General features: G+C 30.8%; 1 protein-coding gene across 1 annotated transcript; it reads right to left on the bottom strand.

The window, feature by feature from the left end:
- Positions 1 to 59,325: 59,325 nt before the first annotated feature.
- On the bottom strand, positions 59,326 to 114,122 carry INX3_3 (Innexin inx3). Its single transcript, XM_051215139.1, has 4 exons — positions 113,783 to 114,122; positions 71,585 to 71,946; positions 66,923 to 67,968; positions 59,326 to 60,597 (listed from the first exon to the last, which is right to left on the bottom strand). The coding sequence occupies exons 1-4, from the start codon at positions 113,937 to 113,939 to the stop codon at positions 59,565 to 59,567; spliced, it is 2,598 nt and encodes an 865-aa protein (XP_051073644.1). The 5' UTR covers positions 113,940 to 114,122; the 3' UTR covers positions 59,326 to 59,564.
- Between the last annotated feature and the right edge of the window lie 30,057 nt (positions 114,123 to 144,179).

Here is a 144,179-nt window from a genome sequence, read left to right as displayed (position 1 = left end):
GTTGTTTAAATCTTCCCCTTGCTGTTTAAAACTGCAATTGATCAGTCTTTGATTGATATATATGAATCCTATGCGGATTGCCTAAAGATTACCTCAAGTTACAAGCATTGTATACAAAAATGATGATATAAGATACTCCATTGCTTATTTAATCAACGGTCATTAGGGATGAAAACTGCCAGTAACAATACAATTTCAAATATATAATTTTAATGACAAGAAAATTAAGGATATTAATTGGATTAGTAAATTGAAATTAACTTTGAAACTAATGAAACAACTGAAATAAACAAATGTTCCACACTAGTTTGACATGATTCTTTCACAATAACTGTTACTTACGGTAAAGCTAATTATTATAAGAAGTAATTGTTATCATTGATCAGAATCTTTCAATGATTAGTTAGTATTTGAAATGGATTTAAATCAGCTGGGTTTTCTGCTTAAACAATGTCAAAATATCACAATCAACTGTAGACTGGCTGCAGAGGAATATATTTATAACTGTATTTCCAAAGACTCTACTTGTAATTTCGTTTCAGTTATGGATAGGCTGCTATTACATCGTAATAAAAATTGCTTTAAAATGATAAAAACATACAAATAACACCTTAATTATTGCTATATAATCACTTTCAAAATGCTTATTTTCCAATGTCGATATAAAACTGTGTAAACATTTTCCCCTTCTTTAAGTCATTGGTTTGTTTAAGATCTTTCAGAGTATTGTCGGCCCCAAATGTTTCAGGTTTTTCAGCATTTTTTAAAAAAGTCTTAAATCATAAACAACGTAACATGGTTGATAAACCTTAAACTTAACAATTAGGCTTCAATTTTGCTGAATGGTGAATAACCTAAAAGTTGTCTGGATCAAACCATTCAGTATTTCTACATATCAGTATTTCTTTTAGCAAGAAGCGATTGGTTTTTACTTATAGTCAATTGTTTCATAATCTGATATGTGTTAAATAGAGGCTTTAATATCAGCAATTCATTTTTATGGGTACACATCACTTGACAACAATTCCCATCATTTAGAACTATGGATTATACAATAATTGAGAGCTAATATAACACAGATCTAGAAAGAAAGGATTGTTCTGTTTCGAATGTAACCATAGAGACTAAACTAATTCATTTATAAAACTTAAAATTGGTGCTATTTTGATTAATGCTATCCTGTGTTTTTTATTTAAAGATTGCATGTGATTTTTAGAGGGAAAAAAAGAGTGTTGCTTATGTAAACTGTTAGTTGGATTAATCGTTTGATGAACAAATTGAAATAGACAGGCAGGTGGCTTTACTGTGATTTTTTTAAAAAGAATATTTACTTTTGTTTATTTCTGTATCCACTTTCATATTAAAACTAACAGAAAAAATATATTAAGAGTATTTATGATAGAATTGCTGAACATTCTTTTTTGTATAGATGACATGACTTACGTTCATGTTCTAAAGACGTGATTAAGTAGGAAAAGATTATATTGAATAGAAAAACTATACTACTCTTGACAAACAAAAAACTAGGGGTTGTGGAGATTATTAAGTTTCAGATTGGGATATTGAACTGATTTATGTTAGACCACCAGTGAAAACCTAGAAGCACTGAATGGTCGTTTCGTCCTAGTATGGGACTGCTCAGCAGTGTGCATCCACGATACCGCTCGCGGGAATCGGACCCAGGACCTATCAGTCTCGTACACGATCGCTTAACCACTAGGCCACTGAGCCGTCATTCAACAGTGTCTATATCTAACTTGAAATAATCCACGAAATTGTGAGACATCCACCACTGTCATCAGTGAGTTACCATCTCACAAATGACCCGGTTGAACTCCACTGGTCAGTGCTTCTCACTAGAACTCCAGAAAATACCTTTTGAAAACAATCACTAGTGAGCATATGTTGATTAGTATCAGAAGGGGTTTTGTGGAGATTGTAGTAATTTCAATAGTTGAGCTCATGAGTTAATTGAAGCTAGACCACCATGCAAAACCTGGAAGCACATTATTCTACATAAAATTCAAATAACATAAAAAACTTGATAATTATATTCTATCAATATTCAACTTCATTTTCCTCCAATTCCTCTTTTTCCTAATTGTAAAGAAACATTCTCTATTAATATATTACAAACAATAAAACTTTATGTATCAACTTAATTAGGAACGAATTTATATGCAATCAAAGTAGTGCATACATATAGATTAATACTGTTTCTGTAGTTTCATGGATATATATATATATATATAAAGGGAACAATTATAAATAATCGGTATCATTAGAGTACTCTAGTATTAACTGCGATTACGAAGTATAATAGATTTATATTATTGTTAATTAGGAATTAAGATCATTTAAAGAAATCAGTAAATAATTAATAATTTCTTAATATAGTTTATAAAAGGTTAACAAATTAAAAATTGATTGATCAAAGAAGAAAAGTCATTTTGATACTGCCTATATTAAAAGTAAAAACATTCATTTGATATTAAATGTATTACAATTATAATGTATTCTGTTTATTTTATTCTAAGAAATTTGTAGTTGAATATTTAATCGTACTGTGGTCTATGCTACTTATATTAACATAAGTAGTATATGATGTCGGTCGTGAACAGAAGGTCTGGTAGCAGAGAGACAAAAGGATCAAACAGTAAAGAATGGAAACAGGATGCAATTTGTATGAAAATGCAAGAACAATGAAGTCTGAGTCTTTTTGAGACAATTGATGGACATTTTGCAGATTAAGCATTTACTTTATGATTGTTTGATTTTATTAACAAGTCCTGTAATTTTGTGTTAAATACATCCGATTGTCCCCACCCGTGTTGTGTTCACTACAGTACTATTAAGTACCTTTCAATTATTTTTAAATGCGCCTATGTAGATAATCTTTTAACAAGGTAATATCCAGATAATTTCAACATCCTTAGTACCCATGATATAATTATGCAAACAGCTAATTCGTATCTTACTTAAAATATTGAAGGCTTTTAAAGTGAAAAATGTAATGGGAATCAAATCTTCAAATTTCTCAGCTACAAACAAATTTGATCATCATGATAGTTCATTAAACGATTATTGGAGAAATATTAATTGCCTGTTTTCAAGTTTGATCAACATTAGGTTTAGTACGTATGACTTATTTATGATGATAAACTGTACAGTAATCACTTACGTCATTACGTCTAGTATAAGTCGAAAATGCTCAGGTTAGGAAACGGGACATTGTTTTTTATATTTGATATATCATATGTTAGGTGTCTTGTTTTACCATATCTACACATATATCTCGTTAATAATATTGTTATCAAACAAGGATAAATGAAATATAAGTGTATAACTAATCACATTTTCTTCAGATTTTATCTTAGTGACTTCATTATGATGATCAACAAAAGAAATTATCAGGTTTCAGACAAATGGTTGCTTATAAAATAACAATTATAGTTTTTGTTTTTGTAAACGAATAAATGCGTAATCATTGGAAAATGTTTGGATGACTTGTGCGTAATGATAAATTAATGTTCAATAATGGACTTATTTATGTATATAAATATAGTTGAGTAAGAGATGACTTTATAAATGATAATCATTTCAAATGTTTAGCAAATAGTTTCGTGATTCAGAATGATGCGAAATAAGTAAAGAATGAACACAATGATATGGGTACATATGAAACTGTTCAAATAGTTATAGACAATATGTATGTACATAAAGCTTATATAATGGTTAAGAAGTATAGAGAATTATTAGATTGGCGTTTCTGAGACTGTTCATGATATGGAAAAACTTGACACCGACTTTCTTTTAACACAATGGTCCAGATTTTGTTACCAGTAGTTATTCAGCTGTCATCAAAATCAGACCACTTTAAATATTGACTTTTAACTTGGTAAGTTACTTGAAACTCAATTTACACACTTGATATTCATTACTGATTTGAAAATCATACAAATACCTACTTTATGTATATATTACTTACAAAATTCAATGGAATTACACACAAATAACTAAGATGATCATTAAGTACTAACAGACAATCAATATTGGATATGTTCATAATGTGTATAGATATGAGTTCAAACCATTTATCTACATGATGGCTATAACAATTATTCATAAATGGGCTACTTGTTTGATATTCATGATAATGAAATATACATTAGAGCTTTTATTAAACATTTTAAAAGTTTAAATCCAAGACGTTAATAAAATGTTAGGCATGCGTTCTGTATAATTACTTATTATTATACTTATATAAAAAATGTAGAATCCTTTTCTTGTAGCTAACCTTATTATTACTAACACTACTACCAATAGTAAAGAGATTACTGAGATTGATAATATTAGTACTTGAAATATCAACAATAATATTAAAACCATTACCATTTATTATGAAAGCTAGATGAATACAGTGTTTTTAAATATCAATAAACTAAAATTAAGGTTTCCTTAATAATACTTCTTTTTGATAAATCCACAGATACCTGTTATCAAAGTACTAAAGTACCTCAACAACTTCATTAGAGTTCATTTAAGGAAGAAGGTAAACAATTGTGATCATGAACACAATAATTTACTTGCTCCATATAATCCAACTTTTAAATTTCTGAGTATCTTTTACAAAATGCTTGAAACATATAAACAAATCAGAAAGAATAACATTCTTGTTGTTCCGTTTGTGTTATTTAGAGTTGAATTAATTTTGATTTGGTTAATTATTTGTTCTTTGAAGAAGTGATTTACACTAAGTCACGAAACGTCAGAAAGTCTAATTTTTCTACTCATTGGGATATTAAAAATACATTATTCATTTATATCAATCTACCCAATGCTTAATTTATTTGAAATTATCAAGTCAAACCTTGGTAATGATACCTAGAATCAGAAAAGGGTTTTGTGGATATTATATTAATTTATTAGTTAAATTCATAAGTCAATTAAAGCTAGACCACCATGGAAAATCTGGAAACACTGGACGGCTATTTTCTCCAAGTATGGGACTCTTCGTCAGTGCGCATCCACAGTCCCACACACGTGATTTGGACCCAGGAACTTCAGTCTCGCAAGTGAACGCTTACCTTTAAGACCAGAAAATGACCCTTCAGTGCATCTAGGTTTTCTTTGGTCATATAGCTTTAATTGACTTATGAATTTAATGAATAAATTACTATAATATCCAAAAAACCCATTTCTGATTATAATCATCATACACTCATTAGTGACGGTCGCCAACAGGTATTTCTTGGAGTTCTAGTGATAAATCGTGACCAGTAGAGTTCAACCGGGTCTGTTGTGAGACAGTAACTAACTGAAGATAATGGTAGACGGTGGTATAGTTTCGTGAATTGTTTGAAGTTAGACATTAACACCATTGGATGCCGGCTTAGTGGTCTAGTGGTTAAGCGTTCACACGTGAGACCGATAGATCTTGGGTTCCTATCTCACGTGTGGAATCGCGATTGAGCACTGCTGAGCAGTCCTATACTAAGACGAAATGGTTATCCAGTGTTTCCAGGTTTTCGAAGGTTCTCTAGGTTCCATTGACTCATGAATTCAAATATAACTAAATTTTTTTAACATATCTCAATCTAGTCAACAAATGATTTCATCAATAATAAATTATCTTATACTTCAATGAAAACATAATCATTAAATAGCTATAAAATATATTAAGAAAAATTTATAGTTTAGCTGTAAGCAATAAGGTAAATTGTAATTCTCTTAAGAAATAATAATATTATTATTATTAATAATTTTTAAAAAAGGTATCATTTAAAAACCGTTTTATTTTAAATTGCATAAAACTTCAGACAAAATAAATCTTCATTTATTTTAGGCTACCATATTATTTCCTTCTTCCTTTTTTTGAAAAAAAAAACTTTTCGTAAACACTCACTACAAGACAGACTATCAATTATTTGATCAAATGAAGAAGAGAGAAAAAAAGTGTACAATGATTTGTAGGAATATTAAACAACAAAAAACCACGTCTAACAGTAAAAATGAACGGATGGAAAAAAGGAGAAGAACAAAAAAGGAAAAGAATAAGAAAAAGAAGAAACAGGATATTCATCCTGCATTCATTTCAATAGACCCCCCCCCTTATTTTTTTATAAAACAACAATTTAATAGAAAAAATAAGTTCACCATTCAATTTGAAATTATATTGATCATTTCATCTTGAAGGATTTTCATATTAGAAATACTTTACAAGTTCGGCTTTCTTATTAATTCAATTTTATTTGAAGGTATTTGAATGTACATTATTATTATTGATGATGTTTGATGATAACAAGTTGTTAAGTGTAATAAAATTTATTTTGGTCTATGAATTACAGATATTTGAGAGAAGAATAATTTTTCTCTTGTACAATCTAAATTTACCGATTTAGGGGAAAATTTTATCGGTTTTAGGGAAGTGGCTATAGAAAAGTTTTGGGTAAATTGTGGTGAAATGATAATAAAAAACCTCAAAATTTCCCTAGATCTGGGGAAGTCCTCAAAAGTTTGGGGAAGATAATTCGATTTTGGGAAAAATCCCAAAATTTCCCTAATTTAGGGAGATTGGGATTCTATTTCCAGGTAATAATAAATCTATCATTAAATATATAAACATTGAGTCATTTAAAATGTCTTTACATGTATATAAAATTTATGTAACAGATAGAAATATTTCAAAATATCTCAAATGAAATATGATTACCAACCTAGAAAATATAAGGAAACCATGAATATGGAGAAATATTGTGTCATATATTGTTTAAAAGTATGAAACATATGAAAGATCTAGTAACTTTTGGATTACAAAAGTCAGTCAATAGTATAATTTTTCAACATCTCTTAAATTCTGATCACATTACTCCATCATAAATCCCATTCGTAATCATTCATACGAATAAAACAAAAGTTTGAAAGGAATACAAATTAAAAACTAATGTAACTCAAAGGCTTTAGCAATCAAGTGGTTCAAGCTTATTCTTTATATACAAAAGTAACATATTCAAATCTCTCATTCCACTGTGCTCGTGATCCCCAATCTCTCTTGCATACTCAGTAATTTATTGCTAATACCCATTTACTATTTTTTTTTCATAATTATTGGCTAGCTAATCAAATCTTCATATTCATCGTAAAAACAGTTGTCTCTACTCTATAAAATATTATCGTCGATCGCCTTCTGTCTGTTTCTATTTTTCACGTTTGGTCTATTATGTAATTTTTTGTTGCTTGTCTTTACTTATTCTCCAATGACTTATTGTGTTTCTTTCATTATTTCAAATCAGTTTAATTAGTGTTTTGTTTTGAAATTCTTATCTTCCCCTTGATATTTTGAATCATAACTGTCTTCTATTCATAACTCTCCAATTCATTAGCTAAGCATAAAATATATAGTTAGCATACTAAATCTCTTGAAGTCCAGGGGAATTTACAATTGATCGATCATCAAGTGGTGTTCAGTGTCATATATATATCAAGTTCTTCTTAGTGCTCACCAGATTCTGTCGATCATTTTGCAATATGTCTACTACTTTGAACTTTATATATAACCGTCTAATATATAAGGAGAAATCAATGTTTATATTAAATACATAGAATAATATGCTTAACTTTGCATACATTAATTGTTTAACCAGATTATCTATCCATAAAGCAAAAAAAGTTTTATAACTCATTATTTTACTGTCTATTATGTGTCTAATCATAATTGCTCCATTATAACACAATTCATTAACATACTGCCATTCATAAAATGATACTAATCTATATTTCATAAATAATTTTTAATTTAATGAATGAATAGAATTTATTTAAAACCAAATCAATGTTGATGTCTAACTAATTGATTAATTTCATTTTGTCTGGAGTAAATTTCCTTATGTACAGTCAATAAATGATCATAGAAAAGAAATTATTGAATATTAGGAGGGAAATAATTCATCAGATTGAATACCTCTGTCAAGAAATATAACACAAAGCTATGGATGGTCACTGCAGAAAAACACCACTTCACAGGGTATGTGTATTATTGGAATTAATATCATATAAAAACATGGCTACATTGATTTTTTTTTGTGGCTAGCAGTGGAATCCAGGATGCGCGTTTCGTCCTATTTGTCAGCTGGATGCATCTCAGAGTTGATGTTCTCTGCGGGACACGAACCCAGTACCATTCGCTTCAAACACCATCGCGTTATCCACTCAGCTACTGAGTCCTGATAGCCAATTGCTTGTGTAATGGAGTGAATTTAAATTCACTTGGTATTGTTTGGATTGCATCTTCCCATTGAGGTTTAAGACTGCAATTGATCAGTCTGTTATTGGCACTGCTAGCCACTATCCATCATTGCTTACAAAAGCTTGTGAATTAAGACAATATCGAGGCATACGCACAGTATGCGCATATGCCAATAACAGACTGATCAATTGCAGTCTTAAACCTTGATGGGAAGATACAAGCTAAACAATACCAAGTGAATTTACATTGTTTCTTGTAGATATACAAATATAAATAGATTAAAATTACCAAGGTACTTCAAAGTGAATATGGATAGTTTCATTGATGGTAACAGTTATTTACTTTTTATTTGGTGGAATTGGTACGTTATCAAGTTCAAATCATATTTTTTAGATATCTGTTTAATATTTACTAGTTATTTATTTGCTTCTTGAAATTACTCTTGAATGAAGTTTATTGAACATGTATAAACAATGATGGCTGGCATTACCCATGATATAATCAAGTAAAATAATATAAAATAATAACGTTTAAGGTAAGTAAATGTTGAAAAGCAAATGGAAATTATGATCCATACTAGCTGGACAACTTAAACTGAATGTTTAAAAAGTTATCACAATAAGGAAAATGTACCTAATTTTTGTACCATACTATTATATACATTGTTACTATTTCATCAGGCTAAAACAGTGTTATGTGCAAATGAAACGTTCTTCAGGTCAAGTTTCTGAAAACCCTGGAAAAAACAAAGCAAACTAACGGAATAATTTCATATTTTTCATGGAATTATTATCATTCAAAATATCGCTAACAGATTCATAGAACGTTTGTTTCTTAAATGTCTTTATTAATCAAAAGATAAGTATGCGACATTATTTACAATTAAATAATCCTATCAGTGATGTTTTCCTTGGATTTAAAATTACAACACTAATGACTTGCTGATATAAAAAATATCATAAAGTCCCTTAATTAATGATTATCATAGTCTGACTGAAATCAAAGATACTTCATCGCCATGTATAATTCATTGACTTGCAAAGGTGAATTTGAAGATACTCCTGATCATGGAAAACATCAGCTGATAAGTCTACGAAAACCAAATAGGTGTTTTTTATTAACTTGAGACTTTTCAGTCGTTTAAATCCCTAAATTTGCCCAAATTATTTCATGAGCCAACTAACTAAATGACGAATGATGGTTCAAAACCGATTAGCTCCTACACAGGTTTCCTTATTTCTAGTTAATAATCGTAACTGGTGAGATTCAACATTTTCTCAGTTAATTCAATCACCAAACATTCGTAGCGCTATATCACAGAACGTATGAAAGCAAAAACGGTGACTATTAGATACTAAATAATCGGTTTGAAAATAACCTGCTATTCCTGAAAGACGAAAAACGTTTGTCCAGCCTAATGTATAGTCGTGAGCGCTGAATATTTGCAGTATCCATCATTATTTTTAAACTAGCTATAATAATAATTTTTATTAATTTAAGCAGCACAAACGACAGGAAATTTCATTTCGTATAGATTGCTTACGTATGTCACTTATTTCCTGAAATATCAGAAGATCCAATCGCTGTAACCTGTCGCTAACGTTTCAAATTCATTGACTTCTGGTAAGATACTTCCAAAATTGAAATGCATCTGTGACGTTGAGTTTCATTTTACTATTTGAATCAATTATAATGTAAAATAGTACGTTACTCGAGCATTTTAAGTTATTCAGTGTATACAGATGATTATAAACAAGATCATGGTATTGCTAATTGTTTTTTTCAAATTTCATTCAGTTAACTAATTTAAATAAATGTGCATCTAATAATGGCACCTATAATATCTGTATAAAGAGCTATGAATCTACAATCAACCTAGTATACATAGTAAGAATAATGTAATTTACAAATTATGATTTCAGTATTGAATCGTATTTGAATAGTACTTACAAAAAATATATCTGTTAAACATCTGCGCTGACTTTCACTTTTTTAAGAAAATGCAAATAATGCTGTTGTAAATCTAAGATTGTGGAGCCAAATCTAGTTTTATACCAAATCATTCCAAAGATACTCTATAAAAAATTCTCTCATAGCTTAATACTTTGTCACCTGTTCAACTATAATCTGTTTTAATAAGCTTATTTCCTAATGCTTAATGAATAAAAATAGCTGGTTTGTTATCCCAGGAGGAATCTTCCGCGATGATCATATGTTGAATGCACTATATTTTTGATTTTCGAGCGGCAATTTATCATGTATAAGAATCCTGATGTGCTAGAATAAAAAGTTCTTTGAAACAAATTCAAGGATGTTTGTTTGATTGAGATATAAATAAATAACTGTTGTCTAATTTATAAGAAATTTCGTTTAGATTTGAACGAACAGTTTCACGGTTATTCGGAGCCGAGTTAATGTAACATATTAAGGAGAAAAAATATATTTGTTAAATCTTAGCGAATGATTTTCATGTAAATCCAACTTTTCCAAGCTTTTCAAGGAATTACAATGAAACATCAAAATTATCTAAAGTATATGGGTATATGGTTCCCCAGTTAACCGTATACTGAATAGGTGGTGTAGTGCCTAAGAAACATCTGGTGAATAAAGACAAGTGCTCCAGGATAACCTATTGTATGTATTTGTAAATGGATCTGAAGTGGAAGAATATCACTGACTATACATCCCTTCTGATCAGTCAATTTTTTGATAAAAAAAAAAGGCAATTTTATGGGCAGTATGAGTCACACACGTCACAGCAAGCATAAAATTAAGATAAATAAACGAAAGACAAATATGCATTTTAATAGGTGGATTCATGAGTCGAGGTAAGCTAGGCCACCATTGAGAACCTGAAACCACCGGACGGCCTTTTCGTCCTTGAATAGGACTCTACAACAGTGCGGATCCACCACTTCGTACGTAATAAACGAATCCAAGACCTTCTTTTCATATGTGAACCCTTATTCTATTGACTGCTGAACCAATATCCAACGGTGTTAATATCTAACCTCAATCGATTCACGACATTGAGCGACCATCTTCCATTGTCTTCGTCAGATGACTACTTCACACTTGACACGGATTAACTAAAACAAAATGATACTAAATAAAGTAGATTTCAAACCAGAGTTGTGCTTAGTGAAATGGACATATTTTTTTTATATTCCTAAGGCTTTTAAAAAATATCGAGTTTGGGTGTAGAGTTTTATCTTTCAGTTTTTACTGCACCGTTTTTCTCTTTTAGTGTATTAACTGTTTATGGTTACTTTTGGTTATCATTCATTATTTTGTCATATCCCACTCAAATATTTTAATAACATTTAATAAATAAAATTTCCTGCTCTTATTTCCTATAAATGAATAGGTAACAGAGAAAATAAGCTTTTTCTTACGTGTGGTAGGTGTATCGTCCTTTATTTAAACGTTTATGCGTGCGATCGATCATATTTCCATTTCTTTTTTCAAGTTTACCGGGAATAGTTAAGAATTCTTATCATTAGGAATTATGGTAAGTTATATTCAAATAATATAAGGTAGAAAAACCAGATAACTCTTCTACTTGTATTCTATTTTTCAAGTTTCGATGAAATGATATGTATATGTAAGTATTTCTTTTTTAAATAACCACATAAATATTCAGTCCGATGTGTATATGGCATCATAAATGTGTGGTGAATTACAGAAAAAGGATTTGATCAGGTGAAATAAATATGCATCTAGATAATGGAACTGTTTACAAAAGAATAACTATATATATATATATATATATATATATATATATATATATATATATATATATATATATATATGAAAGTACTTACATGTGAAATTTTATGTTGTTGACCATAGCAACTTTAGGTGATAGTACAACCTAAAAATAATTCATATCAGTAATATACAAATGAAACCTGCATTTTTTTTCTTTCTTGGACTGTGATTTCCAGTCCATAATACTATTTTAATCTTAATAGATTATTCATCATAAGCTCAATCTTTGTACTGGTTGAATTAAACATTTATACACTGTATAATCCATACAGAAGACATGAAAATTCATTTCCCATATGGGTAACTTACGTAACTAAATTTAAATATTCCTATAGTGCGGCCCACGCTTAATCGCATGTAAAACAAATATCATGTGCTTATTATCAATGTTTATTTGTTGCTATCAGTACTGTGATCGTTATATATGGATGATGACCTCAGCCAGTGTTTCAACAGCTTTAATTTTGTACTACGTTCTAACACTACTTCCAGTGTATGTTTTCTAATGAGATCTAAACGTGTCTCATAATCAATATAATTCTAACATTTAACGTATAAAGACATCGATACACATTATATCTAACAACTACATTACTCGTAAAACGTTCAGTCTGAGTAATAGTTACTATGTCTGACCCATCAATTGTTAATTATATTCTTAACGAATTTCTCTAGCTTTGCTCGTCTAGAAAGTCATCTCTTTATTCAAAGATATTACTGTGAACTATGACTTAATAATATGCAAATGTTGTTAAGTGATGAAAAGTGAAAATATAAAACAGTTACATCATTTTCTCATATTTTGCTTATATTTGTTTGTGGAGCTATCATTCTTCTTAATAACATTATTACAGATTACTTCACGTAGAAACGAACCACTTAACTAATCCATGAGCATTAAACCAGCCTCTTCTACAGATCATGTCTAGAAGTGACTGTTTTCAAACATTTAGTCAGCTTTATTATGTTTTGTATTTCTGTTGAGCGTTTTGTTCTACTGATATCCGTCCACATGATTGGCTAACTCTTTCAACATAGGTTGGCAAGTAAGGACGATATCGATATTCTAATTGTTTGTAAATTAGCTTTTTTGAACATCATCTACTCCCAACTCCTTTTGTGCCCTGTTGAATTGTTGTTATTGTAATTTAGTGTTTGATATGTTTGACGTGGTAGCCTATGTATTCGTTTTTCTAAAGTTCGTATATTTATTTCCCACATCCACCCCACCTTTTAGATTGCGTATTTCGTAAGTACACATATAAAACAAATTGAAAAAAAACTGTATGCTTGAAATTGAAGGAAACTTACGAATTGATGACAACGAAAATGTCGTATGACATCGAAATCGTTGATTATCCTTAAGCCAGAAGATTGAAGAAATTTTGTCTTTGTTAATTTCTCATATTATTACATATTTGTTAAATGATAATTAGTTGTTGTGAAGTGACCACCTAAAAAATATTTAATTTTTATTTCTAATCAATTTCTATCAACAAGCAGAAATTTTTAAAGAAAGGGTAATTGAATGTGGCGTCATATAATGATCACTAAATATTTAAAATAAGAAAAATCTTCAGATAAACAATGACATTAATGAAATCCATACTTCAAGTACTTAATTGTATAACTGAAAGAAAACTTAACCAATCAAACTTTTCAGTCCTATAATATCTGAATGTTACTTGGATTTCGCAATCATATACTGCACACAATTGACGTCATAGAGAATTGGGTCATAGACCATTCTTTTTTTAATCATAGGAAATGTTTTATTATCCTGTACACACACACCTACCAATTTTCCCCTCACTTCATGTACTTTCTCGACATTATTGCTACTTACATGATTCATTCTTCATAAAATAGTAATTTTTAATAAATATTTAATGCTTGTTTATTTCATATCATTCCGGAAATTCTTCTTCCAATTATCACTTAACCAATACACTACAACTATTTACACAATCTTAACTACCGAATTATAAAAGCCTTATTTCATGCCTAATTATATATTGATAAGTCTTGTGGCGATTTAGATCAGTTAGGGATTACGATAATTGCTTTGATAAATGATAGAGGCAATTTAAATACTAAAGCAATCTACTACAAACTCAAAAAAGCAACAATTGATACTCATAGCTCTTCATTAGTATATATATAGAGGGTTGATTAAAATAATTAGTTATCTCAATTTAAATAACAATTCTTAATTCATCAAAACATCATAACACTGAAGCTACTCCACAAACATATATACAAATTTAAGCACAAACATTTAAATTTATTGTTTTCTTTCCTAACGTATTAGTTAATTTGTTGTCGTTATTTTTCTTATTTTCTTTCTGAAATGTAGTTTGTACCTTATTTTATCTTTCCAACTAAGAACATGATATACACCATGTCATCATCAACGCGTAAGCATTACCCAAATAGGATACATATTGATGTAAAATAACAATGCTAAATAAATACAAGTAGAATATAAATAAATAAAAAGAATAATGTAATCCCACGAGATATAAGCTACATCGAAGCTCATAAATAAAGTCATTATTTAGTAATTCAGTGAAGATTCAATTTTACACAAATAGCGTTATTGCTTTTACATTTACAAATATTTAATGGACACACACAAGTTGGTCGACAACTAATATATATGTATCGTGAATAAGTTTATGTGGATGTGAATATTGTTTAAAAGTCACGAAGTACTGTACAATGGTTTAGATCAAGTTTGAGTATTTAGTTGTGGATTTCAGCTGTCCAAAACGGAGTTAGATCTTCAATTATTATACCTCACAACAACCAATGAATATGTTGAATATTTCTACTTCAGGCAACCTCATTGTTTCTCAAAAATACTTAACGTCTTAGTAGATAGAGTTGTCGAAGTGTACCAAACGAATTCACAATATGATCATAGCAATAAATAGTATTATAATTATCGTTAATGTATTTTTTCTATTTAGAATATAATCACTGTTCTGTAACTTTGATTCAAGAAGAAGAATGTACAAACTAACAACGTACCTCTAGAATAAACATAAAATTATGAACAAACAATTCCATTACATACTAGTAAACACAGGTCTTATGCTTTTTCATTACTAAACGAAACAGATCCATTAACTTTGTGCTTAATAATTAGTAAGAATATAGTAAACTCTATGATTGATTAAGCTGCCTTGATTGATGCTTCAAATGATGGTTCATAATTAGGAATAGATGAAATACAATGCTTACAAATTATTAAATATTTGGGTACGGTTTATACACATGACATAATTTTATATTCAGTATGAAGGTTTGAAACTAACTAAATCCTAAAATATATTAAGAAAGAAGAGAAATTATTTAAGTTCCATCCTTATAAAAAAGTTTTTCTTCAACTGATTGTTAGATGTCAATTAAATGAAAAGTTGTTTATATATTCTAGAGTCATCTAAATTTCAGCTTAACTCTTAGGCCCTATGTTTATGTTCGGTCAGCGAGTAGTGACCAGTGTTACGTTAATTTATTCGCTTAATTCTGGTCAGATTCTATCGACTAAGACGTAATGTGAACACTAATCTAAGTGGCGTCTCCACTCTATTTAGACGTCAGGTGGTTAGAGTTTGTCAACGGGAAACATTTGACTCCTCAATAAAGCATACCTGTAATCTTGTAGAAACTGATGATCCCAGGAGGATTCTATTAGACGTCGTCCGGCATTACAGTCACCACTGAGCCACTTACACTACATATTTATCAATACTCAATGTACGTTATAAAATTGAATATTCCAGCTAAAATATTCAGTGAATCTCTCATCATCCATAACATTTAGTTGATTTATATAGAAAACTAAATTTTCAATTTTAAAAATATCCATGAATACAATTCTGAGTTTTCAAGAACCCATTTAAAGTAGTATTAAAAAAGAAATAAGATAATTATACAATGTAAAAGCTTATCTTTTCAGTAAGTTGTAACAGATTATGTAATAACTGATATGTGAGTTCAAAATCATTACTTACTTACTTACTTACTTACTTACGCCTGTTACTCCTCGTGAAGGAGCATAGGCCGCTCACCAGCATTTTCCATCCAAAATCATATTAGGATGTTAAATGGATTAATTAATCACATAAATTAGATTAATGAAAGTTGAACTTGAATTATAATAAATTAAGTAATGAATAATAAAAGAAATCAGATAGGAATTTTGTGGATATTATAATAATTTAATAGTTGAATTTATGAGTCTGTTGAGGCTAGACTGTGATGGAAAACCTGGAAGCACTGGATGGAGTTCAACGGGGTCTATTGTGAGACAGTAATTCATTGATGACAATGGTGAACGTTGGTGCAATTTCGTAGATTGGTGGAAGTTAGGTATTAATACCGTTGGCTGCCGGCTCAGTGGTCTAGTATTTAAGCGTTCACGAGCGAGACTGGTAGGTTCTGAGTTCGAATCTCGAGTGGTGAGGTGGGATAGTAGATGCGCACTGCTGAGGAGTCCCACACTAGGAAGAAACGTTCATCCAGTGTTTCCAGGTTTTTCATGGTGGTCTAGCTTCAATTGATTCATGAATTCGACTATTAAATTAATAAAAGAAATGATGTTAATTATTGAAATTAATTTTGGAAGAGAAAATGGACAAAAAGAATAATTAATCATGAATCTAGGCTAAGTGCTTTATATGTTTATCAGTAAGAAAACAGATAAATAATAAAAATGTAAAAATAGTTTTGAATACATACTTTATGATTAACAATATAATTTATATTATGTTCACAACATTCAAGTCATGAAGAATATGATATTTTGAATAGTGTTCGATACATGATGTAAATGCTACAACTAAATTATCCTTTCATTCAATGTCCACCTTTGGTATAAGAACATAAGTTCCGTTCATCTATACACTATGTATTGTTTATCTCTGCTATTCCTGATAATGTGCACATATGCAATGTTCATTTTTCCGAAATGTACATTCAGTGTAAATTGGAATATTGCAATAAATCAGATCTATTACTTAATCCTTATCTTCTCAATCATCAAATAGTTTATATTTTTTACAAAATATACCGTTAAGCATAATTGTGCAACATATTTTTGTTTGTACAAACACAAGCATGATTTTAGTCTTTTGACAGTTTATTAATCATCGCACCACTTTTACGTAGTTAAACAAAATATTGTTGAATATCCCACCACTTTCTGTTACATTGATTTGTTTTACAGAGATTCATCGTCTTGCAGAAGCCTTTACTTCAAAATTTACTCCGTCTTTAACATAAAATGTTAATATTATAGCTGATAGACAAATATATTACTCACTTCCTAAAATATCCTGATAATCTTTGGTGAATTATATGCCTGTATATAGAAATACATTATCGATGCTTACCTAAACATGGAACAATACACTGAAATTGAAGAACAAGATAAGATTATAAAAGTTTACCAACTAGTATATTAAGACAAAACACCCAAAGCTACATTAAATTATTTTTGTTAGCCTGCACTATTTGGTATTATTTCGAAAAGACTTTACAACAAATTTTTACTAAGATTTTTCCTATAGTTGAATTCATGAGTCAATTGAAGCTAGACCACCACGGAAAACCTGGAAGCAGTGGATGGCCGTTTCGTTTTATTATGGTCCTCATCAGCAGTGCACATTCACGATATCTCCTCGCGAGACTAGAACCCAAGACCTATCAGTCTCGCGCGCTCTTAACCTCTAGACCACTGAGCCATCCAGTGCTTCCAGATTTTCCATGATGGGGTGGCTTCAACTGACTCATGTATTCAACTCAAAAACTACTAGCTTCTCCACGAAACCACCTTCTGGTAAAATTATTTTGTTAAAACTAGTAAAAATAAATAATAGTGCTGTTGATTTTTTGCTTTCTTTATTCAGTGTTATGTAATCCAACAGATCATATTTCCTGTTTCCTCTTTTTATGATTTATCATACTGACATAAGTTTTGGACAGAATTTTATTTTACGAAACACTGATGCAATCAACATTATTATTATGTATGAATTGAAGCATAACATATGTCATATTATGTTGTTTGTTTAGATCATCAGTAACAAACTGAATATTACTGATATGATAGTAAACAGAATCAAACTATAGACAATGAAGACATTAAGTTATATAAAACAACATTAATGTTCCAGAATCTGTTTAAATTTTATAAACAACTCTTAGAATAGAATAAAACTTCATAAACAACAAACCATTATCTATGTTTCGTAATTTGATTATAAAAAGAATACATTACTTTAGTATATCTTATTGTAAATGTTTGCTAATTAATTAAATTTCATTTTGCACAACTGTATATATTGCAGAGTTCGTTAAATGCATAAACTGAACTAGTGAAAATTTTAGTTAGTAGAGTTTACGGTATAGTAATTCGATCTTTTTTTCTAAATACTTCACCTTTACTTGTTTTTCTTTAGAACAGTGAATATATCATCATGGTAAAATATACATAAGAAAAAGGTTAATCAACGAATTGGTTAGTATTCAACTGAATAAGTACGTCTAGAAGAGTTAAAGAACAAATAAAGGTAACAAAAAATGCAAAGACTATCAACCACATGGTCACTAGAACAAACTGATTTAACGAATATAGATAGTGTTGATCATAATTACCCAATAATAACAAGATTATAATACCGATCATTATTTATTGAATAAACGGATTAATGAACAATGAACTCATAGATTTCCGTAAACAAAAAGTTGATAGAGCGAAATGTGAATTGTGTCAACCTGTCGTACTACTTTATTTTCCTACACTATTGTCATAATATTACAATCTTGTTTGAAATCGATTAAATAAAGTTATGATAAAAATAAAGAAGTTTGAGCGAAAAATCAGCCAAACCATGTATTCTTTTGATATTAAGTTTATGTTTCCTCAATGATGATGATAATTAATAACTTATTCTAACTTATTCGTGGAAGCGCACTGCTGAGGAGTCGCATACTGAGACGAAACGGTCATCTAGTCCTTTGAGGTTTTCCATGGTGGTCTAACTTTAATTGACTCATTAATTCAACTATTGAATTACTCTAAACTGTCATAAATTATGTTAGACTGAATGAATAAATATAAATATAAAGCATCAGAAAGAAAGTTGTATAGATCAAAGTATAGTGTTTGGATTACTTTAAATGGGAATTATTTTGTCTTTCTTATATTTTGTATAGTTTACATGAAAATAGAACCGAATTATGATGTCAAACATTTTATTTACTTTTTATCTTCTTCATATATTTAATTCATTACTGATATTGTTGATATGTAGACATATTCTGATAATGAAGTCTTTTTCTTTCTTGTCACGTCGTACTCTTCATTAAGTGGTTTTAAAGGTGAAATATACCTTTTATTGTTCTTATAAAGAACTAGTGTTTAGTGGTTTAATCAATATCGAGTCACCTAGACTAGTGACCACATTGCAACGTGGTCGATAGCATTTGATGTGCACTAAAAAGGATCTGATACATATGTCACTGATCACCACCAATTGTGGACACTAAACTCATTATATTTACTATAGTTTGGTAATATTTGTCTCTATATGAGAATGCTTAAGCTCAAAGTCAATCTCATGAATCTAAACTTGACTACTGATTTGCATTAGGAATTGAACAAAATTAACATTGAATTATCATTGTGTTTTATACTACTAAAAATTTAAGGAAAATATTTATTTGTAGAGAACAAATAACTTTTTATGGATACACGTTATAAAACAATAATGAATATATATCAAACACTCTATGATAAAGGAGTTGGAACGAACAAATTGATTGAAATAAAGGATTAAAACGACGATAAACTGTAATCGATGTAAAAATAACCGTATCTGCATTTCTGCTTTCATTAGGCATAGGAGTGGGAATCGTCTTGGAGATCTCGACTAAGTCACAGTTTACTATGCAATATACAAAACAATATTCTGTAAAATGGAATAATAAATGTTCAGAAAAATTACTTGTGCGGATGATCTGTAATCATTACATTTAAAGCTGTTACTATCAAACAGAGATGGTTGGTTCTTTAAGTCAACCTCATGGAAAGATTTTATGATTAAACTTTTGACAAAACGTTAATAATTGAGCGTTCTATTCTTGATGGAAGAACTATAATTTAGTATAATCAAATATAGATTCTAAGAGAAAAGTTAACTGTGGATTGTGTGACACATTGTAAAAGTATTAATTTAGTTTTCTCTTTCATGTTTTTGTAGGTATTTTAAGAATTATATGATATGTCATACAGTGGATAGGAAATTGTCTGTTATCATAAATACACTTTTTAATAACTGCATATTTTGGTTATAAGAAAAAATGATATATTGTCTTAAAAGTGTAATCAAGCTTCACTCACTTTCTAGCTAAGCTAACAGCAGAATCAAAGAAATGCATTTCGTTTCGTCCATAGCTCATTAAACAGGTGTTCCTGCTAATCAGCGTTTATGTCTACATCGAGACTCAAACCCACTACCTTTCAACGTAGACGTTCGATGTGTTATCTACTTGGCTACGGAATCAAGACATACCCTGAATTGTCGGACTAGAGTGAATTTAATTTGTGAATTTTTGTATCATACCTATGTTTATATTAAGAACCGCAATCGATGAGTCCGTTTTTGACACATGGATCCAAACAGGCCTCGAGTTTGAAGCGAAAAGTACTGGGTATAACTCTTGACGTGAACAGCAGCACTGTGTATCATACACATCAGACTGACAATTTACAAAACGGTTTCCTCGATTCCACTGATAACCGATTTTACTAAGCTCTTGGGACTGTATGTTAAATTCAATACAATCCACTTAGGATAAACATACGGCATCCGAAACTGATCAGTTGTGGTCCATAAAATTTACAACAGGAATATATAAACCCTTTCAGATAATTATAATTTTCCCTGATTTTATGAATGATGTATGCTAATCTCACTGAGTAGAAGTAAACGGTTATAATATGTTTTTCATTTCAGTTTATTAGAAGATTAAATAAATAAGTTGGTTGATGGATATGGATAGTACTGTCTTGATTTTGTTTATTAAGAACCCATCGAATACAGAGTCTTAACACAATAATTCTCTATTAGGACAGTTATTTATGTAGAAACTATGGTCAGTTAATCCATTGATAAACATGATTACATAAATACTGAGTGTCTATTAGATTATTTATATTATAATAAGTGTTTAAAACCAATTATTCTTTTTTTTACAACGATTGACAAATGAAACAATTGTTTATTTTGTTACAAAGTGCACAAAACCTTCTATACAAGAACTAAACGATTTTCAGTTTAAATATTGTACCACTAATGGAAATATACCTTTTTCTCTGTAACTTGTAATATTTCACTTATCTACAACACCTACTGTAAGTTACACCTAACTTTCACTTTTGCTACATACATTCATACACTTTAGTTCATCAAATGATGTAAATGTTTCTTTATGTTTCCATACATTACAGTTGGACTGCATATTTTTACGTATTTATATCCTCTCTGATATTTAGTTTTATTGACCTCATTGATTTAAAAAAAAATGTTTTTGGAGTCTGGGAAATTAAAAAAAGCCAATATTTATCAGACACGGGAAATTGACTGACTGTTTTTTAATTGTGATGATACAGTTAGTTAGATTGCCTTTATTTATAAAGTTTTTCTCAATATATAACAGGAAGGAGACAGATACATGTTTCTAATGATGAAATGACCATCATACATAAAAATAAGCAGAAAATGTTGCATCAGTGAGAAAGGCTTCAAATGAATTCGATGCCACTTTTTCCATGTTTTCACCGAATAAAAATGAAAAGAAAACTTAAAAATATGTGATAAGATTTAGTCTTTTAGTCGGTGCATATATGAAAGATCTAGTAAACCTCATTTTAAAAGTCTGGTGTTAAGAAAGCATACTTTGGAATCCTTTGCGCATAGGTAACCGTTGAGAACACTTTAAGGATGACATGGTTTCAAAATAAAACCAAACTCCAACTGGTAATATTATCAAGGCCACCAAAGAGCTTATATAAGGTTCTTTAAATTAAATAAACGTAAAGTATCAATGATACGATGAAACATAACTACTACCTTCTATCATACTCATCAATTGAATCATTTATTGAATTAGTATTGTGCCAATGTGAAACGCATCTAGGCTGAACAATATTAAGTTCCCATAGCTTGTATATTAATATAAACAAAGAAAGTTTGATTAATCATCCACCACATAAAGTGGTAGGAATAAATAAACCAAAAAAGACAACTACAAAGCCCACTACCTAGAGTAACTAATTTCACATTGGATACGCAAGTTACCTTCTATTCTCATAAAACTCATCAAGGATGAGACTCCAGTGTAGCTGTCAGAATAAAGTACGAATATTTGGTCGTGATATCTTCATCAGTATACTTCACATAAATTAACTGAAGAATGAAAACACAGAGTGATATTATCTGAATAACCATAGTAAATAATGAATCACTAAACATCCGTTTTGTTCTCGACTGAGATACCTTACTAGTGAGCCTTCACAAACATGGGATCTTTCCTTTTTTAACGAATACAATATCTATGAAAAATCGACTTATAATATATATAAATGTCTGTTCGATGTCCTATATGTGTCAGTGACTAACAAGTTTATGTTGTCAAACTGATCTATTATCCACAGAGCACCGAAACAAAAAAGGAGCTGTTGACCATTTCATTGTTGCTCACAAACGATGTGGTACAAAATGAAATAATAATGCAGATATTGGGAGGAATCTTTGAACATTTTGATGGTGATGGATAAACTTGCCTTGTAAGTGTTGCCAACGTTCCTTCAAGTCAACGAACAATCTCCATTTGATGTTCGATATAAACGGTTTCAAACTTGATCGAACAGTTAAGATTATCTAACTGAATAGAACAAGTGCTAAGTGTTAAGTAATCTGTTTATAAGTAATCAAACAATGTTGTGTCATTAAACAATTTGTTATAATATATATTGAGTGTATCACATTATCATGTTCCTCTTCGCTCGCTTGTTTGCTTCTTTGTATTTGACCTATGCCTTGGCTTTCAATGCTTCTGTATGTCTGTTTTTGATCGCTCTATACTTATTCTTCCTTTTCTGAATCTTACACGGAGTTTCACTATGAATCCACTCCTTATACTGATGCTTCTTGCAACCCAGTAACTTCTGGCATGTTGAAGATATTGCTTCCTATTCTTTAAGTAAATCTTTCAAGGCTTGGAATCTGTTGCTAAGAGTTAACTTGAATTCGTTGAGTTTGTCAGTAAATCGAAGAAAGGCTGTATTAAACATTTGTAATGCTGCTTATCCAGGTGTCCAGTGCTTCTTTAGCATCAGTTTAATCTTGGCAACCACCAGATGGTGATCTGAAGATACGTCAGTTCCTCTCCTGGTTCGCACGTCTTCCATTGATCTTCTCAATTTCTTGGTTATGTAAATATGATCAATCTCGTTATCTGTAGAGTGATCCAGTGAGAACTATGTGGATTTTTGTATGCATACGCGGAGGAATATGATGACATTTATAACCATTTTGTTGAAGGCACATAAATTTGCGAATCTCTCACCCTTTCTGCTCTTTCTCCCAGTCCATTTTCTGTCCGTTCCGATTCTGATGTTTAGGTCTCCTATCACGATGGTTAGGTCCTTTCATGGGCACTTCTCTGCGAATGAATACAGCCTCTCATAAAATTAATGTTTATAGTTTTTGCTGTTAATATTTGTGGATGCATAGCATTGGATAAAATTTGCTGTGACTCCCTGCCTCTTTGTAATAAAAGATGCCTTGATGATTATGGATCCATAAGATGCCCATCCTGTTAGCACTTTTTATGCTTCTTTGGACAGCACTAGTTCAGTTTCTTATGGGTGGAGGGAGCTTTTTTCTTCACGATCAGACTAAAACAGCACCTCTTTCGAAGCGAATCTTTTCTGTCTAGTTTGCGCCCACCAGATTGTATCTTCTCATTTTTTCCGCTGTTTGAATCGCTTTCCCAGCCTCCCATACTGTCCGGACATTCCATGTACCTGTATTTAATGTTGATCCGGTTGTTAGAAGGGAACTCAGCCTCATGATTTCCGAAATATCTCGGCTTCCACCATAAGGCATCATAGTCCATCTGAATGAAGAGCAACGGCAGAGCTTAAATGGTTTGAATTATTTCTTCTCACTATTGTTTTTTGGCTAGATCGTTTTTCAGGGAATAGGGTTGTCAACTTCATGCTCAAATAAAACGGTTATTTTAAAATACGTTTAAGGTTACTGTTTCCATGACCATTAACATACATTTTCTTCAATAAATCAGAACCCAGTTATTAGCATTTCATAACTTTGAATAATATGCATTATCATTTCACATTCACAATCCGAATCCAAAGATAAGCAAACGCTACATCCACGACATAAATGAATACATAGTTTGTAGCTAATCATCAGATCTTACACATATTAATCTCGGGGCAATAAATAAGGAATTGAGTACTATTACTGAATTCAACATTTGGAAAATTTCTCTGATATTTGATGATAATTTTAATGACAAATTGACATAACCAACAACAAAAAATGAAAAGACAAAAGGCATGATAGACATCTTAAATCCAGAATTCATTCTAGTTAAAACATAATATTACATTGTTATTCGTTAGAGCAACATAGTTTTATATCGAGTGACATCTGAATTTTATATCTCTAATTGAAATCATACACTAGTAAACAGCTGCCCGGTACTTCATCTAATCTTTACTAGTTTCTCAGCTCAAATTTATATATGTATATCAAGTCATTGATAATTTTGTGTCAATTATTACCTAGTTTGTTGATGAAAAGAAACAATGTTTACCAATATCAACAGTGTGAATAATACTTCATCAAGTCATTAATTCTAGAGTTTAATCTATGATCTCTTATGAAACCAAATAGAAATTAATAAATTAATGAATAAATTTTCACAAAATAATAAACAATGTAAACAACATTTGATAGAACGAATAACAAGAGTGATATGTATAAAAAGAAACAAGAAATAATAATAATAAAATAATAAACAATATGCCACATTAAACACAAAATGTTGTACAAATAAGATTGTCATTAAGTCCAATTTGTTGTTTAATTTAAAGGAAACAAGTTCGCTGTAAACAAATGAAGAATGAAAAAAAAATGAATGTCCGAATTGTTGACTTAATTATTTGCTGCTTTTTTTTTATAATGATTAACCTTATTATTTTATGAATATAAAAAAACAAGCAGGGTATATATTTATGGTCAAAAAGCCAAACGGTACTGTGAATCGATGGTTCTCTCCTTAATGACGGAAACAACTAAGACATACTCTTGCCGTATAAAGAAAGATGGATAGCAGTGGAATTCAGGACGCGCGTTTCGTCCTATTTTGGACTCGTCAGCTGGATGTACTTGCATCTCAGAGTTGATGTTCACTCAGGGATTCGAACCCAGTCCCTTTTGTGCATATGCCAGTAAAAGGCTGATCAATTGCAGTCTTAAACCTCAATGGAAAGATCCAAGTAAACAATACTAAGTGAATTCTCACTTCACCCTACTGCACAAGCAAGTGGTCATCACGACTCAGTAGCTAAGTAGATAACGCGTTGGAGTTTGAAGCGAAAGGTACTGGGTTCGAGTCCACGAGACAACATCAGCTCTGAGGTGCAGACACATCTAGCTAACGAGTCCCAACTAGGACGAAACGTGTGTTCTGGATCCCACTGCTAGCCACTATCCATATTTGCTTATAATGCTTGTGAATTAATGCAATATCAAGGCAATACGCACAGTATGCACATATTTCAATAAGAGACTGATCAATTTCAGTCCTAAACATCAATGGGAATATTCAAGTAAACAATATCAAGTATATTCATACTCTAGCCTGTTTGAAATGATTTTTGTGTTCATACGGATTACTCTGTTTGATCATTTGTTCATTGAAGTAAAAATAAAATCAATATACTTTCCATAGATTTTCTTTACATTTCTACAGATAAATGAAAAAGATTTATTACTTACCTTGACATCGTAAATCATTTTTAGAAATATTCTAATTATTGACTATAACATGTACAGAACATATTTTAATCTGTAATCAAACAACAAAATAAATCATTGTAAAATTCAACTATGGAACTTACAAGGTGATGAGGAATAGGACAGTTGTTATACGAGTAGGAAGATTTCTAATGTTTCATATATTCTGACAATATATACAATTCTATATACATTTATTATTATATTGACCCATCTAATTTTTTTTCCATTTTTCAAAAGAGAGCGAAAGATGAAGATTTAAATACATTTCTTAGTAAGGGATTAAAAACGTCAAAGTAAATGGAGAACATTTTTTCTTATTGAATGCATAATTTATTTAAAAACAAGCATTGGTACAAGGAGGTTATGCGCAACATAAATCATTCGATTTGTGTGAGGGATGGGATACTGTCCAGGTGCTCAAACCGAAGCAGATGGTTTTCTTAGGCGGCCACACCCGGAGCGTCCGACCTAAAGGTCTGATCCACAAGGCAGTGGAGCAACGTCAAGAGATGCAGTCTCATTGTAGCCCTTGACCAACAATAGGTTCACACGCCATTTGTTCTTTCATGATATTGGAGCCAATGTACACCATTGCTTCGGGATCAGAGTTTTCCAACTCCCCTAGGTGAACTCTTCATGTCCATCAACCCGGTTTAACAGCCGTACATTAGCCTTTCGTCCTCTCAATTTCGTAAGCAACAGTCCTGCCACGAGAAGGCAGTGAATAGGACTTCCCTGACAGTGGTTGTATGCCCGTGGCCGTTTCAGAGCGTTTCGAGAGGGAGGGCTGACTCTCCCCACGCTTGACCGTACCAGGGCATTTGGGGGGGCACTGAATACATAGAGAAATATATGAATAATATAACCATGGAAATATTGAACACCAAACCCCAAATAACAAACTCTTACCTACCTAAGATCTTAAATCCAATTTCAACGTAAATATCATTTTGTGTGCCAGAAAAGTTAAGCAAAAGAACTGTTCAGCGTCTTTTATTTAAAAAAAGAGTTTGCTTACAAATATCCTTTTATAAGAAATCTTGACATTAAAAGATGAATCATATAACAAGCTTTGCATTGTGAGAATAGGTATATAAGTCATTTTAAGGAATGTTTAAAGAAAAAAGTAAAATAAACGGTTAAACTTCACTTAAAAGAAACACACACACATTGTGTTATGAGTGATATTCATTTCTTTAACCTGGTAAAAATCTAAACTGTATGTTTATCGTTTGATAAAAATAACAATTCCATCACTTTTTACATGACGACAGTACTTTCTATAGAAATATAACGAGAATTAATACACAGTTAAGATAAAAAATCAAATTTGCACGTAAATGAACTAGCTGGGATTCTGTGTGTACATGTATAGATTCTATATCTCAAATATAATTTATCAAATCTTTCCTTTATATTTTCTAGTAATTAAGTTGGTACCTTAAAATCTCAATGGAATCTAAGAGACATTATGATGAATTTTTAGTGTATGGCTAGAACAATAAATACTATGCTCGTGTTGTCGTCAACTTTTTTTAATCTATCGAATTAAAACTATTATTTGGTTTTTTATATCGTCTTTTCATGTAATTGGTTACTGAAATGATATCGTGACTTAAACTGAAGGCAAGCATTAAAAGTAGAAAAAAAACGTTTTTTTAATAGACACCCTATACTTTCTTTGGGACAGAATATTTAGATCATTTTTAAAGTTAATTAAACAATCAACAAAATTCTAATAGAAATTCACGAGTGGTTGAGTAAGTCAGTAGTCACCAACAGAGTTGGATAATTCTCCCGCTACATCGTAAATTGGTTGAAGTTTGAAATGCATTTTATTGATTATGCATTGCTGAAAAATCACATACTATTACAAAATAGTTATCCAATACAATATGGCTTTGTTAAGGGATCCAATATTGAATACCACTGACATATTGAATTAATTTTATCTAAACAAACAAGCATATTTAAGAGTGCATCTTTTTTGGTTATGTTCGTTGAATGAATAGTCATTTTCCTTAAGCTTTAACAAACAAAAGTATTTGCTTTAGACGGCTCCGGTGCAAAATCGTATCTGTTGAGTCCAGGTCAATTCTATTAAGCCGTTTTACTTGTGTGTTTATTGCACGAATCAGTTAACTTGGCGCGAATAAGCAGAAACATATTTGATCAGTTTAGTCTTCTTATTGCTTTGTCTAAGTTTATTTACATTATTCTGTTGCTCAATGGTAACTGATTATATGCTATATCATACTTAAATAATACTCGGTTCTAAAATCAATCATCTGAAGCCTATTAATACTGCAACAAGAAAGAACGCTATATCCGTGATTTATATTTAAATAATCTAGCATTGCATTACTTCTAATCTAATTATCGCAATATTACAGTATACTGAATACGTAGATCAACAAAATGGATCATGGGAATTTTCCTTCATTCTAGTCGATCATTTTTCCAATCTTGTCCTATTTCAGAATAATAGTCATTTTTATGTAAACGATTTGTACATCGATATTCTAACATACAGAGAAACACAAAAAAATATGTGGCCTCAAAAGAAATCCTAATAATTTATACAAATTATTTGTGGATTGATTAAAGTTGGACAATAACACCTTTGGATCCCAGCTCAGTGGTTCAGAGGTTAAGCGTACTCACGAGATCGAAGATCCTGGACTTGAGACCCACATGCGGGATTGTAGATGAAGTGGTGGATGAACACCGCTGAAGAATCCCATACTAGTACGGGCCGTCGTTCCAGTAGTTTTAAGTTTTCAATGGTGGTCTAACACTGATCGGATCATGATCCCGATTAAAAATTTATTTATTTGATAGATTATATAAGTTTATCAATTGATGAGGCAAGAAGATAATAACAAAATACATTTTCGAGCTCAATAAATATCCATAATAATACCGAAAACGTATTTTTATAATTAATTTTAAATTAGTCATAAAATTACCGAACATTCATGAAACGCATTTATGATTTATTCATTTGAATGACCTTTAATGTAGTATTCTTTAAAATAAAGTGAAATAACAAAATGTATGCTCAATATGAATATGTACAATTAAAATGTTTTTCTGCATGATTTCATTTTAAACCATTTTAAACATTATAATTCTATGTGGATGCTCACTGCTGAGGAGTTCAATACTAAGAAAAAACGACCGTCCAGTGCTTCTACGTTTCTCATGTTGATCTAGCTTCAATTGATCCATGAATTCAACTATTAATTTGATACAGTTACTAACATACAAACAGTTACCAGTATCAATATTAACTTTGATAAAACTATTGAATGATCAAGAACACTTGTAAAAATAACATATTTTACTATATCAATTTGTTGAATATTTTGGCGCATATGCATATTCATTCTTATGTCGATTAAACATAAGAATATATTAAACGAGTGATGAGTTTCCCACGATTTGATGAACACATGCTTAATATTTAATAACATTATGAAATACGTAAAATAAAGTTTATTCTTTTAAAACAAATTAGGTTCTGTGTTGTTGCTTTTTTTTACATTAAACTGAATAGTAGTAAGTAATTTCAAATTAGTGAAATCCTAATAAACTAATATCCAGTCTCTACTATATCATTATTATTTTTGATTGTATACAAGGTTGGCCCATGATATCCTGTCAATAAAAGACAGTCTCACATCTCATATCTACATAAAATTGCTGTTATTATATAACTATACTTATCTTATGGTTTTCGTGTCCATCAAAATTGTCTAGATGTTTTTTTATTATTTACATTATATCATAAACATTTCAAATTACCTGTAAGATATACTGTCATAATATTACTCTAACATGAATAGATTTTCTGTTTTTGGTTATCCATCTATCCAAATCTCTGTCTATTCACTTGTGATATCTCAAAATGAATTCGAGTGTGGGAAATCGTGCTTAAAAGCAGATAGAAAACTAATAAAGAATAAAAGAGGAAACAATATGTTTGTAAAGAGCTTGATGAAGTAAAACATGTATGAAAGAATTATTTAAATAAAGAAATATAGCTTTCATAATATATAGCTATAAGATACATCACCATTATTACATAACAACCAAAAATAATTTTCTTTAATAGATCGAACTAAGAATAATATAAATTGAATATAAATGGGAAGTGTACGTTTATCATTGACATCTATGTTTGGTACTAAGATATCAATTCTTATAAGATACATAAGACATTTTTAAGTCGATAATAAATTCAATTCAATCAAAGCTTTCATCGTAGATTGAAGAGCTTTTTTTATGCTTTCATTGGTTTCCTCAGATGTTTACACACATTGAAATGGAATAGAAAACATTTAGACAACACCAGGCCCTGACACCTGGCATACTTATTGATCAGCTTTAAGAAATATTGCAGTACATTTTTTTGTTTTTGATTTAGTGTTAACTGACTAATTATTTTTACCGCCGAATTTATTCAATCCGAAGCATTGTAGTAATTAGTATAGTATATGCATCATGTTCTTTTCGGAGAAAATAAAGGTGATACCATGGCAACTCATGTATCAAATATACTGTTAGATAATAAAAAAGGTCAAATGGGTAAAAGTGGTCGAAAAGTGTTTGTAGATAGGGAGGAGTAGCAACAGTAACAGGCTTTATTCGACATATATTTTGAAGCGTAACATGTAAATGGATATTAAAAGGAAATCGGTTAGGATATTGCATATTTGTCCTGGTGACGGAGGGCTATATAAAATACTATATATATAATCTAAAAATATCTCTTATCCACCAAGAGGCATTTAGGCCAACAAACCAAAACAACAGAAGGATGCATGTAATATACCTTTTTCACTAAATATTCTAATGTGTCACATAAATTTAATGAATAATCAGTTTTAAGAAAAAAAATTATGGAACTGAACGAGTTTATTTGATCGAACGTTTACTGCTATAACTTTACTAGACCCTGTCATGGATTTTATTTGTAATCACAGTTGATTGATCACTGAGTGGTGATTATTGTCATCTATCTCACGTTCTTCTTAGTGCAGATCGAATCCCATCGACCAGGTTGAGATGTGGCCACTAGTTTAGGTGACTCAACATTGCTTGCACTACGTTAAGGTAAGATGGTGGTCGGAGGTAGTCAACCGGAAACCCTGGACACAGGTTTCGTGTTACCCGGCACTCGTCAGCAAGGTGTATCTGTAATCTTGAGGCAACAGATGCTCCCTGACGTATTGGATCCCTTGTCATCTAGCTTCACAGTCAGAGACGTTACCAATGAGATTTCCGGACCGCGACCGACCGACCTCCTGTAGGACTGAGATGTAATCACAATTGATCGATTACAGAGTGGTAATCAATGTCATGTGTATGTTTTACCTCTACATTGCATATATATATGCAGGTAATGTTACTTTTAGATCTATTTTCCTTAACACTTTATATGGTAGAAAGTACTCAAAAAGTAGTCTTAGACCTAAATTTATATACTCCATGTTATACAAATAGATTCTTAAGAAGGTAAATGTCTCTTTGACAAAGTATTAGAAAGTGATACTAATTATAGTAAGGTAACTACACTGTACATTCATATTATTTAACTTGTCTTAATGTTTTTTCTTTATCATACAAAATGATATTTGCTAGTTTCTCCTATTTTCAACAATAAAAAAAATCATTAAATGATAGGCTGAAATCAAGCTCCAACTTAGTTAACTGAACTATGAATATTTATTCAATTCAAACTTCTTTGAATTATTCATGAATTCTCCTTTAGAATTTACCAATAAATTAATTGATTATTTTAATCGCTGAAAAATTCCCATTATATTAAAACACAATTATTTGAATGAAGAATATGCTTTTCAATGAATTTCTCATCAGGTTCTACAATTATAAATCCAAATTAATAATCCATAAAATTTAAGGCAGAGTACATCATTTATGCCCCAAACTTATTATTATTATTGCTGTTATTATTATTATTAGTATTATTATTATCCTTACACTTGATAACCCTTTTTGAGGAATTTATTAAATATCCACCCCCTAATCTACTCTATTTGACCTAATTCATATTATTCTACATATTACGTAATTTTCGATTTTTATTCCATTATTTTCACTCTCACCCCATGTTGACCATATTTATTCTGATCATTTATCTCACAATTTCATTTCACTTATAAACTGATTCATGTTAACACTTTATATTAAACAACCCCAACATTAACGATCTGAATTGATTTTATATAACAAACAACAATTCTCAATTCACATATTGCAATTTCAAAATGATATATTCTGCCTTAAATTTGGACAATTTTATGGATGATTAATTTGGATTTATGAATTGTAGAACCTGATGAGAAATTCATTGAAAAGAATATTCTTCGTTCATATAATTGTGTTTTAATCTATTATTATTGTTATTATGATTAATAATGAATGTCTTATTATTTCTTTTATATTAAATAAGATTAAGAATGAGTAGATTATTAAACAACTTAAAATATTGTTTATCAATCTTAAATTAAATCCATATTATTATAATTCAGTAGTTTAATTGTTCATAATTATTTTATTAAAAAACGTAAACAATATTCATTTGTCTACCTTTTATTTATGTTGAAATATACACTCATATTATTTAATACATCAATTGTTTCCATGCCAACAAAGTCCAATGAATAATAATCATAAAAATATTTCAAGTTTTCAATATTGCGTGTTTAAGCATATTTTGTTTTTGTATTTTTTTTTTGAATATTTTCTCGTCTAAATTATCCATTTCATTTTTATTTTGTTGAAAATCAAAATATTAAACTAATTTCTTCCCTTAATAGAATATGTTCCATATCATAGAAACTAACCATGACAGAATCTGACAAAATAATTCCTCGTTTGATTGTTTTCAACATATAAAAAATAAAAACGATTTAATTAGGAGTTATCAAAGAAATCAACGTCGCTAATTTCATCGAAGCTTTTTTTCTTTTAGATAAAGTATTCGGTTAAGAGAAGAATAAATAGTCGCTGTTCATCATAAGTAAGAATCGTATAAAAATGAAATCTATCATTTTCAAAACACAATTGTATGAATGAAGAATATTCTTTTCAATGAATTTCTCATCAGGTTCTACAATTCATAAATCCAAATTAATCATCCATAAAATTGGCCAAATTTAAGGCAAAATATATCATTTGGAAATTGCAATATGTGAATTGAGAATTGTTGTTTGTTATATAAAATCAATTCAGATCGTTAATGTTGGGGTTGTTTAATATAAAGTGTTAACATGAATCAGTTTATAAGTGAAATGAAATTGTGAGATAAATGATCAGAATAAATATGGTCAACATGGGGTGAGAGTGAAAATAATGGAATAAAAATCGAAAATTACGTAATATGTAGAATAATATGAATTAGGTCAAATAGAGTAGATTAGGGGGTGGATATTTAATAAATTCCTCAAAAAGGGTTATCAAGTGTAAGGATAATAATAATAAGAAGAAGAATGGTAATTATAACAGTAATAATAATTTCATACACATAGTTCCCTTTATTATTTTAAAGAGAGTAAGAACAAAGGTTGGTGCAGAATAATATGAATTCATTTTATTTCGTTAGGTTCTCATCAGCTGCTTACAACCTAAAATATTTGAAATTCAAAATTATTACAGATATTGACATACTTATACAACAGAGGGCGATGAAGGATGAATATATGTAACATAATGTGGTAAAGATTTCGTTAGAGTTAATGAGGTCATAAAATTTTGTTTCGAATATATAGAGTTTGGGAGGAAGGTTCCAGAAAATTGAAATAGTGATTAGAAATCATGGAATTAAAACACAATAGACGATTATGTAATGAAGTAACTGAAAATAGATTAATGTTAATAAAGAGAGATATGAATTGAAATTGGTCAGTTATGAGTGATGTAATTATAAAATTTAGAAAGAATTGAAATGACGCAATAAAATAAATAAAATAAAAGGGGGGTGGGGTGAATGTTACCAGGGCAAAGAAAGATTTATTACTGTTTCTTTTCGTATACAAAGATCTGGTTTTAAACGTTTGATTGCTATTGCTTCCGCGAATTTCAAAGGTTTGAATTTGATTGTTTGTTGATCACCTTGAAGGACTTCAGTATATCGACTTCGTGTCCTGTGTCAAGGAGATGTCTTGCGACAGCGCTGCTAAATGCTTTTAGTCCGTTTGATCTCAAACTGTTCGGAATATGTTCTTTGAATCGGACGTAGGCTCTCCTTTCTGTTCTACCAATGTAACTGCTTTGACAGATACATGTAAATTTGTATACACAGTTGGTGGTAACATGAAAGGGATACCTGTCGACCTTTGATTGTGTCAAAGAACATGTCGTTTTGGACAGGACAATCAATTTAGCTGCAGGATATGTTTTTGTCAGTGCAGTTTTAGTCTCATATTGATTGACCCTGTGACATTATCGCCTTTGAACTTGAGTTGAATAAAAACAGGTTTTTTATTTACTGTAGTTTCTTTGGGTATTTTATCTTCACGTTTTCCATATTTCTCAATGAATTTCAATGGGTATCCGTTATTTCTTAAACACTTTTTAACATTCATAATTTCCTCTTCTATTGTATCGGCAGTGCATATTCTTTCTGTTCTATGAAACAGTGTTTTGACAAGCGCCTTTTATAATTGTCCAATCAATTATAAAAAGGCGCTTGTCAAAACACTGTTTCATAGAACAGAAAGAATATGCACTGCCGATACAATAGAAGAGGAAATTATGAATGTTAAAAAGTGTTTAAGAAATAACGGATACCCATTGAAATTCATTGAGAAATATGGAAAACGTGAAGATAAAATACCCAAAGAAACTACAGTAAATAAAAACCTGTTTTTATTCAACTCAAGTTCAAAGGCGATAATGTCACAGGGTCAATCAATATGAGACTAAAAACTGCACTGACAAAAACATATCCTGCAGCTAAATTGATTGTCCTGTCCAAAACGACATGTTCTTTGACACAATCAAAGGTCGACAGGTATCCCTTTCATGTTACCACCAACTGTGTATACAAATTTACATGTATCTGTCAAAGCAGTTACATTGGTAGAACAGAAAGGAGAGCCTACGTCCGATTCAAAGAACATATTCCGAACAGTTTGAGATCAAACGGACTAAAAGCATTTAGCAGCGCTGTCGCAAGACATCTCCTTGACACAGGACACGAAGTCGATATACTGAAGTCCTTCAAGGTGATCAACAAACAATCAAATTCAAACCTTTTGAAATTCGCGGAAGCAATAGCAATCAAACGTTTAAAACCAGATCTTTGTATACGAAAAGAAACAGTAATAAATCTTTCTTTGCCCTGGTAACATTCACCCCACCCCCTTTTATTTTATTTATTTTATTGCGTCATTTCAATTCTTTCTAAATTTTATAATTACATCACTCATAACTGACCAATTTCAATTCATATCTCTTTATTAACATTAATCTATTTTCAGTTACTTCATTACATAATCGTCTATTGTGTTTTAATTCCATGATTTCTAATCACTATTTCAATTTTCTGGAACCTTCCCTCCCAAACTCTATATATTCGAAACAAAATTTTATGACCTCATTAACTCTAACGAAATCTTTACCACATTATGTTACATATATTCATCCTTCATCGCCCTCTGTTGTATAAGTATGTCAATATCTGTAATAATTTTGAATTTCAAATATTTTAGGTTGTAAGCAGCTGATGAGAACCTAACGAAATAAAATGAATTCATATTATTCTGCACCAACCTTTGTTCTTACTCTCTTTAAAGTAATAATAATAATAATAAGTTTGGGACATAAAATGAACATTAATCAGATTACGTCACCACATTATAAGATTGATTATTAGCTAGTTGGCCAGGGTAAAAGGAGTGGCTGAACATACTTCTTTTGGATACAAAGTTCTGGCTTTTTGATCCCAATAGGAATTGCTTCAGCCGTTTGTAGGATTCGCAGTCTGACGGAATTAGGTAGACTGCTGTTGACACGATAGATTATTGCAAAAGATTGCTCCATGTTTGCTGTATGTCCTGTTTGGACTAAATGGTCTAAAATGGAGTTGTTAATAGTTTTGACAACACCTTTGCTTAAACACACGGGTAGGTGCTCACGAGCCCGAATGTACAAATTCCTAGAACATCTGCCAATATAACTTGCTCCACAGAAGCAGTTGAAATGATAGATACAGAAGGAGGTGGCTAGTCTAGGTAATTTACCTTTCAACCTCGGAGTGATTATTGGTCGTGTGGAGAATACTAGTTGTAGTTTAGCTGCATTAAAAGTCCTTTGAATTGATCTACTTAACTTAAGTCTTAACATTTCACTCTTTGCGTCGCCTCTGAATTGTAAGCGCATGTATAGAGGCTTTTTATTTACCGTTGGGCATTCTCTACGCTGTCTTTCATTGGCTAAGTTTTTATTTAGAAATTTCTCCGGATATCTATTTTCCTTCAGGGTTTTAAATAATGTCTTTGTTTCATCTTCAGTCGTAGCCACAGTGCATATAGTCTTGATTCCATGATGTGGTGTCTTAATAAGGTTCCTTTTTTGCTGTAGAGGAACGAAACTGAGAAAGTTAGTATATTGATCCGTCCAGGTAATTTTCTTGTTTATGTTTCTTTTTAGCGATCCATCTTTTCTCCTTGTAAGCAGAACATCTAGGAAGGCTATTTTACCCCCATTTTCTTTCTCACATGTGAATTTTATGGACGGGTGAGCTGTATTGAATTGCTCGAGTGTTCTTATCAAGTCCATATGCTCGTTACAAAGGATAAATGTATCATTCATATATCGATAGTAGAACAGAAACTTATCGATCTCTTGTGCTAGTAGGCCGTTTTCTAGGTTAGAAAGGAAAATGTCTGCAAATCACTAAAAAGATTATTAAGAAAATTGATAGCTTGGCGTACCAATGGAAAGCCCACTAGGCCCAATTATGGCAGATATTTTTATAGGGTATCTTGGAAACACGGTACTTGAACAGGCAATTAGTGAAACAACGGAATACTCCAGATATGTGGACGACACATTTATTATCTGTAACAATAAACAGTATGCAATCCACCTGCTAAAACTTTCCAATAACGCTCACACTAACATACATTTTACTATGGAGCACGAACAGAACGACATGTTCCACTTTCTTGATGTTGCCATAAAACGCAATGGATACGGGACAGTCCGACGTTCAGTTTATAGAAAAAGTAATTGGAATGGCCTCTACCTAAATTTTAATAGTTTTTGTCCAATTAGTTACAAGGCATAGGTTAAAACACTATTTTACAGGGTAGAAAAGATATGTACCACCGACAAACTGCACGAAGAATTAATGAACGTAGAAAAGTGTCTAAAAGACAACTTTTATCCACAAAAGTTTATTGACAAATCTGCTCACTAATGACTGACTCCAAGAGATAGTCCTGGAGTTCTAGTGAGAAGCCGTTACCAGTGGAGTTCAACCAGGTCAGTTGTGAGATATCAGCTCACTGAAGACAATGGTATACGGCAGCGTAACTTAGTGGATTGGTTGAAGTTAGACATTAACACCATTGGGTGCCGGCTCAGTGGTATAGTTGGTTGAGCGCTTGGCGCGAGAGTGATAGGTCTTGGGTTCGAATCTCGCGGGGTGCTGGATCGTGGATGAGCACTTCTGAGGAGTCCCATACTAGGAAGAAACGGCCGTCCAGTGCTTCCAGGTTCCCCATGGTGGTCTAGCTTTAATCGACTCATAATTTCAATCTGTGAAATTTCTAAAATCCCCACAAACCCCTTCTGAAAATATAAAAAGCCCAACGAAAACAAGACGGAAATAACTACGGTCAATAAAAAGCCGGTATATATAAATCTTAACTTTAAAAGTGATAACGTTGCACAAATAATCAACAGGAGGCTGAACACTGCGCTAGCCAGAACTTATCCGGCCGCTAAACTTTTAATTCTCTATGAAATAACATGTTCAATAACCCAATCAAAGGTCGACAAGCACCCCTTTCATGTTACCGCCAACTGTATTTGTAAATTTATGTGTACCTGCCAAAGCAGCTACATCGGCCGAACTGAAAGGAGAGCATATCTTAGATTTTTTGAACATGTTCCAAAAAGTCTTAGAACAAGGGAAAGAAAGACTCTGAATAGTGCAATCACCAAACATCTCCTTGATACAGGACATCAGGTAGATACCTTACAATCCTTTAGGGTGATTAGTAAGCAGCCAAACTCCAATCTTCTGAAGTTTGCTGAAGCCGTTGCCATCAGGCATCAAAAACCTGACCTATTTGTTCAGAAGGAGACGGTTGTTAATCTTTCCTTGCCTTGGTGACAAATATTCTTTCGCTGCACCTTAATAATTTTTTTTTCCTTTTTCTTTTGTATTTATTACATCATTGATTTTATTTTATTTTTTCAACAATCTTTCAAATTAATAATCTTTCAACTGAACTCTACTCACTACATTCCTTCAGTGTTATTCATTATGTAATCAATTGTTTCTAACCCCCTTTTGAACTGTTGTCACAATTAATGCTGTAGAATATTCTTTCACATTAGGTATATATTTACAATATTCAGTCTATTAATTTCATCTACACCCATGATATACTTTACGAATATGTCTTCAATATGACTTCCAACCAAACCCTCTCATGTAAGCAATTTAAACCCATTGTGTAATTATGATTTTTAAATATCACAGGTTGTAAGCAGCTGATGAGAACCTACGAAATAAAATGAATTCATGCTATTCTGCTAGAATCTTTGTTCTTACTCTTTTCAATATCTGATTAGTTACCTGAATAAACTTTTTTTTGAGAAACAATACTCAAAAGAAATTATGTATAAAACGAAATGAATAAATAAACAGTGAAACACCGTTTCTTTTCAGGAAATGTTTTATAATGACTAATACAAAGTTTAATTTTACATGACCTGTGATTTTTTAAAAAATTTTTTTCTTTAACCTGTAAAATCTTTTCATTATAGTAACTAAATGAACGACTGGAAATGGTTGTTATTGTTTTGTTTGTTTTTTTTTCACTTTTTTTCATTTCTCATAAGGTCACTTCATTAACAATTAACTGATTTTAGTTACAATTTTCTATCATAATACAAACACTTGAATATACATATTTATCAATCAATGGTAATTAGCGTTAAACTTATTTTTTAATTTTTATAATTTTTGTCAATATAGAAGTAATTTTTTTATTGGAAAATAAATATATTTTCTCATTTATGAATCTTACTAGAATGTAACATTTAAAAATGGTTAAATCTTATCATGTTTGTTATATTTTACTCAACATAGTAAACATTGGGAATGGAATTATCAAACGGTATATGTTAACTGTCTGGGTTCTGTAAGAATCGATCGTGTATCGATCAAATCGCAACACTATAGATCATTACGAGATTCATCACTCTACATTAACTTCATTTAATACGAGAAAGCATTTGATAGCGTAGATAGGATGATATTATAGAGGCTTCTTTGACATTACAGTGTGCCTGAGAAGATAGTCAATATCATGCATATTTCTTATGATAAATTAAACTGCAAAATCGTGAAGTAAGACGAAGAGCAGTGTCAGACAAGGTTGCTTACTCCCAACCTCTCTCTTTCTCCTGGTGATCAATTTGATTATGAAGACGTTGACATCTGGGGGGAAACATGGAATACAGTGGACAGGTAGGATGCAGCTGGATGATCTAGACTTTGCAGATGATCTGGCTCTTCTGTCGCACACACAACAACAAATGCAAACGATGACCAATGTAGCAGCAGTAGGTCTCAATATACACAAAGGGAAAAGCAAAATCCTCCGGTACAACACAACATACATCAATTGAATCACACTTGACGGAGAAGCTTTAGACATTGTAAACTCCTTTACATATCTGGGCAGCATCATTGATAAGTATGACAGATCTGATGCAGATGTGAAAGCGCAGAACGGCGAAACAAGAGCGGCATATCTACAATAGAAGAACATCTGCAACTAAAAATAACTCTCGACCAACACCAAAGTCAGAATTTTCAATACAAATGTCAAGATAGTTTTACTATATGGGGCGGAAACTTGAAAAAAATACGAAAGCCATTATCCGTAAGATAAAAACGTTTATTAACAGTTGTCTACGTAAAATACTTCGAATCCGTTGCCCAGACACTATCAGCAACTACCTACTGTTGGAGAGAACAAACCAGATTCCAGCGGAGGAAAATGCGCTGGAATTGGATAGGACAAACGTTGAGGAAAGCAATCAACTGCGTCACAAGTCAAGCCCTCAGTTGAAATCCTCAAAGCCGAAGGAGAAGAGGAAGACCAAAGAACACATTAGGCCGAGAAATAGAGATAGACAAGAGAAGAATGAGCAAGAATTGGATGGAACAAGAAAAGAAGGCCTAGGACAGAGTGGGTTGGGGAATGCCGGTCGGCGGCCTGTGCTTTACCGGGAGTAACAGGAGTAAGTAAGTAAATAAGTAATATTTCAACTGTGTTATAATGGCTAAGTAATTACTGAATTTTGTTTGAAGCAACCACTCAGTCGAGTCCATCTTAGGCTTATCCACTATTTTCGAACGAATGAATGTCTACAGGGTTTGTTTATTTGAGTTTCTAGTTCTTTCTGTTTAAGAAAATCTAGAATTTCACAGTATTTGATGCTACACTTTTGTTCTATTACTTTTATTAATAAGTAATAATCAAAAATTATCTTAAAAGTAACCAAAGTTTGAGAAGTATGATATTTTCACTCATACCCACCACTGAACACCTAATGTTAAACGATGAGTCAATCTTTATCTTAACTATTGAATGACTTAATTTGACTATGACATTTGATAGTCAATTGTAATTGTCTCTTAGATGGTGGTTGGAGGTAGTCGATAGGAAACCCTGGAGCCGGGTTTTGTGCTACTTGGTACTCGTCAGGAGGGTGTACCTGTAATCTTGAGGGAACTGATGCTCCCTGGCGGATTCGATCTCATGTCACTCAGCTAGACACGCATAACTTTGATCGCCACCCAGTGATCAATCAATTGTGAATGGGAGATAAGTTTTTCGAGCACATAGATAAAATCAATATTGAAAAAATATACTTCTTCAGAGAAATGTTTTCTAACAACAATCGATATATAGTCTCTCTCTCTGTATATATATATATATATATATATATATATATATATATATATATATATTACTGATTAATCAGTGATAACATACTGAACAACAACAAAATATATTTGAACCTGACACCATCTTGTGGGTGTAAAACAAATGAATAACTTAGAAGAATAAACTTATTTAAACATAAAAGAACATTAAACATCATTATGAAAGAAAATAGACAAAATTTAATAAGAATAAAAACATTTCCCACCTCAATTATTTTTCTTTTTTTATTTCAATGTAATTCCGAAAAAATTCAATTTTTTTCGAATTTATTTTTCTTTTTTAAAAAGTTTTTCTCCAAACAAAATTGATCATCATTGATCAGAATATATTTTTTGTTGTCTATATCGAATACAACGACAATTAAACAAATAATGATAAGACTAAATTCATTTGAATTATAGTTTCATAAAGTAAAAACAAACTCTGAAACCCTATAAATCATAAGAGATTGTTACGGAAAAAGAAACAAATTAATTTCGTTTTTGTCCCACTAAACTATCTACTATAGTAATACCACTACTACTTGTGAGGATTATAATAATAACAGTAATAATTATTATTATTACTATTATTATTATAGTAATGATAATTGTAATAATATTGAATGGGGACTATTTTGTTTGATAAATTCTATTTCATTTACAAAGGAAGTGTTCGTCTACTTTGGAACAGACTGAAGTAAGGATTAATTTCAAAAACTGTTTATTTCCTTTTCTTCTTCTCTTTTTTGGATTAAATATATGATTTATTAGATCATGATTCCTCTTCCCTTTTTTTCAAATTCAGTTATTAATCTCATAGAAAAAAATAGATGATTGTCATAAAAACCAAGCCATCAATCACAATTCTTTAAGTAATTTCGTAATCTCGTTCCTTCTTTTTCAAAGTCAAACATAATGAATTCCGTCACTTATTTTTTCTTGCCTAAGTTCTGAACTTAGTTCAATTAGACTTGAGAAAACGAAGTTTTAGAAGTATCCAGTTCTGAGGGGAATAAACTACATAGCTTTAATAAAAAAATTTAAAATAGCTAATCCATATTAAGCAGAGATAGGTATCTACCTCAGTACAATGGGAGATGGTCGCGTAATTTCACGGATTGGTTGATGTTAGACAGTAACACCGTTGGATACCGGCTCAGGGATCTGGAGGTTTCGTGCTCGCGCGGTAGGCTGAAGGTCCTGGGTTCGAATCCTGCAAGCGGAATCGTGGATGCGCAGTCCTGAGGAGTCCCACAATAGGACGAAACGGCCGTCCAGTGCTTCCAGGTTTTCAATGGTGGTCTAACATCAATAGTTTCATGATCTCAATCAAAAACATTCATTTCTTTTTCCACTCACATAAACTTCATATTCAACCTAAATGCAAAATGTTTGGTAAATTACGTTTATACTTCATTTATATATATTTACATCGAATTTTCCTTAATCTCTATTTGTTTATGTAGACATTTTGTGACACTTGATATTTCTGAACATTTTACAATGTAATTCACTCTATTTTTTTATTGGACCGCAATGCGACATCATGATTATAATTTCACTAATAAGTGTGTAGCCAATTTTTCAAAGGTATCACTGAAGTCATGCGAGGTTTTAGACAAATTACACTTTTATTTGTTATTCACTTGATATTAATGAATGGTGTAATTTTTGTACTTTGTCTGATAAAGTGGGGATATCAAAACTGTGCAAGTTAAAAAACACTATCACAACGATGAGTGAAATTGACAAGTATTAGACCTATTTCTTAGTGCTCATATCCATTAGACCAGTCCATTCCCAAATGTATTGTTTTGCCCATTAAGCCGTTTGCTATAACTGCTTCACGGTTTTTTTTTTGCTTCTTCTGGAAATACCATATTAGATTTTTATTTATAGATCATATTTCGAGATCGTATTTCGTTTTATCCCAAGTCTTCCAGTCAGGCTGTAAGCATACGTAAAATACATCACACTACAAGGCCAATGTTTGGAGAGTTCAGTTCGCTAATTGGTCTAAACTATTTTAAGCATTACTCTCATTTGCTTAAACCTTGGTACCTTCTAAATTATTTACCATTAAACCGTTTGCTTTTGAATCATACTGTTCTGAATTCTGATATGACGTATTTCGACACAATCTTATCGAAAGTATTTTAACAAGAATCCTAACATAGCTTCATGATTGACTGAGGAGTCCCAGAGTAGGACGAAACGGTCGTCCAGTGCTTCCAGGTTTTCCATGGTAGTCTAGTTTCAATTGACTCATGATTTCAATTAGTGATATCTAAGTACATGTTTAGAATTGTTACTTCAAACTAGCTATTCTTGAAAGATATATGGGTACTGTGATAACTATTAAGAAAAGTTGTCACTCTCTCCGTATAACAGTAAAGTATAAATTATAAAACCGTGAACAGTGCAAAATTTTTAAGGCTATGAGAAAACCAGATGCAGAATGACATCTTCATTAGCAACTAACATGATTCTCAATGTAGATTAACAATAAAAAAAACTTCCTTGTCCACCAAACTTCGTTCAACAAGAAGGTGTAATATATGTAAGTGGCTGACTTTTATGGTCAAATCACGTTTCGTGTATATAATCAATATATATAATCAATTAAAGTTAGCTTGCATTTACGAGCTTCATATATTACCACTAGAGTCGTGTTTAAGGAGATGCGAAAATCTAGATGTGCTATAGAATATTTATGAATATGACATTTAAAATACCTAAATGATTTACGATTTTCTCGAAAACAACTTGATTATATATATATATATAGTACACTGAATGTAATAGTTTGGCACCTGTGTGTCCCTTGATTTATGTCTGGTTCGTAGATGAACATACTTCCGTTCATTTTATTAGACAATAGATAAACAGTGACATTTAAACAGCGACTGTAAAGAATTATTTTGAAATTATTTCATTTTCTTAATGAACTATTTTCAGTAGTCAAAATATAAACGCTGAAAAACTTTGCGAACAGGAAAAACTAATCATTATGATCATTTCGTTTTATTAAAAAATTCATTGAATATTCAAACAAATTTTTAATACAACAGATATTTGATGCAGCTTATAATCCAGGGTACATCATGCTATAAATACTAGGAATTATTAACTTATATATAACATATAGTGTTAGCTAATATCTATAATCCAATTAATATGAGAAACAATTGATTTTATGGAGACACACAAAAGTTTATTTTACTGTAATTTATTCCATCCAAATGTTTACTAAACCATTGTGATGACAATGCTTTAACCTTGAACATACCACAGATAAAACACGTCTCTATTTTTCATATTTGTTTGTTGTAAATTAATAAAAACTATTTGGACTTGATATATAATGCCTAAAACAGGCATCGTCACCTAAAGCTGGTAGTCGAAATAGCAATGTTCACACACTACAGATTTCGATCACTAATGAGAAGTAAACTGGATAATGTAGTATTTCAAAGCATTCTTCCATTTGATAAATCAATATGAATATTTCTCTAACGTTTTTAAATTCGAATTTCCAGTTTGTCACAATCTCTATATTTATTCAATGCTATCCTATTATTATTATTATTATTATTATTATTATTATTATTATTATACATATTACCGTACTAAATCACTCAATATTATCAAGGCTCATACTGGTTGAATATTTACTGTGATCACTATCATAAACCATGTGTAAGCAGTTTATCATTACTCAACATACTTTGATGTATGTGTCTACAATTTTTGGAGAAATTTTTAGCTGAGAATATACACTAATAATTAATAAAATTAGTGTCTGAAACAGTGTGATGTTTAGAAGTCTTAAAGATTGCTATGAATAAGATGAACCAAGTTTGCAGATTTTATAATGACATTAATTATCTGGAATACTTATATCTCAAGATTGACTGCATTTCACGAAGATAGTATAACGTCGAACTCTGGACAGGAATTATATTTTCAAGTTTATTTGTACTACTTTTAAAATGTAAGTGAACATAATTATAATTTTAATTCAATCTATCAGTTTTGATCACTAAAATTAGGAATGAACAGAAAATATTGAACTGTTGAATTTCCTGAACTCATGTCAATCTAAAACAATGAAGATCTTAATAGCCATATAAATGTTCCACCTTATTGTTTCCTCTAACTGACTATCTTGTATATGTAACATCGAAAGCCATTTGCAATGACTTTTTAAGTTCATATGTTGTGTCATACATATTTCATTTTCCTTGGAAATTCTCGGAAATCTTATCTACCTAGTCCTTCTTCATATGTTTATCTTTATTTTTGTGTTAAAATAAATTACATTCTGTTGTGTTGAATGGATTCCGATTTTTAATGCTTATTCTTTTCCAATCTGATAAGCTTTTGAGTATTATTTATACTACTTATTAATAGTCAGTAGCCAGTTTCAATTTTGTTAGCTTTATGCACATAGCGTGTAACGCATGTCAGTTGTATGTAACATTTCTAAACACGTGCGCTAACCTGTAAATTTCGATTTACTTATTTTTATGACTGTATCTTTTAACACTTGTAACAACTGCTTCTAACTCTGATGTATTCAATGAACTTTTTTTATTCCGACAGTATCAATTTTGGAGTTGTTCGTTTCCTTTTTTTTATAATGATCTGCCCTTGTAGCTTCACCACAGCTGTTAGTTGTTATGACGTTTATAGTATGTTTTTGTAAATCAAATGTATATATCCTTTTCAGAAAACATTTTTAACTGGTCATAGATTAGCTTGGTAGTTACTGTGAATACCATGAACTGAGGTTCATAATCTATTTCATAAAATCTCATAATATCAGTATCATCTTTGTGGATAATCTTATGTTTTGGTTTGGTAGATTTATGTAACAATCAAACGTGTACTGTGAAGCTTCGGCAGTATTTTATACCTTGGTTCCAAATGTGGATAGAATATAGTTTACATGTAACTTAATCTGTTTCGTATTTTGTCAACATTTGACACAATAGGTTAGTTCTTAGAAGACATAAGTGTGTTTCATGCTTTAATATCTGGTGCTGCTGTTAGCATACTGACTGTCTATAGAAAATTGTTCACATTTGACTTTGATAAACGAGCCTAAATAAATGTACTCCACTTTGAGAATACTTCTTTAATTGCTCATTTTCAATATGTTTCCAAATGATATAGTAAGAGATAAAATGTTTAAGGTGAATATTTATTTCAACTTTAACTGATATGATGATTGTATGTGTAATTTGAGTAAATTAGTCAACTGAATAACTTCATACTTTTATAAACTTCAGAATATCTGTGATTAAAACTTCTAAAATTATATTATGTAACTTATATCATGAATTCAACACACATCATATATTTATGTAAATATTTATCTAATTATGAGGTATATTTCACAAAACTATATAAATGATGATATTATCTATGGCTGTACATTACTATGTATGTAGAATGTTTGTAGACTAATTGCCATTTTAACTTCTATCAAATGGTAGGTAAACGTTTTCTTGTATAAAATTATTGCCTCCATGCTATGCTTAGATCTTTCATAAATTTATTTATCAAGTGATAAATAAGCAGATAAGTAATAGTATTTAATGGTTCCTTTTTATTTCAGTACTTTACTATGTACCAAAATAAATTAGCATCTGTTGGCTACAGTCATGGTGATTGAAATTTAGCCTATGAATTTTACTTATTTATTAAGCCGTAATCCTCTAAACTTTACACAAAGATTCTTCACTTTGACGATAATCTTTCTTGAAATTATGTTAAGATATTTCGACATTAATTAGGCTATGATTACGGACACATCCTTATTCACCTCATTAGTTCTATAATATAATCAAAATATCTTTCAATCTTAAGAAATTGTGGCGTGTGCTACTTATATCGACATAAGTAGCATATAACAATAGTCAGGAATAGGATGTCTGGCATCAGAAGATTGAAAAGATCAAGAAGAGAAGAACGGGAACAGAAAACAATTGGTATAGAAATGCAGAAACAATGAAATCTGAAAAGATTAACTGATGTTTGCAAAGGAACAGTCAAGTTTCAAACAGTTGATTAGTATTTTACAAATGAAGTATTTACTGTATGGTTCTTAGATTTTACTAAGATGTGCTGTACTTTTATGTTCGATTGCCCGCACTTAGATTCCAATTCACTAGAAAACCACTGAACTATTATAGATTCTGTCAATTATCAGATTTTTACGCAAAATTGATTTACCTTTATTTTTCTTATAACTGTAATAGATGATCTTTTAGAGTTTTAACGTGATGATAAATGGTTCTAGGTACAATTTACTTTTGACATCAGACTGCGAAATTTTCAGATAATAAATATATCATGAAATCTTTCTCGTCCCATCCATATCTGTGGAACTAATTAAGTAGTCAATTAAACATTAATTCATCGATGATTTTATTTCTGATTAACTGTGCATTGCAAACTGTCTGACACCAAACCTGCGAATCATCGAATCCTCGTTTAGTTATCGTAAAATCTAGTATTTTAAGCAAGAAATGATAATCCTTGGTATGAAACCGTTTTGATGACTGTCAGACAAGAACGAAACCGTCTTAGCTCGTTCTAGACTTCGCTTTCATAAATTAAGCTAGTATGTTTAATAAAATTTTTCTTTCGTCAATAAAGTCGATTTTTTTTTCTTACAAACTATATTTACACCATGAAACAGATTGTTACTTTTAAATGGACTTGCTGTTGTTTTACTTGTGTCGTTGCTTAGATTGTTACTTTTGTTCAGTAACTAAGACATAAATATTCCAATATAGGTAATTTACGGTTATATTTAGAGTAAAAATAACTTTCTTGTATTTTCCATTTAAATGTATTCATGAATATTTTATTACCTGTTTAGTATCTCAATTTCACTGTCTTGTTAATGACTGATAGTTTTATTCTACGTTTATGTGTATAATTCATAAAAACATTTTAAAGTTGACCGTATTTCCATCTAATTAAAATATCTTTTCAACTAAGTAAAGGAATAAACAATGTAAAACACCATATCGATAAGGAAGAAATGTATCGATTGTTTTTCTTGCCTTATCCTATTTAAGAAAGAATGACATGTTCTAACTGATTAGCTTCGTTGTAAACGAAAATGTGTCATATAAGATCTAAACAATAAAGCAAATGTAAGACCTAGCCTAAGAAAATGATCAATAGTCTTATAACTTAGATATTGTCACTTTGAATCATATTGCGTTTCAGGTTTTCATGAGAATCTAGATAACAATATGTCATGCATGTGTACACATTGACAAAGGATTGTACAATTTACAATTGGTTGATCACTGAGGAGCCCCATAATAGGGCGAAACGACCGTCCAGTGCTTCCGTGTTTTCCATGGTCGTTTAGCTTTGACTACAAGTAGACCAACCGTCGATCTATCATTATTTATAATAGTAGTAGCCTCCTTGTTTAGTAATCAGAAAGCACTACACATTTTTGGAAATTCACACGAGTGACTCAATGACATATATTTTTGTGTTAAACATTGAGATATTAATATTACAACTAACGAAACCGGAAAACAACAGTGAGTCAGTCTGAAATATAAATATCACTGCGAAACGTTAAACGGAAACTGGATTCTGTATGCTGCTTTCTTAGTAACCCCATGTTCAAATTTTCCAGCATTTATAAGACTTCAAATTACTGTATACTTGTGAGTAGGAATTATCACAAAAAATACCAATTGCATTGAAATCAAAGTATTTGGTACTCAATTTATCTATTAGTAGAACATTTTGCACTACTCATATTCCAAAGTAAATATATTCAGAAATACTCAGTAGTATTAAACATTGAATAATTTTACAAATCACTAGTGAATAACATAAGTATTTATATTGCATACACACACACACGCTTATTTGCATATTTCACCAATCCGAATGTTAGTTATTAAGTATATAAATTAAACTATAATTTTTCTAAACACAAATTACTTTTATTATTATAAGCGAAGATGGATAGTGGCTAGCAGTGAAATCAGGGACGCACGTTTCGTCCTATTCGGGACTCATCAGCTGAATGTACTTGCATCTTAAAGTTGATGTTTACTCTGGGATTCAAACCCAGTACCTTTCGCTTTAAACACCAATTCGTTATCTATTTAGCTACTGAGTTCTGATAGGGTTCGAATCGCAGAGTAAAAATCAACTCTGAGATGCAGGTACATCCAGCTGACGAGTCACAAGTAGGACGAAACGCACATCCTGTATTCCACTGCTACCACTATCCATCTCTGCCTAGAATGCTGGTAAATTAAGGCAATATCGAGGCAATACGCACAGTATGCACATATGTTAATAAGAGACTGATCAATTGCAGACGTAAACATCAATGGGAAAATTCAAGTAAACAATACGAAGCGAATTTGTAAATTATTGTTGTTCTCATTATATACAGCGAATACTTTAAAATTGTTGAACAAAAAGTATTAATTCTAATTCATTTCCAATCCAATAATTATTCTTTCATTGGATATGCATATATATATGATTAAAAGCGGACTAATGTTTTAGTTTGGTTAATCTATTAATGCTTGAATTCTTGACTATTTGAAAAATATGACCCTGTTAAGCGAGTTATTTGATGATGAATAATTACTGTATACTATTTACATTAGATATCATGACCTTACTATTATTATATATCATATGTTATTGAGAATGACAATTAACGATATTATTGATTATTAAGTGGAATATGTCAGTTAACTTCACTTTTAAAAATGTCCATGATTAGTTTACGATCTACAGACTGTATTCAATTTAACCATGGAAAAGGTTACAACCGAATGAATTGATTTAAATTTTCCACACAACCACGATTCTTATCCTATGAGCATGTCAGTCTATTCATGATACGAATTACAAATGGATGTATAATTAATCTTTTGACTTTTCTTATAAGAGGGGATTGATTATTCAGTCGATTTCCGTAAGCAACGTTCAAATTTTTTATGAATTAAAAGATCAACGGCTACATCGGAAGTGTGTGTTTACTATCAATGCAGTTAATAAAATATATAGTGCAAATCTCAAGGTAATTAGGATAACAAATTCAACACTAAAAATGATTGAAATGCTCAGTGAATATGCTCAATAAACAGGTTGACACATCCTTGGAAATTACTTGAAACTATAACAAATTCTGTAAACATAAATCTTCTGTAAAAATATCATTCTACATGATCTTTCTCAGCTTTGAACATTTGTTGGCTTGTGAATAACAGATAAACAAACTATAACGAATGCTGCTATTTAATCAGAATATCTTTTAGTTTACTGTAATACAATTTTCAATCGAACAGACCAAAACAATTTATAAACATCAACCAACTGGTTGAACATAATTATTAATTGAACTTGTCATTTCTATAAAATACTTTCATCTAAATTTGTACAAGTTTTATAAATCAGTAATAAATTGATTAACTTACGACAAAATTAGATCCCATAACCGTTTTCTAGTTGTGTCAACTCATAATTATCACTTTAAAATTTGCACTAAAATGACAATAATTTTCATTTAAAGTATGCTAAAAATATTAATAGACCCATATAGAAATTCGTAAAGGGGATTTTCAATCATACACTAAATCAAAATAGAAACTTACAGACAATTCCGCAGATTATCTATCAGTAGTGCGTTAAGATGTAAAATAAATTTCTAACATAATTTTATTTTTAATAGTTGAAGCTAGACAATCATGAGAAACGTTCGTTTCGCCCTATCGTGTGGCTTCACAGTAGTGCGCATCCATGATCCAGCCACTCGGGATTCAAATCCAAAACCCATCAGTTTCGCATGCGAGCGCTTAACCACTAGACCACCGAGTCAGCATCCAATTGTTTTAATGTCTAACTTCAACTAATCTATGAAATTGAGCGAAACACTCACCATTGTCTTCAGTGAGTTACAATCTCACAACAGACCTGGTTGAACTCCACTGGTCACTGCTTCACATTAGAACTCCAGCATATACCTCTTGAAGTCAGTCACTAGTGAACATATATTGATTAATATCAGAAGGGTTTGTGGAGATTGTAGTAATTTCAACCCCTACTGATATTAATTATCGTACAAGTTGTTTATCAATGAACAGTTTGTCTAGTTATATCTACAAGTTTCAGACAAGAATGAGTTGTTAGCATGACGTATTTAACTACTGATTATTATTATTCTCTTTTACATTTCGTCACCTGATACAGAAACGTCTTAACATAAAACGATGTAAAAGATGTACAGGTAACTAAATAGTTGTCAGGAAAATGTAACAAGTTTTTGTTCTCATTTTTCAAAAAACAAAGAAATATCTCATCTATCAATGAATTAAAGTATCTTTATTCTTATGTACATTTTAAATAATCGCTCATGGTTTAGTTTTTCAAATTTAAATTACAAGTTTAGAACTTTTGAGATACAATATGATATTTATTATTATTCCAATTTTATAAGTGTTTTATTGGATAAAGAGATCAAAGTGTGCGTTTTTTCGCTTGGCGGTATAATGAAAATAAAAATTACGCAACTACATTTCTGTATAAATATAATCATCATTGAATGATTTCTTTTATATGGTCATATGTATGAAACATTGAAACTTTAAAGCTTCTGGTAATATGTTGACATATTCTTATGATAGAAACCTTTTATTTTTGATGTTGAAATTAAACAACAGATAATAATGATATAAAGTAATCCGTTAATGTTTGGAGTTTCTTTTCCTCTTCTTCTTCTTCTTCTTCAGTCTGGAGATATTTGTTTGACACAATTATACATTTTACATGTCTATGGATATGTAAGTACAATATTAAAAGAAATAAAGTGCATTAGAAAATGAATAAGATATTGGTTTCCGTTATGGAAGAGTTTAGATATTTAAATCATGATGTTATTCATTCACTCATTCTACTTTTTGTTTATTAGAGTATTTTAGTCTTGGTAACAAAATGTGGTTGTACTGGTTAGTGGAAATTAATATTTATAAATTAAAGAGACAAAAGTGGAACTGTTATCTGAGGCATTTAACTGAAATTAGATACTGAACTGTTACTAGTTGGAAAGGATTAGTTGATTACACTTTAACGATAAATTCTCTTCAAGTTCTACAGTAATATAATATCCGAATTATTAATCCGGAAAATGTCCAGATTAAGGTCAAAGTACATCGTTTCAAGTTGAAGCATATGAATTTAGGATTGTCAAACAAAATAGAATAAAATTGGTAATGTTGAAATGACTCATATAGAATGTTAATTGGAATCAGCGAAAATTTTAAGATCCATTTTCGGAATAAATATGGGTCGGATAGGATGACAGAAATGATAGTGGAATTACAATTCGACGAAAGGTTTAATGGAAGACTATATTTTGTAAAAAATTATTAGTAAGACATAATAAGGTGGGATGAATGAGAAGTAAATGAATCATGTATTGGGGAGATGAATATTATTGTTTGACAAATAACAATAAGCATACAAAGATTTGTGAATAAAGATAACAGAGACAATTACATTTGACTACGAAAGGTCGTAAGTACAGTAGTCAAATTAGATCATTCCATAGCTAACATTACTATTGATTAATTGGCCTTGAATCTAGCTAGGAGAGAAGAAGCGATCGAAGATATTTCTTTGTACTCATAGCTCAGGTTTCTTAATCCGGATGACTACTGCTTCAGCCATTTGTAGAACTTTAAGTCTGACAAGGTTTGGCAAAAGTTTACTGACCCGATAAATAATTGAAAAGGATTAAATTATACTGAAAATTTTTTCTATTTTGTTTGACAATCCTAAATTCACATACTTTAACGTTAAACGATGCACTTTACCCTTGATTTGTCCATTTTTCGGATCATTAATTTGGATATATAATTATAGAATCTGAAGAGAATTTATCGAATAGAATATTGTTCGTTCAAATATTAATCTATTAATATGATGATATGGATCTTTAAAGTTACACCTTAGTAATATAGACGATTTGATATGACTTCATAAAAAGGTGAAGTCAAAAGTTGTCTCTTTGCGATTTTGTTTAATATCAATTCCGTTTTTAATTCAATTTGATGACTATTCTGTGTAACGGTTGTATTGCTTGTCAGTATGATATTTTATTCAATAAAACATTTGATTGACTTGATCCTGTTGTTTATTCAAGTTATGATATCCTTTGTATTGAATTGACGTGGACTATGTTCAACATGACATTATTATTATTATTATTAATGGCTTTATTCAATCTTATATTTTTGGGCACAGTATAGAATTCTTAGCACGAATTGTTTCAATAAGTTTTCTTTTCTTATTTATTGATCAATCCTGACGATAAATAGTGAGTGGTCACCAGTTAGATGTAAGAAGTTTTGTGAATCGACATCTGAATAATGTTCATTCTTTTCAATGGATATTACTAGCTACCATGATGTCTGTGATTGTACTTTGTGTAAGTTTTACAATGAAGTTTCACAACAACCTTTTATGAACAAGCCTGAATAGAGTGTGCGATTAATAAACATAATCAGGTGTTTAAACAAAATAAAAAACAGATAACTCTTTGAAATATCTATATCAGAGGAACAGGTAGCACAGATATTCATGCAGCTCGCCAATTTGTGATTTGTTATTATTCTGTGTTCCATGCAGATGATTTCATTTTAGTTAATCATCAAAATGGAAGTATAATTAATAATATAAATCAGTAAATCTTCAGACTATGGTTATCATTGTGTTTTGGAGCTAATAAATCTTCATTTGCATTAGTCTTGATGTTCTTAATTCGCGTCGTGGGGATCGCAGTGGTTCTTCGCTTTTTTTTCCATGTATTGTTATTAAGCGAATTGATTATAAATTAATTATATGTATAATAACAGCTAGACTCATCAGGTTCGCTAACGCACATAATGTGGCTGAGATGAGAGAATCGGATTTCGCTCGGTGGTACGAACCAATGTTTAGTGAAAATAATCTGTAATTATTTGTTTGATTATTGACCGGTTTGATACCTCTGGAAATCGCTTTTAGCTAGAATTTCTTCCTCAAGTATGTGGTTTTATGGAAATTTGTGATTTTTCATCACTTACTGATGCTAGTAATAAGTGATTGATCGATAAATAGTGATAATACCTAATTATTTTATAATGATCTACTTCCCTGATATTCAGTTTTTCAATAATATACTGTTGGTAATCTACCTCTTTTAAAGTATAATACGTATTTTGCATATGACGTGAATTTACGTAAACTAGAAATTCATTTCTGAGTTGAAAGTGACATAAATAATCAAGCATTAAGTTTAAATTAATTCATAATACAATGTGATAAGATTCACATTATGACATTGAATACAATTCATTTGATTATCTATGGATATGCAAAGTTTTGTTTAACTGATGAATAGCTTCACAATAATTTTTTTCAATAGTTGAGATCATGAGTCATTTTAAGCTAGACTTGGAAACACTGGACGAAATTTAGCTACACATCCATCATTGTCATCAGTGAGTTACTATCTTACAACAGACCCGGTTGAAATCCACTGGTCACTGCTTCTCACTAGGAATCTATAGTGGTCTAGCTTCAAATGACTCATGATCTCAACTATCAAAATTACTGTGATATAGACAAAATCCGCTTTTGATAATTTTCTTTCAAAACAAATTATAAATACATTTATCCAACTATAGATTTATTAGTTTTTCCGGAAAAGAAAGGTAATGACTAAACAAAAATTCAATAATTTATTCGGATATCCACTGTATTTTTAAAAAAGAAAAGTTGTCTGTTATAAACAGAACATTTGTTACCATTATAATTTTATCTTTGAATAAACTAAATCTGGTAACTGTGTTAATGTATCATGACTTCTTAAACGTAGTGAGAAGCCGACATGGAAACAAATTGAAACAGTTTAGGAAACATAATGGCTTATTTTATCTATAGTATACGGAAGGTAAACCATACAACGTTTATAATATTTTTGTTAATAAATCCTAATGGTATAAGATTATGCTTTATATTCAATAGATCTTAAATTCAACTCCTACTTATTGGTCATTGAATCCAATTTCAAAAACCAATATCATGCTTGTATATTTACCATTACTAATCAAATTCGGTCGGTTAAATTGAGATGTGAAAACCAATCTACTTGATTTAAAAACGCATTCACTATGTTCAGATTTTAAATGGTTGGCGAAAATCACGAGAATCTCATGGACATTGATTTCATGACAACTAGTACTCACCAGAACACTGTGTCTGTATTGGTTGTTAATACTTGAGGACCAAATATGACACAGCTACTAAACCAGTAATCATTCAGTGTCAACAATTCTGTCACACAGGTCAGACACCAGCTGGGTGACTTGAGAGTAGAGTCTCTTACTGACATACCAAAGAATGTGAGTATTAGAGCAGCTTGGAGAAACAAGTTCTTTCAAAATTGCAAATGTACCATTCCAAAGATTGTAAATTAGAATTAAATCTATGTACAAAACTTCCTGAAAAACTGTCTCCAGCATTATAAAGTACACTACATACGTAATTCTTTTCATGGTTATATATTAATTTTGATTAAATAGTTAATTAGATGAGATGGAAGCATTTAAATCGTTAGTTAAATAAAAAAATGAAATGAATAGATTTGAGGATATGTTGCATATAAAAGAAACAGAGTACGGAGTTTGAAGTTGACCAACCAAACTTCGAAATCATACCAAAATATTAGCGTTAGAGAACAAAAAAGAATAAAACACTAATTTTTTAGTTGATTGTGTCTAGTTTTCTATTTACTTCATTGAGGAAGATACTATTCATGAAAATAATGTTTCAGTAGTTGAGATCACGAGTCAATTGAAGCTAGACCACCATGGAAAAGCTGAAAGCACTAGACGTCCTATTGTGGGACTACTCAGCAGTGCGCATCCACGATCCCGCTCGCGGTATTCGAACCCAGGACTTCTCAGTTTGTATGACTCATGATCTCAGCTATTGAAATTACTACAATCTCCATAAAATCCCCTCTGAAAATAATGTTATCAGAAGGAAAAATGATAATGTAAACCAGGGAAATAACTTATGCAATGTGTAGCATGATATTTACATGTATCTATATTTGTAATTAGTATGGCTGCCAAAATTTCAGAAAGTCTTAAGTCAAAATTTACTCTTAATTCTATTCCGTATATTCTTTACAAAGATAGAGGATTTCAGGATTTAAGATTGGATAATTCATATTTCACTCCTCTACATGTTTTGGCACTAACATCATCAAAATGGGATCTGATAGTACTGAACAGTGTTTAATTACACATTATCATCTTTTTTTAAAATAACTAGTTGCACTTTCCTTAATGTTGCCAAAACAAACGAAAAGGCACACCTTCAATTAGACTAAGAATATTCTCAGCCTATTGCCTTAGTAACCCAACTTTTTTTACAACTAGTGTTTACTTATCACTCCCCTCTGTAAATCAATATTAAATGTATCTTCCTTTATATTCATGAGTTGTTGACAATGTTGTTGGGTATTTTTTTTAACTATTTTCGCGCTTTTTATGATTAGTTAGAACCTTAAACATAATATAAAGACATTGTAGAGGATTTTTAGTTTTTTTTTATCGATTGTAATTCAACTATGAACACATTGAAATACATGTAAATTTAATTGTGTTAGAATTTTGATTTAATTGTTAAGAAAACGTTTCTAATTCTTATGAACAGTCCTAGATTTCTATTACAAAGTTTCTAGCAGATGACATCATAGTTGAATATTTTTAGTGTGTTATTATATGCTTACTTGATTTATGATTAGACTAAACCATTCAGCTCCGTGAACAAAACTCCATCAAAATCATCTATCTGAGCTACAAATCTTCTCCATCATTTCAAGTTTTTGTCCACATACCGAAACTACTTTTTATCATAAAAGATTTAATGAAATCATTGAAATCATTGAGTTTGCCCAATTCTTATCATCAAATAGCTAAATATTCACTGTCATGCTTTTCAATGGTTCTTCTATGAAAAAGATACTGGTAATAGTCTTAGAAAATATTAATATCATATTACAAATGTTTATACTTAATATAAATAAGATTCAACACCTTGTTTTACTAAAGTGTGTAGAGAGTAAACAGATCATTTGAATGTATATTTTTAAATAATAAATATCGGAATATGAAAACAAAAATCCGCAATCTTATTATTATGATAGATATTTGAAATGATGGATTTTAATGAAATTTTGTTCTGTGAGCTGGATGGTCTGATAGATATTTATATGATTAATTACTTTCGTAATGAAATCTGAAAGCATATACTGCTAATATTCTTCTTTTATTTAACTTTCAAGTTTTAAGGATCCAGACATTTTATCAATTCATGAAATATTTTTCATAGTTATCATGATTACGGTGACAATGTTCTACAGAAATATACATATTATTATAGTACATAGATTAAATGAATAGATAGAGGAAAAATTACATTTTATAGTCTTAGACATTGATTAGGTACTTTTAATTCTTCATTATATGTAGAAGCATTTTTGTCCAATGAAAGCAAAATGTGCAAAAAGAAAAGACTTAACTGGCATGAACATAATGTTATAAATAACCAGACTAAACTGAGATAATATGCGGTTGAAAGTTCACAGTTTGATGTAATGTTCATTTCAGTTTATATTGGGTTTATTATTATATATGGATCACTAAAAATCAGATAAGAATTTTACTCTCGTATTGAAAATTTATATCATGACATATCATAACAAAATTTCTGTATTGAATGATGGGTACATTAATCATGAGACAACGAAGTTAGAAATATGAAAATATTAGATTTTTCCTAACTGGAGCATTTTTTTATTTTCTCATGTGTGCCTGTGTAAATGTTGCGAAATTGCCATAACCGTACAAAAGTACCAATAATTCGGAAGACGGTCATTACCACAGTCTGGGATAAAAGCTATGTTTTCATATCATCACAAAACTTACATGAAATATATATATATATATATATATATATATATATATAATGTAGAAACCCGGTCTGACAACGACTCGTAGTGTAATAAATACTGAACATAAACTATGACACTAAACTATAGTCAACCAGGGTTCTTGGTATCTGTGTTGTTGTGCCACGGGATTAAACTGAAGTGCTTTGTTTGTAAAGAACTTGGATATTTGCTGGTTTTTCAGAAAACTAACTCAAAATTACCCCCTGTAGGGCTTATTTAACATTGTAAATGACAAAATAATGTAAAAACACACTCTAGTAGAAATATCCCACCAATGTATATTATTTTCAATAAGCTATTTATGATGACTGTGTTTTTCTTACTGTGAATCCATAATTTAAGAAAATAAATGTCTCTTAATGATTAATTGTGTAATTCAAACGGTTACCCATATCATCCGAATAAAGTATGTGCAAACTCGTTCTAAAGCAGACGAAAAGAATAAACTGACTATTAAAAATATTACCAAATGAAACGGCCGATAATTTGCAAGTTAGATAAAATAGATCAGTCTGCTCGATCACAGAGATAAATTTCAATGGTAGAGGACATGAATACATAGTTAAAACCTCTTGTTTAGTATCCTTAATGGTTTATTCAAAATAACTTTCTATTGATAGATGTAGGCGATTATTATGAAGATAATAAAGCAACCGGATGATCAAGTAAATAGAACAAACAGAATCCAGATGTATGTTGATATTTGCTTTCTGATATCATAGGACACTGACTGTTTCCTTTTGAGTAGTAGTATGTCAAGTAACTATAACAAAAGACAGATTTGTTCAATTCACCACACTTTACCTTCAAATGTAAAACTGAACTGGACTTTCTTATATACTATAATGAGGAAAGCATATTTCAAGCTATATATAAGCTACTTGAAAAGCCAACAGCTAATGCAAAACATCATTATTAAAAATTTTTTGCCTCAATACAATGTTCAGCAGACACTATGTATTAAGCTAGTATTATATAAAACAAATAATGGAATCAGTTTAAATTTTACATTCATAGGATACACATCTGTGAAAAACAAATTACTGTACAGTTATTTTAAGATTATTTTAACGTGAAAGACTCAGGTGACGGAGGTCAAGTAGAAAAAACGTATATTGTTGCATAATATTCAAAATTTACAACTTATACAATATTATCATCATTCTGAACATCTTCAGCGTATTGATTGTCATTATTTTCAGCGTAAATATTTCCTTGTGGATCTTCATATTCGAAGGATCCTTGAATATCAACTATATGATCATTTTCTACAATAGCTTCAGCTTGATGGTCAACAAATTCTCCTTCATCGGGTCCAGTAGGAGATACTGGGTAAATTACAGATGAGTGTTCACTTTGATGTTCAAAGTCTTTTATCGATTGTCTATCACTAAAACTGTAATTTTCGCAACCAGGAGACCTTTGGGGTATTGGTGGAGGTGATTCGGATCGTTCTCTTGATCGACTTCTTTGACTATACCTTGATGATGACCTAGAAGGCAAAGATGGTGGCTTGCGAGTAGCTGCTATTAAAGGTACACCGAAACGGTCTACTGGATGTACCATCTCTGTGGCAAGTAAGGCTGCTGGAAAACCTGATGCAGTGGCCATACGTCGTGATTTATCTTTCTTACCTTGCTTAGAGGTTTTATTTTCAATCTGTCCCTTTGTTAAAGCCATTTGCATTTGATATGTTTCATTATGTTGGTTTTTCAATGACGGGTTTTTAGTGTATATATCTGACGGTAGAGGCTGATCAAACCTATTAAATGTAGGAGCTGGTGATGGTGGTTTTCTTGAGATACTTCCAGTAAGTCTACGCTCTGAAGAACTGGTTAATCGTCTTTGCCAATAAGCCATCCATAATTCACCAATTGTATCACCTGCTACTAAATCTCCGTAATTTTGTGCAATCAACCGAAGCAAAAATACCCCATCTGGACCCATATGATTATCAACAAACTGTTCAAAACCTTTTTCAAATTTGTCATATTGACGTATAGTTATTAACTGCTGTTGAATCCAAGTAAGTCTCACAGTTCTTGTACCTATTCTTCTAATCCATATAATAATACTACTGAATGTGACAATGCCGACTAAGAAAAACCACAGCCATAAAAATATGTATATCTTCTCCAAGAACATATTGATTGGGAGTACACATTGCAAAGTGTAGCTGAAAGTAAGAAAGAAAGTAATGAAAATTTTACTATGAATAGTTCATAATACTCGCTTATTTTTTTTAAGAATAGGAAGTAGAGTTATTTGAAAATAGTAACCTTGAGCGTACTAGTGAGAAGCTCACAATTTCATACTCAAATTTTTTACTTAGCTCCATAAAATCATGGGAGTTATTTGTCATATCTCAAGTTGTTTAGTGTTTTAAATATTTAATCTAGGTAAAAAAAAGTCCTTTAGGGTGTTTTAAATGCAATCTCTTACGCCTACACTTATTTATATGCGGAGATGATTTTCATCCCAAAATGAGACCAGCTAGGGAATTATATTATTTAGAAAGCACTGAGGACAGAACGAACTCAAAGGCCAGAAGATAATTTCAGCTTGTTACGAAAACCCTCTTAAGACCATAATTTTCTCTTCATGGAACACTTTAACAAAAATTTGTCGTAACCTGAATTCTTAATCGATAACCGTGACCTTTTGAAGGCAACATAAACACTGATGAGATAGAAACTGACCCATGACTGTGCTTTTTCTACGCTTCGTTTTGTAAATTGATTACAGCTGGAAATATAAACTACTGAATATCGAATTACTTGTTCATAGACGTAGCACTCTCAATAAAACCTTATTCCCATGTACTTAATTTCATATTAGGGTTGCACTCATACTCTACTGAATAGTAGGAGACCAAAAATAAACAGTTTCTCAGTGAAATCTGATTCTTATAGTTCTCCGAATTAAGTCAGTTCTTGAGAAAAGTTATGTTCAAACAACAACTTATCCAGATTGGCAAATCATTTGACCATAGATAGAAAGATGAATGAGAGAAACTAATATTTACCATATACCATGAAACTGAATAGCTCTAGAATTATCATATGTGGAATCCAACTTTGTAAAGTGTAATGATGAAAAACCAATAACAGCTTTATTTAGCACAGTATTCAACAATTCCTTTTCCTAATTATTATGTTTGCCAATATAAATTGAAGTGAAGAAATCAAAAGTTATTTATATAGTTTGTTAATCTGTAACATATCTCAAATGTAACCATTTCACGGTTTTTATAATTTATGGATGTTTTTGCTCAAGAATCGAGATTTTTATCTCGAAAAGAGAATTTTGAAGGATTGAACATATTTATCTATTCATTTTACTCCGGCCGAAAGTAAGTTGACTTCAAAAGTTTATTAGTGAATTGAAGATGACATTTCAAGTAAATACGTAATGTTCCCAAATCATTATATGCTGAGTTATATGACTAGACTTGTCAATAAGGAATAAGTCAATTCTTCGATTTAAGGTAATCATTCTTTAGTTATATAAATCTCACAGTAATGTGTTTTAATAAACTCAGTTTTTTACTTGGTTATAGAGCAATCGAAGCATCACCACTCAAAAATAAAGGTTTTTCCTGTTACTGTTTTCTTCTTTGTTGCAAAATGACTGACAAATTGGCCTAAACACGATGTGAGTACTAATTAATATGATTCCACGCTGGCTCTAACGAAGACTCACCGCATACACAACTAAGTAACGCCAGATTATAGTCGAAGGTTTTGACTGACCTCAATTAGTGATGAAAAGTTATTATGGTCCTGATTAATTTGCTCAATTAAACTTTTGATGAATAATGTCAAAGACCATGAATAAAATTGTCAAAAACATAGAAAAACATTGTGAGCAAAACATCTCTCCCCTTGAATCAATAAGGCAATATATGTACTACTCACAGCTGGAAAGCAGAAAAATACAGATGAAAAATAAGCTTCACTAATAAGAGAAGCTGACCTGGATAGATAATAATGATAAATCCATATAAATTAAACAGATAGACTGTTTACATTATTTTGTTGTTAAATTGTTCACTATTTTATGAAACTTGAGAATGGAATGCTCTCAATCGCCTCATCTTGGTATTCAGTATATTTAATGAAACCAACTATAAAAAATTGAATTATGTTGATGAATTGTAACATATTCTAACTAAATTTATTATATTAATGCTTCTCAGGAAAATAAAGAATAAGCACAGGAAGTAAACGACTATATTATCTTGGACGATAATGAAAGATTTGTAATTGAATCATTTACCTCATAGAACAAAACACCAGCGAAAATATTTACACAAGCTGAATATCTGCTTTTTCATTTCTATACGATTATTTATAGCTGTTACTATTCATAAAACGCTCACTTTTCAGACTGTAACTACAAAATCTACCTAATGAATTCACAAATTAATTCTACATCTTCCACTGTACCAATTCATTATTCTTTTTAGTAAGTGGTTCCAAATGAGAACAAAAGAGTATTATTTAGATTAGATGGATCGTGGCCAGCAGTGGATCCAAGGATACACGTTTTATGCTTACTAGAAATTTTCAGCTGGATTTATCTTTATCCCCATGTTAATGTTTACTAGTTGAAAGTATTAGCGGCTATTTTAACTTAGTAGCTCAGTGTACAACGCATTGGCACTTGAAGTGAAAGGTACTGGGTTCGGGTCTATGTGTGAACACCAATACTAGTATCCTGGTACATCCAGCTGATGAGTACTGAGGTTCACTCGTACCCACTATCAATCTATTCTAGAAAATCTCTATATAAAGGCAATCAATATGGGATGTACACATGCCAACTAAAAGTGGTTAAAATTAGTAAGTATTAATAATGGGATTATTCAAACTCTTACTAATAACGATATAAAAAAGCATTACTCTTCACTTAATTTCTATTTCTATTACACTCTTCCATGAATCGTTTCTGAAGATTTAACTAGTCATCGATAAGAAAAGTGAACTATATTATTCTCTTAGTTAGCACTTAGTTAAAGTTTACAATATGTATTTCGATGAAAAGTACATTAAATTTTTCATCACAAAACAGTCATATGTCAAAATCTGATTGAAGATGAAAGTACAACATTGTTTAGCACGAACATACTACAAATCTAATAATAAGCAATTTTCAGCTCTGACAGAACCTGAACAAATCCCTCTCAAGATAACACAGTAACTACTGAATTCTTATTTAATCGTTAAACTTGAACATAGTTGACGTATGATCTGAAGGTTATAAATATAATTTCACTTAAAGTCAAATTTATTTATCTCTAAGACATACATTGTGTATTCCCAACTTTTGAATAATCATTTAACTATTTTTAGATGTTTAAGAACATTACAATAAAATCAAATTACTATGACATTAGTCAATCATAATTTTGTATATAATCACCACTCGAATAGATACACAGAATCTATGTTATTTTGTTTACCATTCAAACTAAAAAAACTACAAAACAATCTTGGTTTACTATTTGCCTAATGATAGTTGAAATAAATGACAATCAAATGTATAATTCAGTACACACATGATTCGTCCTGTACTGATTTCTTCTAACAAAATAAAAAGTCATGTGTGTGCACGTGTCAAGATTGTTTATTCAACTCAGTTTAAAACAACTACCTCTTTAAATGTCCTTACATTTCTAACACTTCATGTCATAGTAAAATTGAAATCATTAAACCAGACATGTTGTCATTCTACTGTTTTTTAACCGAAAAAATTCTATTTTTAGAACTATCAATTCAATGAAAACGTCACTGGAGAATGAGGCTTGGTAACCATATTCCTTGACTGTCACTCATTTGTCAACACGTTGTTGTGGAGATTGTTGAATTTCATTGTTTTCATGAACCGATTAGTTTTAGGACACCATTGAAGAACTGTAAGCACTTGAAGGCTCCCTTGTTTAAGTATGAGACTCCCTAGCAGTGAGCATCCACGATCCTTCACATCGAATCCAAATCCAGAACCCTTGGTGAGTAACTGCCTAGCACTCGACCTAGTTGAATTCCACTGGTCACAGCTTCCCACAAGAGTGGAAGACAGTGTGAAGCGACTACCCACTGAAGACAATGGAAGATGATCCTTCAATTTGATGGATTTATTATGGTTATACATTAATACCGTTGTAGGTGGGGTGTTCGCGCTAGACCGAAGGTCCTGAGTTCGAGTTCCACGTGAGGTATTGTGGATGCGCACTGCTGAGGATTTCTATACTAGGGAGAAACGGCTGACCAGCGCTTTCTAATTTTCAATGACGGTTCAACATTAATCGGTCCATGATTTAAATGAAATTTGTTGTTATTGATTATCTCTTTATTATCATTTATGTCTTCGTCCCTTTCGTTTTTGTGAATTTATATTCAACATATAAATACTGATCATTCTTAAATATTATATTAGATAAGCTATTCCGTTTTATTCCTTCATTGATTACGGTATCTAAACATCTTTTGTAATGCTATTATTTGTGTAAATTAAAGTGAAATTTAACGAATTCATGTTATTCTTCAAATCTTGTTCTTGCTTTATTTATATATCATCCTGTTAACTCAGTGTTAGGTGTCCTAAACCTCATTAAAAAAAACAAAGAAAACTACTTTTTAGAAAATAATATGACCTGAATAAAGTGATTGTATTTATCGTCTAATACTGGGAACATAAAAATAATATGATTATCAACACTATAACTACGATGGTTTTCAGTGAACTAGTAATGATACTTCGTTAGAACCTCTATCTACCTAATGTTTTTAAATGTGATTCATATGTCTGAATAGAAAATGTAGGAAAGAAGAAAAATACAATACAGATTATAAACCATAAATGTGCTAATTTTACAATAACAATGACATTTACCAAAATTGTGTCAAATGAAAGAAATATCTAGGTGAGTAAACAATAAAACGTTATCTTTCAATAACTGCACGCGATTGGCTTTCTTTTATACATTCGAACAAAGCAAAAATAAGCAGATACAAATCTTGTCTTATTGCTTTGTTTTAAAGTGTAATCATTTCTAATTTGTTTGTATGAAATGTTAAATAACGAAATCTATAGAATGGTATCATGTTATTATACACAATACTCAAATGACAGTGACGAAAATTGAACAAAGCTTTCCATGGTTCATATCGAATTATTCAAGCTAATCAGGCTAAACATTTGAAAGTAGGATTATTTGCGTATGAGTTTTTGTTGACAATATATTCTGCAAGTGTGATAAAATCTATAGCGAATTATTTATTCAAATTTATATCACTAATCTCCTTAGTATACACACTTCTTTTCAAACCAAACTAAATAGGAACAGACTTTATCGTGAGTAGTTTATTATGCATTCAGTGATAGAATCAAGTCAAAATCTGTTAGTTACAAAGTACAATATATATTCATTAAGTTAAGCACCATCTTGATATCATCTCTAATTTTATCGAGGAACAATGTAACCACAAATATCTGAAATGAATAATGTCCCTTTCTTAGAGTTCGAATACATTTTAAGAGTTAACGAGAACAAAACGTTTGTTTTGACTGACACCAAAATAACATATAATTTAATCTACCATACACAGATTGATGAATAATTTCCCGTTAATAATCAATAACTGTCAAGTGAAACCTGAAATTTGAGAATAACATTAATTTCATATCAGTCAAACACATATGTGTCAACGTGTCTGAGAATTAACCGAACTGTCATGGCAATCCAAATGGTTTACAAATAGATATATTCCTGTATATTAAAACATAACTTGCTCTAAAGAAATTCAATAAAATGATAAACTACTGTTGACAAACTTATTCCTTCAATATCTTCTATAAATTACTTTGATAGAAATGAATGAAATGAAAAGATACAACATTGAGATTAAATCATTTTAAATAATGAGAATAAGTCCTGTTTTCACTAAAGAAAAGACATAGTTGTTGAAAATCAGGTCATTATTTCTAATTTATTAATCTAATTAACGGGAAGGATAAAAGTTACTAAGTGTTTAGACCTATGTCTGCTATAGTTTACTTAATAATAAAAAACAACAATCAAATTAAATGGCTGACATTTAAATATGAAGTTTTTCCTTCTACTGAAGGAATGTTTAAAAGAAAATAGCCAAGTTACTCTTTACCAACAATACTGTTTACATCTGAATCTAGAACAGCTCCATTTTTACAATGTTCTACTTTAGTAAATAATGAAGTAGCATATCTAGTTGAGTTATCTATGGGTCAAAAACCAAGTACTTGTTCTACAAAGGTTTATATTCAACCAATATTTAACGAACGACGTTTCACGAACCTAGTGAATTCATTGTTTGACTGTGACTAGTTCCAGCGTATTTTATCATATCAACGTTATATGAATGATTAGTACTCATGATATATGTATATGCTGCTAACAAGAATAATAAAAAAAGATATAGTGTTTTATCATAAATATATGGTATTATTTCCTATTAACTTACTAATGGCTTTGTGCAAGCTTCTTTGCTTCAAAATCACAGAATGTCACTCTAGGGAAATGACCAGATTCTTCCCATTGTCTTCCTCTGGCAAGATCATACAATACTCTAATTCCATAAAAATTATATTCCACACCAGTATAATACTCGAGCAGAAAAATTTGTCCAATTACATTGGATAAATAAATTAGCTTCACTAGCATATACAAGCGAACAAGAAAATTCCCTTGATATCTACACGGTGGTATGTGAGTTGTACGAGTTCTTTGTGGATGTTTCGGTGTACGTGTTTCCCAACATGGACAGCAAGTACTTGAATTTTGTGAAGGTTCTTCGATTGACAACTCATTAATAGTCTGTGGACAATCACCATAGGTTTTATGACCAGAATAGTAACTGTTTGGCATCGCAACTGTTTCCAAATTATCTGGTAAACCTGTTTGAGGCGTTAACTTAGACGATTTATTGCTGTACTGCTGATAACTGGATGTTGACTTACGCTTTCTGCAGGGTTTGCGAAAACAAGGAGAAAATGAAAAGCAACTTTCCCTTTGATGCATTGCCAGTCTCTGAAGTTTTAAATTTTGTTCATATTCCGTTAGTTCTGAAGCTAACCCCGATCTACTTCTACTTGAAGCACTGCTGTGAATGCGATTCGCACTTCTTTGACCATGTCTAAATACACCACTTTCTGTTTCTGGAAGGTAAAATCCACTCTGATGTTTAGAAGACTGTGTTTGAAAGTTATAGCTATTTCTCTTGAGCTTTTGATCTGAACCAAGGGTAACAGCTCGACGTAGTTCCCGTTGTCTCATGAAACACATATCTAAATAACGAGCCAAGGTTTTAACTGATTTAGTTGCAGAAAAGTTAGAATTTGGAGCAGAATTTGAAAACCCCATAGCGTTTAAAGCAATGACAGAGGTTCGTTTTTTGCTTAGGTTGACTTGATCAACTTGGCTTGACTGAGTTTGTGGCTGACATGAAGTATCACCTTCAGTTGGAGCTGCCTGGGCTGCCTCTGAAGCAAACTGCATTATCCTCTTTACCTGTAAATAAGATGAATTATCATACTTAGCAAAACAGTTTTGAGTATAGGTTGTATCATATACCGTTATGGATTAGGTACTGATCATTTAAGTATTTCTATTATCTAATGAATGATTCCTTGAACCCTCTTACATTTATGCACGCATTAATTAAGATTAAATCACTTTAAATTTTTCGGTAATGTTACAATAAAAATAAACTTTGTATTATAGCAATCAAACATGACACATGTATTACTCTATTAAACAGTTTAAATAAAATAATACCATGAAATTAGGTAAAAGTTACAGTGTTATCATTTCAGAATTCAAACCACGGGTTATTCTTAGAAAGACATGCTTTAAAATGCAAGAAGCACTAAACAGCTGCTTTATGCTAGTTCAGGACTCTTCTGTTTGATCGTACTAGTAAATCAACCAAACTAAATGTTTTACAAAGTGGGACACTACAAAGTTATTGACAGTGAAAGAGAAATAAACTATGTATACATGAATATCTAATTTGTTTCAATTCGACAATAATGTTTAGTTTTGGTGAATTATAACATAAATAGGAAGTTTGATTCTGTCTGATTCTAAAAAAAGGTGGGTTAATTTAAACGCGATACACTTGTTTAACGTTCCTATTACTTTTACCCTACTAGCTCAATTTAAAGTTTGTTTCTGTCCAGTTAGCTGTTAGAGTATGTGACAAGTTCAAATATTCTCAATAGTCAAGGAAATTCTTGAGTTGAAATGGATCTTTCTAGAGTTTGGGATTTTTGATATAAAAGGATTCTCGAGCTACTTATTTTATTTTTGAAAGGAAAGCTCAGTTGTATTTCCTCAACCTCACGTAATCTGTTAAGAAAATGAAGATCCTGAATCTCTTTTTAGGATTTAATTCTCATTTATAATTACATTCATAAGTTCTCAAGAAATCATATTTCTACCAGAATTTATTGCTTGTCTTAAAATTAACAAAAAAACTAGTACAAGGAATCCTTCACAAATGAACAAAAGATCCTTACCTTCAATAAGATTTATGCTATTCTTCTAACTTACATCATAAAACATATCAATATATCTGATTCACTTATCTGATAACACTATTTATTCTTAATTGTTTACTCAGTAATATAATGGTCAGTTTTTAATGTAGTTAAACATTACGTTGGGAAGACATAAACGATGGCAAGAAAATAAAAATTCGAGAAAATTATTCCCCATCTACGATTAAAAATTATTCATCTTACTAACTTTAATACATAGTCAACATAATGTAACCATCTGAACTAATTCATTTATGTGTTCCTAGTATGAACCTTCAATACATCGTATACAGTTGGATTAATGGATACATATGACTACTCTGCGAAAAATTTAATGTCCGAGTTTATTCCAGTTAATTTGAAAACTTATCATCTTCTTAGTTGAGTACATGATCTCAAACCTTAAATTTAATACAAATGTAATTTATTTTTGTGTAAATTTCTCATCAAAACAACTTTATTCACTGCTTTTTATTTTTCAACAGAATGTGAATAGAACCTTATTCAAAGTAATTCTAATTCCGAAATGGACTGCATCAACCAAGAATATGACTGTCATTCATCATGAAATAAAGATTTCAATTTAGTTTAAAGTGTCATACGTTTGTACTGAAAACAGCGTATTAAGAGTTTAGTAATTACATCTTAAAGACTATTTCGTAATAGATACAAGTACTTATGGATAAATATATTAATCAGACTACGTATTTAGACTGTTGTAAGATCCTCAATGAAGATTCGCTGAATTCAGGTTCAAATTAAGTAAAAGTATTCGAAAACCTGAAAATACTAGTTTTTTCTCAAAGATTCAAAATGAAGTCACATTACTTTATCAGTTCATTGTTAACATTTTCATCATTGAACTTAAGCTATTTAGATTAAAATTCTTAACTCAAAAGTTTCCTAGACGTTGCATATGTAACTTTTCGATAGTACTGAAATTTTAGCTCAAGGCTTATTTCTGTCATTCTTCAAAATCAGGCAACTTATGAGAAGCAGTGTAATTTCACGTACCTCAACCTGATATTTACACTAACAACTTAATTTACCAAATGTTGCTGATCTGATAAGACGATTCTAGTCATTATCCAGTTAAAGCTTTCTGTTTTCCAAATTATTCAATGGATTATTCATGTACCGTACACTAATAATATTGATCAAATAATAAAAAACATTGGAATAAGTCATAGAATCAACACATTTCTAAAAACTGCAATAATGATTCTGAGAGTTAATCTGAACTTAAATAAAAGGATCAAATTATTTGACAGTTTAAATATAAAGGAATTTCCACTCTCTATATGAGAAGTTTTCCCTAAGCAGCCAACAAAACTAAACGTAATTTTGATCATGAGTGATAACTTCAATATCAAGTTACCTTACTGGTCAGGTTTTTCTCTGTTATAGGATTGACAGTTTGCTGATTCCTAAATTAGAACGAATCTAAAAAAAATAGTTGAAATAGGGATAATTTGACAATTTATCTATCCTGATATAACAATCACGAAAGTATTCTGTACATTTATAGTTTTCAATGATTACCTAAATGAAAATCTTTTAAAGATGATTAAGTTAAATTAATTATGTGTTGAGGAGGTAAAATTCATAAAGGTGTCCTACTATACAGATAATAATTTCAGAAGTAACATAATCCAGTGAACCACGGAACTAAAAGTTACATTCACAGTTCAAATGACGTGATTAAAACAAAACGGAAGAAACTTTCCGAAAGACTCTATTTAAAATATATAGTACTCATAAAATCATAATGAGACAATAGAATAATGATCTAAGTCAACTTTTGATAAATAAATAATCATAATTCTTATGAACAGTTTGTGGTTAACAAATTCCTCCAACTTAATATAAATTCATTCAATTTCTTTTCAAAAATCAGCAATTGAGACTGGTTATTCTAAAATGAAGTGAGAGATTTCAAATATGCATTAGCTTGCGTTCTCTCTGTTTTTATATAAAAACAAATTGGAGGCATCTATGATATATGTTTGTGACATTTGCTACAGAGTTTCGCCGATATCATTGACATCATGGAGACAAACACTTTAAGAAGGAGTTGTTTACTGTACTTGATACTGAGGTTATTTTTTCTAGAAAATTGTATTTGTCAGGCTAGCTATAACAACGTCTCCCTCAATTATCTTGGACAAACAATTCTAAAGTTTTCTAAATTTGTGTTACACTTGAACTTTCAGTTCACTTTAAGTCATTTCTGGATTGTATGATTCCTTGCTTATCTTATATTTGGATAATCACCCGATGTAACTATATTGACACAAAACAGAAAATCAATTTACTTATCAAGCTCAATATTTTTAAATCCATAACTATTAGGAAGCTATAATCATCGTTTACTGAATAAACGGCATATTACACATAAATATTGAAATAAAGATTTGTAAAAACATACAACCTTCTTAGTTATTTCAATGTATAATGAATAATGGCTAGTATTAGTCACGAGGATGACCTTATCGTACAACTTTGAACTCGTCTACTGAATGTACTTGCTATTGTATACATGCTTTTTCTAAATTTGTGTGTATAAAAGAATAATGTAAACTTACTTGAAATCCAGATTGACCAGCAAAAAGTCTCCAAATAAGGCATGGTAAATAAAATAAAAATGACTGAACAGCTAATAGAATAGGAGCCCATTGATAATAACTAATTAATCGACCATCACTTGGTAATTCACCAGCTTTTGGTTTTGAAAATTTTGGAAATATTGAATAAGGCTGTAATACACGTTGTCCATTTGTATCTATGTAACCGTTTGGCATGAAATTAGACTGTGACACCAATATATTTGATGTTGGATATCTGGTTAAATGTATAAAATATGTACTGGCTACCCAACAATAGTTTTCTGCATACTCCTCCCATGCTCTAGTAAACTCTTGTGGTGTCCAGCATTGTATTGGTTTACCTGAATGATTTTGTGTTAGAAGAGTAAAAAGCAAAATATATATAAAAGTATTACGTAAAACATTGACGTGTAATTGTTAAAACGCATATTTAAACGTCATGTAGAGTTTTAGTTCCCACATGATTCTATATATGTTTCTACAAAAAGTGTCACATATACGAAGCCAAGTTTCACAGCGTTTTACCTATCGTCTTGAGATAAGAAGGGTCACGTAGGGTATTGTTACCAATCACTACATATTATAACTTTTTTATCCTATGTGAAATGTTAATGGTTTGCAATTTTTATTAATATATGAACAGCTAAAGAACTAGGATAAAACATCAGTCTTTATATATATAGCTCTTTTTCTAAAAAGAAACACACCAACACATTAAACTTAGAATAGTAGTCAGCTATAAACAAACAAATGTTCAAAGGTTTTATTGTCTATAATAAAAACAGCTTTTATTGGTCATATTGAAAAAAGTTGAGTTTATGAGTCAGTTGAAGCTAGAACAACATGGAAAGCCTGAAAGCACTGGATGGTCGCTTCTTCCTAGCATGGGATTCCTCAGCAGTGCGCATCAACGATCCCGCCAAGCGGGATTCGAGTTCACGACCTATCGATCTCGAGCGCGAGTGTTCAACCTCTAGACCAATGAGCCAGAATCCAACGGTGTTAATGTCTAACTTCAATCAATCCACGAAATTGAGCGACACATCCACCATTGTCATCAGTGAGTTACTATCTCACAACAGATCCGGTTGAACTCTACTGGTCACTGCTTCTCACTAGAACCCCAATAAATGCCTTTTGGAGACAGTCATTAGTGAGTATATGATGATTATTATTGAGTTCATGAACTCAACTATTAAATTACTATAATATCCACAAAAACCCCTTTCTGATAATATTGAAAGTGTTCACTGATGAATTAATTCTTTTGCAGTACAGTTTTGATTTTTCTTTATAGCTTTGGTAAAAAAGTGTGCATATAATTTGATGTATGATTATCAGTGAAATTTTGTTTATTCAGTGGTTTCTAAATATCTGAACTGTAAAATAATAATTTTGTTTTCAAACTCACTATCATTGATCTACTTAGATAAAGTAAACGTAAGTTCACAAAGATAACTTATAAGTAAATGACTGTACAGATATTCTTAATTGCATATCAACTAATTATTTATGTAATCAAAACCGAAAGCTGTCAAACTGTAACTGAGTAAAAGAAGATATAATACGATTTTCTTAAAAAATATTCTAGTCAATTATCAGAAACTGAATGGATAGTAGCCATTCATTTCTTGTAATTAAAATTAATCAAAATCACTAGATATAATATCATTCAAACCATTGTAATGACAATTTGAATAGAATTATTTGGTATGTGTATGAGAAATAAGAAAGGGATTATGACTCTGATATCATGGTTCATCTTAGGATTGAAAATATATGAAGTACGTCGCATCTAGTATTACTGTTTCTTATTTATTCTATCTTTAGATAAACTCACTTATAAATTGTTAATCCTCTTCATCAGTTTTATTTATCTTTTTTACTTTCCATTTTAAGACTACATAAGCATGTAAGAATACAGAATTTTCAAACTATTCTTTTTATAGAACTCTGTTGCCTTAGTCGCTTTTACTATATGTGAACCTACAAGATGAATGCAAATAGACAGTAGTTTTGACTACCTACTAATAAACAGAATTTTGTAATTGTTTATATAGTGCCACAACAATAACGCTGTTGTACAAATGGATGCATTCTGATGAGATTATGTATACACATTAGGGTTTTCAAATGTTTCAACATGGTAACATGCATATTCAAGCCTCTGTATATTTTTACTAGTAATAATTATTGGTATCCCTTGTTATTGTTTTCGTAGTCATCTTTTCTAATAAGGCTGAAATCGAAATATGATGAATAGGGAAACAGGCTATTATTCGATTTTGATGACAAATTGAATAAAGAATCTGACTTATTCATTTCTTTCGGTAATTCATATAATCCTTGATCTTCTTTCTACAAACCCTGAAGATTACTTACTGTCCATAATAATTAATAACCATTTTAATTTAAATAATTTTAAAAAATATTTCCACTTTTAAAATAAATAAGAAATAGATACATTTCAAAATTCTTTAGTCAGAATACATCCTTTTAAACTATTTTAATGATAAAACATTCGCAAAGATGGATAATGGCTAGCAGTGGAATTCAGGACACCCTAGCCACTATTCATCTTTGCTTATAATGCTTGTGAGTTAAGGAAATATCGATGTAATACGCACAGTATACACATATGCCAATATGAGACTGATCGATTGCAGTCCTAAACATCAATTGAAAGATTCAAGTAAACAATATCAAGTGATAAAACATTACGTTGTAAATTGACCAACAACATGTCACTGATTGTAGGGAAAACTAGAACAGTTATCAAATTCATAAATTGACTGTCCAGTCAGAAAACATTTTGAAGCTTTCGTTTAATGATTATATAATTTAATATCGGTAAAATTAAGAAGACAGAGTTATAAAAAATGCATATACGTTTACCTTCATTGTTAAATCTCATTTATGTGAAGCAGATATATATATATATATATATATATATATATAATAAAAGAACAACAAAAATATAAACCAGGAAATAACATCAAAAACTGTTCCCTCTGATCTATCGAACTCTGACTCATCATTGAGTAACACAATGAGGTTTTTCGAGACCTTAGTGCAGACCAAATTCAATCAATCAAACTGGAGTTTCAACCTCAAATCCACTGTCTCAACGCATTTTATAAAGTGTTATAAAGCTAGGTTTGCATACAACTTCATTTCATATAACTATAACCGCCCATTACTTAGTGATCTAAGTATTTTATGTTTCCCACTATATGGTAAGATTATGAACTCCATATTACATGAATTTATTAGTACTCAATATTGATTAGTATCAGGCTAAAATAATATAGTTTACTGGTGTTATTTAAATTTCAATAATTTGATAGTTGGTTTCAGTTCAAACCATACACATTTTCGCATAAAAACACCTTTAAAATATATCACATAAGCTACTTATTTTTTGTATTATAAAGACAAAAATACCAATTTTGTTTCATTAAGCCAATTATATCCTTGTGTTTATCGGAAATTTCCGAATTCCTTAAATAATCCTCAATAATATAAAATAATCATTTAGCTTTCTCTCTACTAGAATTCAATATAGTAAACTTTATGGACAGTTGATCTACTTTAAATATAAGACTTAATATCAGCTGTGACAAAAGTAATTAACACCGCACTATATAAGTAAGTAATAATATTAGCTAACACTCATATAAAAATCTACATTATATATACATTTTCCTCCAAAATATGCCTAACATAAAGGCATAACCTTAATGAAAACGTATTTATGCTAGTGAATGACAGTGTTTAATTAGTCAATATGTTGATTTTCAAAGTAATGAATTATTGAATCGTACTATTCAAATAGTCCATAATTTGTGGCAATATTATTGATTAGTTACCGGCTGTTCTCTTTTTTTTCATACATCAATTAATTACATTAGAAATGAAATCAGTAAAACTTTGAAATAAATAAAGTGAAAAATGAACTACATCCCTATTTGTTTAACTAGACTAATCACATATTTTATTTATGGATAAATTATATACATTTGATTCTGTGTAAAACAATTAAATCTACTGTATGTTTTATAAAATAATCCTGAGGTTTAATTGAAAAATCTTATAAATGTTTAAAATGGAATTAAAATATCAATTTTCAGGATTTGAGAAGATTGTAGTATTTTCAAAGTTGAATTCTCGAGTTAATTTAAGTTAGATCACCATTGAAAACCTAAAAGCACTGAGCAATTGTTTCGTCATAATGTGGGACTCCTCAGTAGTACATATTCACGATCTCACATGTTATACTTGAACCCAAGGACATTTCTTCCCTCGTAACAATACAAGTAAATAGTTTAGTATCATTTTGTTTATTAAAAATATCGCAGTTTTGTTTCAATTTGGTGTTCAATTCACTACATGAGAAAACAATGTACAATTTCTTGAAAAACTGTAAATTAAAAACTTTCTTTGAAGATTGTATAAGTTAATATTAATGTAAATTGACTTGGTATTGTTTACATGAATCTTCTAATTGATGCTTAGGACTGAAATTGATCAGTCTCTTATTGGCATATGTGTATATTGTGAGTAATGCCTCGATATTGCCTTAATTCACAAGCATTATAAACAAAGATGGACTCATTAGCTAAGTGGATAACGCGATGGCGTTTGAAGCGAACGGTACGGGATTCGAGTCCCAAAGTGAACATCAACTTCGAGATGCAGGTACATGCAGCTAAAGAATCCTAAATAGGAAAAAACACACGTCCTGGATTCCACTGCTAACCACTATCCATCTTTATTTTTAATGTTGATATATTGTGATGTTTTAAAAATTTTATTTACAGATTCGTTTTATTGATCGCCATTACAAAATCATTTATTATTTCTAACAGCTATTGTTTAAAAAACAAAACGAAGTTTATGTTAAGAAAATGTATTGTCCATAAAGTGTCAATCACAGACAACAAAATATCTTAATTCTGCTTTACAAATTAATAACCATAGTATTTTGTCTATGAATTATCTAGAAAATTGTTTGACAACTGTAAAGTATTTTTAGTTGAAGTTTTACTCTTAAATGATATTTGAAACAATTGTTAAGATTAAATCAGGTTATCGACTATATAACTAATTATTTGGTTATTAAGCAAATAATAATCCGTAAAAGATAATACTTTCATTGATGACAGCTAATTCTTGATTGTTACGTCACGAAACATTTGTACTATTTAAAAAAATGAAAATGAAATACTGTTGATGCATTTGAATAAAGTCGAGAGTTCGCTTTCAAATTAGAAATCCACTTAATTATTCTATTTAATAATTGAATTCATGAGTCAATTGAAGTTAGACGACTATGGAAAACCTGGAAGCACTAGACGACCGTTTCGTTCTAGTATGGGTCTCCTCAGCAGTGCGCACCTACGAACCCAGGACCTATCGATCGCGCACGCGAATGGATAACCTCTAGATCGCTAAGTCGGCATCCAATGCCGTTAATGTCTAACTTCAACCAATTTAATTTAAAGTTAAATGTTTTAAATAATTGTTTTTTTTTGCAGTCACACTCATACTCACCAAGAAAACATGCCTGTACTCTTAACTAAACTTAATTATGTTTATACACTATATATTCAATATTTTCATGAAATTTGCTATTATCTGTTCTTTTAAAATTGTTATGTAAATAATTTCTCATGGAGACATCAGTCACTGTAAAGTTGAACAATAAATCAATATACATAATATTGAGTAGAGTATCTTAATAACAAGACGATTTTCTATAGACCATAATAATGTAAAACAAATTATTGGTGTACTGTTAATAAATAAATGTGATTGACATAAATGTTGCTGTTATTAAGCATTTTAATCTGAAATCATGTTCTATAACTGTTTAAATAATGTCTATTCAAAAGACGATTCAAAGTACATATACTATGCATTCCGAATTTCAGGTTTTTCTGTCGTGCACAGACTAATTACAAAGAAAAAGCGTTCATTACTGTAAATCATAAACTGTTAATGATTATCTAATTTGCACAGTTGTTGCAGTATTGAATAGTGGTTCATATCTCATAAGAATATGCGCAACCCTTATCATTTGTATTTCAATAACGACCTATGTTATACACACCTCCAAAGCCCAAAACTAATAACTGCTTAGACACATAGTAATTTAAACTATGGTTTACTTTTTACAACCTGTAATTTGATATTTAATTCTGTAATGAATAAACATTATGTTATTAGACTCGACTGTTCAAACCAATTCATAAAACGATAGATAAATACTTAGTAAATTAGTTCCATGTGTAAATCAAAATCTGTTATCTATCATCAGAAGGTATCGATGTAGAATAATGTATGCACTATGAGAGTTGTATGGACTAAATTTATCAGAGAAACTACCTTTGATTAATAGGTTCAAAAAAAAATGTCCCCAACTAAGTGTACAATGTTTTGGACCAATTTTATACTTATTCTTATTCCAGATTTCATTATTAAAGTATATCTTGCAGTGACTAGACATTGTATCTTTTGTCTATTATTAACTGGTTTTAAGATGAATTTTCAAAATATAGTAAAAAGTCGTAATAATCGTAACTCAACCTTATAGTTAATAAATCAGTTGCCAGTCACTACTGTAGAATGATTGTCAAGCTATGTAACGGATTGAGTAAAGTTGGAAATATTAACGATTGTATTCTAACTCAATGATTTAAAGGTCATGTGATCGTCACAAAGCTTGAAGGTCCTTAGATTGCACTGATGCTCCTTGATTTTTAGTAGTTCCATAACTGGAGTTAATCCGTAACTGTAACCGCAAAAACGAAGGCATTTCAGAAATATGGTTTTAAAATGGCACCAATAGGTAAAACCATTTAGTATTCTTAAGTAACTAATCAACTAACTTATTATAGAGGTGAAAGCACATGAATACTTTATCACTAAGCATCATTTCATGATACTGTACGTGACCTAGAATCTACTTGTTTCTTTCTATAAATTGTGTCATTGGTTTTGTTAGCTACAAAAAAGAGATTGCTTAACCTAAGTTTACAATAAATTTTGTGCCTATATTATTAAAGAAAATATATTGCATCACCGAATGTGAATCACTTCTTATATTAACGTAAACTATGATTCATATTAACTGATGAATAATAATTCATAAAAATAATCAATCCATACTCTGGTTATTATGCTTTATTGAGGAAAAGGATATCAACTTATCTCTAGTTTGTTGTTTAATTATTCATTGACGTTCTGTTGAGATGAATTTATTAGGACGTATGTTTAAAAAAAAAGACTATTTTATTGACATTTATCCAAAATATGATTGAAAAGACTCTTTTTCTTTAAGCTCAAACATGTTTATCAGATTTGTTTTTGCTTAAATGATTCAGTCACTTCATCGAACAAAAGCTTCAAGAAATTTACATTTCTTACATGGAAATAAACATGAATAATTGAATATAACAGTTATTGACTTGTTTCACTTCAACTTATGTGTAGTTGTTTTATGGAAAGTTGAATTCACTTTCACTTCATACTTAGTAATCTTTTTAGGAGGAAATGAAGTAGATACTAACAAGGATATCATAAATACATTTATAGATATTCTGATTTATTATTTAGCAGAAAATCATTTATAAGTATAGGGTTATGGAGATTTTTGAGGTTTATTGAAATCACGAACCTATCAACGCTAGACAATCATTGAAAAACTGGAATGACTGGAAGGCCAGCTCGTTCTAGTATGGAACTTCTTTGCAGTGCTCAACCACGAACCTTTACCCGGAAATTGAACCCAGAACTTTAGGTCACACGCGTGAATGTTAAACCCCCGGATCACTGAGACGTCGTTCAGTGGTGTTAATACCTAACCACAATAAATCCACGACATTGCATAAGCATCTCTAATTGTATTCGGTGAGTAATTGTGGCATTCCAACACGGATTAGCTTTTACGGTCACAACTTCCTACTAGAACTCCAAGAATCTCCTCTCAAAGCTAGTCACTCGTGGGCACATGATAGACAGTCATTAAAAACTAGAAAGTACAGACCAGCCGTTCTGTTCTAGTACTGGACGACTCAACACTGAATATACACGACCCAACCGAGAATCAAACTTAGGACCTCTGGTCTGATAAAACCCAGGTCAGCAGGCGGATATCTAATGATTTGTTTGCGCAACTTTAAGAAATTCGTGATAATGTGAGATAATTTTCCATTTGCAGTAGTAGATAACTATATCAAATCTGGGTTTGATCCCTAGTGGGGTCATCCTTGAGCACTATGGAGTCATCCTATAGTAGAACGAGACATATAAGACTTAGAAAGTTTATTTGTCTCTTCAATTATTTGAGAATGGATTGGACAGTTACATACTTCTGTTGAGGTTTTCTGTGTAAGAACATTCAGTTTCTGAATTGCACAGAATAGTTAGTGAGTACAGATTCTTAGTAAAAATATACAGGAGAACTAAAACTTTATGAGTTTCTCTCCTTATCTAATCTGTGTTGGTTACAAAATAACGACACTCAAGTTAACTGCGTAAAATTTGAACTTTTAATCATCTCATAAAACCAGTGACTCTGAATAATATACCTAGTAAGTCAGTATTTTGCTACTTCACAAATGAAAAACGTAGGTTTCATTTAGAGACAACCTTTAAACTTGTTTGAGTAAGCAGGATTGAAAAACTAAATTGTTGGAGAATAAAGTCTTCTCTAACAAATTCTATTTTAAATAATATAAAGAAAATAGATGAAAATTGTGGTCAATTTGATCAATTATATAGTATCACATTCTGAATTCATAAGAGTTCTCGCTTTCAGGATGTTGACAGAATGTTGTGTATTATATGTGTCATCATATATCTTGGTCATATTCTTGGTTTGTACACTTCTCTATTTACAGTATCTAAATGTATAATCAAATGCAACAAGCTAATTCACTCACCAGAAAACAAGCAATACATAATGTCAAATAGATGATCATAAATTCAAATTGCATCAAACAAAATATGTGTAATTTATTTCACTACCTTACAATGAATTTATCACTTTGATGACTATTATTTTCGACAATTTAACTTAAACTGATTCCTTATAATATGAATGCCAAAACTACTGTACCGTAATTCAGGAAAATACTGATAAACACGGACTATTCAACGTTTGCAGAATTAAGCGGTAAAATGTATTCTCAATTTTATTTTTATCAGAATCGCTTCGATATTTCTTTACGTATCAAATGAATTGACCATTCTAACTGACAAACAGTCATATAAAAAAGATTTTTCAAAAAATAATGATGTTGTAGTAAACGATAACATAAGTGAGGGACAATCGAATGTATTTGAACACAAAATTACAGCACAGTTTAGTAAAATCTGAGAACAATACAGTAAATACTTAATTTGTAGTATATCAATCAATTGTCTCAAACTTGATTGTTCTTTTTGTAAATATCAGTCAATTGTCTCAGACTTCGTAGTTCCTTCGTTTACATACCAACTGTTTTCTGTTCCCGTTCTTTCCTTCCCAACCTTCTGCTGCCAGACATTCTAATTCTGACTATCGTTACATACTACACATGTCGATATAAGTAGCACACACCACAATTATGATATAAGAAAAATTCAATCTAATTGTATGACATTTAATTACACTAATTACCAGTTATTTTTATTTGTTATACATACCACATGAAAAAGAAAGAAATGTAATCTGTCGTTTTTATATGCCTATGGCAATTTTTTTCTTCATTCAAAACATACAAATAAAAGTGTTCTTTTTTTCATCACTTGATAAGGTGAAGTTGTTATGTTAATACAACAGAAGAATTTCACTATATACATTTATTTATAATGAAGATATATCTTTGTATATTGTCGCCATATATTGTTTGATAACAGTTGTTCTTCTATTAAAATGTAACACTAGAATATAACAATCATTTCAAAGTATTTTTAAAGTATGAAAAACATATGTTTATCTAATGATACTATCACTCATGTACACTTTATTATTATGGTATAAGAATAGAATAATATGATGAAATACTTCATTAGGCAAGTAGTATACAAATAGAAACAATAAAATGCGAAATATCCCGAAATCAGACTACTTGGTTGGGGTCCGCGTGACTATCGTAACCAATAGTTGGAGACTGAATGACATGGCTCAAAATTGGTCACACTGTCGTAGGTGTATACACTTTCTATCTTTCCTTTAAGCTATGAGATCAAAATTGCTTTATATCTTTATTTGTACGAACTAATTCTTTCTCCCCGTACTATATTCTTATATCCAATCTTTATTTTATATATTATCACCATTGAATTAACTACTTCTATGAATTCGGTGTTCATCTTGTTGTGCTAATGAGGTGTTGCAACTTGAACCGATACACATATGTGCCTGGTCCTACGTTGTGACTGACTGACTGGCTGATTCAAAGTTCGTTTGTATAGTTTCAATAGTTATCGTGTTATCTGAGCTAGAAAGTTTGTTTACAGAACATTCGTTTTGATTTTGGACAATATCTTTGGGACTTACATCACGTGAGTTCACACTGATGTCCTTGTTTGTAAAGGGTCGTCTTCTTAGATTTTGTTGTCTTTATCACCCGGTGTTTTTTTATATTGGGTTTGTCACTTAATCGATTTATCTCATCCGCGGTTTGAAATAATAATGAGTGGTCTGTGTATTTAAATCAATCAGTACAAAGAATGTGACATCACGATGTGTAAACATCGATAATTCTATAATATTAACAGCCCTGTTTATCACAGTCAGTAAACGTTTTCCATTATCTATAAAGTATTATACAAGAAATCGGACTTGAAACAGAAAAAGTGATCATTTTTCGAAATCCTTCCAATCATTCTTGCTCATACATTTTAAGAATTTCAGTGATTTTAGTGCCGAATAGCATGGCACCTGTGTTCAGGTTTACTTATCAACAACTTTCAACCACCTAACGTCAAAACATAAAACATGTAATGTTGACGTATCTGCATTACAACTTGATCGATACAACTACAACTACAATTTCTAGACAAACATAACACTGGTTACTACTCAGTGACCAATCATTTTTCTTACAAAGCATAGTCATGTCTTTTACATGAACAAAAAGATTTTAATTTATTTAAAAATAACCAGTTTTGTACAAGATAGTTATTTGACAGTAAAAAGTGGTCAGCAACAAGGCTAGTTATCTAAAGTGTTTATTGATGAAGTACTTCATGTATTTTATTATTCAGTGAGGGAAAAAATAATAAACCAGTCGCTAGTGTCTTGAATAAGAAACTCTTACTTATGTTTTTCATAAAAGAACTAGCCAGCTTATCAATTTTAAAGGCTTTATTGCTAAATGATTAAAGTATCTGTTGCCAGACAAAAGCCCATAACACTGAATTATGCCAACATATACATATTTATTTGTGTGATAGATATATATAATCTTAATACATTCTGGGCAATCATCAAATATTATCTTGAATCGATTAAAGTTAGACATAAACCATTGAGTGTCGACTTAGTGGTTTAAAGATTAAGATCATGCCGCCAAGTCTAAAGGTCCTGGGTTCTATCCTCAGTGAGTCCTATGCTAGGGCAAAACAACTGTCTGGTTCTTCCTGGTTTTCAACGGTTGTCTAACTTAGGACGCTTCATGATCTGATAAATATCCAACAATCTCCATACATCATATCACAGTTTAACTTCATAAATGTTATATAGTATGTGAATCGGAATTTTACAAAAACGTGAATTAATAAATACATTTACATGCTACACAATCGTTTATATATTATTTGCGTTTGTGGTAAAGCATAAACGTTGTCAGTATAAAAATTTCCATTCATCATAAACCTAATTCCATGTAACAACATAGATTTATTCTACTCATTTAAAGGTTATATGATGTAAATTATTTTAGGTATTCTAAGCAAAACATGTAGCTAAAAGATTTGCTTTTAAGTCTTAAATCAATCTGCTTAATCCAAGCAACATTTCTGAAGGCATAATAATTGAATTCTATGGAAAAATACCAGCAAATAAATAGAGATGATAACGTAATAACAGGAATTGTCTTATCAAGTTTAATTATGTAAACGATGACAATCAAATTTGCGTGACATCTTTAGTATGTACGCAATTAAAGGAAAGATATAAACTAACAATGCTTTATGGTATAAATGAAATAAATCAATTGAATGTCACTTGTGGAGTCGAAACCTTCTTTAACAAGCTACAGATTTTGATTGATAAATCCCCATGAAATATTCAATTGTTCCAGCGGGGAATCAACAAAATCTCTATTATAAAACATTCAATCTATAATTTGTACTGGTTATTAATAATCAGCAAAACATATCTAAAATCTCCAAATAAAGAATGCGGTCCCGTGTCCTCCACTGCCGAAACCACAAACGTTACAATCAATTCGATTTAGATGTATGCAATTGTCTGTTTATGTATTTATTCTAGCAACGTTATTAAAATCTTGAAGGATATAATTTTATCAGTATCGGTAAACAAATACGTGACATCATCTAATTTTTGACAGTGAAAATTATCTTTCAAGTAAATCAATCTTTCCAATACATTCCATTGCATGAAAAACACTCAGTATATCCTATACATTTCATAAAAGTTAACTATAGTTATGTTTAGTAAATCTTGTAATTAAAAATTATTCATACTACGTTTAAAGAATATTTTGTAGAAATTATTATTTAGTTAACCATAGTCTAATGTAAAGTGTATCTATACAAGATGAAATTTTCTCATTTCTACATAATATCAAACTATGTTCTAAGATAGTATCCTACTGTTTCATTTTCATTTAATACAGTATTAATAGTCATTTTCGAACAAGATTTAATGAACAATACTAATTACATATTTAATGAAATTGTAAGAGAAAAGAATACGTATGGTTACACATTGAAAAGTCTAATATTATCATTAATGAATTCCTAATACATTAAAAAATAGACTAATCTTTCTAAACACAATTTTTTTATTTAATAAAACATGTAATAGTAGAATTACATACAAAAGTTTCAAACTGAAGCAGTTCCACAAATTTATCAATCCTAGTTGAATTTTTTTTTAATGAGTTGTTACAATTTCCTGGATTGCTTGAAGTTAGACATTAACATTGTTAGATGCCAGCTCAATCATCTAGGGGTTAAGCGCTCACTTATGAGATTGATAAGTCCTGAGTTTGCACCGCTGAGGGATCCCATGCTAAGATGAAACAGCCGTCCAGTGCTTCTCAGATTTTCCATGGTGGTCTAGCTTTAATTGACTCATGAACTCAACCATTAAATGACTACAATCTCCACAAAACCCCCTGTATGATAATAAAATTGTATTAGTCTTAAGTAAAAATTAATTTTATTGTCATCAACAGACCTGAACGTTTCAAATAAATGAATTTTCTAAACTCAACAACTAAAATTCACAGAACGGTATAAATGCTAAGTTGACTGGCAATGCACTTTTTTTTAAAAAGAATTATATTATTTGAATATGATATTCAGTCGTTGTGTTATGTGAAGATACTGTTGAACATTAAAAGGTTTTTATTTAGCGAAATATTTTCCGTAGAAGTTCGCATAATCTATGGTACATGTTTTACATTTATACACACAACAGTAGACTATTGTTCTCTATGACGACTGATAGACTATGTTCATTATATGTGTACATAGATTATAACTTAAACTATATGCAGCTTGTTTATTAACGTAAATTGTTACCTCATGAGACCTTTGTAAAGTAAAAAAAGAACTACAAACATTGTGAGACGAGCTAATATCGTAATTGATGTGATGTAAGAAATTCTAGAAAACTCTATGAGAATCTATCATGGTTTATTAAAATTAAAAATAAAAGGTTCTCATATTTACGTAAATTAATTGTCCATTCATATTAAAAACGATTAGTTAATAATACACAATATGAAAGGAAAAATGACAATAAGATTAGGAAAATCTACATTATAAATGCCAATTTACAAGTTATTACTTAAATACTTCTATTTCATATTAAAATGGCTTCAATTTAACTCTTAAAATTTATAACTTGAGGAATAACAAAGTTAAACGTCATTTTATTTTAAATAGTCAAGTATAAATGATACTAATGAACTAGTGTAATTCTTTCTATAATTTTTGTCATTAAAATATATTTACGTCTACGAAAAAAAATGTTTAATTTTCAGAGAATTCATGTATCAACTATGAAAAGTAGATGGAAACGTATGAAGGAAAGAAAACATTAAATAAAAATGGTTGCTAATTAATTTCGGTTTATATTACACTATTGACGTCAATCATTTCTATAGAATAATATTATTTATATTTTATTATCAATTAGGCTAAACAAGGTATCTTAAACAATAGAGTTGGAGTTATTTACTCTAAACAAGTGGCTAATATTAAGTCATGAAACGTTAGAAATACAATTTCTCTAATCATTATGATATGAGACATAATATATTTATTATAAACTTTCTAACCAATGCTCAATATAAGTGGTGTTGGACGTTCAGTAAAGCTTTATCGATATTCATGAACCCATTAATTAATTTCATAATTGTGTGAAAATAAAACATAAGAGAAAACAAATTGTTGGTTAACGTAACAATAAGATATTAACTATAAAGCCTACATCTGTACTAACCTGTTCATAGTCAGTTTTACGTAAAAAGAATTTAAAAGAAGGCATATAAAATTAAATAGAACTTGTGAATGATAGTTATAGTGTTTGATACTTCATTGATTGATTGTTAGTTGAAAAAATACCTTTTTATCATTCATTCTTGTAAAATTGAACAATTCATTGACAGCTAATTTGTGTTCAAATCATATACATGAAAATTGTACCTTAAATACACTATTTGCACATCTTTCTTCAATTGTCCTGCATATATTTCTTCATTCTTCATACTCGGATGTTATCCCACTTCCTCTTGTTTCTCTTCTTCTGTTCTTCTGCTGGTAGGTATTCCACTTCCGATTGGTGCTACATGCTACTTATATCTATCATCATAAGTAGCCCACACTATATATATATATATATATATATATATATATATATATATATATAGGAAAATCTTTATTCTGCCAATGACTTTTGATTGCTAACAAATGATTTAAACATGCTTAGGAAAACCAAACAAAAAAAAATTTATCACATATACATTCTACAGGATTTTATTGATTCTCATGTGTCTATCTATAACAAATGAGAATAATTTTTTGTAAGAGGAAAATGGTAAAACAACCTCAAAATGGTATTTTCCGTGTATGGTTTTAAAACAGAACTTTGTTGATCCATATTTTTATCATAAACTGATATCTTATCACTTTGCCTAATTTATGCTTCTCTACAGTTTACTTAACATTGGCAAGAATCGAATTCGAACAAAAAACGACAGATCATTGTTCCGATCAACTAATTAACGCTACTTCATAAAATCATCTGATGTATTTGATTCTACATTATTTGAGAATTTTATGTATAATTATCAATTGCCTATTTTTAATTTATACTCATCATATGATTTAATCATCCGTGAAGTATAGCATGAAGACTATTACAATGAAAGATCTTGTAATCTACTAATAAACTATAATAACTTAAATTTGCTAATGCAAATTCATTGTTATTTTATTAGAAGGGAAAAATGTAGTGCATTAGATTATATATTTTTATTCAGTTATTTGAAACATTTTACGTTACTATGAATAAACTACTGAAAAACACTTGAAATGGGTTTGTTTATTTGTTTGTTTTCTTTAGTAACTAATGAATATTTAGAATATTAAACCGGAAAATCTAATGTAATAAAAATGTGTAATTAGTGTGAAATAGGTGTGAGTGTATCATATAGAGTTATGTAAGAAATAGAATAATTATTAAGTATTTAGAACAATCTCAATAAATATGATACCCACATGGTTGAATATCCCCAAACTGAATCATATTCAAAAAAAAATTTTCAAATATCAAGTTTAAGTCAATTCAAAATTAAATAGGAAAAATTGTTTTGTTTTTTTGTTGAAACTTATAATCTTTCATTGTACAGTAGAGGCAAGCGAACAATATTGTTTTCAGTTAGATTGTCATCAGACATTACTCTATTATACATCAATAGTTATATGGTTATTAAGGCAATTTATGAGTAAATGATTACAGTGAAATAGATTGCATAAGTACGCATATTAGGTAAAAGGTACAAATTGATATTATGAAAACAGGCATACTAGTAGTGACAAGAATAATGAACTAATTAAAGGTCTAGTCAATAGTAGTGTGGTGTGCGCTTCTTATGTGGCAGTATGTAGCAGGAACAGGAAGTGGAGTGCTTACCGGCAAAAGATTGATACGAAGAAAATAGGAAAGAAAAAGTAGGGCAATCGAAATAACAACGGAACTAGAAGAATGATAGAGACATGTTTAGGACAATGAAAGGCAGATGTGCAAAAAATGTATGATTTTCATATTTTACAAAGATACAATGTGATTTTGCGTAAAACAACAAGTTAGTTTACCGTACCTGAGTTTTCGTTAAATGCAGTAAAACATACTTGGATAAATAAACTTTAAATAGACTCCAATTGAAAATAATATTGTTCGCTTATGTGTATTATTTTGATTTTTACAATAGTGCTCATTAATATCATAATTTATTGTTGTATCATTATATTTCTAGTTCGGGGAATTTGGATTTTGTTGATTTTCATCATTTCATATTTCGGACTGACTATAAGTAGACAGTTAGAAAACACTGTACAATTGTTTCTTCGTTGAATGGAACCCCTCAAAAACCATCTATCTGTTTATATATATCAATGAAATTACAGTTTATTTAAGAAAAAGCAAAATTTGTCTAAATGAACAGTCTATTGATAGGTATATATACTAAGGAAATTTTACGAAACTAAATAAAAAGCATGATTTATATATTGAAAGGTCTAAGTCGTTAAATCTACACCCAAATTTCTGTTCCTAATTTGATTTCTTTTACTAAGAAAATATCTTTTAAGGATTAAAGATTATGAATTCAAGTTCAAGAGAATTCTAATAGGATTCAATTATGTATATCAATAAATCAGTTAATATTACTCAAAAGAAAAGTTTCTAAAAACTAAATCTACTTTAAATTTATTTTATGGTTGGATACTACTAATAGCTAAATTGAAAATCAAAGCTTTTTTAAGCAATGATGGATAGTGGCACATATGCACATATTCCAATAACAAACTGATCAATTAAAGTCTTAAACCTCAATGGGAAGATACAAGCGAAACAATATCAAGTGAATTTAAATTCACCCCATTGCACAGGCAAGTGGCTATCAGGACTCAGTAGCTGAGCGGATAATGCGATGGTGTTTGAAGCGAATGGTACTGGGTTCGTGTCCCACAGAGAGCATCAACTCTGAGACGCATCCAGCTAACGAGTCCCAAATAGGATGAAACGCGCGTCCTGGATTCCACTGCTAGCCACTATCCATCATTGCTTACAAAAAAGCTCGTGAATTAAGCCAATATCGAGGCATACGCACAGTATGCACACATGCCAATAACAGACTTATCGATTGCGGTCTTAAACCTTAATGGGAAGATACAAGCCAAACAATACCAAGTGAATTTAAAGCTTTTTTATGTCAAAATGTATTCAGATATTCAAGAGTAATCGTTTTAATAAGTAACTAATAAATTATGATCAGTAGTGAATATTCATTTATGTAATCTTCAATATCACTAAAGGATATTAGTTTTTAAATAAATCATTTTGTATTTTAAATAAATAAATTGTCATGTTACCATTCGAAGAATATTTGCCATGGATGAAGATCGAATGGAAAATATTTGGAATAATTAATAACTGTAGATAGTAATTTTAGGTTACTTTGATATTTACTAGCATTAATAAGGATTAAAGGAAGCTAGAAATGTAAACTAAAACGAATACTACTACTAATAATAATAGTAATAATATGCTAATTGTGAGACTTAAATAGTCACGTATAAGTTATGATTTCATAATTACTGAAAACCGTTTATTGGTATTGGTTTATATTGGATCTTGACAATAAAATGTCTTTAGATCTTGATTTGATTCAGAACTTTGAAATTATTTGATGTTGGACCAATGTTTTAAGTGTATAATGTTGTAAAGGACGGTTGTTGCAAGTGTTTACTCATTGGTTTTCAATCAGTCATTCAATGATCGAAAAAAAACTGAAATTGCACTGACAAATGAATTAACTAGTTAATTTAGCAATCAGACTATAACAGAACCTCTTTTCTATAATTAATACTACTGAACACATTATATTCTAGTTGTAATGTCTTTTCACTCTTGGTCTGTTACGTGATTTCTCAATAGATAGAAGATTTAGGTCGTCTACAAAGTCCAAATCGCTTAGTTACATCCGAGCTGTTCATTGTATTCCGTGTTTATCCTGAGATGTGAAGGAGGAGTGAAAGCAACATTGCCTGACTCTGGCCCTCACTTGAAATGCGTCTGTCGGCTGCCCTCTATGCATCTCTTTGCACTGTAGTCCGTCGTATGAATTCTGGATGATGTTGGTGATTCTCTCAAGTATATCATAATGTGAAAGGTTTCGTAATGTTCCCCTATCCACACTGTCAAATACTTTCCCATAATCAATGAAGTTGGTATATAGTGACGAGTTCCTATCAACTGACTACTCAACAATGATCAGTAATGTCGCAATTTGGTTTGTGCATAATTGATCCTTACGGAATCCGGTTTGTTGATCTGGAATTTGGGCGTCAACTGAGTCTTTCATCCGGTTCACTAACACTCTGTTGTAAACTTTCCCTGGTGCCGATAGTAGTGTAATACCTCTGCAGTTCTCACACTTTCTCAGATCTACTTTCTTTGGTATCTTGATAGGGTATCCTTCTTTTCAATCTGTCGGCACTTGCTCCTTTTCTTAAATCTTCCTGAATAGAGTGTGAAGCATGTTTTCCGTTGCTTCTATGTCTGACTTCAGGGCTTCGACTGGTAAACTTTCAGGTCCTGCTGCTTTCCCACTACATATTTGTTTGATGATCATCCTGATTTCTTCGATCGTTGGTGGAGTGACGTCTATAGGAAGGTCTGAAGGTGGATTCAATGGAGCTGATCTATTCAAAGGTTCCTCAAACTATTCCACCTATCTGTTCCTCTGTCCTTGAATTTCAGTGATAAACTTGCCTTCTTTGTACTTGACTGGTCTCTCTGGTTTACCATATTTTCCTGCCAGTTTCTTCGTCGCGTCATATTGTTGTTTTATATTTCCTACTTTTGTAGCTTTATCCGCTGTCGTTTCTAGCTCTTCCACGTATTTCTGCTCGTCGTCTCTAATGCTCCTCTTCACTCTCTTGTTTGCTTCTGTGTAATCAGCTTGTGCCTTGACTTTCTCTGTTCTTGTTCGACTGTTGTTGATTGCTGTCTTCTTCCTTTCTTGAATCTGGTCTAGGGTTCCGATTGAGATCCATTCCTTATGATGATGATTTTTGAGGCCCAAAACCTTCTGGCACGTTGAAGTTAGTGCTTTTTTGATCCCTTTCCAGTTGTTTTCCATGTTAGTTTCTTCTTCTTTGATTTGATCCTGTAAGGCTTGTAACCTGTTGTTGAGAGTTACCTTGAACTGGTTGAGATTGTCAGTATGTCGGAGGCAGGTTGTATTAAATCTTTTTAATGCTGTTTGTCCAGTTTTCTAATGCCGCTTTAGATTCAGTTTCATCTTAGTAGCCACCAGGTAGATGGTGATCTGAATCTATGTCAACTCTTCTCCTTGTTCTCACGTCTCCTATTGACCATCTGAATTTTTTACTGTTGTAAGAAGGATCTATCTGGTTCTCTGTGGTGTGGTCCGGTGAGATCCATGTAACTTTGTGCATGCGTTTGTGAGGAAATATTGTATCACCTATAACCAATTTGTTGAATGCACATAGATCTACAAACCTCTACCCATTTTCAGTTCTTTCGCTCAATCCATAACGTCCCATGATATTTTCATATAGGTGTTGTCCATTCCGACTTTGACGTTTAGGTCTCCCTATTAAATATTTGTCCAATTTAAAAATTGCTGAATCTTTACTTTCGCTTTGAAAAAATACACTATGTTTACGCATTTGTTTTACTAAGATGACAGTATACAAATTCTTCATCTTATATGAATAAAACTGATCAAAATATGCAAAATATGAAAATTGTCGTATTTGAAAAATATTAAATCATGGGTAACTTCCGTGAACTGTCAATGAGCTGTTATATATATATATATATGTTCTCTCTGTATAACTATTAAGTAGCTATATTATATACATATTCATATTTATTTTATTATAAGCTTACACTCAACCTATTGGCTATTATTATATGATTTACCATTCTTAACTTATTCCGAATCAACTAGTTACAGTCTCTCACACTCACAGCCACTTTTGACTTGATCTTGTATATTTGTTATTTTTCATTTTATAGTCTGATGCAGTTTGGTTTGCTTGTATATAAACTAGGTATGTCTGAAATATACATTTCATACAGTGGAGGCTGATACTGTGTTCTGGACCCAATGGGCAGGTCTGGGAGAAACGTTACTATATTAAGGACCGATGGGGATTCAAAGCTGACACAAATCTGCTAGCGCTGTTTGACGTGTCACTGGTTTAACACAGTAACAATGTCATAAAAGCCGGTATTCTGACTGGAGATTTTGACGGGGACAAAAGTCAACAAAAATATATATTAGCCCTTTTTATTTTGCAGTACAAACTTACTTTTTTTAAAGCAGAGTATTTTTACAAATTCTGATGCACTCAAACTAATTTTAACAAAAATCGGACAACCAGTAACCAACCTGAGAATAAAAGAATATTTTACTCAAAAAAAATTGGATGAAACGTCAGACATTTTCTTACTTATGAAGAGATTGTTAGCTTTATAAGCTTCTTACATTCATCCGTACAATTTCTACAGTAGTTCTTCACATGCGTATGTCGAATGCCAGTGATTGTAGATTTAGTTGTAAAACACTCTTGACAAAGATGTATAAATCGGATTGTCTTAACGTAATATAATTGTTTGTTATATGGTCATCAGTTCATTTGCTCAGAATAAAATATAGGTTGAAACATTCGTTTTAATTAATTCTTTCATTACTTTCCCTTGGCAACCCAACTAAAATGGCGAAATACTTTGATTGCTTAGAGGGTGAAAGAAATTTAATCGCAAGGGGATGAAATAAAAAGAGAGATACTTCGGAATTTAGCAAGCCCACTCCCGTCAAAGTACAACTATTTATTTAATTTTGAATTACCTGTAAAAAGCAGTTGCTTTGTTTAATAATGTAGTGTAATTGTTATAACTGTGAAATCTATTTCATTGTATGATCTGAATTGTAAGTTCATATTTGAATCACTGACTATTACTTCACTCAGAGATTTCCGTCAAATACTCTGACCGTATAAATAATTTTCATTAGAATTTTTACTTCATATATCTACTTCATAAAAAATATAAACTGCCAGTAAACCCTGAATAAAAAGAGACAAGTTATTTTTCTAATTAGCACTTGAAATTTTATTTACCTCATAATCATCCATATTCGTTTAAAATGTCGAAGTTAAGATAGACCCTTTATAGTCCGAATTAGATACAAAGGTTTGTTAGTTTAAATAAAGTAAATAATCCTTTCATTCTTGTGTGTGATGATGATAAACATATTAAGCTCTTCACTGAGATCTTACACAACTGAACAAGTTTAAAAGTTATGTTCAATTTCGAACTTGTTTAATTTAACTAGGTAATTCGATCATAAAAAGGATTAAACATACCTTAAAAACACTAAAAATGAACTTTTTATATTTCACCTAAATAATACTTCAACAGCACATATCTGTATTAAAGTTGATTGGTTAAAAATGACCCATTAAAATAACGAAACATCACATAGTGTAGAGTTACAAAACAGAATGTAAATGTATAAACAAACAAAAAAAGTCTCAGCCTTTGCCTGTGTATAAATCAAACCACATACAAACTTTTTACATACTATATAACTAATCATTAGTCAAAATATAATTTCCATAATACACTTCAAATAATACAACAGATGATACTGTTAGATAACTATCTTTCAAAAGGTTAATTTATCTTTCCAACATCTTATCAGTACTTAATAACATGTTTTATAATACATATATTGATAACATGGGTGTACATAAGAAACAATAACTGTTTCTATGAATTACATTTATTCAATTGATAATCTATTTTGTTGATATTCCAGATTTTTTTTAAGTATTTCGATAGCCAAGCTATTACTTAACATTACTTACATATATTTCTGAGGTGGTTTAGTGGATATTTTATATATTTTAATGTTATCTTTAATTATATATCACATCTGACTAGATTAATTCATAACTGTTAATTGTAAGTCATGTGTTTAGTCACTTGATGTTTTCGTTTATAATGACATTTAATAAATATTATTTGATAAGCAGTTTGTAACAATGTGCTTTACTCACATGAGGATAATTATTATTCCTTGGAAAGAAGCTGTTGTGCGTTTATTATTTATGATCACATTTTTAAGATAAATTTCTAAGCATCGATTTTCAAGATGGTCTGTGTTTATAGACATGGAGGAGTCAATAGAAACTGTAAGTTATGATGATTAACTAGTTATGTCCATAGATCCCATCAACATTCAGGGGAATCGATTAATGCTATTTAGTTTGAATATCTGAAGGATAATGAGAAAACTAATGAGTTTTAAACCTTTGCAAAACCAAAAACAAAGATGGTAAGATCACCTTAACTCCAACTGTTCTACCAGTTTTGCGATTTCGACTGTAGAACCAACGTGTCAGTTTATTACTATACAACACCTCGGGTTTTACAAAATATGAACATCTATGACATCATTACAAATAGAAAAGCCTGAAGACCTCTGTAATCTAGGGAATCCGATTGGTTAATCTAACTACAAATTATGTGAAGTTACAAATCGGTTAAGACTACTAAAAATTTTACAATAATTATATAAACGCTACTCAGTTACTTTCCATATTATATCGGAATAGAATGAGGTCCATTATCTTCAAGTTTTCAGTAAAATAATTAACAGTTTATATCTAAGTTATTTAAGCTAATAATGTAGGAGTGAATTTCACTTCATGGAAATTTACACCACACATATGAAACCAAAGTTACCTGATCATTTATCTCCCAATCCTCTACAATATTCTAGTCCCATTAAGCATTACGAGCTGATGAAAAAAATTATTATCAGGAGGTGTTTTGTAGAGATTGTAGTAATTTCAACAGTTGGGATCATGAGTCAAGTGAAGCTAAACAAATTAAAGCTGATTCATGATCTCAACTATTGAAATTACTACAATCTCCGCAAAACCCCTTCAGATACTAATCAAATATGCTCACTAGTGACTGGCTTCAAGAGGTACATCTTGGAGTTCTAATGAGAAGTGGTGACCAGTGGAGTTCAACCGGATCTGTTATGAGATAGTAACTCACTGAAGACAATGCTGGGCAGTGGCTAAATTTCGTGGATTGATCGAAGTTAGACATTAACACCGTTGGATCCCTGCTCAGTGATATAGAGGTTGAACGCTCGCGTGCGAGACTGCTAGGTCCTTGGTTCTAATCCAGCGTGGCGGGATCGTGGATGCGCACTGCCAAGATGTCCGATACTAGTACGAAACGGCCGTCCAGGGCTTTCAAGTTTTCCACGGTTATCTAGCTTAAAATGATTCATGATCTCAACTATTGAAAAAAATTATTGTGAAGCTATTCATCAGTTAAACAAAACTTTGCATATCCATAGATAATCAAATGAAATGTATTCAATGTCATAATGTGAATCTTATCACATTGTATTATGAATTAATTTAAACTTAATGCTTGATTATTTATGTCACTTTCAACTCAGAAATGAATTTCTAGTTTACGTAAATTCACGTCATATGCAAAATACGTATTATACTTTAAAAGAGGTAGATTACCAACAGTATATTATTGAAAAACTGAATATCAGGGAAGTAGATCATTATAAAATAATTAGGTATTATCACTATTTATCGATCAATCACTTATTACTAGCATCAGTAAGTGATGAAAAATCACAAATTTCCATAAAACCACATACTTGAGGAAGAAATTCTAGCTAAAAGCGATTTCCAGAGGTATCAAACCGGTCAATAATCAAACAAATAATTACAGATTATTTTCACTAAACATTGGTTCGTACCACCGAGCGAAATCCGATTCTCTCATCTCAGCCACATTATGTGCGTTAGCGAACCTGATGAGTCTAGTTGTCATTATAACCAAGTCGCTTAATATTAATAATTAAAAAAAACGAAGAACCACTGCAATTCCCACGACGCGAATTAAAAACATCAAGACTGATACAAATGAAGATTTATTAGCTCCAAAACACAACAATGACCTTAGTCTGAAGATTTACTCATTTATATTATTAATTATACTTCCATTTTGATGATTAACTAAAATAAAATCATCTGCATGGAACACAGAATAATAACAAATCACAAATTGGCGAGCTGCATGAATATCTGTGCTACCTGTTCCTCTGATATAGATATTTCAAAGAGTTATCTGTATTTCATTTTGTTTAAACACCTGATTATGTTTATTAATCGCACACTCTATTCAGGCTTGTTTATAAAAGGTTTACGACTTTCGTTGGTCAACTTACGTAAAGTACAATCACAGACATCATGGTAGCTAGTAATATCCATTGAAAAGAATGAACATTATTCAGATGTCGATTCACAAAACTTCTTACATCTAACTGGTGACCACTCACTATTTATCGTCAGGATTGATCAATAAATAAGAAAAGAAAACTTACTGAAACAATTCGTGCTAAGAATTCTATACTGTGCCCAAAAATATAAGATTGAATAAAGCCATTAATAATAATAATAATAATAATAATAATGTCATGTTGAACATAGTCCACGTCAATTCAATACAAAGGATATCATAACTTGAATAAACAACAGGATCAAGTCAATCAAATGTTTTATTGAATAAAATATCATACTGACAAGCAATACAACCGTTACACAGAATAGTCATCAAATTGAATTAAAAACGGAATTGATATTAAACAAAATCGCAAAGAGACAACTTTTGACTTCACCTTTTTATGAAGTCATATCAAATCGTCTATATTACTAAGGTGTAACTTTAAAGATCCATATCATCATATTAATAGATTAATATTTGAACGAACAATATTCTATTCGATAAATTCTCTTCAGATTCTATAATTATATATCCAAATTAATGATCCGAAAAATGGACAAATCAAGGGTAAAGTGCATCGTTTAACGTTAAAGTATGTGAATTTAGGATTGTCAAACAAAATAGAAAAAATTTTCAGTATAATTTAATCCTTTTCAATTATTTATCGGGTCAGTAAACTTTTGCCAAACCTTGTCAGACTTAAAGTTCTACAAATGGCTGAAGCAGTAGTCATCCGGATTAAGAAACCTGAGCTATGAGTACAAAGAAATATCTTCGATCGCTTCTTCTCTCCTGGCTAGATTCAAGGCCAATTAATCAATAGTAATGTTAGCTATGGAATGATCTAATTTGACTACTGTACTTACGACCTTTCGTAGTCAAATGTAATTGTCTCTGTTATCTTTATTCACGAATCTTTGTATGCTTATTGTTATTTGTCAAACAATAATATTCATCTCCCCAATACATGATTCATTTACTTCTCATTCATCCCACCTTATTATGTCTTACTAATAATTTTTTACAAAATATAGTCTTCCATTAAACCTTTCGTCGAATTGTAATTCCACTATCATTTCTGTCATCCTATCCGACCCATATTTATTCCGGAAACGGATCTTAAAATTTTCGCTGATTCCAATTAACATTCTATATGAGTCATTTCAACATTACCAATTTTATTCTATTTTGTTTGACAATCCTAAATTCATATGCTTCAACTTGAAACGATGTACTTTGACCTTAATCTGGACATTTTCCGGATTAATAATTCGGATATTATATTACTGTAGAACTTGAAGAGAATTTATCGTTAAAGTGTAATCAACTAATCCTTTCCAACTAGTAACAGTTCAGTATCTAATTTCAGTTAAATGCCTCAGATAACAGTTCCACTTTTGTCTCTTTAATTTATAAATATTAATTTCCACTAACCAGTACAACCACATTTTGTTACCAAGACTAAAATACTCTAATAAACAAAAAGTAGAATGAGTGAATGAATAACATCATGATTTAAATATCTAAACTCTTCCATAACGGAAACCAATATCTTATTCATTTTCTAATGCACTTTATTTCTTTTAATATTGTACTTACATATCCATAGACATGTAAAATGTATAATTGTGTCAAACAAATATCTCCAGACTGAAGAAGAAGAAGAAGAAGAGGAAAAGAAACTCCAAACATTAACGGATTACTTTATATCATTATTATCTGTTGTTTAATTTCAACATCAAAAATAAAAGGTTTCTATCATAAGAATATGTCAACATATTACCAGAAGCTTTAAAGTTTCAATGTTTCATACATATGACCATATAAAAGAAATCATTCAATGATGATTATATTTATACAGAAATGTAGTTGCGTAATTTTTATTTTCATTATACCGCCAAGCGAAAAACGCACACTTTGATCTCTTTATCCAATAAAACACTTATAAAATTGGAATAATAATAAATATCATATTGTATCTCAAAAGTTCTAAACTTGTAATTTAAATTTGAAAAACTAAACCATGAGCGATTATTTAAAATGTACATAAGAATAAAGATACTTTAATTCATTGATAGATGAGATATTTCTTTGTTTTTTGAAAAATGAGAACAAAAACTTGTTACATTTTCCTGACAACTATTTGGTTACCTGTACATCTTTTACATCGTTTTATGTTAAGACGTTTCTGTATCAGGTGACGAAATGTAAAAGAGAATAATAATAATCAGTAGTTAAATACGTCATGCTAACAACTCATTCTTGTCTGAAACTTGTAGATATAACTAGACAAACTGTTCATTGATAAACAACTTGTACGATAATTAATATCAGTAGGGGTTGAAATTACTACAATCTCCACAAACCCTTCTGATATTAATCAATATATGTTCACTAGTGACTGACTTCAAGAGGTATATGCTGGAGTTCTAATGTGAAGCAGTGACCAGTGGAGTTCAACCAGGTCTGTTGTGAGATTGTAACTCACTGAAGACAATGGTGAGTGTTTCGCTCAATTTCATAGATTAGTTGAAGTTAGACATTAAAACAATTGGATGCTGACTCGGTGGTCTAGTGGTTAGGCGCTCGTGCGAGACTGATAGTTCCTGGGTTCAAATCCCGCGAGTCACGATCGTGGATTCGCGCTGATGAGGGTTATCACAATAGAACAAAACGGCTGTCCAGTGCTCCCAGGTTTTTCATGGTTGTCTAGCTTCAATTGACTCATGATGTCAACCATTGATAATTGATAGTTAAGCTAAATATCAAGTTTATTATATAAACAGCTTTAATTCTCAAAACGAATAATGATAAGGTTAAGTTTTGAGAAGAGCTAAATCAGAGTAATGCATTTTAATAAGTATAAATAATCAATAATAAGTTGTTTTGTAGTGAATGAGAACATAAATGGGAACTACCAATTTATTGTCTAATACAAAGTTTCAGATCATTCTCATAAAATGTGAAAACTATACATTAAATACTTCATTGGCAAATCTTCCATCAATTTTCTTTTACATCCTTTATGTTTCTTCCACTTGGGAATTTCTCTCTATTTCCCTTTCTGCTTTCTTTGACTCGATCTTGTTAGTCTTCTGCTGCCAGGCATTCCACTTCTAATTGATATTACAAATTACTTATGTCTGTCGATATAAGTAGCATACACCACAGTTTTACATAAAAACAAACATTATTCATAGAGAATCCTGTTCAATATTTTATCCTTCGTAATAGATAAAGCGTTAAAAAACGTTGCATATAGAGTGAAGACTATATAGAGTAATCAATGATTAATTCTAGCTGATTTTCTTTAATTTCGTTAGAAATATAAAATCCGACGAGAACTGTTTTTTTTTAGTTTAGTAAAATTTACTCATGTTTTTATGAGATGAATAATTACACTTGATCACGATATCTACACTACCCTGGTATTATATATACAATTTGCGTTCACTGTGTTACTGGAATTCGGTAGTGTAAACGCTCAGTGTTTCACTTCAATAAAGCCATTCAACTTATATTTTTAGTGTCATAAATAAATGGATAAATAAACTATGAACTTATAACTTTGGTTTAAATAAATGAAGTGAAAAATGTGTAATACGATAACATTAACAAAGATTGCAGTTGCTTTAATATTTACTATTGAATATCGTCTAAGTTTCTATAAAAACACATATGCACTGGTAGCATATTTAGATAAAACAATGTACCATATTTCATAGATATCCCTGATTACAAGGTTTAATTCCAAATTTACCAATCCATTTCATATCTTTCAACAATAAAAAATAAATGTGCAATACAGATCTCAAGTCCTTTAGATTATGGATTCGTTAGATTTCATTGTAGAACCAATGATTTGCCAATAGTAAGACAATGTTAAAATAAGTTCTTTTACTGTCCTAGTTTCAAGTTTGATCATTTACTTTTGATAACTTTTTACTTGAAACGTATTTCAAGAAAAGAAAATATCATCTAATTGACAGTCTTGTTGTCTACAAGTACTGTGTAATATTAAATGATTGCAGTATTTCACTTTTTTCCATGTTAAACTCAGTTCCATTAGACTTACTGTAATAACTACGCGTTTTTTTATATTTCACTAAATGACCATCATAGAAGAAAGAATTTTTCACTCAGTTTTATTCAATTTATTCAATGTACAAGCAAACCTAAATGAAATTCATTAGATAATCAGAACAAAAACCAATTCATGTAACACTAGATCAAACACACAAAATGGATGTCATTCAGTGTAGTTTTATAATTATCCAATTAAGTGAAGAAACTAGCACATTTTGAAAAGTCACTAAATAATCCATTTATTTTCGCGTATCACGCAATACAAATTTTTAAAATAAACTTTTAAACAGGTCGACTTGTTGTCCATATGGCATTTTCTGTTCAGAATAAGTATTAAATTCATTTGGTATTGTTTTGTTTGACTCTTCCCATTGATGTTTAAGACTGTCATTGATCAGTTTTCTATTGATATATGTGCATCATTTGCGGATTGCATCAATATTGCTTTAAGTCACAAGCATTATAAACACCATAAACTGACGAGTCTCAGATAGGACGAAATGTGCGTCCTGGATTCCACAGCTAGTCACTACCCATCTTTACTTAAAATAAGTATTAGTTTATCTGATACTTAAATATAAGTTATGGTTACCGAATAGGAATATTTGTTTTATAATGAATAATTTAAATAAATCATAAATTCAGTTAGGTATCATCTTATTGACGTAATCTCTTCACTACTAAATTTCATGATAAATAGTTTCCTATTTCTCGTTCAATACTTTTAGGAATTGATAATATTAAGATGTATTTTTAAAAAAACTAAACATCAGTTTGCTAATATCAAGTGGTTCTAAACTGACGCTTATGATATATATGTTAAAGTGTATATACATATTTATTTTCCGTTATATAATGTCACGGTCAAAATATTGACCAATCAACGAAACCTGTCAATAAACGATTTAATTAATCACTAAGTATTTCCTTTTGTTCAACATTGCTACAAGAAAAATATATAATAATGATATTTTTCTATCACCTATCTATCGAGTACATAGAAAAAACAAGTTGAGTGACACATCCACCATTGTCTTCAGTGAGTTACTATCTCACAACTGACCCGGTTGAACCACATTGGTCACTGCTTCTCACTAGAACTCCAGGTAATTCATCTTGGAGCCAGTTACTAGTGAGTATATGCAGATTAATATCAGAAAGGGGTTTTGTGGATATTATAGTAATTTAATAGGTGAGATCATGAGTCAGTTGAAGCTAGACCACCTTGGAGAACCTATCGGTCCTAGGTTTAAATCCCACCCGGAGAGATGATGGATGCGCGTTTCTAAGGAATCCCAAAATAGGACGAAACGGTCTTTCAGTGCTTCCAGGTTTTACAAGTTGGTCTAACTTTAAATGACTCATGATCTCAATAATTAAAAAACAAGTTATTGAGTGTTAATAATCTACAAGAGATTTAGTCTACTCTCAAAATGAATAATCTAGCTATTATTATTATTATTCAAATAATGGGAAACAGTCATATAATAATAAAGGAATTTCAGCGAATAATACCTCAATAAAATCATGTCAATGAGGAAATGAGATAGAAACCTTTTTCAAACATTCATGTAACAGACGTTTTTTGAAATTTATTGTTTCCTTTCTTTATATGATTAAATATACTTTAGTGAGGGATTCTGAAAAAGGATTTACTTGGTAAACGTAATGTACAAACAAAGGAATAAAATGAAAAGTTGAATTATGAAAGCATCACACATTGTCGCTTTGACTGAACAAGAAAAAGTCTGAAAAGGAATTATTTGATTTTTATTATTTTTATAGATTCATTGTATATTAACTAGTTCAAAGCTGTTTTTCTGAGTATTAAACATTAACATTTCCTGTGAGCACATCTTCATAAAGCCCATCATATTTATTACATAATATTTAAAAGAAAGATATGATTAGAGATGGATAGTAGCTAGCAGTGGAATCCAGGACGCGCGTTTCGTCCTGTTTGGGACTCGTCAGCTGGATGTACCTGCATCTCAGAGTTGATGTTCACTCTGGGACTCGAACTCAGTGCCGTTCGCTTCAAACGCCATCGCGTTATCTACTCAGCTACTGAGTCCTGATAGCCACTTGCTTGTGCAATGTAATGAAGTTTAATTCACTTGATATTGTTTTACTTGAATCTTCCCATTGATGAGACTGACCAATTTCAGTCCTAAAACATCAATGGGAAGATTCAAGTGAAACAATATCAAGTGAATTAAAGATATGATTATGTGATAACTTTTCCAATATTTTGTCTGGATTTTTTTATGCTGGCGATTGTTTGTTTGTGTTTTTTGTTCAAAGTTACGTTATGTAAAACCTGTCGAAATCATTGGTTCAAATTGGTAAATTGAATATGGTTTCAAGTCTCCTTGATTATATTACTGATTTTTAACACTAGGAGAAGACAAAGGATAAACTGTCTATCTAACTCAGTTGACAGATTGAGTATTTCGACACAGACAATTTCAATAATAATATGATGATTGAGATCATGAACGATCGATGTTAGACCATCATTGAAAACCTGAAAGCACTGGACGACTGTTTCGTCCTGTTGTGGGACTCCTCAGCAGTGCGCATTCACGATCCCGCTCTCAGGATGCCAGCTCAGTGGTACAGTAGGTTAAGCGTTCGCGCGTGAGACCGAAGGCCCTGGGTTCGAATCCCGCGAGCGAGATCGTGAATGCGCGCTGTTGAAGAATCTCACAATAGGACGAAACGGTCGTCCAGTGCTTTCAGGTTTTCAGTGGTGGTCTAACATAAATCGGCCCATGATCTCAACCAAAACTTAACAATCTCCACAACCCCTATACTGATAATTAATATGATGAATCGATAATGACGATTATCATTTTGCATATTTATATAAGGTAGTAAGGATACTTTCTAAGCTTACTAACCGTATGAAGAAATTTCTCCATGATGCTAGAACTTCATTTAAATGGAACCTTATTGATGGAATGATTTGTTTTTTAACATAATTCTTCTTATTAACATAAGGTTTTAAAACCATGTTTTAAGTGGTGGTCTAGCTAAGGTTAGCTTGTGGTTTAAACTATGAAAATAATCTACTTCTATCATAACACCATAAAATTAGTGCCTGACTGGATAGGTGCTGTGGTAAAGCCCATCTGATTGCATACGTCTAATCCATATGAATGTCAGACATGAAATAACGAAATTAGTTTAGAACATCATACCACATAAATTTCACAGTTCACTTCCATCAATAGCGAGGTGATTCACCATGATACACTGGCTTGAATCTTGCATTAACTATTAAAATAAATGCCCTAACATCCCAATGCGATTCACTCTCCGTTACGATCGCTGATAAATGTTTAACTTTAAGCTAATCTTAACTGATGAGTAGCAGCAAAATTAAGGGGAAGTTATTTAGTCCGAGGTTTTGATCTGTTCATAAAATTATTATTGTTAACTTTAAATGTTGACAGAAGTAATACAATGTAATAATAATAATAGAAAGGTACATTCTCGAATAATATGAATATAAACTGATCTAAATCCTTTCTTTTTATCAAGAATAGTAAATAAAACTTTTTCATATTTCATGTGCCTTACTCGATCAAAACCTCATTGGTTTCATAAGTAGATTATCTTTAAGGATGATGTAAAAACATTGGTCAAATGGTTAATGTATCTTTATATGAACTTTTCATGAGATTAACGAATTCAAAGAACTACCAGTCAAGAGTATATCACAAAATCTTATTCTGAATACTTGCCTGCTAATAACTAAATTGAATTCCCACATTATGAGTTACTTAATAATGTCTACAATTACTTTATCTGAAGAATTCAATAAGAAACAGTCTGAAGAAGAGTTTGGTATACAAATAAACAAAAGTTATAAGACAAAATGCTTATTACTAACAATTTTTCCTGATCGGATCCTTGATAGGATTATTTAGGATCATTCATTTTGTGTATTTGAATATTTAACAGCCGTTTCAATATAATATTTTGGGATTTAATATGTACTATTTCAAATGTCAGTATTTTACTCATATGCATATATGATGAAATAGAGATTCGAAATTCGACTCAATCTCTACTAAACACCTTGAATAGATAATAATGGTGTATAGGATATGTGAAGAATGTTGTATTGCATAGTTCAAATTACAATGTGACATTAGTTTTCATGGCAATTTGACAGTAGTAGATCAACAGTTTATGTCATTGTACAACAAAATGAACTAATTTTAACAACCCTGTACTTAAGTAATAATTATCCTATCTCAACTAGTGACCATCTTTGAAATAGTTTACGGATCTATTAGTGTAAAAGCCTGAATGGAAAAGAAATATGTCAACTTCTCACCTGCTTCAGCTATATTCTGTCATCTTAAAAGGTTCATAAATTTTATCTCACATGAAAACAATGTGTAACTGCAACTTCATAAATGTTTCGTTGTCATATAAATGATACCTATTAAAATATTATTCAGAAAAATTAAACAGGGAGATCATCATTCAAATATTTTTTGACTTTATATTTTTTGAAAGCACAGTAGAAAGGTAAGTCTTGATATTTCGCTTCCTGACTATATCTTCTTAATTGTTTTTGATCAGCTTCGGTGAGTTCCATATATTTACTGATCAATTTTATCAAACTTCGTATAGTCATATCAACTTATCATGGATGTAAATTGACAGAGAACTTTATCTGAAATAAGATATTCAGTCAAAGTTACACCTGTGATAATTAAAAGAAACTACAATGCTGACTTATCTGTCTACGTTAGAAACACAGCAGCATTGATTTGGAAAACGTAATATAATCATGAAATAAAGTTCATATGATCCGATTACACATTGATTCATCAAACCATTATATAAGGAAATAAAACGAAGGTTATTTGAATAAAACATCAAATGAACAAAAGCATAATCGAAATAAATATGAGAGAGACGATATAACACTGTTAAAATAGAAAATTATCACACCACTCCTACAATGGATTTAAGATTATCAAATTTCTCTTGATCTTCGATTCTCAATGATCAAGTTTCCTTCATCTAATCTTCTATTTAACTAACCTTCTTTAGTTTTTATATAAAATCCTTTTAGAAGTAGTTTTGTGCGTATCATGGTAATTTAATAGCTGAGGTCATGGGTCAATTGAAGCTAGACAACTATGGAAAACTTGGAAGCACTGGACGGTTGTTTTGTTCTATCGTAGGACTCCTCAGCGGTGCGCATCTATGATCCCTCTTCTCGAAATTCGAACCCAGGACCAATCAGTCTTGCGTGCGAGCGCTTACCTACTAGATCACTGAGACGGCATCCAATGGTGTTAATATCTAACCTTGACGAGGAGTCCTAGAGTGGGACGAAACGGTTATCCAGTGCTTCCAGGTTCTCCATGATCGTCTAGCTTTAATTAACTCTTGATCCCAACTATTGAATCGTCAGATTTCTCTTGATCTTCTATTTTCAATGATCATTTTTTCTTCATTTAATCTTTTGTTTAATTAACCTTCTTTAGCTTTTATTAAAACATCCTTTAACATTCGAATACATCAACTTCATTTCCACATAATATTGTTGAAATTGGTAAAAAAAGAACTAATTGTTTTCAAGAGTTTCCTGTATAATAATAAGTGAATACAAATATAAAACAATCCACATTTTATCCGATAAAAAAGTCACTCTTTAAAACGTGTGCTGTTGATATACAAAGTAAAATTGTATTTATACTTCTAAAGTTTTCTAATCACATGATATATGACATTTAAACATAATCTATGTATTTATTTTATAACAAAGAATAAGAGTACTTTGCAATAAATCTATAATACTATTTTCAATTGTATATTGAATAATCCTTTGTGATTGACTTATCTGTCTTAAAAAAACTATTAAAAAAATATACCCCGAAAGTGGTATTTTGCTATCGCGTAAGTTATGACTAGTAGTACTAAACAAATAATAGAGATGAAGAAAATGAACATGAATTCAGTGACTATTGAGAGAACATTATTTGTCACAATTAAATCCTTTTACTTTATCTTGAAATATTGATTTACAATTTAAGTAAGTTATCATTACTTTATTAAAGTAAATAAATATGATAGATAATTGCATATTCTGACCACATGTATATTTTTTATATTATGGTAAATAATGAATATGTAATTATTCATTAAATTATATTACTGTTTCTAACTCTCAGTTTCTTTTTATTTTGAAAAATTTGCCATTTCAATCTGCATTTTTTCTACTACAAACATTTTCAGTGGTTACAAAAATCAGTGTCAATTATATTTAATTATTTAACCTTTTTTTTCTTTTCTAAGAACTACGGAAACAATGAATAGATTTAAGTAAAACATCTATCAATTCTCTGACAATTATAAAACATAAGATTATGGTTATTTGAATATTTAAAGAAAAATAACAGCTTGTGTAATTCAATTGGTATTGTTTACTTGAATTTTTCCATTAATGTTTAGGACTGCAAATGATCAGTCTCTTATTAACATATGTGTATATTGTGCTTATTGCATCGACATTGCCTTAATTCACAAGCATTATATGCAAAGATAGATAGTAGCTAGTAGTGAAATCCAGGAAGCGCGTTTCATCAACTCTGAGATGAAGATACATTCAACTGACGATTCCTAAATAGAACGAAACTCGCGTTCTGGATTCCGCTACTAACCACTATCCATCTTTGCTTATAATAGCTTGTGTAGTTTATATAAGTTATTGGTTTTTGGATATGAGATTAACACACGTTTTATTGCATTGACGAGTTCATTGAAAAAGACCAAATGACTTATTAGCACTTCTTACAGACGAAAACATATTTCTTACGAAAAATATTACTTGTAATATGCAAGGATGTCCAATTAATGCAACTGTTTCAATTGTATGTATACAGGTAATTTGTTTTACAGTGATACATATGAGACGTCAATCATAGTAATTAGCTACTAAAGATGTATTAATAATTTTGTATCCATATTCAAATGATTTTTATCACATTTTAATAAGTCACAAAACGACTTAAAATCACAGACTTAATCATTATAAACAAGGAGATTATTAATGACTTACAGATCGACTTCAGCTCCTAACAAAAGCTATAATCTGGGAACTTTAATTGACTCTAGATTCTTTTGAAACTTCTCTCGATCAAAAAAACAAATTGACAGAATATTCTGTAGTAAATGTTTATTTATTCAGTAATGAAGATCGAAGAGAAGAGAATGAAAAGGGAGAGTGATTGGTATGGAAACGAAGAAATAATACATTTCGAGACAATTGATGGATATTTGGCAGATGAAGCATTACTGTATGGTCGTCAGATTTCATCAAAGATATTCTCTAATCTTGTATTAAAAGACATTTGGTCGTCTCCGCTCGTGTTCTCGTTAACTACAGTTTGATTGGTTTCCTATGTCAGCATTATGAAAACCGGATTTTATTTAAAAATAGATAAGCTATTGTTGATATTTAGGAGTGAATTCGATTAGCCGTGGTTGTAATACTTATCTAAATCTGGGGGCACGGACATATTCAGTTCATAAGCCTTAAGTAAGAAGAAACCAAAATATTAATGCTAGACCACTAATCGCTATTCAAATAAAATAAAATATTTCTTACAGATAATTCTAACGAACTTCAGCTGTATCATAAAATCTACTTGACAATGAATTACTATAATAGGTATTTTGTTACAATTAAGTACACCATATGGACCAATCTCTGACTGATATAACTACAAACATGTATATTCTGCAGCAAGCCTATTTGTAATAACAGTATATTACACAAAATATAAAAGACACCATCAAGCAGAAAAGTGTACAAACTAGTTGCAACTTTTGGTAATCTGAGGCCAGTTTAATTTTCTTTTGAATAATTATTTTCCATACATGAAGATATTGAACTCAAGATTTCGGTTTAAGATTCATTCAAACTGAATAATTATGAATGTAAAACGTATGTCCTCATGAAGAATGAAAAGAATTATTTGCTGAAGCTGAACTGGTAGAAGACTCTCATAAGTGAAGATTAGTGGTAGATACTAAAGTCACTGACAAGTGAACTGGACCATGATGGTACGTATAGACTACCTGGTTGGGATCCGTGAGACGATAGCAACCGATGGTTAGAGACCTTGAATGACATGGCCCAAAATCGTTTGCAATGGCGCGAGTGCATCCACCGTTTGTGTTCTCCCAACTTCTAGTCTTCTGAATTCTCCATGTTCCTTTTCTTCTCTTTCCAAATTTAGTTCACTGGATTACACTCCTTGAATAACATCTTCAAACCTTAATCATTTCGATTACTGCTTATACTCTTACTACCTCTACAACTACGCGATTTGAATCGACAACTGTATCTCTGTGCTAATATGGTATGGTAACTCGAACTGATATATGTACGTAAGAAGTTCTACGTTGTGACTGGATAATAAATAAAATTATTTGCTGAATATACTTTTGACTAAATACAATTTTGAATGATTCTCAAATAGATATTTCACGCAATTGGTTTTCTTCACAAATTCAAAGAAATTTAGAATGACAATATTTGCAGAAAATAATGAGTTCACTGTAATTTCTTACTTCCTCTTCAGTTGTATACAAGTTAATAAGTTTGGTCATTTAGAACTATTGACATTGTTCTTCTTTTTAATGTCTCACATTAACTCGGCGCCCAAATATTGTGAAACTATTCGTTCAAATTTAGACGAAAGTTCTTATTTATTGACATTGTCGGTGATTTTAGAAACAAATTTTCCATGAGCAAAATATAGGTTGTTTGGTATATAGATAAGGTTAAGAATCGAAGTTTTCACGTAAGTTTTTACAAATATATTATTGTTACAATTCTATATTATGTAAGATAATTTTTCTTTCATATAATTACGAAAATATGGAGGATTTAGAAATACCAATACATAGGAGTTAAACTCACTAAAATTCATCAAAATTTCAAAAGAGTTTTAAACCAAACTTTTTACTGTGGCGAAATTGATCCCAAAATATACGAGATGATGTTTAATAGCTCAAACAAAGATCGATATCTATCCATCATGCCCTATATTCGACTGTCTTTACTAATATGAATGTACTATCGAAGGTAGGTATATTGCAAGAACAGAAAAAATGAGTGTTCTTGTCTTGCTGAAGGTATTCTAAAGAATCTAAATCTAAAAAAAAGCAAAGAAGGTTTCAATTTTTCACTGTGCTTCATTTCCTTAAAACGGTACATGTAGTATGCTCAGAATTACTTACTTTCACTAAATGTTTACCATTGAATAAATTACTAGTTATACAAACCAAATTGCAACTTGGTCGATAGGATTCAATCCGCACCAAGAAGGACCCGATATACATGACATTGATCACCACTCAGTGATCAATCAATTGTAAATACATCTCAGTCTTACAGGAGGTCATTCCAGGCCCGGATTGCTCAGTGGTAACATCTCTAACTGTGAAACTGTGTGACACGGGATCGAATACGTCAGATAGCATCGGTTCCCTCAATATTACAGGTACATCTTGCTGACGAGTGCCGGGTAGCACGAAACCTAGGTCCTCCAACCACCATCTTATCAAACAAATATCATAATTTTTGCCTTTACAATCACTGAAATCAATATTTACTGTATATGGTTTCATATATCCAAATACATGGATAATATCTATTGAGAACTTAATTTCTTCCATAATAAATTTAATGGTAGGACATTTTAGTAGCGATGGTACTTTGAAGCCTATATATATATATATATATATATATATATATATATATATATATACAAGTCAATTTATGTAAATATAATGGAGAAGAAAAAAAAGAATAATTGATTTCTGTACATTAAAACAACAATGAACTTTATGTACACCTTTGAAAAACAAAACAAAAACTGAGGATAGTAACAGTCTACTTTAACTTGTTTATCTATCATGAAACGCTAAAATTTACGAATTCATAAAACTTTCTTTAGGGAAAAAACAATATTTTGTTTCACTTGAAAATATCCCCATAATTTAACACAATGTACATCCGTAATAAAATAATAATAATAATTAAATAGAGAAAAAATAATAAAAAACATTCGTTTGTTTAAATAGTTACTTTGTTTTCAAATTTACATATCACTTTATTTGAAGTGAAAGATTGTTTTTTTATGACTAATCTGTTAGTTTAGATGATTCGAAGAAATATTGATTAATATTTTATTGTCTTTCTAAGTATATAAGATAGACATTAAGGCAAAAAATTATGATTTTCTATTAAATTTAAGCTGTAGAAAAACTGGTAAACGAGTAGTTGAGATCATGAGTCAATTAAAGTTAAGCCACCATGGAAAACCTGGAAGCACCGCTGAGGAGTCCCATACTAGGACGAAACGGCCGTCCAGTGCTTCCATATTTTCCATGGTGATCTGGCTTCAATGGACTCATGAATTCAACAATTAAATTCTTTAAAACGTTTAGATGATTTTACATGATCCTTCCTTATTTATAACGAACATGGAAATAAGGGTGGCGGAACATATACCCACATAGCTACAAGAGCAAATGAATTCTAAAGGTCAAACAGGGTCACATGATATACAAAAATCTTGCTCCATTGTGATCTCAACTATTAAAATTATTATAATATCTACAAAACTCCTTTTGATAAAATAAAATGATTTTAAAAATAATTTACACTTCTTAAAGTTTACTTTAATTAATCTGATGGAAAAGAAAAAAGAATTATCAAACGTATTTAACATTGATGTTCATTCTGAAATATCCCATAGTACGAACAGTTTGGCTAGCTCAATTATTTTAGTTCATTTCAACAACAAATCAGTGTAAATATTTTGTCGCTAAAAGGGGTTTTGTAGAGATTGTAGTAATTTCTATAGTTGAGATCATGAGTCAATTGAAGCTAAATCACTATGGAAAACCTAGTGAGAAGCAATGACCAGTGAAGCTCAACCGGGTCTGTTGTAAGATAGTAACTCACTACTGACAATGGTGGATGTGTCGCCCAATTTCGTGGCTTAGTCGAAGTCAGAAATCAACACCGATGGATTCTAGCTCAATGGACTGGTGGTTAAGCTCTCTGATGAATCCTGGGTTGGAATCCCGCGAGGCGGGATAGTGGACGCGCACTGCTAAAGAGTCCCACGATAGGACAAAGCGGCCATCCAGCGCTTCCAAGTGTTCCATGGTGGACTAGCTTCAAATGACCCATGACCTCAACTATTGAAATTTTGTTATCAGTAAACTATTTTCTATGAACACTAATCGATTACATCTCCTTTTTTGTGAACTGACTTCATGTCATTTAAAGAAACATTGTTGACAATGGGGATTTTTAAAAATTACAGTCATGTACATATTATATGTTGTTAGAGGTATTGTATTATTTGAGCAAGTTGGTTTAGTCGTTAGGCTCTGATTGTTCTTCTGAATAAAATAATCAACATCTACTTCTCATTCAGTTATGTATTCTTTATCATTTCATATACATCATCATTAGTCAATTCTAGATTCACTGATGTTATAAAAGTTTGTATTTTATATTAACTAGAAATATTTTAATGTCAAAATCTGGAAGAGTCAAACATTTTTTTTCATATTTTATTATAATAAAGAACATGAACACAAACATACACCTAAATTAAACAGATATGGTCACGTTTGTATAACAAATATAAATTCAGCCTATTAATTTAAATTAATTAAGCGTTCTTGGAAAGTTGACTTTTATTGTTTTCTACTAATCACAGTAGCCATATCAACCAACTATTTAACGAAAAAGAAATATAGAATATTATGAAACAATAATAAATGTAATTTCAAAGATTCAATAACAAAACTACATTTTAGGTATTTGTGTATTTCAAACCATATAAATGAAGTATCAAATAAATGACTAGTTAACATAAGTTTCAATGATTAATTTGACAACCGAGAAGTTTGTTTCTGTGATATTTTGTAAAGTTGTTTAAATTGACAATTAATTCATTTGATTTTCTAGTAACATTTTAAGAAGTTTAGCTGAAAGTTTTACAAAACATTTTTTCACTAATTGAGAGACAAATATGACAAATGTTAAATGTTTGAGTGATATTGCTGCGAAAGTATTTCTGTTTGTCTTGATGTGTTTAGAGAGATTATGTGTTGTTACTTTAAAACAATTGAATAGGAAACATAGTTTTGTAGCCTACTCATGTTGTCCAAAAGAAAGCATACATTTAAGATTTATTAGAGCAGAACGAATTACTAATGTCAATTAAGTAATCTTGGTCACTTAACAAGTATACCTTTGCGTAATTCTGTTCAAACATTACTATTTATCTCAGATGCTTTATTTCAGTGATGCTACGTGGCTATTCAAACTAAAGCAAATGAAACAGGGTGCACACATTATATCTAGGAGTTCGGAATTATATGCCCTAACTGGTGAGTTATCGAACTGAGACAAGACAAAATAAGAAAATATATCGGAATCTAAGAGGTAGATGACCAACTAGATATGTCAACAAAGTGGCAATTCTATACAAAACATGTATGTGATCAAGTTAGTACTATCAATAATGACAGTTCAGAACCAATCTTAACAAACTAAATATTGTGCGTTCGCACGCTAACAGCGTTTAGCTCTCCTCATAATCTATTTGAATAATGACAACTTAAATAGTTGCCAAAACATTCAACTATCCATCTAAAAAAGCCAGTAATTATTTTCTTTATTTCACAGGATGACATTGATATTACATCACCATTTCCTAATAAATACCATGTTTAGTCTATCATCTATCTGAATATTACGTTAGAACTCAGTAATCCAATACTTGTGAACTTAGTTGCATATGAAGAATAAAGTTGAACTGTAAAAAATAATTTGTGATAGTTGTATTTGTACAGTATCAGCAAATTCTCACAGCTACTACGCAGAAAATAAGTTAACGTTCCATAAAGCTTTACGTTACAATTTGTAAATAAAATACTGCTATTAACAAAATATAACCTCATTATTATCATTAACAATCATTCATTCTATTTCATACTGTACAAAGATTCGGATAGGTATATTGTTGATTACTTATATCTTATTTCATAATGCCATATAAAAATATTTCACATTGAAATCTATTTCACTTAGAACATCTGTTTTAACTTATCTGACAAAACTAGTAAAAACAAAACAACGCAATCAACTTATAAATATGTATAAAAAAATGGAAAACATATCATCTTACCAACATACTGTCGTATACCTATAATTCCAATGAATACAAATAATAATAGTCCAGTAAATTGATAATTTAATCGATCGGCAAAATCATCATCAGATCTTAAACGAGTTGATGTAAGACGACCAAATTTGGATAATTTCCAAACGTAATCTGCATTCATTTGTCAAAATTAAACTAATACTATTTAATAATTAATCAAGTTTTTAATTTGAAATTATGCTAAATGTTATGTGATCACTATAAATATAAATTAGTTAATTACTAATTTAGAAATTGTATCGTTTTTTTTTATAAAAACGTAAACTTGTTCAACGGTTCATTAGGGCCTCTAAATAGACATTTCCAATAAGAATGTGACAAGATAACTTCATTGTATTATATATATTGCACATCATTTTAAATATTACATTTATAAAGAATGTATTTTCGAAGTAATTACGTATTTAAAGGAGAAATCCATGCTAAATTATCAACCAATCATATTTATGTGATAAATGAACGGAAAGTAACCAATCAGACAAATGTTTCATTTTGACATTCAATCCTTTTTTTGTATTACAGAAAACAGTTTGTCTTATGAATGTTGAAATCTAAAACAAACAAAAAATAAAATAAAAAAATAACAAACAAAGGATAGACAAAAATGATGTTACAATGTTTTTAATAGTATATGATGACATAATATCTATTGACAGCTTCATAATGTTTATTTTAAGAAATAGAATTTGAATAAGTAACAATTTTGCAATTTCAATCTAAAAGTACTCTGAGTTTTCATTAACGCCCATAACTATATACTTTAGCCATTTCATAGATTGGTTTCAATTAACTATATTTCTGTAATATTGATATAATATTAACATTCTAAGGGGTTTTTTTTAGTTATCAAACAAGTTGAAATTAGCTTATAACAACATCCTATTTAATAATATTATATGACATGTAATATGACTTATGCCATAATGACAACTAAGCTTATTTACACTGATATTATATATGCTGATATTATATGTTGAGGAGGCCCATACTAGGAAGAAACGGCCGTCCAGTGCTTCCAGGATTTCCATGGTGGTCTAGCTTCAATTGACTCATTATTTCAATCAGTGAAGTTTCTAAAATCTCCACAAACCCCTTCTGATAATAATCATTTGCTCACTAGTGACTGATTCTAAGAGATACTCCTGGAGTTCTAGTGGGAAGCCGTTACCAGTGGAGTTCAACCAGGTCTGTTGTGAGATATCAGCTCACTAAAGACAATGGTATACGGCAGCGCAACCTCGTGGATTATTTGAAGTTAGACATTAACACCGTTGGATGCCAACTTAGTGGTCTAGTTGGTTAAGCTCTTGGCGCGAGACTGATAGGTCCTGGGTTCGAATCTCGCGGGGTGCTGGATCGTGGATGCGCACTGCTGAGGAGTCTCATACTAGGACGAAACGGCCGTCCGGTGCTTCCAGGTTTTCCATGGTGGTCTATCTTCAATTGACTCATGATTTCAATCTGTGAAATTTCTAAAATCTCCACAAACCCCTTCTGATATTATATATTTATCGACGGATTTAATATAATACATATTGAAATATAGAAAGTTTTGATGGAAAGAATCAAATGAGAAACTAATATTTTTTTATTGTTAGTGTTATCGATTTTTTGCATTTCCTGTTATAAGTAGTTACTTCCTGACATCATACCTTGAAGTAATATATTTTGATCTTTTTAATTGATTCCAACTTGATGTTTATAGTTTGTAGTAGATAATCTTAATGATAAACTAGATATCAAATGATAATTTCAATGGAATCTACCACAATTAGAATTAATGTTATAAATGTAATACTTTTGCGTGAATTAATTTATTAGTTAAAGTTATATGTAAATTTTTATAAAAATAATATTCTATTTAGGATAAAGTATGAGATGTAACGATTACTTACTAAACTTAAATAACTAAGATTTTACATTAATTTAATTTTTTCTAAACCACATTCATCAGTCATAACCTGCTATGAAGAGGTCAGTCATGATAATAATCGATAGATAGATAGATAGATAGATAGATACGCTAATGGAAATAATTAAGTCAACCTATCACCACTATTAGTTCGAAATTCAACTGTAGTTGATTCTTAGTTCTTGTAAAATATCTTTCAATAATCGTAAGTGAAATATTCATTTCTGAGAAACAAAAAAAACAATAAATACTACAATTGTGACAAAGTTTTTTTTATCTCTAGAATAATAATTTCATGTCAAATCTGTCATTACTTAATTCATTAAAAGATCTACATTAGTCAAAATAATAAACATCTAAGAGTTAATTAAAATTGTTATCATATGATAATGAAATATAAAACTTTAAATTTCTCAATAATCACTTGTAATCTATGTAGTGGCAACAACAAAAACAAGAAAACAAGATTAATATTTGGGGGAGGGAGTTTAAACATATGACCTTAGTTGCATTGATTTTGTAACATACATTTCCAAGGTTTATACAGTAATTAGAATAAATTCTGTTTTAACCGATGACAACTTCCGTTATTTGACATTCTATGTTTTGATTTGAAGAATAAATAGCCTTGCAGTGAATATATATATATATATATATATATATATATATATATATACCTATGTAGAGTTTTCTATGAATATAAATAGTTCAGTTGTTTTGGTTTTCATTTCTACAGACAACCGGTAAGGAAGATATTTATTCTCTTTACTGTTTAACTAATAAACTATTTTAGTTAATATTGACTTAGTATGATGATATTATCTTACCATATTTATACGTTGAAGACATGAAATAAAAGTATTGACTTTTAAGTGATTGACTTTCAGGATTAAATTAACCAGTCTTTTATGATTTATGAATTTGTTGTATAGATATTTCAATATTATCTACATTTATTAGTAACTTAGCGTGTAATTAAGAACATGCTGTTCATCAACTTATGGGGCTTTCATTGTCAAACTAGTTATTCAATTCAACTTTGAAGATCGGTGTAGGGAGTATGATCACGTGTGCGTCAGATTCAAAGGTCAGGGGTTGATTATCGTAAATCACTAATTTTGATATCTAACACAGTACGGTCTGAAACATTGGGTACTAGATTCAAATCCTACAGTGAGAATCGACGACTCTATAAAGAGGCAGTCAATACTAATCACTATCCGAATCAATATTTGAGTGATAGTCTGGTTTTGATATACATACATATACATTATAAGTATGAATATTCAATAATGAAACGGATAATTACAAGCAAATCAAGATGGATTTCGTCACATGTGAAAGTGTTTTATTTATAAAATGAATATCAAGAAAAAAACTACTGACACTGAGAAATATTTTTCAAAAGAAATATGATCAACACAAGAATAGTTACAATAAAACGTTCGACTAATGGAAATATCACACCCATAGCCACACATAATGCTCTTATTTAGTGATGAAGTAGGCTGCTATTCCGAAGAATATAATGTTAATATATCATATATGTTTCGTAAATTAACCCAAGTAAACCCGGTTGTACCAACTATTCACTTCTTCATAATACCTATTCTATTTTGATTTACTTTTCAAAAATAAATCGTAGAAATAATACAGAGTGTAAGGTACGTAATTTTTTAGTGATAATATAGGTAGGTCAAAATACAGAAGATTCTAAACGGTTTAAAACTTTCCTGCTTCATCATTTTGATTGTGATGTTTGATAATAATAGTCACAACCTCATAGCTTTTAGTTTTTTTAACAACAGAAGTTTTCCTAGAGTAGGCGGTTTCACTTTCACTAAAAATAAGGAGAAATCAGACCTTTGTAATAATCATGCGGTAAATAAAACAAGTTCAACTTGATAAAGTATGAAGTATACTTCAAAGTTTTTATTCAATTTTTTCAAAGCACTTGTTTATATTATACACTATTTTTGACAAAATAACTTTATATTACATCACCACTCACCTTGTTATGTAATATTTATATTTATCTTGTAAAGAAAATTTCATCATTTAAAAACTTGATGTCGACAGCAATTTAAGAAATGTCCCAAATCTATATTGAACACTTGGTATAGTTTACGTAATAAATACAAGTTTAATATCTGTTTATGGTTTCTGTACGAGAATATTTATATCGTGAGTTAGGTTGAAAAACTAGTATATTGATAGCGATGTTCAATGTTGTCTTTCTTGGAAAGCAAAAGCGAATTAGTACATGGTTCATAATGCTAGAAAACAGCAAGATAAATAAATGTCTATTAATGTTGTGGATTTGTGCATAATGTGATATGTTCACCGTTAAAATCACGAACTGATTTTAGGAAGGCCATCATTGGAAACCTGAGGGCGATGGATGGCCGTTTAATCCCAGTATGGAACTCCTCGATAGTGCTCATTCACGACTTCTCACCAGAGAATCAACTCCAAGACCTTTGGTTCTGTAACTGAACAATGAGCCAGCATCCGGCGGTATTAATGTCCTACTTTGATCAACTCATGTGCAATGTCATGGGTCACTGTACAACATCGTTGGGTAAGATCGTTGTACATATCATCGTATAATTAAGTATCCAGTAGATTTATGTGTTGTTCATTTTTAGTGATTGATGCCTTAATTAACTGAAAGACAGCTACAGTACAATTTCGTATCTATGTTCCGATATAAACCCTGGGTATTACAATGTTCCTTCAGTTATCTAAACCCGTAATTATGCGTTTACTATAAGTCAATGTTGATCCTGAACAAACACAACTTTTTGTTCAACTATTTATGTTCATCTATAGAGAAAATTCAGCAACAGCCTACTTTTAGAAAGAACAAACCAATTTCCAACTGAAGAGGAAATTGGGAAAAAACTTTGGGGGCGGATGGGACATCTATTGAGAAAATCATCAAACTGCACCACGAGGAAGGCGCTAACTTAGAATCCTCAAGGGGAAAAGAAAAGTGGAAGAACATGTAACACACTATGTCATAGATTGGAAGTAGATATCAAAAGAATGAATAACTACAGGAAACAACTGGAAAGAGTTGTCCAGAACACGGTTGGATAGAGAATACTTGTCGGCGGCCTTTGCTCTTCTACGAAGAGTAACAGGTGTTAAAAGTAGTAAATATAAAGAAAATGGAATTCGCACTCGATCTTTGTATTAAACTATGATTAACTTATTCATGTTAAAATATTCAGTTTAAATAAGATTGAACAATGCACAATTTATTTTAGGTGTAGACGACAGATGTAAGTGTGAATGTGAACACAAGAGTGATCTTGTTGATTAGTGAATTTAATTTTTAATGTGATTCTATACATATAACAAGAATTATGAAGTAAATGATATGCACTATAATTTGATTGTAGAAAATATTACTTAGATAAAGTTAGCATTCTATAGTAATTTTAAAAATAAACTTATTCTGTCTCCTTTCTTCTTATGAATGAGAGGTCGCCATAATATCTAATTATTAAAGTCTATTGTAATCTTAACGTTTACACATCAGACCCTACATTATTATCTGAATAAATGATATATCAATCAATAATTAATGGGTAGTTTTATTTATGAGGAGAAATAATATCTTATTCAACTAATCATATAAGTCATGATTTTTTGTCAATCTGTCAACTGTTTCATGATTATACAACTCTTTTAAAACATAGTAACGAAGACATTAGTGTTGAACTATTTACTGTCCCATTTGAATTTTTTTAATTTAGAGATATGAATTATAATAGCAGCAGCCTCAGCAGCAGTAGGTCTCAATATACACAAAAGGAAAAGCAAGATTCTCCGATGCAACATAGCATGCAACAGTCGAATCACACTTGACGGAGAAGATTTGGAAGATGTTAAAACCTTTATATATCTGGTCAGTAACAACCTACTATGGAAGAGAACAAACTAGATCCCAGCGGAGTAAGAAATCAGGAAGAAGCGCTGAAAGTGGACAGGATGCACATTGAGGAAAGCACCCAACTGTGTCACAAGGCAAGCCCTCACGTGGAATCCTCAAGGCCGAAGGAAAAGAGGAAGACCAAAGAACGCATTACGTAGAGCAATGGAGACAAACGTGAAAATAATGAACAAAAATTGGATAGAAATGGAAAGAAAGGCCCAGGACAGAGTGGGATGGAGAATGCTGGTCGCCGGCCTATGCTCCATCGGGAGTAACAGGCGTAAGCAAGTAAGTAATGAATTATAATATTTGTTATAAGAAAAAATCTTTCTTTTTAATCAGAAAAAAACAAAAGCAAACAAACTGAATTAGTCGATGCTAGTTTGAATAAGTTAAAAAATTTATGGCGAAACGTATCAGACTGTATGTTTTTAAGAGTGAAAGTATAAAAACATAGTAGATGATTCAATGATATGTTGTTTGTTATTTTCATTGAAATTTCACGAAACGTACTACAGTTAGAGAACATTTTATGGAATTTATTTATTATAATGAGCCAATGTAATTGAAACATTTTTAACACTAGAAGGTACTATCTTCTTAATTTTAACAACTAAATTTCAGTTGAGACAGAGTTCAACACAGATTATGAAAAACTATTTTGTTAAATCTAAGTAAATGTTTTGTGAAGAAATTAGTCTCACATAGTTGAATGTACTACGTTTAGTGTTAAAATCACGAACCGATTTTAGGAAGGCCATCACTGGAAGCCTAGATGCGATAGACGGCCATTTAGTCCCAGTGTGGAACTCCTCAATAGTGCGCATCAGCGACCTCGCAGCCGGTAATCAAATCCAGGACCTTCGGTTTCGTGATTAAGCACTACCTCCAGATCACTGAGCCATAATTCAACGGTGTTAATGTCTGGCTCCAATCAACTTACATGCAATGTCATGGGTGACTATACAACATCATCTTTTTTTATCAGAAATCATATTTACCTTTAGATAAAATTAAAATTTCTTAGTAATTAATTAACTGAATACTTTGAGTGTTATTTTCTAAAATTACTTTTGTCATATATAATTCACTATTGGTCTTAAAGATACAACAAACTATTAAATTGTAACTCAATGAAGCGAACTGACCATTATTCAAATCAAATCTAATAGTCTAACTTCTATAATTGATCATTGAAGGCAATCCCTAAACTAATTTTGTTTGTAATGAATACAGTATCTTAAGTTAATTTTCTATCAGGAATATTTAATTTTAATATACAGCTTGTAATAAATGAAACATGTATGATAATGAGTCCTTTGTAGGTTACTAGTTTTGTGTTCTCTCTCTCTCTCTGTGTTGTCATATTTTTGTAAAATAACAAAGACTCTTCATTACAATAATTTACCTGATACGTATATACCATGTTATGTTGGGTCAACATGATTTATGTTTAATAAATCTATGTTTAAAAGCCGATTACTTATTTGATCAAATACACGCTCAATGTATTAGTTAAATATCTATTCATTTGTGATTAATTATTTAGCCTCAACCCTGTATTCTATACAACTGAAAGTAGAATGTTTTGATAAAAAAAAACATTGTTTCAGTTTCACTGTGATTATCTATTCAGATACTGTATATACGTTAACGTTGAAAACAACTGGTCAAATGGTAATTCAAAATAAGTAAAAACTTGTTATCGTAAATTCTTTTAGTTCCAATAATTCACCTTACAAAGAATATATACACTTGATAAATGGTAAATTTTGCACTAAAGACAATGTCATGTCATTATGGACTAGTAAACTGTAAAATATGCTGTTAGCAAAATACAACTAATGAACTGTTTACATTATAGCGAAGAAATAACAGCTAAAAATTGACAGATAATAAGTAAATCTATTATTGTGGATAACTCATTTTTAGATATATCGAGTGTGAGATAAATATTACCAATGGTAATGCATTACAGTCACACAATTTCACATACTGACTGAAGTTGAAATTGTAAACCACTGGATTTCAACTCACTGACTAAAGATTAAATGATCACCATGACCCCTGAAGTACATGTATTTGATCCTTGGTAGTGACGTGTATGTGTACGGCTTCGTATTCACATACTAGGATGAAACAACTGTCCAGTGCTTCATAGTTCATTCTAACTAAAATCAGTTCATGTTATAAACTATAAAACGTACACTTAGGCATCCAAAAGACAAGTGCATGTAGCGATCATCAAATAAATGATAACATTGCTGTTTGAAAGAAATATTATAGAACCCAATATACCATCACATTGCAATTATCATAACCTAAGTAACAAAATACCACATAATTTAGTTATTTGTCTTTGTTTTATGAATCGAATAAATAACTCATGAAAAATCGCTTAAAGTTATTCATTCGTTATATCAGCAAACCTTAAATTAACATAAAAAGTAACCATCAAACCTACCGAACATTTATGTTCAAATATAGGACTATTGATATTCTCACAACGATAAAATACTTATGTACAGGAACTTGCAAAAAAAAAGAGATTCTACATCTACCCATCGGTTGTACCAAATTATTACACTTTTAAAAAATACATATCTTGCATACATCTCATCTTTCAAAATGTAACAATCTATTTTCCCTATTCATCTAATTATTCTAGTCAAATTGATTGTGATAGTTTTTCTGGTGAACTTTTCACAAATCTTACATGGATATTGATTAATTGTTTTAATTAGACACTAACAAAATTCCTATTTAATAAATAAAGCTGTATTTTAATTATAAATTGTCTTTCATCATGTGATTGATTTTCTCCATTTCCTTCGTATTACTAGTTTCTTTTTCTTTCCTTTTTTTTAATTATTAAAGGTTAATAAACTATTAGTTAATACAATAGAATCAACATTCTTAAATAAACCATGTGAACAAGAGGAAAATGATATGCTTGGTCGCATATATAGTGACTGTCATAGATTTCCTTTAAGTAAACATTATTTTATAATGTAAATGATAAGCAAATAAAAACGTTTAATCTAAGTCAATAAGTACAAGATAAATAAATGAATTATATTTAATTTTATGTGTAAATATCATTTCACAATTATAACAATAGGAAATACGTTACCTTGGCATTTGTTCAGTATATATATATATATATATATATATATATATATATATGGTTATTGGTTGGTCTTGACGATTCTTCAATACATTTGACGAATAATCACTACTTTTTGTCCAGTTCATTTAAATGTTTGTTTCTGTATGTTCAAAATTAGACAGATTAATTTATAAACCTCCTACATGCTTTATTAAACTAAATATCTCAAATAGCTTACGTTATTTTCACTCATCAAATTATTTTTTGGCACACCCAACAATCAAAAAAGGTCATGTTTTAAAATAATAAATGATTAACGGTGAATGTTGATTCATTTTTATTGTTTATTGAAGGAAAAATTCAGTTTTCCACAATTTGGATTTGGATAAAAGTAAAAGTTTTTATTTGAAATAATTTCGATTACTTTGTCATAAACTTTCAGCATTATTTATTCCGTTTATGCCGAATAAAATATCTATTAAGGTACTTTATCTGAGTTGTGTATCAAGCAAATATGAAATAATATATTGAACAGTTTCTCATATACTTTACAGTTATGTTTATTATCACATATCTGATTCTAATCATTTTAACTCAAGACCGAAATTCCTCCATCAACATGAAATAATAATCAGCTAAATGAATGTAAACTGATCACAATGTATTCGGTAGATAGTCAAGAGGATAATAATTTTATTGTGTACCTTTCTTTTTGAGAAATTACCGTTATAGAGAAAATCAAAATTAAGCTATGGTCAAAATAACAAACTGTTGAGATGAATATGCACTGAATAGGTAACGAATTTTCTATTGAAGTCATTTAAATTTTACTTACTATTATTGATATGTCTTTTAAATGTCTTGTGGAAAGTCTTCCTGAGACTGTACTCCGAAATTCACGAAAACATTTTAAAAGAATGAAAGTTTTACATCATTTAAAGTCAACTATAAGAAAGACGTAATCTTAAAGAAATTCATCAATTGTTCTCATCACAAAGTTATACTCAAAACAACAATGGTATCATTTAATAATGGAAAACCGGAAATAAGTTAATAAACTACTGTTAGAAACCTTTTTCTCTTAAAAAAAGAACAACATTTGGTTGGATAACATAACATTTATGTGAGAAAAAATATGTAGTTTATTTGTCAACGTGTCAACACATTCAATACTCATAATATTAGTTTACTGTATAGAATTGTTTTCAACATTTTTATCTTTTTTTTCATCTATTAACTGCCTCATTGATAAATCTTTTTGTTAATTGTAATTGAACAAATATTAGTTAACTGCTTGACAGTATATTATCGGTTAGTAGATCTATGAACAAAACAATTATTCATCAATAATCATAACAAAGTGTCATTTCCCTTCAATTAAATTTTATAATTCAGACAAACAATTGTGAACATTACAGCTTTTTGAACTATTATTAATCGAAATCTAATTAATTTGATTTTAGTGGAATATACATATGAATTATGATTTTCAGTATGTAATATCAAGTTTAAAAACCATTCAATTACTACCATAACACCAGACAAATTGATCTTATATAAGTAGAAGATAAATGTACTTCACTTTCTTTGTAAAGGTCGATTAGTTTAATGCAGTAACATAATAGCATAAATATAAAAAGCGAATATATATATGATACGATTACTTTACATATTAGAGAACGACGTTCAAATGTGTAGCTTAACATTCTGAGCAATGAAGTCGACTAAAAATATGTACACATAGTTCTCTTTATTATCCTAAATAGGACAGGAATAAAGACTGATGTAGAATAATATGAATTCATTTTATTTCGTTAGGTTCTCATCAGCTGCTGACAACCTATAGTATTAAAAAATCAAAGTTATTACAGCTATTAACATACTTATACAAAAGAGGGTAATTAAGAATGAATATATATATCATGGTGTAGTGAAGATTACAATAGTTAATGAGGTCATAAAATACTGTCCCGAATAAATAAAGTTTTGGAGGGAAAGTTTCAGAAAATTGAAACAGTGATTAGAACTCACGAAGTTAAGAAACATTAGATGATTGTGTATCCGAACATATTCCGATGAGTTTAAGATCAAACTGATTAAAAGCATTTAGCAGTGCCATCTCTAGATATCTCCTTGACACAGGACACGAACTAGATACACTGAAGTCTTTCAAAGTGATTAACAAACAATCAAACTCCAATCTTTTGAAATTTGCCGAAGCGATAGCAATCCAACGTCTGAAACCAAATCTATGAATACAAAAAGAGAAAGTAAAAAATCTTTCTTTCTCCTAGTAACATTAAACCCCCCTTTTTTATTTTTATTTTTACTTATTATGTCATTCATTATTCCAACTCTTTCTGAAGTTTGAAATCACATCATTTATAACTGACCGATTTCAATTCATATCTTCCTTTATTACCATCTATTTTCAGTCACTTAATTACACAATTATCAAATGTTTCTTAACTTCATGAGTTCTGATCACTGTTTCAATCTTCTGAAACTTTCCCTCCAAAACTTTGTTTATTCGAAACAATATTTTATGACCTCATTAACTCTATCGGAACCTTCGCTACACCATGATACAAACATTCATTCTTAATCACCCTCTTATGTATAAGTATGTTAATATCTGTAATAACTCTGATTTTCAATATTATAAGTTGTAAGCAGCTGATGAGAACCTAACGAAATACAATGAATTCATATTATTCTGCACCGGTCTCTATTCTTGCTCTATTTAAAAATATGTAAGATATGAGTACAATTTCCAGTTCAATAAAAATCATACTGTTCAAAGCCAAAGAGTTAACCAATACAAATAATGATTGCAAATCTGCTATTTATGTTAACATCATCTAAACAAGTATCCGTAACTGATTCGAAAATTACTTTTTGTTATCTCATTTTAACCTAGTTATTTTTTGGATAACATCATTAAACTAAAGATTATGACATTAAATCGTCATATACTGTGTTATTTATACAGTAAAAATATTTACTGACAGTTCTCATTCTAATATGTATGGTCGATAAATCGTCTTAAGGAAGAGCATATTTTTGTAATAAAATCTGGACAAAACTACATGACATTTCACAAAACCAGTCTAGTCTAAATTCACTTGGTGTTGTGTGCCTGTATGTTCCGATTGTTGTTTAGGATGAGTCTCTTGTTGGCATATGTACATCCTGTGCGTATTGCCTCGATATAGCCTTAGTTCACAAGTCTTTTAAGCAAAGATGGATAGTGGCTAGCAGTGAAATCCAGGACGCGCGTTTCGTCCTATTTTAGACTCGTCGGCTAGATGTACCCGCATCAATCGTTTTTCTTATAAATCTTGTAAATTAAGGCTATATCGATACAATACGCACAAGATGCATATATACCAACAAGAGATTCATCAACTGAAGTTCTAAACAACAATCGGAAGATACAAGCAAAACAACACCAGATGTATTCAAACTTCACCTCATCGCACAAGCAGTTGGCTATTAGAACCCAGTAGCTGAGTGGATAACGCGATTGCATTTGAAGCGAACGGTACTCGGTTCGAGTCTCAGAGTGAACATCGACTCTAGGATGCAGGTATATCCAGCTGACGAGTCCCAAATGGGACGAAACGCGCATTTTGGATCCCACTCCTAGCCACCATCCGTCCGGTTTAGTCTTCAAGCATTTCGATTTGTGCTTAATACATATTCATAAGTCTGTCACTAAAATTTACGTTAAAATATAATACATTGAAAATTGCCCACATTTCTGTTAGATGTCTCAATATCTATTCAATGATAAGCTTTGTCAAACAATATGAAAATTTTATTATGTTTGTTTGTTTTTTTAATGAACTTACTTAAGGTGAAATGTATAACTGTTTGTCCCTGAGTAAATTTCTCAGTACAAAACTATTCCACTGAAAATGTTATTATTATTATTATTATTGATTTTAATACACTGAGGAACTATTATTGATAATATTGACTTTAACATGAATACTGATTAAAGTTTGTCTATTATATCATTACAGAAATGTATAATGATACACATGATTTCTCAATAATCATTTATAATACTTTATGATATCGCATGAAATTTGAGTACACTAAAATGATGTAATTTCTATATAATAATGGATTATAATATATGATGCTTATTAGTAAGTTATTATGAAATTCTTTTTATTTTTCTTACCGACTACTTACCTGATTCATTGATATTAATTATTAATTGTTTCTATGTTTCAATCAAAGTTATTAGTATTATTATTATTCAATTATTTATTGTAGGTTATTAATTATTTATAAAATCATTTATGTTATATTTCTATATTTATGTGTAGTGAACGGATATTTAGGTAGAACAAACCAAGTTATTGTTTAATGCAAAATTATAGAGTGCCTTGGTGAAATATGAAAATCATACATTGAATAAATGATTTGTATATCTTCCATTATTTGTCTTTTACATGCTTCATGATTCTCTCAATCCTGTTGTTATTACAATCACCTTCTTTTTTCTTTTCTGTTTCCTTTAATTGAAACTTTTCAATCTTCTGTTGTCGGATATTCCACTTCTGATCGGTGTTACATACTACTTATATGTATCATGGACATCCATTTTAATAGTAAAAAAAATAGAAAGAAGTAGCATTTCAATATGTCGATTAAATTATATTATCATAAAGTCTTTCAGAAGAAAAGGAGACAAATAAAATTTATCATCAAACATTTATGTAATCAGAATGGTTTTTTGTAGATATTATAGTAATTTTATGGGTCAATTGAAGCTACATCACCATGGAAAACCCGAAAGTACTAGATGATCGTTTCGTCCTATTATGAGACTCCTCTACAGTGCTGATTCACGATCTAGCTTCAATTGACTCATGATCTCAACTATTGAAATTTATGTAATCACTAGAAGTTAAAGTAATTTGTAAATATCTTTATTTTTATCTTATGTTAAGCATTTATCCATCTATGTGATGTATAAAAATTAAAATGACAACTTTAAGATATAAATGAAACTAGTTTGATCTGAACTTATACAAGTGACACTTTTTTCAATCAAAATTAGTCATAAATGAAAACAAGAAATTACGCGGATATTATAAATCATTCAAATGTTTGAAAAATATTACGGATATCTTTCAGACCATTCATAAATAATTGTCCAACTTCTATTAGTTAGTTATAAAATGTATTCTGAAATGTATGATACATTTTACATAAACCATCAGTTTTAATTCAAATGGAACATGTAAAATGATCAGTTGATGGAAAAAATCAAGACATTTTGTATAATGAACTCATCTCAGATAAATAATTTCAGGTAAGATGTAATTAAACATCATTTTCTTGTATTATTGATTATGTTTTATCTTACAATAATAGTCAAGACAATAATTCAATTATTATCGATTTTGGTTGATCAATCATTATTAATGATCGTTAGGTAAAATAACTGATTAGGATAGTTTTTAATGATGATTAATTCATAGTTCTATTCTCTACGGCAGTAGAAAAAGTACTCAAAAGTCGATATAGAATATATGCGTGAATAACAAATTTTAAATATGTGATTTAGTTTCAATGATAAACTAGAGGCAATCAACTACTTTAATGGAAAGATCAAAGTAATTATTTTCATGCAATAACTTTATGATACTCAATACTCGTGGGCCCATTTACAGCAAGAATAAGTGAGATTTTTGTTGAGGTCGGGAAACTTTGACTGACATTCAGCATACTTTACTTTAATTAACATAAACAGTATACCAGTTCTGTTTGATGAAGAGGAAATATACCACAAAACGACATTGAGATCATAACATGTTTAGCTAAGCCACAGAAAGAAAACGCAAGTGAATGAGTTATTATACTGGACTATGACTTAGGAAATAGATTTTAAGACCCTTGAATTCTGGACGAAGTCAATTCGTGATGATAGCTCTGACTATTTCATAATACTAATTTCTAACAGTAATTGCCATCTCTATTTTTACCATAAAGCGACTTTCACATTCATCACTTTCATTTTGGCTTCATCCAACAACATAATTCAACGCAAACACAAAACCAATTGTGTTTCACCGGGTCACACTAAAGAAAACTATATCGATCATATTTGCATCACTAAAAATTTCAGAAGGTCGATGGAAGATCTGAGAACCAGGAAAGGAGCTGACATAGCTTCGGATCACCACATAGTGGTTGCCAAGATAAAACTGAACATAAAGTAGCACTGGACAACAGTGAGGAGAGCATTAAAAAGTTTAGTACCGCCTTCCTTCGAAACACCAGCAAAATCAACAAATTCAAGATAACTCTTAACAACAGGTTCCAAGCCCTGCTGAAAGAAGAAACTGCTATGGAAGACAACTGGAAAGGCATCAAAGAAGAACTAATTTCAACGTGTCGGCAGGTCTCAAGCCGCAACAAGCATCGTTATAAGGAAGGGATCTCTGTTTAATACCTGGACAAGGTTGAAGTAAAAAAGAAAAAGAAAGCAATAAACAACACTCAATCAAGAACAGAGAAAGTCAAGGCATAAGCTAAATACACAGAGACAAACAAAAAAGTGAGGAATAGCATTAGGACTGATAAGCAGAAATATGTAGAATTGCTAGAAACGGTAGCGGAAAAAACTGCAACAGAAGGACATATGTGACAGCTATATGACACAACGAAGAAACTGGTAAGGAAATATAGTAAACCAGAGAGACCTGTCAAGGACAAAAGTAATTCAATCGCCGAAATACCGTGGGACTCCTCAGCAGTGCGCATCCACGACCCCGGTCGCGGGATTCGAACTCAGGGCCCCCGGTCTCGCGCGCAAACGCTTAACCTAGTGAGAAGCCGTGACCAGTGGAGCTAATCAATGTCGGGTAGAGACAGGTATCTACCTCAGTACAATGGAAGATATTCGCGCAATTTCGTGAATTGGTTGATGTTAGACACTATCACCATTGGATGCCGGCTCAGTGGTCCCGTAGGTTAAGCGTTCGCGCGCGAGACCGAGGGCCCTGGGTTCAAATCCGTGAGTGGGATCGTGGATGGGCACTGCTGGAGAGTCCCACAACAGGACGAAACGGCCGTCCAGTGCTTCCAGGTTTCCAAAGGTGTTCTAAAATCAATCGGTTCATGATCTCAATCAAAAGCTTAATAATAACTCCACAACCCCTATACTAGTAACAGAGGAATAGTTGGGTAGGTAAATAAGTGTGCTTGCCTGTACATCTGCATCAGATCCTCCTTGTTCGTCGATGACGCTGTCCATGTATGTAAAGGTTTCCTGCTCCCGCACAGTTTCTCCATCAAGTGTGATCGGGTTGGTGTTTTCCCTGGTGTGTTTCAGGATCTTGCTTTTTCCCTTGTTTATGTGGGGGGCCTACTGATGCTAAGGCTGCTGCCATACTAGTTGTCTTGACCTGCATTTGTTGATGTGTATGGGATAGAAGGGTCAGATCATCTACCGGGTCATCCGATAACCGCCAAGTTGCATCTTCCCATTTCCTCAGCGATTTGATTGGTTCTACTGATCTTCTACATCGCTCGAACATTCCGTGTACCTATGCCAATTGTTGCTTTGGTTGTTAGAAAGAGCATCAGACTTGTGATTTCTGAAGAATCTGAACTTTCATCATGAGGTACCATAAATCTTCTGACAAAAGTTCCTTCAACTCTCAGGGCAGGATTTAAGTGGTTTTATTTGTTTAGTCTGATTAGCGTTTTTTAGCAAGGTTGTTTTCTATAGGATGGGGTTGCCAACAACATACCCAATCCTGATCCATTGGGCGGTAACCTTAGAAGAGCTACAGGTGAAGTTGGATAGGATACATATTGGGAAAATCGCCAACTTGGAATCCTGAATGAATTTACTTTAATAATTATTTAGTTGTGGTTAAATGATTCTCTTCTAAATAAATTTCAGGAACCGTTAATTTCTTTAATTTTCTTAATATGCGTAAATAGTAATGTATGATTCTAAATCTTAAACAAGAAACTTTGAATTCAATGATATGACTTGATAAACTCTACATCACTTTTAAATAAGAACCTAATTTATCTACCGACACAAAATATGTTTTTTCTTATGAATATCTATACCTTAAATATCCGTATCTAAAACTAACTTCTAATATACATGATGCTTTCTTTTCTTCCTTTTTTTCCTTTTTTCTTATTAAAACCGAAAATATACCGTACTCATTCAAACAATGAGATTTCAAATCTTATTATACACATTAAAATGAATTAACTGTCATAAGGAAAAGTGAAAATTAGATTTCGGCTTTTTTGACGCCTTTATCATGGTTAATATCAATGAATAATTCCAAGTATCAAACTATTCTATTTAAATTGTTTGTTATATACTTATTATTCTACTGACAAAGTAATATCTTTGTACTACCTGTTTACATTATTAGAATTAAACGTTATCGCCCTAATTAATTATTTAATTAAATTATTACAATTGCATAGATACAAAATAAAAAGTAATTTTTTTAGAAAAATAAAAAAAAGAAATTATATCTCAAATTCTTAATATTTGATTCATTTGACTTTAGTTGACATGCGGTATATGAATAAAACTCTTTCTTTTCCTTTTTAATTTTATAAAAATTTGTCAACTTCAAAAGAACACATTATCAATGATAAGATTTCCTTTAAATTATAAGTAAGCTGTAACTAATTTAATACAACAGATGAATAAATTTTGTCTTTTTGTTTTTACAAAATTTAGACTGTTAATTGTTAATTGACTAACATAATATTTGATGAATCTTGTCAGTATGGGGGATTTATAGGGATTGTAATATTTTAATAGTTGAATTCATTTGTAAATTTAAGCTAGATTACTGAAAACTTGGAAGAACTGGTGGGCTTTTTAAGTGCAGTGCGTATCTATAACTCCTGAATTCAACTGTTAAAATTCTACATATTCCCATTCTGATAATAATCATATGCTCACTGATGATTAGCTTGAAGATGGATTTTCTGGAGTCCTAGTGAGAAGCCGTGACCAGTAGAGTCTAATCCGTGTTGTGTAGAGACGGTTTCCTACCTCAGACAATGGATGGAGGGTTGTGCAAAATGATCTATCGATTAAAGTTAGACATTAACACCGTTGGATTCTGGCTCAAACGTCTAGAGGTTAAGCGTTCACGTGCGAGATTGGAGGTCTTAATTTCGAGTCCCGCGTACAGGGTCGTAGATGAGCACTGCTGAGGAATCCCGTACTGAGATGAAATGACCGTCCAGTGTTTCCAGGTTCTTAATGGTGGTCTAGTTCAGATTGAATTGTGAATTCAATCGTTAAAATAGATATGTTTTTTCCATACCTAGCTTTAAGTAATTATGTTATCTTCGAACTCCCAATAATTATCGTCGCAACTTTCATAATAAATACATAGCTTTTTCTAAATTCCTTCAAAAGTATCTTCTAATGATGACTTACCGAATTCAGGATAAAAACTTCACAGATAATGATAATAACGTGCTACACTTTATCGACTAGATGCAATATAAAAGAAAATAATTATTTATATGTAGAATCAACATTCAATATTTTTTCGTTAGAAATAAAAAATCTATGTAAATCAAAAGATGCCTGATTATGAAGGTAAGTTTCTTGCCTAACCTAATTCTTCACATCACATTTCACGGTCCACCAAATTATATATTGTAGACTATAAAGAGTTGCGCTTTCCTATCATTGATACCTAGAAAAAGATTCAAGTTTCGGCAAGAAAATGTGCATAGATTTAGCTGAAAAATCTAAAGTTGAGAACAACTAAAGACCTGAATTATACTGTTAGCTACCAATCGAAATAGAACTAAAAGACTGTCATTTGTATTCAAAATATTTAAAATAATAAATGATCAAAATGTCCTCTGATATTTTCCCCATTCTATAACTACCTTAAAGTTGACATTAACTGTAACATACAAAAATAGTACGACATTTACCAAGTCAAATTGTTTCCGTTACCATGGAACATATAAAGTTTCAGAATAATGATTGCTTGAGTTGGATCGGAGTATTTGTCATGTAGTTTCACTTCATAGATCATTAATCGAAGAACCCATTCAATTTTTGATATCATCTTCAAACATTGAACACTGAATAACTTTTTATAATATGATCAGGCTATATTTCTATATCATTATAAGTGCCACTGATTATTTGAAATCAGTTACCAAGTAAAATAAATTCTGAACATCACATTATTGAACGTTATTTATTTATATGAAAATAAAGTTGAAAATGTTGACTGTTAGATTATAATGCACTCGTTACAAGGTACTGTCCTTTCCATAACGCCTGAAACATAAAAAGTCCAATCCCGTGAGCGATTCTGCGAGATAGCAAACTAAGAAACACAGCAGTCCAGCATTAATTAGTTTTAGGTGATTCCGCATTTTTTTAACGATAATTAACATCAAAAATGTACCTTAGGGCGACTATAACTGTCAGTAACAAATGTACTCCTAAATCTAGGCATATAAAAACGAGCAATTAACTCTCACACACCTTGATTGGGTATCAAGATAAAAAATTTGTAAATAACATTTTTCTAGTTGAGTTGATGAGTCAGTTAAAGATAAACCACCATGGAAGACCCGGAAGCACTGGACGGCGGTTTCGTCCTAGTATGGGATTCCTCATCAGTCTGCATCCACGATCAGGCTCACGGGATTCGAACCCAGGACCTTCGGTCTGAAAATAACATTTTATTAAATTAATTTATTTATGGGAAATGTGGATTTAGAGGGGAACATACAATAAGCAAAAATTATGTTTAAGTATTTATTAGTCACTGAACTATTTCATTCAGTAATTATACTAAATTTAAATGCCCATATCAAATATATCTGTTAATGAATAGCTTCCAAAAGACTTGAAAAAATATTGTATGTCAGCTGCTCTTTGTAAATCTGTCGAGTTTATTTATTGCCTACATTCTGATAATAATTTCCATAATCTATTAGTTAAAAAAGTACAATCGAATTTGACTTGTAAATTAACACCGTTATAACAAATAGACTTATCTGGTTGAGATGAAAGGCTTTATGTCAATTATCTACCGACTGACCCCACCTATAGAACTAATGAAAACCAGTAAACATCAGATATTTTAACTGAAATAAGGACGTTTCAGTGGTGCATGCACAACGCCAACATGTTTCATACACAAACTCTCAGATTTGGTAGATAAGGTTTAGTCGCAGGAACAACTGGATCATCGTCCGACAGTTTACATTTCCAACCCCAAGCGGTGGCTTCGGATGGTCACCTAGGTATGTAATGAATTGATTAACCTTTAACATATATCCCATTTATGCCAGGTCAATTATTTTTTTCACAAGATCTGAAGGCTGCAGCGACGATTCATGGATGAGCACTTCTAGGCAGTCTCATGTGAAATAATCATCTAGTGGTTCTCATATCTCATTAGTGTCCTTAGTGAGATCAGTTAGTGACAAATGTCAACTACAAATTATCTATTTAAATAATTAAGACATAATCTGTTTTATTTCAATAGCCCAAGATTATTAAAAATCACCATTATTAGAAATAAATTTGAATATATATTATCTGACGTAAAATGCCGTTAATTTTGAGCATCATTCATCCTAACGTGTTAGAAACTCCAGTTAATGGTGGAAATCATCTTATTATAATACTTATGTCATCAGTTTTACATTATTTTTTTCAATTAATTCAAGTGATTTTATATGATGATAAATTGACGTCACAGTAGTGTTGTGGTGTGTACTACTTATGTCGACATAAGTAGTATATGACAATAGTCAGGAATAGAATGTCTGGCTGCAGAAGCTCAAGAAGATCGAGGAGGGAAGAACGGGAACAGAAAGCAACCGATACGGGAATGAAGGAACATTGAAGTTTAAGACAACTGACTGATATTTACAAAAGGAACAGTCAATTTTGAGACAATTGATTGGCATTTTGCCAATTATGTATTCACTGTATGGTTCTCAGATTTTACTAAGATTTACCGTAATTTTGTGTTCAAATATAATCGATTGTCCTCACCTGTGTTCTCCTTCACTACATTTGGTATCGCTACCGACCAGAAGGGGGAAAGTGCTGTTCTGAGGACGCCGTTACAGGCCTGGAGCTGAGGTGCTAGTTGAGGCGGTCTGGTGCGTGGAGGTGACGTTGCGTGTAGTGTTCTGGTGGGGTGACGTTTGCTGTAGATGGTGTTGTCGACGATGAGAAGCAGTGGGGCGTGCGACTTCTATGCGAACATCGGATGTAGATGGCTCAGCAGGTCTCTGGAGAGCAAGTGTTGGACATCCCTCCATTACATGATACTTTTACACTACTAAAATGAACTCCAATACTTTCCAGTTTAATTTCATTTAATTTTTTATACTAGAAGTATTTTTTATTGCATTATATTTTGTCGTTAGTGAATTTATACATTGTTACAGAGTGTTTCATTGAAAACGTTCATATCAATAATCCGAACAGAATTCTTCTTATAAATAACGAATGTGTTAAATTTGGTTTCCATTTTTTGTTATAAATGGCAAAATACATCATATTTTAACATATTCGTTTTAACAAAATATATTCCAGATTGATGAATTAATCCTTCAAGTGACATTTTCCTATTTTTTTTTAAAAATCAACCATTTGTTAATTGAAGTTCTGATCTCATCATTTAAATCAGTATTGATGTACATTCTGATAAGTTATAAGTCAGTTCACATTGTGTATGACACACATATAGAACACGATAGAAATATTCTTGTTTGAAACAGAAAGATCTACCTCTATGATTTCATGTGTGTTCTAATACAGTTCCTTTTTTTAATACAAAAATAAACGTAAAAATCTTATGCGTGGAATATACTTAATTCTTTTCAAGAAAAAACAAACAGTATAATATAGACGCACACGAAATATATTAACTACACCATAACACGGAAAATATATTTCACTTGGTCTGTCTACCATTAGAAGTGTTTTTATTCTCACATTTCTTTTCTTATGTCATCACATTTGATATACCCATGTACATCAACAACATTATCAAGAACCAAAAAACATACTACTCTACTACAATTGAATCCGAGTTGGTTATTTATTTGTTCCTACATCGATCAATGATAAATCTAATCAGTTGGATGATAATAGTGTGAACTATAAGAAGGTAACTTGCATCTATTAATTGAATGTGAATTCTTCTATGAAGTTGTTGGTTAACATGAAACAGTGATGTTGATTTATCACCGAAAAATATCCCATGTCATGTCTGTCGATCCAATTCTATCAATTAAGTTGCATTAATATCAGATCTAAACATAGTGCATACGATTTTGATTTAGTTAGATTGCTAGCTACATCGAAACTTAAGTGATAGAGTTAAACTTCCTTATAAGACTGGATAAACATAGCATTAGTTACTGCTCAATGATTAATTAAAACAACTGTTTCATTTTAATCAATAACTTCATAGCAGAATTCACATTGAAATAATAGATGCATGTTACCTTGCTATAGTTCACACTATTATCATCCAGCTGATTAAATTTATCATTGATCAATCTAGAAACGAATAAATAACCAACTCTGATTCATTTGTAGTAAAGTAGTGTGTCTGTTAGTTGGTCATTGATGCTAGTTATTGAGGTAGGCTTATCTATAATATCCAAAAAAACTGATGTTCCTAAAGTTATACGAACCGATGTCACACATGATTCATAGCTTGTAATACCGTGTTATAGTTAAGAATTCAGAATACAGAAAATCAATGATTCTTCATGACTTAGATTTTTACTGTGTTTCTATTCAAAATGTTATCATAATAATCTATTAGAAGTAACAAACAAAACAATGTTTATTCATGAAATAGTATCTATCAAAAAATTACATAATCATGTTGGTTTTTATTAACTAAAACCTAGTTTAAAAGTCTTTGAGCTTCTGAAAATTCATTTTACTTACGATCTAACTATTAAACTACTAATCATTATTCTTAGTTATCATTAATATAATGCGTATTACTTAGGTATATTTATCTTAGAGTACTTGTATTAATAATTTATTCCAGGCTAAAACCATTCGATTACAACTGAAATGAATACAGTTGAGATCATGAGTCAATTGAAGCTAGACCACCATGGAAAACCTGGAAGCACTGGACGGCCGTTTCGTCCTATTGTGAGACTCCTCAGCAGTACGCATCCACGACCCCACCTCGCAAGATGCGAGGTAGTAACTCACTGATGACAATGGTGGATGTGTCGCTCAATTTCGTGGATTAGTTGAAGTTAGACATTAACATCGTTGGATTCTGGCTCAGTGGTCTGGTTAGTTAAGCGCCTGGCTCGAGACCGAGAGGTCCTGGGTTCGAATCTCGCAGGGCTGGGTCGTGGATGCGCACTACTGAGGAGTCTCACAATAGGATAAAACAGCCATCCAGTGTTTCCAGGTTTTCCATGGTGGTCTAGCTTCAATTGACTCATGATCTCAACTGTTGAAATTAATACAATCTCTACAAAACCTCTTCTGAAATGAATACCTTAACCAACAGTTCATCATATACAAATGAAACCATATTAGTTTCAAATCATGTGATTGAACTTCACAAGATCAACTAGGAAACTAATTAATTAATAAAGATGACAATTTGTAGTGATTTTTTTAACATTTCCCATTAAAAATAAATTATTATTATTATTATTGAATAAATAAATGAATGGAAGATTTTCACATAGAAACTCATGAGAGAAATAGTAAATTAATAAAAATTAAGTAATTAACACTCAAATTAACAAATAAATCTATGAAATAAAATTCAATTCACATGATTTATGTTTCATTTTCAAACAATGTACTTTCTATTTTGTCCAATATTACTTTGATCTCTATATAGAATTTCTATTATTACTAGATTAAGTTGTATAAATCAGTTTCAGTTTGGAAAGGACAGGAGGCTTGATGGCCTGTGTTAGTCCTGGCAATAGTAATCTCTCAGTTGATCCAACTTTCTTTTGAAAAAGCCTCAATCACGTGCTGAGGTAGTGAATTCCACTCGTTGATGATTCAATGGGAAAGTCGATAGTCAGCTGACAAGTAATTTGTTTTGGGCTTGTGAACTTTTTTGGAAAACTGTAGATTGTTAGAACCAAAAGTACTAACAGATACAATACAAAACAAAGTACTTAAAAGTACCGACGACAAACTAATTTAGAAACAGAAACGATACTCTAATCGAATACTTTAACTGAAATAAATTCAATTAAAGTGAAAACAGTAGTCTTGATACGTAATAAACGATCAAAACAATAGAATTAACTCAGCGAGGAAAAATACCACTGTCCTTTTAACTAGCGCGCGCTTGTTTATGACTACTTATTTAAAGGTTATTGAACTATGACCTAGCATTGAATAGAGTCAATTCTGAGAACTCACTTAGAAATTTATGTTAAAATAACCAAATATATGGTGATTTAAAACTATGATATGGAGACACTTCTATTACATAAATTTGAGAGATGTCCTTTGGAGTCAAAATAAGTTTATTATGTAAGAATTTGAAGAAATTTAACTATATTCATCTCCTGATAATTAATTTATACCACTATCTTAACTATAAATATGTTAGCATATTTTATGTATGGCCAGCTTAAAGTATGATCTAAGTTTAAGTTGCCCATTTAATGAAATCATTTTCTCGCCTCGAAATTAACCTGCATGTTAGTTAATAAAAAGTCAGTGGAACAAGTAATTACGAGATAATAATTACAATGATAAGCGAAAGACGATACTTAATACTTTAATCAATAGGGTACTTCTTTTACAGATTATATTTTAGAGAAATTAAATGTGATGATGATAGTTGCGCACTGAAAAGTAGATAGACTGAGTATCAGTGGAAAAAACATCTGATTACTATAACAATTATCGTTAAGGTCACGTCATCAGTTTGTGTCGATTATCAACTTATTGATCCACTAGTAGCAATTAAAATCCCGGTATTTATAAAGTGGTTACTCTCAAATTCAATGGGTTAGGCCTTAATATATAACAATTATTATTATTATTAGAAGTTTGAAGACCACGTTTTTGATATTCAGAATTGAATTTTGGTCACTCTCAATCAGCAAATCTATAAACTTTGCGGATTACCTCGATATAATCATCTTGTCACATGTTTCAACAACAGATAGATTATGGCTAGCGGTAGAACACAATATATGTGTTTCATCCTGCTTAAGATATGCCATCTGGATGTACCTAAATATTAGTATTATTTTCATGTCTGGACTCGAACCCAGTACATCCCGCTTCAAGCAAAAACTCGTTATCTATTGAGCTACTGAGTCTACATAGCCACTAACTTGTTCAACAATTGTTTTGCTCGTATCATTATTACTGTTTGAGTTAGCCTGTATGTCAACACTGAAATAATTACTTTTAAAGATAAAAGTGACCCTATGTAAACATCAACACAAGAATGTAGGTTCATTCAGCTAAGGCTTCTCAAACCGTACGAAATATGTGTTCTGGATTTTAATGAAAGTTTCAATTCTTCTATTTTTAAGAATTCAATAGTTATGGTTTCTCCAACGATTGATTACTTGTTAAATAACTTTCATTTCTGTACATATTTTGTTTCTCAATCTACATAAAGAAATGAGTGTTCGTTTCATAAAATAATACGTTGTCTAAAGAAATGAATATTTCATACTAGTATTCAATTGACCATGTTTCATTTATGCATAAGATATGTAGATAACTTTCAGATACTGTCCATTATTCAAATAGCTACATGGATTTTCATTATTCACTGGTCATTTCTGTACAACTTCTACATTAGTTATATTAGCTTGATATATTTATATAAACCTGTGAAATAAGTTCTGTAGTAACTAAGAACCAGTATCTAGTCAAAAGAAATATAGATTCGATTCGTGAATATATCAGTTTTTGAAAATAATTACTTATAACATTTTATTAAACTGCTTTCCTCAAAATTATTTAAAACAACAAAGAAAATCATAATTATCAATAATGCTAAAATACTAGAATATTAACTTTGTTAAAATCATGGTCAGTATCCTCAAATACAACACAGAGAACATCAACACAAGCACACTTGGTGGAGAAACTCTGGAAAATGTGGAATCTTTCACGTAGCTGGACAGCATCATTGATGAAAAAGGAGGATCTGATGCAGACATGAAGACGATGATTGGGAAAGCAAGGGCCGCATCCCTACAGTTAAAAAGAACATGGAACTCAACTGTATCAAAGTCATAATCTTCAATATGAACGTCAGGACAGACCTACTGTGAGGAACTGAAACGTGGAGAACTACTACTACAACCATCAGAAAAGTAAAAGTATTTATAAATAGTTGTCAACGCAAGATACTCAATATCAGTTGGCTGAATACCATCAGCAACAGCCTTTTATGGGAGAGGACAAACCAGCTTTCAGATGAAGAAGAAATTAGGAAAAGACGTCTGAAGTGGATGGGATGTACATTGATAAAATCACCAAACTGCAAGCCCTAACTCAAATTCCTGGAGGAATCGGAAAAGTGGAAGGCCGAATAACACACTAAGTCGGGAAATGGAAGTAGATATAAAAAAGATGGATAGTAACTGGCGACAACTGGAAAGGATTGCCCAGCACAGGGTGGTCTATGCTCTTCCATAAGGAGTAACAGGCGTAAGTAATTAAGTTAAATCATGATTGTAACATTTGACATTAAATATGTTCAAGCTGCTTCATGTGAACTTGTTACGTCCGCTTCGATTATTAATTATACTTGAAAATAAAGCGAAGAACCATTACAATTACGACGACTCGGATTAAGAACAACAAGACCGGTTCACATAAATTTTTATTAGATTAAAAATACGACGACCCTAAACCGAAAATACACTAATTAACATATTAATTGTACACCCATTTTGATTATTAATTAGAATAAAATCACATATATGAAAAATGCCTAGAGTTATAACAAACTACATGCTGCATTTCATGCTGAACATAGTCCACGTCAATTCAATACAAAGGATATCGTATCTTGAATAAGCATTACACACAAATAAATTATTGTTATCGTGAATAAAATATCGCCCTGGAAAACAAAAACAATTATTGCACTGTATAATCATCACAGTGAATTAAAAACGGAAGTTGGATAAAAATCACAATATCAGAAATAATCATGTTTATGTTTATCTGAGGTTACTCCAATTATTATATAAATCTTATAGTCATGGTCACACTAGTCACCAGTTCTTTAAACTACATCCTAAAATCCGAATGAAATCGGTATAATGACGAGATTTGTTCAAATATTTGCCTGTGTATATGTTGTCATATTTACGGGAAATAGTTGGAAATAACAAAACGACTAATTATGCCTTCTTACCTATGATCCATTACATAGATAACAAAGCTTTATTTATTTATTTGTGTATAATTGTATATAATTTACAACTTGATAGATAACAAATGATTTATACTTTTAATCTATCAGATAAAAACAAATACACATGAAGTCTAAAGGAGTTCTCAGTGAAAATTCAAGTAATAATTGAATTCATGAGTCAATTGAAGCTAAACCACCATGGAAAACCTGGAAGCATTGGACAGCTGTTTCGTCCTAATATGGGACTCCTCAGCAGTGCGGATCCGCGATCCTGCCCCGTGAGATTTGAACCCAGAACCTGTCGGTCTCGCGCACGAACCCTTAATCTCTAGACCACTGAGCCGAAATTTCATTTGTTCTATATTTTCATCTTCTCAGAATAAAAAACATTATGTAGTTCTTTCACTTTTAAATGTTGAAAATCTCATTAAATTGGGTACGTTCATAATTCACCATCAGGTTCATATATATTTCTTTGTAATATAAATTTTACTGATTATTTCTAAGATTCTATTTTTAATATTTACTCAATTAATTTAATAATTGAATTCATGGGTCAATTGAATCTAGATTACTATGGAAAACCTGACGGCATTGGACGTTCTCACCCCACGGGATGATGGTCTAGCTTCCATAGATTCATAAATTCAACTATTATATTACTCAAATCTCCACAAACCCCCCCCCTTCTGATCAAAATTAATTTTCATTTCATTTTCATAATAGACAACTTTTAGAGTTCAATTTTTTTTTATTAATATACACAACTCATGTTGTATCCGCATACACTGATTGATTTCTTCAATTAAACACATGTACACCTGATGTATACATACATATACACTGAAGAAGAAAAACGAAGCAACAGTGAAACTTTTATTTCAACAAGTTAAAATTATTGTTTGTATAAACATCAAAAAAAAATTATTTTTTTCCATTTCACTGACCGAATTTACTTTGTTTATTCTAATAAATTCATAACATGTCATTGTCGGTTTATTTGTACATCACATTCTCTATCCTGTTTTTATGGTAAACATTATGTGATAAGTTTTATAGAGATTAGGTTAAAACAAACGAAAATTTATCTGGTTGTTTTTTGTTTAGAAAAAAAGAATGAATGAACCAAATCAACACCTAGATAATGAAGTTTGATTAAAACCAGTTTTTTTTTCTTTCTTGTTATAGTAAATGTAAATTTTATTAAACAAATTCTTTATAATGGGCGAGACTATAATTTATGGGCAAACCAATCTGATTTAGGATAACAGTTCTTGGATTTCAGAGCGAAATTCATTTAACCATTTGGTCGAAAAGTGTCTTGGTATTTAAGCTGATGTCAGTTTGCGATAAAAAAACCGTAAATCTAATTTTTAACCTTGACCATCAGCTATGAATCATAATCCTTATTCTTCAAACTACTTTACAACACTCATTTAGCCCTAGTAAGTAGGCAGATACTCTCAAGGTCACTCTGATTTCGCTCAGAAGTCGTTCATAAATTATAGTCTCACCTACATACGATTACTCAATTAGAAGTATATTCTTTTCAACAGTTAAGGCTCAGATCATTCAAATACATTCTTTCTCATATTTTTCAAATAAAAGCAAAATAGAAAACTTTATTTCAAGGGATATTTTAACAAGAGCGACGTTTGATCATATGGAATACCGTTAATAAAGTTAGATTCAATGAACTTGTTCTCACATAACTATACGGTAGACCAAAGTTATATCGACCCGATAATTTTTTATGACGAACTGAATCACAGCCACAAACTCTAACATGCATATTGTCAAATAGACAATAAAATAACTAGTCCTTTTGATATTACTACCTTACTCATTTTACCAGAATCACAACTTTTCTCAGATCCCATGTCACAAGTGCTGAATAACGAAAAACAACTGGTCGAACGTACGAAAATATAGCGTTTAAGTACAAAATAACCTACAGATTTTTGTCTTATAATATACTCTCAAACCGACAGTCGGATCTACAAACAGACGGAAAGAATTTCTATCAGACTGCCCATAATAGAATTAATCTCGGGCATTATCATGCAAAGACTCGATAGTTTAGATGCACTAATGACGGAACCAGAGTTCTACATAGACTATGTGGATGATACATCCATCGGGATTAGGTTTGCTCACAAGCCTACGCATTCACTTTTTTCGTTTTTTGGTAGGAACTGGAAGATACAACAAAACAGGAAGATCAACTCAAATTCATCTACAAAATAAGAAACACTACACTAAAAAATGAATACGTCCTCCACTTACGAATTCGTCAAAAAAATTTAGCACTGAAACGCTTGGAAAACTGGAGAAATAAAACCAGCTGAGGAAAGGTTGAGTTTCTAGATCAAGAGAATCTTTAGAATACCAAAGAAGTTCTATTTGTGTAATATCTAGATCAGTCTGGAACTAATAAACACATCAACATTAATTCGACTTATCAATCCATAAGTGAGAGATTAACCAGCCATATAGTTAGATGTTAACCAAGTACGACAGTTAACAGGAATTTAATGATAAATGACGGTAACAAAACGTACAAAGACGACAACTCACATACAACTCCATCAAGATGTATAGATTTAACGCCTGTAGACTAATTAAAAACTCATTTTAACATAATGTAAGCCCTTATAATGATATCCAAGATATCAATGGAAACTTTCCAATCAAACAATATTGCTTAGAGAATAAAACAAATAAAACTACCTACATATTTCCACATGAAAAGTATAATATTATAAAAAATCACTGGTCTTTTATACAAACAATAAAATCATAAACAAATATTTCTCTTTTAAACTGTTTCAAAAGTTTAAAGAAAAAAGACCTTAACAAATATACAAATGTATATCAAATATTCAATGGTAAAAACGTGCATATAATATTTGTGTACAATTACTGGTTGAAGGAAATTATCACTTCGAAAAGTTAATAGACCA

The sequence above is a fragment of the Schistosoma haematobium genome, chromosome 1 (assembly GCF_000699445.3).
Source record: "Schistosoma haematobium chromosome 1, whole genome shotgun sequence".
In the NCBI taxonomy this organism is placed as follows: Eukaryota; Metazoa; Platyhelminthes; class Trematoda; order Strigeidida; family Schistosomatidae; genus Schistosoma; species Schistosoma haematobium.
Note: the sequence above shows the minus strand (reverse complement) of the source record. Positions and strands in the feature narration are given on the sequence as shown.

What these genes read in the sequence shown, in the direction of transcription:
- INX3_3 (XM_051215139.1), bottom strand. Translation starts at nt 113,939, where the DNA reads ATGAATGCAGATTACGTTTGGAAATTATCCAAATTTGGTCGTCTTACA. An exon ending in AGGTATACGACAGTATGTTG is followed by an intron (nt 71,947 to 113,782) that starts GTAAGATGATAT and finishes AAAATCATTCAG; the next exon opens with GTAAACCAATACAATGCTGG. An exon ending in AAGCTTGCACAAAGCCATTA is followed by an intron (nt 60,598 to 66,922) that starts GTAAGTTAATAG and finishes TCTTACTTTCAG; the next exon opens with CTACACTTTGCAATGTGTAC.